Below are 126,263 nucleotides of genomic sequence, written 5' to 3'. Positions count from 1 at the left end.
AAGGCAACAACATGAACCAAGTTATGAATTTAAGAAAATGAAGTGTATGGATTCCAAAAAAACAAAAAGTTATGACATTACTAAGAACTTTGTAATAAAGCAATCCCCTTGGGTGTGCAATATTGGTGTCAATTCTATAAAGTGTTCATTTCCTCCATTATGAAGTGGGCCCCATGTCAATTGCATGAATGGCCATTGCTTCCATATAGTGAAGTATCCTCCTATGTATGAACATCTTGATATAATCAAATCATTATGATGCATAAAGAAAATGTCACTCTTTTCTAATGATCCTTGTTAGATGTATGCATAATTAGGTTAATAAAGCAATGTGTTGCTCCTTGCATTGGTTGAATAATTGTTTCCTTATCATGTTGGGAGCATCTTCTTTCTTGATTTAATGATTAGTCCTTGTCAATTTCCTTCTCTACTTTTTCCAAGAGTCAAGATTTGATTCTCACATGGCTTGATCTCTCCATTGGCTAGGATTAGATTAGAGGAAGGCATGCATTAAACCTTGGATCCCACTTTCTTAACCATGCAGAGTTGTAGAGTTTGTCTTATCAACGATGCATGCCTGATTTTTGGCACATGGGAAACATCACTTCCCATTATGATGCTACAACTTCTACCCTATCATTTCAAATGTTGAACTCTAGAGTCCCAACTCTTGTCCACCACACATATTGGATTAATCCACACTACCCTATGGAGCTTGCCACATGTGAGCTTACTATTAATTTGGATACATCAAACAATGAGAGATTCATGCTAGTTAGATTGTACACCGATGTTGGTGTTGATATTGTTTGTGTGGTCTTCCTTCACAACCCTAAAATAGTGTTGTAACATTTTCTAAAGTTCACCACATCAAATCTAGTTTTTGCAAAATGTGTGTCAAGTAGATTTATATTATGAGATGTAAAATATTTACATAATCTCTATAAATATGCCATCCCTGGAACCTCAAATATAGCAACTATTTAGCAAAAATATTATCTTTAATAAAATCAAGCACTCCAACATAGTTGGATCTACCAAAAAAGACCATATTTCCAAATATCCATATTGATCTAATGAGTGTAGCCCTAATAATAGACCATAATTGATAGCTAACTTCATTTAGTGCTCTCTATCACCTAGTAATGCTTGCTTCCAACAAATCACATTGTGAAGGCCACCCTTATCCGTAATGCCATCAAGAATTAGTTGCATTATTGATACACTACTACAAAGCACACAATGATGGGGTGTTGTTGTTGAAGTCTATACCCACTACTACCTCAATAGCAACAATGTTATAGCTAGCCCTGCTCCAAGTCCTCCTTTGCTTCATGTTCAAACTCCCAAAGTGTTGAGGGCCAACATGGCTATGTAAAGCTTGGAGTGAGCTGGTTTCTCTAAGCTTCTCCAATTCGAGATATTGTTTATAGTTGTCTTTGCTTTGAAGCATTGTACTGCTAGCTGCATAGATAGATAGATAGATAGAGAGAGAGAGAGAGAGAGAGAGAGAGAGAGAGAGAGAGAGAGAGAGAGAGAGAGAGAGAGAGAGAGAGAGAGAGAGAGAGAGAGAGAGAGAGAGAGAGAGAGAGAGAGAGAGAGAGAGAGAGAGAGAGAGAGAGAGAGAGAGAGAGAGCTCTTATATTAAAGGATGGGTAGGGCCATTCCTTTTGTGGCATGATGAAAATTTCTATTAAAAGATATTTCAAAATACTTAATTGTCAATATTGCTTCTACTCCAAATTTAGCATATTAGGTATGTTTTTTGCTTAGGTTTAGGGACCTTACAAGGGTATTGTACCCATCAAGCCCTAATTCACAATGAAATTAGGAAGTCAATGTCATATTCATAGATTCCCATGGCTTTTGGGTTTGCCACCAATTCTAAGCTCGCAACCACAATGAACAATGGAAGAGGGCATGTCTTAGTTTGGTTGCTTATCAAATCAACATGGTTGGACACATGGGTACCACCCAAAAAACCAACCAACCTCACAAGATTTTTATTCTTTAATAAATTTGAAGTTTTTTTGGATCAATTTGTCCAATTGTTGATGTAGTAAATTATATGTTTTGGACATTGGCAAACTTGTCATACTTCCTAAAGTTGTTATAGAATTGCAACAACCAACAAGAGACCTATCTCCTAAAATCATTCCTCTTCTTTAAGAGGATTGCAAATTTTCTTCTAACATTGTCCATTAATTTAAGGGGGATATCCTCACATAAGATGTAGGATGTGGGATCTAATGCTCTTTCCTTTCAATGAGCACATGATTACGCCAATCCACTTTAGACTATTTCGAGCTGCACTTGCCCTTAATAATTACGCCAACCCACTTTAGCCTATTTGGAGCTGCACTTTGCCCTTAATATCAATAAGGTCTATTGCTGTGACATTCCATAGATCTTGCCAACTCTTAATTTCCTTGTTGAAAAGGGTGCAAGTTGTTTTGGCATTCTTTTTTAGAGGGTAGAAACCTACCACCAAAAGCTACAACTTGAAACCAATCCACATCTTTCAATGACAAATCAACATGCCTCCCTTGGACACCTTTCCAATTCTATTGAGCAATTAGTTTTCTCCAGGCATCGAATAACTTTTGGGATATATTAGATTTCTTCATCTTTACCTTGACTTTTTTACAAAACATAGTAGGCAATCCAACACCTCTCACCCTGCCCCCCTTTTCTAGAGTTTACATGTATCTAAGGATTGAACTCTAAAAAACATTTTAAAGTGGACTATTTTTGTTTCATGTTAGTTATTACAAGGATATGCATATGTAGCACACATTGGATACAATTTTGATGAGTCCACTCTCAACAAATATGTAGCATAAATTGGATACAATTTTGATGAGTCCACTCTCAACAAATATAAACATTGTAAAAATGTTTCTTTAGGTGATTATCCACTCAATTTGAATTAGTTAATACAAAACTTCTTTTTATTTACAAGGCTATACCTAGGCTAGATGTACATAGCACATGATAAACACATTTTTGGTGATTTGGCCTTACCACAAGAAAATATGCCATTGTACAAATGTCAAAAATGCAGTTAAAACATGGAAGTAACGTAGAAGTTATTTGGAAGTTATAAGGGTTTCCAAAAGAAGAAGAAGAAATGTATGCTTTTAAAATTTATATGGCACTTCCACCCATGAGTAACTTTGTGATCTCCTCTTTGTCTTGTTAGAGTAGTTTATTCAAAGTTTTGATGTTTTGTTGGCTAGGAAAAGTAAACATAATAATGTTGATAGTGCAAGGACTATATAAATACTAAGAGAGACATGATAGCTCAATTCCTATTTTCACATTCCATTTTATCCCTAGGAGAGATGGCCCTATCTAGCTTTTATATTTAGGTTACACCTCTAAATCACCATAGTAGTCCTTCGAGATAGATGGCTTTATTTAGCTCTAAAAAATGAAACTATTGCTAGGATTGGGACATAGAAACAAACCTATAACCCCCTCAAGCTTATACCCCCTACACATGTGTGGCAAATTTCCATGCCATCCCCTCCCTTCCTTTTAAGATTGGGGGCAAGGTGGGGTTTACGAGGGCCTATCACTATACACTTATGTACTTTATCAAGAAGAAACCCCTTCCCTTAGAAAAAGCCGCTCCCCTACACTTACATGATTACATAAATTACCCATGGTGAAGCCTCATGGAAACCGTGGGATGATATGAATAGCCTTGAGTTTGGTCAAGGCTCATCAATCCATTTTCCTTGTGGCCACCCTAGACTTTTGAGAACATTAGGTCAACTCAATTTAGACAATTTCTTAGAAATCTAACTAGAAATGCTACCTTAGGTTGGTACACAAAAAGAGTATGTAATGTTTAGTCCCCGTAGATTGATGCTTAAAGAGGTCATATAAATAGCTATGCTAGGAACATTAGAATGTATCTAGACCTTGACTTGGCAAGAACTCAACTAATGGAAATAGGGATAACATAAATTAACATGGAGAAAATGACCTTTACGGAATTTAGGTTAATAAAATCTCATCTACTTGTTATTAAAGATTAGTATTAGAAAGAGACACCGAGCTATGCGATGTTGAATTAGACCATCAAGCTAAGCCTTCCCACTAGGGCAATAAAAATTGGGAATATTGGAACCATGAAACAAATATGTAGATGATTGTGAATCCAAGTATAAAGCCTTGGTGAAAGGGGTAGCTTGAGATCTACTTCAAGGTCCATTTTTGAAGGGGGTTAAGTTCAGATTGACAAACTATAAACATACCTATTATTGATGGTGTGTTCTTTGATGCTATCTTGAGTAGCACTTAGTGCTCATAAAGAGGATTTGTTACGCATTGAATGGAATCATGAGTTATGGATGCCTTGGGGGGAGAGTTATTTGTGTATTTAGTTTGGTCTTTCTTGGTTGAAAGATCTAATGATGAAAGTTAATCCTTATAGAAAGAGTTAGGAATAGCTCTTTGAACATTGCTTTATTTCTTGAATGTTCTTTATATAGATGATTGTTGTGTGACGCTCCCTTGATCTTATGGGATGGATTAGTGATAAACTATTGATAAGTAAAACTTGAAGGATTTCTTGGTTTTACTTGGAATAGAATATCTTCCAAGATAAATTAGGCTACTTAGTTTGATTCTAATTAATGCTTGTATGATGAGTAAAGTGGCTCCTTGAGAAGAGGCTTCTTGCTTGATCTAAATCTATGATTGATTTAGATGAGTGGATGTTATATGATTCTGGAGCTGCCTCTATGTCCTTTGTTCTATTGCTCATGAGGTGATGAATCCAAAAGAATATTGTTTGATACAAAAGCAAACAATTTAGAGGTGAGTATGGCTCACTCCTATGGGATCCTAAGAATCAAGTAGGAAGGTTGGGTTATACATTGCTTTTTTAGGGTTGCTTTATTTGCTGAATGTTCTCTATAAACACTCTCTTGAGATTATGGGATGGATTATTATAAATAGCTGATAACTAATGCCTTGAAGGACTACTAGATTTTTACTTGGAATAGAATGTTTTCCAATAAAAATCAAGTTTCTTGCCTCGATTGTGGTTAATACTCATGGTGATGATGAAAATGACTCCTTGAGAGGAGGCATTTGCTTAAAGCATAGCCTCTAGTTAGCTAAAATAAGTGGATGTTGTACATGTGTGGACCTCCCTCTATGGTCCTCTACTGTGTCATTGATGTGATGAACCTAGAAGGACATTACTTAATATAGTAGTTGATGGGTGAGTGGTGATGCCAATGTGTAGTAAGATTCGAAACAATGGTAGCTTAAAAATATGAGGCTTTAATTATTCTCATTGTGGTACAATGATAGAGAAGTAACCATTATGGGCGCAATTTTCAAGGAATTGAAAAAACAAGTTCTAGATAATGGTGAGAGTCTAGAAAGAACCATTATCAAGTTGAGAGGGTTGATAATTGTCCTTGCGGAGTGGGGGGAGGGGAGGGGAAGGATAGGGGGGCAAAGGTATACAAGATACATAAAGTTATTTTGCAATTATTTTTTCTTAAAGGATTTTTCCAACTACTTTCATACCAATGCTTAATATTATGTAAACTAACCTATATCTAATTAATGAAGTTGATTGTAGAGTGTCTATGTAGTGTGATATGATCTAATTAGAAAACTAAAGAGTACCTTGGGTGTGTGACTAGAAAGTAAGAGAACACTCTCCTCATTTTAGTGGCCCATCAAGAAATAAATCTTGACAATGCCATTACAACTCCCTTATAATATCTCACACTTTGCTGCTTAAGGTTGCTTGAGTCTACCTCGCAAAGGAAGCTCCATTCCATACCCACAAGGATCAACCTGAAAACAAGGTTCCTATATAATTGTTAAGATGGCTAACATTTTATTTAGCATTGTTTGTGGGCAGTTGCTTGTGCAAGTCAACCCAAACTGAAGCAGATCCATATCCTAGCTGATTCAAAGAGAGTGAGAAATAAGGGGGAGATAATGCATTGACCCCTATATCGATAAGGCAAAGTATCACTCTAGCCCCCTAAAATGATAGCAAGTTGGGATCTAAGGAAATTGTTTACGATGGTCAATGTTCGGCGCTTATTTTTCCTAATCTATGGCTTTCGAGGGAGATCTATTAATTAATTGAGACCATCGTACCATAGGACGTGGGGATTCAGCCCTTGGCTTCCCTTTTGTGATGGGTTTGCTCAATTGTAAAATTATCTACCATGTTTAATTTGGTAAATTAAAACATAATCCTTAATTAACCTATTTTAGGAATAAGATTCATTGACAACATAGAAACAATTGAACATAATCCTTTCGGGAAAAAACATTTCGTTTATTTTAAGTTGAGTAACTTGTATTATTATATCAAATGAACAACCCATGCATAAGACTCTAGCCATAGGTAAGATACCACCAATTTGTCCTCAGTGAGCATTAGGGCCGTTTGAGAGAAACATCCCAAGCTATTAGGGAATTAAAATAATCCTATAATCTCAAGGAATTTACAACTAGAGTCCCTTAGTACTTTTTTCCTCTCCTAGCTAATATCTAACCCTCATGGAGAGACCTCTCACCTTCAATGTTAGTCATAGCATCCGGAGTAGTGGACAAAATAGTCCCTTGGTGAAGGGCTCCACAACTAGCCTACAAACAATTTTTGAAGTGCAATCTATGCATTGAATGTTGTTCTAATTACCATCCTTCCAACTGAAAGTTCCACTTGATTTGTTAGATTGCCATGAACTTTAGGAAAGGTGTCCACTAACCCTTCGAAAAAAACTTAATTCTTTGATTTTTTTGGTCTCTTAGGTTGGCTTTGAATTCCCTTCCTTGGGAATTCTTTGAACATACATATATGAGGAGTCTCTTTTCATAGGGATCTTGGAAGGGAGTCCCTTTAGGTATGTATGATTCCTCTATATCATTACTATATTGATAGACTTATTTATCCTTTGCCTTGGGTTTCATAGTAAGGTTACTAGATTGAGGAAAAGACATCCCTTTTTGTTAGGGTATATGTGCTTCCCACCCAGATGGGACAATCTTTAATGGAATAGGTAGGTTTATAGACAATGTTTGAGTTCTCTAGCCTAGTTGGAACCTACACTTGTACATTGTACTCGCACACTTGTACATTATAGGTGGTGAGTACCCATCACTGTCACTTTGTTGTTTACTCTTTTAGTGGCAATAGAATAAGAGAAGGCATATTACACATTGTGACAGTTGGAGTTCCCACACATTGGTCTCTCTTTTCTTTACTTGAGTCTCCATAGCTCTTGCTTTCTTCTTGCTTCTACTCATGCTTCCATTCCAACAATCCTTTGAAAAAATAGTTTAAAAAAAAAATTAGATAATCTTATACAAGTGTTCATCTTCCATCCACATAGAATAACGGCATGAAGGCCTTTATTTTACCAAGGTTTTTTCCCTTAACTAGTACTAGGGCCCTTGGGAAGTCCATCTTGAGTCATGCAGGGGTTTGGATGATTCCTATGAATCTAAGACTTTACTGTATTGATGCTCCTTGGCACTCTCAACTCCTCTTGCCCAAGGATCTCCATACAGAATGACCTCTCCCCATCGGGGTCGGGATCCAAACTCTTTGAGGTAGCAAAACCAATCCCCCTTGGTAAATGGATTTGCAACAAGCCTTGGGGGAAGTCTAGCACACTTTCCTTTTATCATGTTGTAGACTTTAGTACATTATGGTTTTGATTCAATTCAATCAAACTTCCTAAGTATGTAAAGTAAACTTGTATGCACTATTGTAAGCATAAGCAATTCTTTCTCGAGCAATATTTCTACACAAATAGGGAAACAATCATAGTAAGGTCTTATTTCCTTCTTGGATTTCTCCTAGTTTTCCTTTACATTTCTAAGTTCTATTTTTAAAATCGAGATTCTAGTTAGTCTTCCTCCATTGGATTCTTCCTTGATTATCTAACTTATCTTAGTCCTTGCTTGTAATCTTGCTCATAATCTTCCTCAACCTTATCAAGAATCACATGGCGGGGGAACTTGCTTGAGTTGCTACGCCAAACACATACCGTACACACAAGAGAAAGTTCACTTAAGAACACAAGAAGAGAGATGGAGGCCAAAATATTTTCTTGCTAGTTTCTTCTTTTTCTTTCACACACAATACAATGTACACAAAGTATAGATAAGATATAACATAAAGAAAAGTGGCCTACTAAGTCAAATAGTGTATAACTGACTATACTAATTGATTGACGCTATAACTATGCTAGTTGTAGGTAGGTGCAACAAACTAAATATAATAAGTGATAAGTTAGTGGCCATGTGAAGATCATAATGACCACCAACATGCTAAGTGTAGATGTGGAGACTCATCTAGCCAGGCAGTCCATGATCAATGTTCGCACGTGTTGAGCTTGCCATCTCAACACTCTCCATCAAGCTCAATTGTATCTTTGCAACTCCAAGTAAGCTTTGAATCTTTCCAAGTTTCTCTGCACCCAATGCCTTTGTGAAAATGGTAGCTATTTGATCCTATGTGCCTGACATATACCAAGTCAATCTCTCCTGCAAGTTCCTTCTCTCTCAAGAATGGTAGTGCATCTCAATGTGTTTTATCCTAGCATGGAACATTGGGTTCCTAGCTAGTTGTATGCTGCTCATGTTGTCACAATGAATGACAACTGAACCATCTCCCTGCACATCCAAATCACCCAATAACTTTTGTAGCCATACCACCTCACATGCTGCCATAGTAGCATCTCTATACTCAGCATATGTACTTGATAAAGCAAATGTGGGTTGCTTTTTACTGCTCCATGTAACTACTGCACTACCAAGGGAAAATATGAATACGCTAGTAGATCTTCTGTTTGACATGCTACTAGCTCAATTTACATCTGTGTATCCAAACACCTATACATCCTTACCTACCTCATAAAAAAGTCCATAATGTAAAGTGGACTTCACATACCTTAATTTGCATCTAATTGCATCCAAATGAGGATTTCTAGGCACATGCATGAACAGATTAACAAGGCCAATAGCATAGCTAAACTCTAGCCTTGTGATAGTTATGTAAATTAGACTCCCTACTATCCTCTCGCTCCAATGGTACTGAAAGAGGTACATACTATCATACCATACTTGGATAACATATCCAAGCCATATTACCTTTGGGATAGCCATACACTATGATCATATTTGATCACCTCAATATCAAGAAAGTACCTTAGCTCACCCAAATCCTTCATCTCAAACTTATTCTTCAAAAAATCTTTAACTTAAGCAATCTCACTATCACTGTCACATGTAATAATCAAGTCATCCACATAGATCACTATGATGACCAAGCTTGCATCTCCCTTTCTCACATAAAATAAGTGATCAGCATAAAAAACATAAAAGCCAATGTTGACAAGATATTCTCCGATCTTGCTAGACATGCTCTAGGTGCTTGCTTCAGTCCATAGAGCACTTTCTTTAACCTGCACATATATGTGGGATGCTCTAAATCCTCATAACTTGCTAGCTGCTGATATTCTTGTAATTCACCATGCAAGAAGGCATTCTTGATATCCATTTTTTTGCAAATTCCAACATTTGGTTGTTGCCAAAGCAATCACACATTTAACAATTTCCATTCTAGCGATTGGACTAAATGTCTCTTCATAATCTATACCATATGTTTGAGGATAAACTTTTGCAACCAACCTAGCCTTATACTTGCTAATCAAACCATCTGCATTATGCTTGATTTTATAAGCCCACTTATAGCCAATAGTTTTCTTGCTCTTAGGCAAGGTACCAAATCCCAAGTCTTATTGGCTTCTAATGCAACCATCTCCTCATCCATTGCTGCATCCTAATGACCATGACCAACAACATCCTCAAAGCAAGTGGGCTCAACATCCTCAACTACCTTTACCATATAAGCATGATAGTGGGTTGCATAACCTTCAAAACCAAATCTTTTAATAGGGTATTTGACCCTGCTAGACTTGTATACCACTGGATTAGTTAATGGAGCCTTTACATTACCATGTGGTCTCTGTATACCTGATGTCTTGGCTGAAGGAATGACAAGCTGATTATCCAAACTCTTTGAATCACTAGAACATTGTTCATGAAAAACTCTTTTCCCATCCAATGCAAAAAAGGAAATAGGATTTAACTCCGAGTGGTTTTGGGAGGGAAATAGCCGGTTTTATAACTAAAATGCTTTAAAAAATGCCAGTTTTCATCAAGATGAGAACTTCAATAGCAATCGGTTTTTTGAGAATCTTGCTTGGAAAAATCCACTAAAGGACGGTTTTCTGCGAACATTGTACTAGAATCTCCATAAAATCCCAAATGACTAATAGATATATCATTACCATCCAACACTTCCTTCTTTCCTTTGTCTTTACCTGCGACACTTGTAGGAGGCAGAGAAGAGACTATAGGCATCGATGAACGGTCAAGCCACATTGGATCCCCAAGACCTTATTGCAAGGGTAAGGCTATTACGAGGGAAATATCTGGATATGGGTGTCCAAAACCAAGATTTCCAAGTGCACTACTCAAGCACAACCCTCGACCTTGCCCACACAAGCCCGCATGACAGATTGGAAATCGAAATCCCAAACAACTAAAGTTGCGGAGCCCATAGAGCCCAAACACATTATGTCTGTAGAGCCTCAACAAGTCTATCAACCAAAATTGCACCTTGATGCCTCCAAACCACCTCAACCTAGCACTGCTAGCGCCCCTAGGTCCTCATAAGCATCTAGCAACACAACATCTACATCGCTACCCACGCCTAATGCGCAAGTGACTGCACCGCCCCCTCAAAAGTAGCCAAAATCGCCAACCCAAGCTGTAGACTTGTCTAGCCCAGTCAAAACCTCTTATGAGTGACAATCAATTCTTACCTTGGCCTCAAACTTATCTGAAAATACAGGGGATGACTTGGTTACTTTCCTTTGATGCTTGGACGTTACATTTACTACACTTGCTAAAAGCTATGACTAACTAGACCTAGGCCTTTTAGAAGAGCCTTTGGCCACGGAGGTACGTATGTTCCCTTGCTCTTGGAAAGAATCAAAATTTTATTTGTTAAGGCTCCCTAGGCAATTGAGGGGCTGATTACCATCGAGATTTCCCACGGAGCAAGTGCACAAATGATGACTCATCACCTCATATGACAAACAAGAGCATGGTCCCTACCATAGACCAGGAGATTGAAGAGTTGAAACAACTCCGTAGTTGTGAAACAACTATACAAGTACCAGTCCTGTACAATTTTGTAGAGCAGTTCAAGTAGGTTTGTGAGGCCAACTGCCTCACGAATCTTGCCCAACTCTCACAAGCTTTCAGCCTATGCTTAGGCGGTAGGATGTGGTACACAAGCCTAGATGCTGCAGAGCGCAACGATTTCAATGACCTCAAGAGTCTCTTCATTAAGAGACTCTCAGAGGCCAGGTACTCAGATAATCTTATCGTGCAGTTGATTGAATGTCAAGGAGGGAGACAAGAGGACATTAGGAACTAATTTACGCATGTGTGGAGTCTCTATAAGAGAATCCCCACTAACAAGTGACCCACCAAGAAAGCGATGTCTGCAGTATTCATCAACGGAATACACAGTGAGGAACTCTACAAGGCCTTGGAAGGCAACTCAAGCTCGCAAAGAGGCACACTAGCTAGGATCTTTGAAGAGGCCATATGAGTGGATGACCAGCTTAAGGAGAGAAGCTCTAGGACCTCGAATCGAGACGATGCCAACTTTAGAACCCTAGAAAGGGCAACGCCATCCAGGGAATGGTCAAGCCTAAGAAACCAAGGTAAAGGGAAGGGCGTTGACCCAAGCTCGAAGCTAACAAAGATGAAAATGGAGTTATCTAGACTACATAAAACGATGAGGAGACCTACACGGGGTCACATGTCCAATGCATTTATTGTGGCGAAAACCACCTTCCAGTTGAGTGTCAGGACCCTAGGTCTCGACCTTGCGCCAATTGTGGAAAGTTTGGCCATGACTCACAGCCTTACAACTAGTCTTACCTAGGGAATAGGCCTCCGAATTTCTTTGGGAGAGGAGCCCCGTTGGCCCTTCCAGCACCTAATGATGCAAAGCCAGCCATCCCTAGGATGGAGATCAATTCCACAGGCATACCTAGGCTGCCTAGGCCTTAGGTAACCCATCCACCGAGAGATGACAACCCTTTGACTTCACCTTCGAATTCTCCTCCACCTTATGCAAAGTGCTATCGACCAAAGTGGTGGAGGAGGTAGTAAGAGTGGGAGGAAGGCTCGATAGTAGGTAGAACCAGGAGAGGGAGAAGGACCTGACACGACGGGGAATGGAAGCACCCGAATATTGGGAAGACAAAGTCATGGAGGTGCCTTAGACAGTTCAAGGCTACAAGTCCCAACCAAAGTGGCGAAGGAGAATCTAGGACAACAACATTGACGCTTGGATGTCATTTTGCAACACACTACCCTTCAAGAGAAATGACCCCACACATATGCCATATCCAAGAAGGGTAGGGGTGGATTTCAATCCTGACATCCATGGCAAATATTATTTTCCAAAGATATATAATGTAAATGCCACCAAGTCAAAGGACACCTTGACCTTCTTTGAAACCGATCTATGGGACTTAATTGCCCATTTTCTCAACGAGTTCACTTTTTTTCCAGATCTTGCCTTTATTTACTACTTCTAATTATTTGAGATTACTTAGGTAACTACTTAGACAGGAGTCCATAGGAGCATCACCTCCTAGCACTCTTTTTTTATCTTAATGATGGCATATATAACTATGCAATGGCTAGGCTAATGATGCGTGTTACCCTCCTGCCATCTTTTTGCGTAACTCTCTTAGAGGATATGAGCGATAGCCATTTCACTGGTTGCAACCATCCCTTCCTATCTACCACTTCTCTTAATGCTCGAATAGGCCTAAAGGGATACATCCAAAGTAGACAATTTCTTAGCAAATCCATTTAGCCTCCAACCTCCCCCTCTCATGTCTTTGATTATGAGGACTAGATCTTCATCTATTTATATTTTTTAAAAAATAGAAGAAAAGAAAAGAAATGCAGAGAAAATACCAAAGAAAAGAAAAAAAGGAAAGCGAACGAATAAGAGATCACCAAAAGGAAATCAAAGGGAAAGCAACCGAATGATCTTGTTACATGTAGGCCACAGTCACTACACTTAGGAGTCCTCAAGTTCGGAATGTCCGGTGGCTTCGGTCAACCAGCTCCGTCCCTAATCCCCTAGCCCATTTTGATTCCCCACATCACGCTTAGGGCACATCAAGGGCAGGACATACCTAGGGAGGTCACCCTCGCCTATGGTTAGGACCTACCTCCCTAAGCCACACTCACCGCATCCCCTTAGGTAAGAATTGGGTCCTCAAGCGTGGGATAATACCCAGGCCTATGGTTCGACCCAACTCCTAGTTCCACTAGCATGAGCACGATGCACCACATGGTAAGGTAGACACACCCCCAAGTAGTGCATCTTCTTTTCTTTATAGGTAACTCCAAACAATGCAAGCCATCCATTATCATCGAATCATGTGACCACCTGTCAAATCATCGGATCTTCATCAGCTCAAACCCACAAGTGCCATGGGACCGGCACTCGTCTAGGAGAGGGTAATGTTACAAGACATATCACGAACACGGACCATGCAACCAAAAAGAAGTAGAGGAAGACCAAAGAAGCCCAAGTCAAAAAGTGAATGAAGAAGCTCATTCTACTCAGGTAGAAAAGTGGAGAAGAAGGCAATCTTAGAAAAAACATGGGAGAGCACTGAATATTCTAGCGAGACTCTCTCAAGGATGAAGGAGGCCCTCTCAAGGATGAAGGAGGCTCTCTTAAGGATCAAGGAGAGCCTTCGAGGACTCTCACAAGAAAAGCGTGGGGCGCAATGTAATTCATTTATAAGCGCGTCAGGCTTCCTCCTATGCAAGTTGTAAAGTCTAAATGGACATAGGTGAAGGGATAATGCAACTAGAAGGGAATAGGGAAAGAGGACCTTGGCAAGATGCTCGATCATGTAAAAAAGAGGATGGGTGGCCAAGGGATTTAGGGGTTGTATATAAACCTGAAAAGTGAATGAGGAGCCCATTCTTTAGTGTGTGGCAAAAGTAGTCTCTTCTGGACTGTGAGGGAGTGAGTGCACGAGGGTGAGGGATCTTGGAGAAGAAGCTCTCCATCATCTCCTCCCTTCTTCTTCTTATTGTCTCGCATGCGGCTATGGAGGATGGAGCTTGAAGGAGGAGGCTTGAGGTTGCTTGAGCTTGAATATCGAATTGTGGAGCTACAGGTTTGCTTGAAGGAGGAGGCTATTCATTTGAGTATCAAGGTAATCTCACTACACCCCTATGGGATCGAAGGTAGGTTGGCTAGGTGAGAGATAGCCATTTGTGCTTGCTTGAAATGCTTGAAGCAATAAGTGGTCCATGGGTCTTGATGGTTGAGGGTGAGCTCCCACTACAAATATGTAATTGCAATAATTGAGCAACCAAATGTATGTCTATGGCATTGCAGGTTGAGACATATGTCCGAAGGTCCAAAAAAGGAATGAAAATGCTATCTCATTTGGATTACTTGCCTTTTAATTTTTTTTTGGGATAAAGGCTATGCATTTCATGCAATTAGGCACTAACTTTCCCAAATCCTATTTATTGGGAGTGGAAGGGTCTTTGGAAGCCTACCTCTATGTTTTAAGAGAGAGGGAATGTTGGAATGTGGATGTTTTGTTAAGGTTATTAATAGAGTTGTCCCTAGAGGTTTGTGAGTTGGCAAAAATGACAAGCCCTTATGTCAATCAAGGTCCTATTGGTGAGACATCCAATGCACTTGAAGATGAAAATTCCTTTACAAAAAAGTTGATTGAAAGCTATCTCAAGTGAGGTTATTTTATGCGATCACACTATATGTATACTATTTCTAAAATCAACAATGATACTTTGATTTATATTCAGGAGCCACGAGAAGTAGCTAGCTCATTTGATTTTTCTAATATTTCTCTTTGTGAATATTGTAAATATGGAAAACATGCAAGTTCGTCACATTAAAAAAACTTAAACAAAAAAAGAGTGAGACACTTGACTTTGTGCATAACAATATATGTGGGATTATGTCTACAAAGTCTGTGATGATGCAACCAGGACAGTGGGCTTTTACTATGGATAGAAAAGATTAGGCTTTGTCTTATTTTCAAAAACATTCGGTACTTGTATAAAATCAGTTAAGTAAAAGAGACTTAAGTGTCTCAAAACTGATAATGATAAAGAATGTCTCTCATGAGTTCAAAAGCACTTCACTCATCCTATATTCAAAATGATGTTTTAGAGCATACAAATAGGACAACAAATGAAAGAATGTTGTGCATGTTATTTGATACTGGTGTTACTCAAGGATTTTGAGCTAAGGCTATGACATGAGTGCTATACGTTTGATAAATGTGTCACCTAATACTATTTTGGATGGTGGCATTCTTGCAAAGATATGGTCGAGCAACAAGCCCTCTTATGATCACTTAAGAGTTTTTGGCTTTGAATCTTATATAAATGTACCAAAGGAAAAGCACAACAAGTTAATAGAGCCAAAATCCAATAGATCCATCTTTTTGGGCTATGGATAGAGTGCTATAGACAATGAGATGGGTTACCTCCTTTAGGATGTAGAAGATAGAAAGATAGTCTATAGTAATGATGTGACCTTAAATGAGAAAAAAATGTGTGAGCTTAAGGAAGTGGGAAATAAGAAAGGTTACTTCCCAAGATATAGTGCCACCTATTATTTTGCCACATAAGGTAAGTGCTAGTGCACCAAGTGTGTAGAAAGAAAGCACAAGTGATGTTTCAACTAGTAAGTAGGAAGTAGAGGGATTTATTGAGTAGTGGATTGGAATATAAAAAAGCTATAGGGGTTACTCGTCTAATGGAAGATGTAAGCCTCAATGAAGGCATGCCATTGTTACACAATGATGGTTAGAGTACCATCATGGTTACAAAGAATCCTATGTTTCATACAAAACCGAAGCACTTAGAAGCGAGGTATCACTCTATTCAAGTGCTTGAGGACAAGAAACTTGGGCTTGTCAAACTTCATATTGATGATAACCCTGCAAACTTTCTCACTAAGAGTTTGCCCTCCAAAAAATTCACACAGTGTAAGGCGTTCATGGGCAATGGGTGAGGGTAACTCATATGTATTTACCTCCCGCATTATCTTATTCTTTTGTCTTCCTTAAGGTCATATTGGCCTTCAAGTGAGAGGTTGTTAGGGTAAAGGCCAATGTGACTGACTACCCATCTTACTCACTAACCCGACCTATATATGTACACACTCATTCTTTATTCTTTGGATGATACGACAATAAGATGCTACTCACAATATAACTATCAAAGGCACCACAAACATACATGCACTCTCTCTACAATCTTCATTCTTCTTCCAACTCCAACATAATTTGCATGAGGTTAGGTCAACAATCAAAGACCAATGACTTAACTATTCAAAAAAAATCTTAGGATTATTATATATACTTTTAGTATAAAATATAAACAAACGTTCTTTGAAATTTTAATATGTTATGATTGTTCTTCACTCTTTTAGCATCTTCAATTTTTATGATCTATTGTTCTTTTTTTTACCTTGTCTTGTATCTAGTTGATAATTTGAGAGAATCATGAAATAGATTATGGACCAACAATAAGAGTTCATGTTGAAAGCTCTTAAGAAATTAGAAGCTCATGTTGCATTCTTTGAGGTACATTTTATGGTTATGGCTCATGCTACACTGGATGAGGTACGTTTTATGGTACAAATTCAATGCCTCATTAAATACAAGTATACGTCATGACCCTATATTGTGAGACATATTGTATGATGCACATTGTGTAGTACACACATTGAAAGATCTAAAAAATAAACTCCACCATGAAGACCTCTCCTAGATTGGCATATACATGGCTCACTTTGCATCATTGGTCTTTGTGGTTTTGACATGAATCATGCATTGGCGACAACACTACAATGTAGCATTCTTGGGGCATTTGTTAAGTTGGCGATTCATGATTGTTAAGAAGCAAAGATGATGTGAGCTTCATACCAAGACAAACAAATGAAGAGCAATTTGCATCATTGGTCTTTGTTGGTTTTGACGTGAATCATGCATTGGCGACAAAACTACAATGTAGCATTCTTGGGGCATTTGTTAAGTTGGTGATTCATGATTGTTAAGAAGCAAAGATGATGTGAGCTTCATACCAAGACAAACAAATGAAGAGCAATTATCATATTTTCAAAGGAGAGCTTAGACGTGCATGACTACTTCAATATTGTGTAGAGTGGCTTTAGGCAACTACTTGTGCCTTAGCTAGCAATAAATTTTCCATGACATTGGTGAGCTACTTGTAAGAAATTTTTTTGTCCATTTGCTCTTTTGAAGACATATCCAAGTAAAGTTAAAGAGCACGATACATTGATAATTAGATGACCAACACTTTCTTAAATGTAATTATTGCATGCTGAACATCAACAATTCTAAGTTTAGAAGAAATGTGCATTGCTCATCGAAGTACTCTTGTTTCTTGTGGGGGGCGTTCATAGTGAACCAACTCTACTTGGCCCATTACTTGTCGTTGCTTATTCTTAGCTTGTATAGCTACTTGTTCATAATTGACAATCTTGTGCCTTGGAGCAAGTTCCTGTGATAGCATGCATGTTGCATGTGAATGTGTTGTAATTATACTTTTCTAATATTTAATTGAATATCAATATGAACCCAAAAGAGTAATAGAGATTACACAAAAGTTTTTACCTTTTAGCATGAGCTACCATCCAAGAAGACTGTTCGAGAGAAGACCTAAACTAATTGTTTTGTAGAAATATAGCTTCTATCAACACTCCTTATTACGCATTATCAGCAACAAATAAAATTGTTTTGTAGAAAAATACAACTTCTATCAAGGCTCCTTAAAAATTTGGAGGGATTTTTCACCAAATTACACGTATTTTTCATTTTTCAAACTAAAAGTTTTGCGAAAGTTGAAGGTTTAAAACCTCCAGTAAAATTCGATAGGTTTTGGGAGACGTTCACGATTCGTTTTACACAAAGGCTTGGTCCTTTTCTGAACAGATTACGCTCCAATGAAATAATGGAAGCGCACGGCACCGGTAAAATTATAGTATTGTCAGGAAGAATGGCAGTCCGTGATCACGCTTTTACAAATTGGCCACAATGAACCCATGACTGTTTTCCTGCTTGAAGCTATCGGCCACATGGGCGACCACACCTGCACCTTCAAAGTGCAGCCACTGAGATTTGACCTGCAGAATGTTGCAAGCTTTTCATCGCAAGCTCCAGCACTGGCAAACATCATCATCAAATTACAGATCGAATGACAGCTCTTACGTGGATGTGATCGTGTGCCAGGAATGGCCATAACGCTTCATGAAAGCTCACGTCAACTTTAACCCATGCAACTTGCTGCAGCCCTCTTATCATCTCCTCTGCAGTTAGCAATCAACCAGAGAAGCAGTGTGTACAAGTATTATATATCTATGCATAACAGCTCCCTACTGTACCAGGTTCAACACGTTTATATCTATGCACCCAACCTCCCTAATGCTCAAGATCATCGGATGCAGCTTTACCTTCCATTTGATCGTAGTAGTACGCCATTGCCATCTTACCCTTCGGTGCTGTTTGAGCAGCCTCTTTGGCTCCGGCAGATTCTTGATGAAATGATGGCATCTCCATGTGTACTGGGGGAGAGTAGGTCACACTGACAACATGTTTGTATCCATTCATTGACTCACGAGGGGGCTGCCGGACATAAGATTTATGTTCAACTACAAACACAAGGAAAAGCAGCTGGAAGCAGGCAAAATAGAAAATCCCCGTTCTTAGTAAAAGAACAATGCAATATAGCAAGGATAAACACGAAAAGCAAGGAAATGAGAAAAACACACTCCTCTATAGAACCACAAGAACACATTTTGATGCAACACCTGATTTTATCATAATATGCGCATGTGCATTTCAAAATCATGCATACACTAGGTAGCCTCTAGTTACTAGAGAGGCTTGTACAAATACCATCCTGCAGTGTATAGCAGAGCCTAAGGATTTATTGTGGAAGAACACTGTTACAACAAATGTGTCACACTATAACAAAGTGTTACTCCTCATACTCGTACTATACTTGTTCATGCTTTGGTGAGAAGCTCCTAAGGCCCTTCAAGCCACTCATGGAAGTGCAATTTTCCAAAAGACAATCCACGGTTTTCTTTCACAGATTTTAGGAGATTCCACCACCACCACCCTTTCACGAACTCTTGAACACAAGCAGCCATTTAGAAATCATAGCAAGGGTTTATTCCATAGTTCCCAAGAAAGGGACCCCCCGGAACAAGGGGGAACGGAACGCCCAAAGTTAGGGAACGGGAACGGAGGGAACTATATATATATATATATATATATATATATATATATATATATAGAGAGAGAGAGAGAGAGAGAGAGAGAGAATCAACACTTAAAACTAGAGATATCAACCATACTTCGTAAAATTAGAGGCATAATAATAAAGATTCAAAACATTGTAATCAACAATGTTGCATAAGTCCAACAAGTGTGCATTGCAAAGACACAAAATATGCACTAAACTTTAAAGTCTAAAGATCCAAGTTCCAAGTCAATAAAGTTCCAAGAGGCTAGCCACTAATTGTTCTCATTCATGGAAGATGGCTCCACTGTGTCTGAATGCTCATCCTGCTAAACAACATCCTGGCCATCACCATCACCATCACCATCATCTTTTTTCCAACATATAAAAGAATTAGCCTTTGCAACTGATGTACGAGCTAGCAAGCAGAGATTGGAGCTCACATAAACTAGGTCATTCATCTTCATTGTACCAAGACAATTTCTCTTCTTCGAGTGAATATGTTGGTACAATTTCTCTTCTTCGAGTGAATATGATTGAATGAACTCCATAGTTGCTCTAAACAAGAAGAGCTAATTTTTTGGCTAAGAATATGAATAGCCAAACTCTGCAACTTTGGAGCTTCTACCTCGTAGTCCTCCCACCATAAAGCAACCCTAATATTTGTCGTGTCCTCTAATGCATCCTCTATACCAAACATCGATGCCTAATGTTTGCTGATACACAAAGAATTGATTTTTAATTTTGCGATGCATTTCACGGCTAGGATAAAACCTTGAAAGCAATGTGTTCCAAGCCTTGACCACCTCAAGGTCTCTTTCTTACATCTTTCCTTGAAACTCAGGATCAAGCACATGCTGCGGCATGCATAGAAGAGTCGTACTCATTCCATCTGCTGATGCATAGCTCCTTGATCTGCTCATACCTATCTGCATTTGGTTCCAAACTCTCCAACCTCTCAATCATGCGATCCATACCTTCATAGATCTTCCCAATGCATGGATCCATGCCATCTGTAAGCCTCAACATGTGCATAATAGGATCAACCATTTGGTTGGTGTGATTAACCTCATCACAAAAATCTCTATCAAAGACATATGCATTACATAACACAGCAATAGCAGTGGCAGCCCCAATCCAATTTTCATACTCATCATTGGCAAATAGCTCCCTGATTGCACCTTTGCAATAGTGCAATCGACCAAGCATAAGAAAGTTATATGCAAATCGTGTATCCAAGTATTTGAGAAGTTCTTTGTCACTTCTCTTGCGAAACTAAGCTTGCAAGTACTGATGATTATATATAAATGTGACAATCTTATTGCCTTTTGCAACAAGAGATATAATCCATGGCAAGTCACCAATATCCTTCAACAAATTATTCAAGCAATAAGCCATGCATGGACTAAAGGTGATATGTGAATACATTGCCTTTGAATGTTTCCTGCTGCCTTGTTTATAGGTTCACCATCTGCCACAAACTACACTACATTTTCTGCCCCAACAACTTGCACTGCCTTGCACCACTTGGATGCCAATATATATGCACTCTTTCCAGTTTCTGAAGCATCGTGACTACCAATGAGGTATACATGTCCACGAGAATATACAACAACACCATGTATGGACCTATGGCGTGTGTCACTCCATCCATCTACTATCAATGTCACTCCATTTCTTACCCATGGATTGCGAATATTCACTATTGTAATCTCTATGACTACTTTTTCCTTCTAAAGCAATGTAGTCCTAATAGTTTCTAATGAAGAGGGACTTACATGTGGGTCCATACTCTGCAATCTTTGTCACCATAATTAAAAAATAAGGTGACTTGGCTGATTTCAATGCAATATGGTCATGGTAGAAAAAGCGTGCCACGGCCCACTACTGCATCTATTTCCTCTTTTTCCTTTGGTTCCCATGAAGTGTGCAATTAACTCTATCTAACACCATGACCTACGGCCATCGATGGCCCACGAGAATGCTACGTAGCCACTAATCCTAGTGGTCTTCTGCGTGAAGCACCACGCCTTGCTGGCCTTGGAGTCCATGTTGTTGGATCCATTGCTATGTTTGGTGTCCTCCTGCCATGTGAATTCCCCATAGAAGTGGCTATGCGGTCAAGTAACTCCTGCCTTTTCTCAATTGATACATTGGTACAAAAATACACTTCTTTCCCCTCATGTAGAAGATGGGCTCTCACTTTATTAGCCCCACTAGTGTGAGCATAAAAGCAAAGTTTGCATTTCCAAGGGCAAGCTCCTCCACCTCCCAATGGCACCCCTACATCTACCACATCCCACCATGACCAAGTAGTGCTTCGACTTCGTCCAGTTGTTGACGAAGTACCTGCTGAGGATGATGAAGATCCCATAGATGTCAATGCTGCCATCTAGATAAAAGTGACAAATAATCAATAAAGTTCAATGAAATTGCAGAAATTTGCAGCCAAAATTTCAACATGCATGTGTTAAATGTTTGCTAAAAATGCCCGAACTTTGGTGTTACTTCAACCTGCATTCCTTTTATTGAAAATGCCACAAATTTGGGATATTCCAACCTGCATTCTCTTGTTGACAATGCCCTAAAATTTGGGGCAATGATTGATTCAAAATGGCCCAAATTTGGGGGCTCTTTCAGATCCTGGGATCCCAATGCCCCAAAATTTGGGGACATTGTAGCCAAATTTGGGCCCCAATCATTGTTGAGAAAGCCCCAAATTTTAGGGCAACTACCAACAACTGATCCAAAATGCCCCAAATTTGGAAAAGGTTACAACCTCAATCATAGATGCTTCAAATTGGGGCAAATCTCTGTTGAATCACCCCTAAATTTGGAGCAAAGATTGATCTAGGGAGAGAGAGAGAGAGTCTTCATTGCTCAATTTGCACAATGAGAGAGAGAGAGAGAGAGGTGGGTAGCTTGCAGGCGATGGTTGACCTATAACACATTGAGGGCAAACAGTCCAACACAGAGATCGCGGGTGACGGGACGAACGACATGCAAGACACACTAAGGGCAGAGTCCAGATAGTCCGACAAGGAGATCGCAGGCAATGGTGTCGGAGGAGTTTAATTTGAAAGGTCGTATCCACCGAGGATTAGAGATAGAAGGAAGTAGAGAATAGAATATAGAAGATAACAAAAAGAATAGGCAAGAGATACACAACAAGATAAAGACAAAGCTCAATGAATCAAGGCACTATGTATTGATAAAACCTGTGAAGATAAACAAAATCCTTGTCTGGGGTTACTCGGAAGCAATCTTCAAGCATTAGATCTCTTGGAGCATCTTGGTAGACCAAAAACATGCACCAAACACTAGCTTCTTCTCTCCTGCTCAAACTGCAAATCTGGGGGGAAGGAGGGGGGGGGCGGGGGGGAGGGGGGGTTTTTGGGTAAAACCTAAGGACACATGATCAGAATTCTTCCAAACCACTCCTCCCCATTCGTAGTGCTGTTTGTTGCCTGTCAACTGCGATTGCACACCGCACAATTTACTTTTGCATGAGATCTCCCGAAAATGGCTGAAAAGCCACTTGCTTTTTACATGTTACCCTATTCTAGAAGTTTTCTACACATTTTTAGGATATTTACAAGGAATAATATCCAAAATATAAAAATTAGACTAAACTTGTCTAAAAATCCCATATTTTGAAACTAGCCATACTGTGGATACTAGCACTAATGACTAAAATAGCATTGAATCTCTAGATTAATAAGAAAGCCGGATAATGATGCACTCCAAGGTTTTTTACATGGTGTCCGCATAGCCGCACGATACCCATCCCCTTTGAATTTGCACATCCACCGGTATGTGCCAAAGTCCTACTAGTCACCAAATTTTGAGTCCTCATCCTCTACAACCATATCCTTTGCATCTTCATCTTCCATATCTTCCTGGCTAGCCCTTGTATCATGGCCACTATTTTCTTCCAAATTCTCGCAACTCATAAATAGTAGATTTCCATCTCTTGAAAATTTTGATTCTTTTTCCTGCTATTGGAAGTTTTATAGCTATCCCATCGAGCTCATTTAATGCATAAGTAGCATTATCAAACACTTGTCTTGCCACATAGGGTCCAAGCCATCATTTGAAGACTTTACGCATGACACTATGCTAGTTGTCTAAACTGTTGTTATAAACCAGTACCCAATCCCCATCTTGTATGGTTCTTGTCCTCAATCTATGTCTTTAGTCAAACTGTTTCTTGTTTTGTACCCTTGCTGCCCTTAACTTTGCAATTGTTGCCTTTATGTCTTCTAACTTTCTTTCCAACTGTCCAATAGGTAAGGCCAATAACTCCTCTCGATTCAACTTCTCTTCCCAAGGTAGCACACTCCATGTGACTGTCATCTCTTCTATCGATATGATAGGTTTTTGACCGTACATCAATTCTGCAGCCATATATCCTATAATAACACTATGAGTTGTTCTGTCAACCCACAAGGCATAAGGGAGCAATCATAACCACTCTTTTACCTTCACTCCACATGCTTTTGCCAATGCCTTCACAATAAGTGGATGACCTCTTTCACTTTTGCCATTTCCTTAAGGGTTATAAGCTGAAGTTAAAGCAAGCTTTATCTCCAACCGTACAAAGAAATTATGGGCTTCATCTGCATCCATTTTTCCCACACAACCATACCGACAAAAGATCTCTTCTAAGAGAAAAATATACACTGCATTTGTTCTCTTGGTACGTAGAGCTCCTCCTTTCACTTGATTAGTCAAGTCTTCACAGGCAAGTATAAGATATCTCATTTGCCAAAGACTTGTAGGCATCGTGACTAAATCCACGGCCCACTTAAAATGAAGAGACAAGGGATAGGTGGACTGCAATCCATCCCGATGTCTCATAGATGAATATATTTGATATGTCGTGTATGTTTCCACAAAGTGAGCAACATCCTCATACATGCATTGCCACCGATATCTTTCTTTGATCTTTGCAAAAGTACCCCAAACACCTCTATGACCAACCCATAAACTTTCATGAAATTCTTGCATAACATTTGCTTGTGAAGCTCTATCACCCAAAACTTGCAATGGCATACCTTGTTTTTCTTAGCATGTTTCCACAAGTATCCATTTTTTTTTTTTAACTCATAGGTTTTTCTCTTGATCTTCTTAAACTCCTCATCCGACCACTCGTCTCTCTTTGTTGATGTACTAAGATATTGACCAATTCTCAGCCACTCTCTTGCATATTTGTCTTCTAGAAACGTTTCTACACAAGATACATAACATCTAAAGTGTCTTCTCTTTGCTGTCTAAGCTTCTGTTAGTGCCGTAGAAACTACTTGCATTGCTGAATTCACTCTTATAGCACTTGTACTTGATAAACCAGCTGATGTATTTACTGCATTTAATGTTATCCTTGCATTCATGAGAGTTGTACTTGTAGTTACAACAACTGCCAATTCAGTTTTACCAATCAAAACATCATTTTCAGCTGTAAGAAAGTCATCTTCTTCCTCCTCATCCATCATCCCATCTTCATTCTCATAGCATGTCCGAGATAACATGTCTACCATTGGGTTGTCTCTTTTTGCAATATGCTGAAATTTAGGGTTCAAAGATTTGATGTATGCAATCCACCGAAGCATAGCAACATCGAAGGTAGCACAACTAGTAATCATACCCAACACTAGCAAACAATCAGTCTCAATGACTATACAAGCACCCATAAAATACTCCTTATCACATTTGAGGGTTGCCACAATTCCCCATAATTGTCTTTTTACTTGTGGATACCTTCTCTGTCGTTCAATCAATACTTTAGCACAAAACCGAATTGCATATCTTTACCCTTCCTCATCATCTTGTCCAATTGCCCATCCAATCTCGATTGGGCTTGTATCAACAGTAATAATAATAGGCTTTCCATGTGAATAATCAGCATTTCTCAATGTAGGAGCTAATTTCAAGAGCCGCTTCAATTTCTTCATTACTTTCTTTTCCAATGAAACCTTCAACCTTTCCTCAAGAGTTGATATAGAGTATCAATACATGTACAAAGTGAGGGATCCATATCAAATAAAACATACATGCACCCAAGAATCTACGCACCTTAGATACATTCGTGCATACATCTTGCATTCTATCAATCCCACCTATTTTCACTAGTGATGGTCTTTGCCCATAGGACCCACATATATGCCCAACAATCAAAACCTCTTCAACTCCAAAGATCGACTTTTGTCCAAAAAGAGTTAAATGCACCTCTTCTAAATGCGTCAAAATCCTTTCACAATCCACAATATGATCTGCAACAAACTCTGTGCACCCATGAGCATCTATCTCTTCATTCTTTTCATCCACTGAATACCCTTTGATTGAAACATCATCCAAAAAGAGCATTGTCAATTGTGGTATAAAATCCATGGGTACCCTATTTATAGCATTTGTCATGTGTGCCACTGAGTTTGTTGCATCCTACGGGAGAGTACACATCCTTGCTAACCCCAAGAAGTCTTCATGGTTGTGATATTCCTGCTCTCAACTGCAAGCTGAAACTGATTATACCCTAAGTAAAGATCACCCAAAGAATAGATTACTCTGCCTGCAAAAGCCTTTGCAAATTTATCAACCACAGGACTTGCATCCACATTTCTTATGGCTACTTTATTGACCGGTTGCATATCTCAAATAAATCTCAAAACCCCATTCTTTTTTGGCACAACAAACCAACGATTTGAATATGGGATTGAAGAGGACTCCAAGATCTTCATGCGAATCTTTTCATTTAGCAAATCCATTAGCTTTGGCAAGTAAGCTTTAGGCACTGGAATAGGCCTCAAGTTCCATGGTACATGTAGCACAGTAAATATTACTATAGAAGAGACAACATTTGGATCCACACAACCTATTTTAGTTGGTTGAAATGCAAATGCCTTCCCATGCCTAGCCAACATTTGCATAAAACAATCTCTTTTAACAAGCAAAAGAAATCCTTATGCACCAACTTTCAGTTCCTGTAATGTTTCAACTGTAAACTGATGACCTATATCTTTAGGATCTCATAAGCTTGGTTGCCTTGATATATTTTTCATACAGACTCTTACTTTTTGGTGAAAGCGGCAAAGTAACTAGTTTCCCCTTTTTGTCAATCGTCTTATACTTTGTCTCCACAAGTGCTTCAATTCATTGCAATCCCTCCTGCTAAGCAAACAATGCTATAACATCATACATGTCCAAAGAACAAATTGACAACACTCTATTTTCAGTCTCATTTCTGCATGTATAGTTGATGAAATTTCAGCCATAGTGTCAGTAATATTCAGCCCATAAAAGAGGCTTGAAATGCCTTCATTTTTAGTTAACAACCCCAATGCTCTTAGTTCCTTAGTAGCCCATTTCATAAATATGCGTTCAGCCTTGCACATAGCTTCCATAGGCTTAAACCAACATGAACTGTTTATTGTAAACTAAAAATAACCGGCAGTAAATATATGCTTCATTTCATCAAGAGGTGAGTATATCCTTTGAACATCACTACTGTAGCCCCACATTACAACACTGCTTAATGAAAATCTAGAGCTTTGAATTCCCTTGCATTTAAAGGCAAAGGAGACTCTCGAAACGTATCCCAATTCCGAGGATGATTAAAATTTAACACAAACGGTAAGAAATTGGACTACTTTCCTTCCATCCTTCCTTCTGACTCTTGCATAAGCAGAACCATGATCAAGCACCTTTGTTTCCATATGCACTCTTGTAATATAGGGCTATCCCAAAATCATTGCATATGAGAAATTATCTTACAAAAAGTGTTGCTCTTCTTGTACATCACCAATCGTCACTTTTACATTAGGACATGCAACATAGAGCTTATACAATCCATACTCAATGATATTAATCTCGAGCCTGTGGTCAAGTAAAGCAACACAAGGAGTTTCACACTCCCCTATTTTCACTACCGTTTCAGTGATAGTCCTTGCCCAGTGATTTCTTGTGTAATGACTCCGAGAAATAAATCTTGGAGTCTCTTTTCTATCCTTCCTCCACCATGCATATTGCTATAAGACAATGCATTTTCTGCCACATTCTTCTCTTTTCCACATATTGTCCACTGATTAACAACATTTTGCATAGATAAACCAACACTTAACATCATGCTCATATTCAGCCCGAATACCCAATAAACCAATTTCCTCTTCAAATTGCAATAATGCACTAGTGGAATCACCAAGAAACTGATGCTTCCTCTTAATTATGTCAATGATTTCGTCATGAAATTCCCGCTTGGAGATGCCAAGCACCTCTCCCAAGGTGAATTCAACTCGACTGTTTAAAATCTGTTGTTCAAGAATCTTCTTAAGATCTGTGTCTGTCTCAATATTAGACTGCAGGTTATATTCTAGCTGCTTGCCCTTCTTTTTGCCCTCTTGTTTGCTATCCTGTTTATGGTCCTGCCAACCTCTTCCATAACATGCTCGAGAGGTGGTTGATTTGTAGCTTTAGGTTGATCCACATTTCTTCTTGTCACTCTCTTAAATGTCCCTGCATTATCTTCATCTCTCTTTCGTTTCTCTTCCACAAGTACATCTGTGTTTTGCACCTTTGCTAAATATGCATACACTGAATATGCATCTACTAGTGATTTTCAGCCATATATCTCATGAATGTCTTACCTTGCATGAGACATTTCACTATCAGTAACTTTCCTTTTTTCAACTGCATGCAAAGCATATGTCCATATTGCAACCTTAAGACGAACCATCACTTAGCCAGACATTCTATCCAACTATAGATCAAAAGTAGAAGCATATACAACCGCATAAGCATTTCGAACAGCCAAGTCTTCCAACAACTTTTACATGCCTCCCTTTCCAAAACTCAAAGCAAAAGGCAATCCCATTTCTTGTGTATAGATCTTGCTATCTTTCCAAAAGATGAGCTGTCATGCCAAGGCCTCTTGATAAGCAACACAATCCTTTCTTTCATTTTGCAAACTATCACACCACATACATCTTTTCTCATCCAATTTTGTGACCTTCAACTGAAGATCCCACATGCCTTTGACCAATTCATCTAATAAATCTTGCCTAACAGCGAGAACAAGAGGTGCAACCATAGGGTTAGCCACAAAAGCGGATGGCATACTGGATACATCAACTGTTTTGCCCGTAACAGTGGACAAGCTAGATACATGCAATCTTTCTCTTCTTCTATGTTTCTTCACCAATACAGTAACAACTTCCTTAACATGCCTCCACTCTGTTTTAAGCCCGGTCTATGTAGTCTCATCCTCTAACAAATCATCAAGCTTCTCTTAAAGCTCAAGATTTACAACTTGTAGAAACAATTTAATTTTCTGACTTGCAAGAGCTTGCTATTTTGCAAGATCTAACTACTTAAATCGACTTTCAAATTCTCTTAATAACTCTGTAGCCACAAAACCCTTATTGAGTCGTAGAACCCACTCCTGGAAAGTCTTGTAGGTAATCAAACTAGTGTCTTCAATGTAAAATTCTTCCCTGAGTATCTTCTTGAAAGCTACCCACTCAACATCCTACATGTATAATCCAGCAACTTGGGCTTTTAATTCATGTACAGTGACCCGTGCAAAATACTAGCTCCATGTAAGTTGAGCCACCCCAAAAAACTCCATCTTTTGAGCATAGGTATACAAATATACAGATACATTCCTGCCATTAAACAACTTTATCTCACGCTCTACTACTTACAAAGCATTCATCACAACAATTTCTGTTTGAGTAAAAGCTTGCATCACCTGTTGTTGTTGTTGTACTTGCATAAGCATGTTTATAGAATAGAAGATAGAATAGAAGAAAAAAAATAGACAAGAGATACACAAGATAAAGACAAAGCTCAATGAATCAAAGCACTATGTATTGATAGAACCTCTGAAGATAAACAAAATCCTTGTTTGGGACTACTCGGAAGCAATCTCCAAGCATTAGATCTCTTGGAGCTTCTTGGTAGACAAAAAATGTACACTAAACACTAGCTTCTTCTCTGTTGCTCAAACCGTAAATTTGATGGTTCTGTTAGCTCTGAAAGGGAGATAAAACTGCAAGATACCTACTTAGAATTCTTTCGGATTACTCCTTCTTCTCCCCATTCATAGTATTGTATATTGCCTGTTGACTGCAATCACGCGTCGGGCGATTTCGAAAGTCTCTTTTTTTGTTTCGAGATCTCCCAAAAATGGTTGAAAAGCCACTTGCTTTTTACATGTCACCCTATTCTAGAAGTTTTCTAGAGCTTTTTAGAATATTTACAAGAAATAATATCCAAAATATCAAAATTAGACTAAACTTGTCCAAAAATCCTGTATTTTGAAACTAGCTATACTATAGACACTAGCACTAATGACTAAGATAACATTGACTCTCTAGATTAATAAGAAAGCCGGATGATGATGCGATTTAGGGTTTTTCACACTGTATTCGCGTAGCAACATAACAATGGGGACGGAAGATAGGTGGAACACGGCACATACAAAAGACAAGTGGGAGACACGCAGCGGGCAGGGCGTTTTACTTTTTTTTTTAAAGTCTCGCTAGAATAGCCGTTCCAAATAAGGAACGGCTAGGGAATGGGGTAGAACGGGCAGAAATGGGATAGGAAACGGACTTGAATGTTCCTCCAGTGTTTCATGGGCTCAAACCTTCCAAAACACGTTAATCCATTCCTAAGTGCCGGAATGGACATTTCCTGTCTCTATGGTTTATTCATACAACTTGTAAAGCAAAGGAGAGGGAATACTATACAATGATATAGATCTCTTTTCAAACAACGTATAGAGTTCTATAAAAAGCCATCCCCTCCAAGTGCCATATTGCCTAACTATGCATAGGGTTACAAAAGGTAAAGCCAAGAGAGAGAAAAGAAGCAAGCTGAAAAACGAAAAAAACATTTTGCCATTAAAAATGGTCAATATGTTTTGTTGAAATTTGATAAGAGTCGGCTAAAACAAGTTTCTTGTTAAACTTTTATCTTTCCAAAGCTCTCCTTTAGATACTTTGGACCCTTCACAGTGCCCATTGGAAAATACACAATGCTTTCCATGTAAGTTTACTTGAGCCTTATATAGGGCTAAAAAGAAAGGAACTCATTGCTGAAGATCCCCTAGAAGTTGAAGAAATAGAACAACTTTTAAACCTAAAGAAATTTTATTTCACAAGGATCAAATCACAAGCAACGGCCTTTCAAGAGATTATAACTACATGAAAGTCGGAAGGCTATCACAAAAAAAAAAAGTATCCATTTTAATGTAATAGGATTTGGCTCCTTCATAATTAATAGAATCTAAAAAAGTGTATTCAAGATGGCTGCTATATAGTCACTTATGGTAGACTCACACATAAAGATAGTATATGACTTCACCTATAAGACCTGATTAGACACTTGTGATTAAAGCCCAAGCATGTCAGGGTCAAACTTACATATAGAAAGGATTAATCTTGAAGTGTGGGCTAGATCCATCAAAATAGACCATTACAATCAGCAAAATCACGTGATCATGCAAAGCCTATGCAATGTTCATATGTAGGTTGAAGTTTAGAATGCACATATCTTTGCATAAAAAATCAATATAAGAATTCCAACACCGTTGTTGTAATGTACTCGAAAAGAGCTTTAACATGATATCCATATTGAGAGAGGTCTCTAAGTTTTCAGCAAACCCTAGATTTTGAAAGATCCCTAAATTTTAGGAGATTTGGATTGGCTTAAAAATACCTATCCTAAAAGATAAGGATAGCATTCTAAAAATAGTTAAATATGTATTCAAACAATTCTTACTAAATTTGATTGCTCTTATTTTTTTATGGTTCTTAGTGGCCTTTAAGTTATCTATAATTAATAAATACCAAGCTGGCATTGTATATAAACATAAGACTCACCAAGACACTTGTTACACAAGCTTCCAAGTGTCCCACCACTTGTCCCAATTCATGATATACAATCGGACATTTATCTTATGCTACTCTACTCTCCTTGTTTGCACTAAGTATCCCATTTGTCAATAAAAAACTTTCATTCTCCATCAACTTTTCATGTTGTAAAATCATGTACCACACATCATCACCGTCCTCCACTTCATCATCAAATCTCCAATTTCTCAAGAAGAAAGTCATGCCATTGTATTAATGAAAGAAAGGCTGATTTTTATTCTCTTCCTACTCTCAATTTGTATTCCATAGTAAGGATAAGCATGTGATGGATTTGTGCATATGTACATCCTTCACATGATCTTGCTGCCCATCTTCACCCTCAACTTGTCTTATTTCTTTTGTGTCCATAGTTGTAAATTTCTGAATAGTTGTCATATTCAGCTTCGAGTATTCATTTTCCTCCATTTGTGTAAAATGTTATGTCTGAAATAAACAAATATTATAATTGTCAAGAATACTATGATGTTTAGGGTGTTTGTGAATGCAAATCAGCATGTGGACCCCGTGAATGTCCTTTCCCCATCCACCATCCCTTCATTATTTCCATATTTCATCATCAACCGCATCTCCCATTCCAAAGATGGCCATCATAGCACAACCAAACTAGACAAGCTTCATGGCTTTAATTCAACCATCTACATGCAAGATGGAGTGTATTCTAGAAACCTTCGATCTCGGGGATTTTATCACCCTCCCTATTCTCTGTTTCTAAGTGGATGTGATAAATTCATCTACAATCAATTCAACAATATTATGGGACTAACTCAATTCATGAGCCCGTTTCTCTCCTTTTCATGAACTGCCATAATTCCATTCTTGTTGATATGTGACGCATCCACCATTGCCTCAAATGTCTAGATTGGTTGTGTTCCCTTTATGAGGTCAAGATATTCACCAATCAATGAGATAACTTGAAAGAAGAAGCTACAATGGCTTTCTAGCATAGATTCCCAACCATAAAAGATCACATCACAAAGATGAAGGAGATATCGGATGATCTTACATTTCTTGGTAAGCATGTTGCCTCAAAAACCCTAGTTGTAACTTTGTTGTCACATCTTCTGTCAATAAAATATATGATTTGTTCTATACTAATCTTCTCACTTAATAGCCCCCTCTGATGGTGAGAAAGGATGGACATTCACGTCCCTGTCCCCATTGTTGTCCACATCTGCAAAACCCCAACCCATGCTAAGTTTGTTTCCATGGTTCTTAAGCATGATACATGGCATTAGGAGATGGGAACACCATGAGTACATTTTGTTAGCAGTGCCTTTGCAGCCGACTCATCATCAAGGAAAGAACAAAAAAAGAAAACAAAGAAGAAAAATAAGAAGAAAGGAAAGAATGCTAGCTTAAAGTCGTTTTCAAACTCTACTTCTAACAAAAAGAATAGGTGCAAAAGGTTTCCCAATCATCCACACTCTAGAAAAACCTTACATTTTGAGAATGACAGCATAGTTGAGGGTCATGATTTGGAAGTCCATAAGCTAATGGTACTCTTGGATCGAATGATCCAAGTTGGTACGAGCTGATCCTAGCAATCCACAATAGGATCATCTACATATTAAATACGATAAATTCAACAGACAGATACCATAGTCAAGGCTCATGAATTGGAAGTCCATAAGTTGATGATACTGTTGGATTAAATGATCTAAATCCGGTATGACTTGATCTAAGCGGTCCACAACAGAATCATCCACATATGAAACATGATAAATTCAATCAACGGATACCATGTGGAGTCACAATCTCTACATCAACTAAGAAGAAATAAAATTATGAGTAGAGTTATTATCGAACAAAATTATAACCTCTTGGCCATTTATATGCCCAGTGACCTTTAAAAGGTCATACCAATCAAAGTTAGTTTTATCAATGGAATTATCATTACCATTACTAGCATTAACAAAACAATCTTCAAATAAAATTTCGAAAGATATAAAAATAAAATTTCAAAAGATATACATGAAGCTTCAAGAGTATTTATTGAAATCTTAAAAGTAAACTTCACATTCTTGTTCTGAGAGCACTCTCGATCATCACAAAAGTGATCCATTTGATAGCAAGTGAAGCAACAGCTTTTCGAGCAATCCTTCCTACAAGTGACCTTGCCCTTACCATTCTTCTTGTTATGCAACTCTGAAGACGGCTAACGAGTTGCTACTAGGATAGTTGACTTCTTTGACTTAAAGATAGAGACAACTTGATGGGAGCCCCTCATCGACTAGCTACCAAAGTATTATCAAAATTCTTTGCATACCTATAGACATCCTCAAGTGAATGAAGCAAATTGCAGAGCATCTCGTTCTAATAGTCCGCCGGCAATTAGAAAAGATATCGTATGTAATTTAAGGCCCTTATTTTGTGTAACATATCTTTAAACTCTTGTGAATACATATCTAAGCTCTTCTTCTCTATATCAAGTTCGAAGAATTTTCAATAATTTTCAATTAGATCATCGGCTCTACAAGACATTTTCAAAAAACAAATTGAAATTCAATCCATGTCACCCGCTTGGGGTGTAGCCCCATCCACCAAGCATACGCTTTCCCTTGCAACATGATTTGTATTTATCTCATGGTTGAGGGTCATCAAACTCATACAAATCAAAATATGTTGTCCATTTGGCCAGCCATGAATAGATATTTGTCTCATCGCATTCCTCATCCTCCCCTTTGAAGGGATTGGATTGGAAATAAAGAGGCAACATGCTCATAGCTACAAGCACAAATGGAAAATGGAGAGTACATAGCTCGACCAACTGCTATTGCATTTTCTTGACTTGAGCTTGGAGGATATGCACAAGCAACGTTTGAAAAAAGCAACTTTGAGATGCTGCCTATTCATGTGTTGAGTTTCGGACAAGCATCCTTCACGTGTTGAGGTTCATTGGAAACGAGCATTAAACGGAGATACACCTTGGAAAGCCTTGATAGTAAGACAGAACATATGAGGCGAGAGAAAATGAAAAGATGGAGCACGCGAGAATATGTGCTAATCAAAATTTAGTGCGAGACACAGCACAATTGACTGTAGGACTACAAACAAGTTGCGTTTAATGTAAATCTGCTCAGTCTTTTTTTGGTGTTGGGAGGGGGGTAAAGCACGGGGAGAGCTCTGGCCGGACAGTGGGGAAGGACAAGTTCTAAAATCCTTCCAAAAGAAAGGCTGAAAACGTTATTCGGTTCTTTTTCCTTCTCAAGAAAGAAACCCATACGTGGGCAAAAAGAATTTAACCACGCTTGACTCACAAACTGCCTGCTTTCCACGTTTCCATGCTGCAATCGACTTCCCCAGTCCATCTGGCACCGACTTCGTTTTTCCCTCGCTCTCCAGTTACTCAGCACCTACGCCGAAAGGCATGTCGTGCAGCCACTCTCGCCCAGAGACATAATCGTCTCTGTCCTAACTCTCTCTTCGTCTTCACAGCCATTTCTCTCTCCGCATTTAATCCACAGTGTTTCTCTCTCCCCGACACTTCACCATAGATTGACAACAACGTTTGCTGTGACAATAAAAATAATGTTAGCAGTAAATTAATTGTAGCACTAATTAAACATTAAATGGTAAAAAATAAAATAGCATGTAGTGCCACGTTAACATTAAAATCGATCGTAGCATTGACAATGAAAATTAAATTGACAGAACTACTATCATCCAAAATTCTGATGCTTATCCACTCCACAAGGTTTTAGTTTTCGACGTCAGTCCACCAAACCCTTGGAGTGGCAGCAACCCCGAATCCGATTGTCAAAACCACCGAATCCTTGCGCACAAGTATTGCCTCAATACTACAAAATCAAAACACGAGTATCGGACAAGAAATATACCTTGCCAACATACCGACTACTCGCAACACATACCCCCCCATACATACCCTTCCCACTAGTAGTGTCCCGTACCACCCTTAATGAGATAAAGGCATACACCATCACAATTCCGTGAGAAAAAGTGGGCTTGTGCACATCATCAGATCTCGTGTAGAATTGTAGGTTGAGGCTTTGATACCATTGAGATGTCCCCCTAGGATCCAACCTACACTCTAGACACCACACAAACCACATTCACAATGAAAGGGGCTAGACATCAAACTCACCCCCTAGTCATAGAGCCAAACAGGGTCACCCCCTAGCCTGGGAGCTAGCAACACTTCGGGTCACAACCATATCCCAAGGGTTGGCATCCCATACCACCAATCCACACCATCCTGGTGTACGAATACATCAGCCAATAGGGCAAGCGTCCAAGAGTGGTGATCACACAATGATGTGCACAGTAGGGCCTTGAGTCCCTATACATAGGACTCAGCTGCCCTAACCCCCAAGTATCTTCAGCGCATTCACTCTAAGTCACTTCATAACCACTGTGACCAATGCTACTAGCACCCATCCCGATGTCCAGGGATGTAACATGTCCTACATGTGAAGGCCAAGTTTCTCTAGACATCTTTGGCATCAACTATGCTTAAAAACCTTAAGCTAGGATAATTCAAGAATAAAACAAAACGCCTTCTAGGCCTCCTACTCTCCATCTCCAATACCCTAGAAGTCTGTCTCTACCTTGCTAATCCTCTAGGGTTTCTAGATTGTTAAAGTTACCTCTAACAATCCAAGAATCCACCTCCGGCAACACTAGTCACCATCTCTAGTCTAAAAGTCACCCACGCTCACCTCTATTGGTGCATAGATGTTGAGGATTCTGATGCAAGAACCCTTGACATCTAACCTAACCTGCAAGGCCCACCCTATGCTAATTGAGTACTCCTACATAAAGGATCCTCTTGGAAGCACCTTCCCAACTACACTAGCTTGAGAGGAGAGTTCATGCTCCTCAAGTAGCAAACTTTTGATGCATCCAACAAGAGCTGGCTGGAGCTCTTGCTGACAATCAACTTCCTGGGGCACCTTCCTCCATCTAAAGTGAAAACTATACACGTCCCAAGATGCTAGGTGTGAACTCATGAGAAAATTCTAGAGTTTTCCTACCAAATTCCAGTTCGGCATGGTCAAAGACAAGGAAAAGAGGGAACTAGGTGACATGCAATGACACTTTGCAGCCAGTTTAGAAGGCAAACCGCAGTCCTCCATGCAAGCCCATGGGCATAATAGTGGAGCGATGTTCACCCCTTGAACCATGGAGTGTGTCTCCATCAGTAAAGTCGTTAATTGAGGCTCTGTCAGCATGTGAAATTGAGCTGTCTGAGCAAGCTGACACTCATCATGTCCAAGGGGAGGTGCCACTGTTGTGTGGTATACACAAAGCATGCTAAGGTGAGGGAACTCTGCACCAGACCCTCCATTGATGTCCACCATGCACCTAGGCCACTCCTCCGAAAGAAGCTCCAAACCAGCACCTCCCAGCCACTGAGACAATGCTCCATCACCTCAGCACGGATGACCACCACCTTCTCCTCAGACCACCCTACTAGAGTGTGCAATCCATGAAAAGGAGTAATCAACCCATTGGAGGAGCCAGTAGGTGCACTTTGCTGTTCCAAAACTTGCAAATCATAGATATTCCCAACTCCAGTTGAAGCAAGACCCATAGCGGTAGATCTTTTGTAGGAGAAGCTAGGCACAGTGGGAGAATGCCTGGGCTACCAAGGAGGACTGTGGACCCTCCTACGACCAAGAGGGGCCACTCTGCTACTGTCGAGGAGAAGCATCAAGGTGCCAAGTGTGGGATTTGTCACCTTGGAAAACCCCAATACAATGAAAAACCCCACTTTGAACTACAAAAATAAAAAGATAACAACAATGTGCTCACTTTCAAGGCCAAGGGTGAGAAGTAAAAAAGGGAATGATTATTTCCTGACTGATTTTATCATACTAACAAATTTGAAGCATGGGCTCTGTCATAACAATTCTAGTCAAATAGAGGCATGCAACTAACTGTTGTGAATATCTAGTCCTCTGAAGAAGAGGTTGCTCTTCCAGCTCAGACAGATCAAAGGAAGGGAATTTAGGTAGATGAAACATAGATTTAGATCAAGATGCAAAATTGTTGAAGGAAAGCTCAAGATTCTTGCCAATCTCGATTACATTGGCAGTCATTTCCCACTTTCACCTTTCATAGTTTTCAGCACAGTTGAAAGGTGAAAGCAAAGGTGTGTACTGTCAAGATTGTGGGAGAGAAGGAAGGAGTCTCGCTTGAAGCTTTCTTGTGGGGGAAGACACACAAGGGTGGAGGCTGAAAACAGTTTTCCTCTTCTTAGTTGTGTAAGCCAAAAGAACTCTCATACAAAGAAATAGAAGAACCCTATATATGGGTCTCAAACCAAACTCAAGTAACTAAGGTAGCATACTAACTGAGCCACGAACTAGAGTAGATAAGGATAGCTATCATGTAGCTATTATTCATGGGCGGTGTACCAACCGCGTCTGCAACTAACAAGTCAGTGACATAAATACACAACGGTCACCCTGGCGTATCATGAGTGGAGCTCGATATCTCAACACTCCCCCTCGAGCTCAATCCCAATTCCTGCACACCAAGCAGGTCTCTGAACTTGCGCAGCTTCTCTGCGCCCAATGCCTTCGTAAATATCTCAGCTACCTGATCCTCTGTGCTGACATAAACTAGATCAATAAGACCTAGTAAAACCCTCTCCCGCACATAGTGATAATGCACCTCAATGTGCTTTGTTCTAGCATGATAGACTGGGTTATTTGCCAAGTGTATACTACTCATGTTGTCACAATAAATGACAACTGGCCCATCTGTAGACTGATGCATATCATAAAGTAGCTTATGCAACCAAGCTACCTCACATGCAGCCATTGCTGCACCCCTGTACTCAGCCTCTGTGCTCGACAAGGCAACTGTAGGCTGTTTCTTGCTGCTCCAAGTGACTGCAGCACTCCCAAAAGAGAACACATATCCACTGGTAGATCTTCTATCAGAAATACTACCAACCCAATCAGCATCAGTGTATCCATGCAGCTGTATCTGAACCCCAGTCTCATAAAATAGTCCATACTGCAATGTGGACTTCACATACCTGAGTATGCGTCTAGCCGCATCCAAATGTGGTTTCCTTGGAGCCTGCATAAACTGACTTACCAATCCAACAGCATAGCTCAAATCTGGCCTGGTAATAGTCATATAAATCAAACTTCCTACTATGCGTCTGTACATAGTAGGGTCTTCTAGAAGCTCACCTGCATCTGTGCTCAGCTTCACATTCTGCTCCAAAGGAACTGAAATAGGCTTACAGCCTGTCATCCCATATTTGGACAACATGTCCAATCCATACTGCCTCTGCAAGAGCTGTATCCCACTTGGTGATCTAATCACCTCAATGCCCAAGAAATAACGCAGCTCTCTCAAATCCTTCATCTCAAACTTCTGCTTCAATAGCATTTTCACATGAAGGATATCTTCATCACTGTCACCTGTCATAATCAAATCATCAACATAAATGACAAGTAGCATAATACCTTTCTCTGTTTTTCTCACATAAAGTGAGAAATCTGCCTTGGAAATATGAAAGCCAATAGTGACAAGATACTGTCCTATCTTGTCAGACCATGCTCTAGGTGCTTGCTTCAAGCCATACAAGGCTTTCTTCAGCCTGCAAACAAACTGAGGATGAACAGCATGCACATAACCTGGTGGCTGCTCCATATAGACCTCTTCTTGCAAATCACCATGCAAGAAGGCATTCTTTACATCCATCTGATGTAAAGACCATCCCTTTGATGCAGCCATAGCAATGACTGCTCTTACAGTTGCCATCCTTGCAACTGGACTGAATGTTTCTTCATAGTCAATGCCATATGTTTGTGCATACCCCTTGACTACTAATCTTGCCTTGTATCTGTTCACAGAACCATCTGCATTGTGCTTCACCTTATAAACCCACTTACAGCCAATTGCATTCTTACCTTTAGGCAAAGGTACTAACTCCCATGTAGCATTTGCTTCCAAGGCATCCATTTCTTCATCCATGGCTTTTTCCCATTTTTCTTTTCCCATGGCTTGCTCAAAAGATGTGGGTTCTGATTCCTGTATCACTTTAACCATATATGCATAGTGAATGGCTGTAAATCCATCATATTTCAGCCTATCCACAGGATACCTAGCTCTCGTAGACCTGCGCAAAGTAGGTTCACTCCCAGGTGCTCTCAAAACATCCCTGGTCTTCCTTACTCCAGGTGTAACAATAGAAGGAATACCCAACTCATCATCAATGCTCTGTTCTGAGCCACTGGATTCACCATCCACATAAGAGTGACCTGCATTCACATCAAACATGGGCTGATCAACCTTCTCTTTTCCTTTTCGTGATACCTGCATACCACTATCTGCATTGCTTTGAGAAGATTCTCCTAATCTCAATCTGCCTGTCCATGGCGAAGAATGTGAACCACTGCTAGAGGACGCTCCAGGTCCACTAATATTTTGTGACTGCTGCTGTGAATTCTGTGCAACATTACCATTTTGTGCATCTACATCATCAATCACATTTACTGGTTTATACCAGCTACTCATCTCATCAAAAACAACATCTCTGCTCACTGTAAACTTACGAGTAGAAGGATTATAGCATCTATACCATTTTTGCTGCAGAGAGTAACCAATAAAGATGCACTTCTCAGCTTTTGGATCCAACTTGGATCTCAACTCATCTGGCACATGTACATAGGCAATGCAACCAAAAATTTTCAAATGAGAAATATCTGGTTTCCTACCAGTATACCTCTCCTCTGGAGTCATCCCATGTATTGCTGCAGTGGGAGTCCTGTTCATTATATAGACTGCTGTAGCAACTGCTTCAGCCCAATAAAAATCTGGCAAGTCTTTTTCATTGAGCATGGCACGAGATACCTCTCCAATATGCCTGTTTTTCCTTTCTGCAATTCCATTTTGTTGTGGGGTATAACTGTATGAATATTGCTGCTTTATGCCATGCTCCTGGAAGAACTTTGCAAACTCATTTGAGAGGTACTCTCCCCCTCCATCTGACCTTAGGCATTTTATCTGCAGGCCTGTTTCTTTTTCAACCATCGCTTTAAGAGTTTTGAAATGCCCAAAAACTTCACTTTTCTTTTTCATAAAATACACCCAAACTTTTCTGCTATAGTCATCAATAAAACTGACAAAATAATGACAGCCTCCAAGAGATGCAGCTTTAGTTGTCCACACATCAGAGTGGATTAATTCCAATGGCTTCTCACTCTCTTGAACATGTCTAGGAAATGGTTTCCTTGCATGTTTTCCAAACTGACAGGCTTCACATACCTTATGCATTTCTGCAACCTTGAATTTGGGCAATCCTGCAACAATGTTTTGGGCCTGCATTGATTTAAGTCGCTGTACATTAACATGACCAATGCGTTTATGCCAGATATCAATATCTGCAACTACACCGGTCCCATGTGCAAACATTGCTACACTCAATTCAGGCATGTCTGCATCCAATGTAAACATTCTGCCCTTCTTCTTTCCTTTTGCTATCAAGCGACCTTTATTTTTCATATCCTCAACAAAGCATCCATGAGGATTAAATCTGACCTGCAAGCCCTGTTCAACCATTTGACCAACAGAAACCAGATTCTTGGTGATGTTCGGGACATGAAATACATCGGACATGTATTTCTTTTTCCCATCCTGCATAGACAAAGGAATTTTTCCAATCTGCACAATCGGATGTGCAGTATCATCACCAGTCTCCACAAATCCTGGTTTTTCCATTTTCCTTGCATCCTCCATCCATTCCGCATGACCTGTCATGTGGTTTGATGCACCTAAGTCAACATACCACACATCGTTGCTTTCTTCTGCACTTGTCACAGAATTGTTCATGTGCTGCACCATAAACAAATGCTCATTTCTGTCATCACCCTGTCTACTAGAAGATGCATAATTTCCTTGTTGCAGTTTTCCATTCATGATGTCATTCTGCTTTTTATAGCAGTCTTTAGCCATATGACTCATTTTACCACAATAGTAGCATTCAACATTACTGTTTGCATTTTGGCCTCTTTGCCATCCACCACGACCTCTTTGGCTCCCCCTGCCTCTAGAGTTACCACGTCCTCCTCCATAGGACTGGTTTTCTTGAGTTTGCTGCATATTCTGATTTCTACCACGGCCTCCAAATCGGCCTCCTCTACCTCTACCTCTACCTCTTCCAGTATTTGAGTAGAAGACAGTTTCTTTTGAAGTTCCTCCTGAAGAAGATGCACCACCATTTCTCTGCTCCTCAGAAATTAGAAGAGCAATCAACTCCTCAAAATCAAGAAATCTTTCACGAACTGAAATGGATGTCCGAAACTGTGCATAATCCTTTCCTAGACCATTCAAGGTCACAGAAACTAAATCATCATCTTCCACTGGCAACCCAATGGAAGCAAGTGCATCTGCAATCTTCTTCACCTTCATGTGGTAGTCATTGATGCTCATATTTTCTCTTTGCACATTGTGCAACTCTTGCTTGAGCTGCATTTTCCTGGCTTGCGTATTTGTGCTATACATCTTTGACAGAGTATCCCATGCCTCCTTTGGCATACTTGCATCCTGAATATGCACAATCATAGAGTCTGAAATACTGATAGACAGCCAGTACATAACTTTTCTGGCTCTCTCATGCCATGCTTTGAATGCCTACATTTGCTGTTGATTGGGAACATCAGGAAGAACTGGTTCTTCTTCATTTCCTGCAACAAATTCCCAATATTCTTTTCCCATAAGGAAATTCGTCATTCTAAACTTCCATGCCTGGAAGTTGTTCTTGTCAAGCTTTTCAGTTACAATCTGTGAAAGAGAATCTGACGCCATTACAGAATACTGCAAAAAATTCTGTCACTGCAAAAAACACAGCTTCACCCTCACAGGGGCAAATCTGCAAAACTGGCGAAAGTGGTATTTGACCACACAGTCACTTCCTAGTGATGATTTTGCATCAACAGGCAACAAGGACAAATCTGTAACTCCCAATGTCTCTGCACACAAGCATACGATGCAATTTCTACAGTAACTTTTCACCGACCTGTAGAACAGTGGTCGCACAGTATAAAACTGGATCTTTTCCTGAGTGCGTGCAGAAAACTTCCACCTCCAAAACAGGCCCCGAAATGGCCTCAAATCAAAAAAACAGGGTTGCCAAGGGCTAAAGCCCTTTCCCGCAGCATATACTGCCCTCTTGCTTCACCGCGAAGGGCGTCTCAACCTGAGACAATGCACTCCTGCACTTTCCGGCTGTGCTACTTGCAGAGATCTGCTCCCAAAACAGAAAATGAAAACAACACTGCTCTTCTTCCAGAACACCGCGAGCTTGGCTTGCTTTCTTGAGCTCCTTACCACGAACAAGGCTCTGATACCATGTCAAGATTGTGGGAGAGAAGGAAGGAGTCTCGCTTGAAGCTTTCTTGCTTGCACAATGGGGGAAGACACACAAGGGTGGAGGCTGAAAACAGTTTTCCTCTTCTTAGTTGTGTAAGCCAAAAGAACTCTCATACAAAGAAATAGAAGAACCCTATATATGGGTCTCAAACCAAACTCAAGTAACTAAGGTGGCATACTAACTGAGCCACGAACTAGAGTAGATAAGGATAGCTATCATGTAGCTATTATTCATGGGCGGTGTACCAACCGCGTCTGCAACTAACAAGTCGGTGACATAAATACACAACGGTCACCCTGGCGTATCATGAGTGGAGCTCGATATCTCAACATGTACTACTTGTATTCCTGGCAAAAGTACATCCACAGAAAGAAAAAACACACTGGGTTGATGAGTCGATAGAGAAAATGACAAGCTTGTAGAAGAGAAATCAGATGGAATAAAAAAACTGAATTAGCTGTTTCAAAAAAAAGCCGAGTTCTAAATCATGGCAGAAATTAGAGTGATGAGGGAAGGTTATAATGCTGAGCATGAGACCACAGCAGGCCTAGAAAACCCTCCAGTAGGCCTGAAGAAGCCAGAGCAGTGACAGAAGCCTTCTGAAACCATTTCTAAATGCATGTGCGTGTGGTCAAAGGTGCACAATAACACATGTATTTCCTGAGAAGAAAAAGGAAATGATTTTATCCCATTTACTATACCACATTTGTCAGCAATAAAATTATAAGCCAACCAACAGAAAGCTGAAGCCACTGACAAGCAACCAGAGAAACTTATCTCACCACTGGCAACTCTGTCTCTCTCCGTATTGAAGATGTACGCCAACCCACCATGTCTTATCAGCTAAGGGAAAAATTTGAAAAGCCATGAAAGAAAATTATCAAACTTAGAATGACTCGTACAGTAGACTACAGACAACTTCAGCTAAGAATAGGCATAACTTTCATATCTAATTATCGTAGAGAACAAATTGCATGTATGTTTATGATGAGGATACGATCATAACTAACATTGGCATAACATGTCCGAACCTTGAAGCAACTGAGAGATGACCTGGTACAAAACTATAATCATTAATTATGTCCCAGAATACCTGAGAGAATGGATACAACTGAGAGATGACCTGGTACAAAACTATAATCATTAATTATGTCCCAGAATACCAGAGAGAATGGATACAATCTACTCAAAACTCCAATACTTACAAAAACGGAATATCTTCAGTGTCAGAGGCCATTTGTAAAAGAAGAGGAGGTTTACTAGGTTTCTCATCCATCAAAAACAGTTGTCGTCCAGTACGTCCTGCCAAAAAGGGTGCGATTGGTGCAGCAAGCTTTTCTAGGAATGCGAGTCCAAGTAGAAAAGGGAGCTGTTATACCAAAATAAATATTGTATCAAGTTGGAGACATAGTAACATGTGAAGAACATGCAATATATTTTGTGTAATTTAAAACAACTAGTCAAGGAGAATTTAATCACAAGAAAATGCACATAATAGATTATATTTTTCTTTGGAAAAAAAGTTGCCAAAGGTGCTGCATAATGAAGGTCATGCTTTTCTTTGCAATAAAGTGTATAAATGGTTCCACGTGAAATCGTGGGATCAATAGTTTGCACACTGGGCAAGTCATGTAATGTATGATCAACAAAACAAAGACACTTCATATAATGCACAAGTCATGTTAATTACCTGTCTTTTTCCCCTGACACCAAGATGTGGAGTTGCCAGAGTAATGAAGTTAATGGGCAATAGCCCACCAATTTTATTTCTTTTCAATGCATCTGATGACCATAAATTAGACGAATCTGTAGTATCATCCTTATGCCAATCATACAATATCCCTATCGCATATCGAGCAAACAATCCCCCAAGTGAATGCCCCAAAAAAGAGATTTGTTTTAGACTTGGGTTTTTCAGAATAACTTGCTGCACCTGAAAGTAACACTAGAAAAGTTTGAGAAATGACATTTCACAGCAACATTACAAACTTTCAATAATCCCCAATCACCTCTTCTGCAAGACGTCTTCCAGCTACATCAATGCCTGATAGTGTCTGTGCATAAGAATTAGCTGCACTAGCTGCAGAACTCAGCCAGTCCGAGATATTAGACTAGACTTAATCAACATGATAGAATACCAGAGTGTCATATAACAAGAAATATACACACACCATATATCAAAAACTTGCTGCTCAACCGTTTTTTCAGTTGAGACATCACGTACTTCCAATCACTAGGGCTGCAAGGAACAACAATGTAAAGCATGGACAAATTAAAGAAGTGAGCATTCAAATTTTATGATACAAGCAACTGACACATCACACATGACGTGATTTACAGCATATGAGCAGAGCTAAAGCCCAACCATTTGTCCTTGCTATTTGTGTGGCCGATATGTTTCCAAATAATATTATTTTGACATAACCTTATGTCTAAAAAAAGCATTATTTTACACAGTCCTATGGATCTGAAAATCAGTAAAACTCTTCCCAGTTCATATCAATACAAAAGGAACGTCACCTATTTTTTAGTTACTACAATAGCACAAGTTACTTTACTCCTAGGATCATGAGATGCTTCTCAACATAAGTCTACCGATGTGGCTTTTCATTAGCATGTCATAAATCAATACATAGAAGTTCTTGTCATCCAAAGAGAGGAGAAACTTGTTAGGTTTGTGTGTGGCCCCTTTCTAAACTATATGTTTTTAAGAAATCATTGAGAACTTATACATTTTGTATTACTTTCAAGCCTAGTTCAACAACTGATGATTTTCCTACATCCTTGTGTCGTATGTGATTGACAATATTGAATTTAAAGTCAGTTGAGAGTAGTTTGTTTATAATTGGGAAGAAGCGCTGCTGTGTTAAAATGAGCCACTCTTGCAATTGTCTCTCAGTCAAGGCGCTTATAACTGCACCCCTGCCTGATTGAACCCTCTCTTGGGAACTCCTATTCAGTCAAGGTGCTTATAAGTGCAACCCCTGCAATTGTGTCAGTCAAGGCACTTATAAGTGCACCCCTGCCTGATTGACCCCTCTATTGGAAGCTCCTATTCATGACTATATCACTGTACGTTGGTTGACCTACAGAAAGGCAGTACCCTGTTAAACCATTGTAGCGGTGGGAAGCCCATGCTTTCTTCTAGGAACCCTTGTCAACCTCTAGATTCCTTCTTGACATAAAAAAAGAGCCATAGTCTCATCTTTGATTAGTTCTTTTCAACTCACCCCTGGCCTTAAATAACTGAAGATGTTATCAAAGTGATGGAATTTTGAAAGGCGATTTCCTATAAAGGATGATGTGATGATATCCTGTCAGTTTTTTGACCTAGCATGGGTGGATGATGTAGTTAATCAAGAGCAATATGCCTACTTCTTGTCACATTAGGGTGTATACTAGGAATGAAATACAGGGTAAGGATACAACACTGATAATGATCTATTGAATTAGATTTTGAGAATGACTTATGAGATGAAGAGCACAATTCCCAAGAACAGGCTAAAATTTTGGATATTCCAGGATGTATTGCCTTGAATGCAATGTAACCAAGGAGAAGTCCTGGATAATATGGCTACAATGTCTGAATCTGAGTCATGAGACAATTATGATGATGAAGGGGAACTTCTAAACTTGCACTGTGCATTCATGCATGTTTCTTGCTTTCTTGTTCAGTTCTTTCAGTATCCAGCAGTTGCTTTCTGTTCCTTCCGTCTCCTATCACTTTCCTCACATGGTATCAGGTGACCAACTACCTTGGTAATTATGTGTTTTCCTGCCGCTGAGACTGCTGGTCCAGGTCTGCTAAGAGCTAGTTGGCTGCTCCAGGAACTGCAGAACTTCGTGTTTTACAGCTATTCCACCTCAGTTGGGGTGGGGGACTCATCTTCTTGCTGAACGACATCATCCAACTGCTGGTTGAGCTGTTCTACCTTTGTTGCATGCTGCTTAACTTGCATTTTGATCTGCTACACCTGTGTTTTACCTGCAGCTGCTCTCTTTTGCTTCTCCTTGCAGTTGTCTACCTGATTTACACCTCCTCAACCTTGCAATTTTCAGCTGGTGGTAACTCTAATCCGGTTTTCTGTGAAGAGAGGGTCCATATGTGTCACTTGCTGTGCCTAGCGATTACATTCACCTCGCACTAACTCTAATGACAAGCTTAAAGGAGTTGACTCTCTAACTTGGAGTGCGGTAATGAAGTTTATTTTGTGCAAAAGCTGCATTGGCCTTGTTTCAAGATTGACTCCTCATCCCCAATGACCCTCTCCTCTTCCTTTTGGTTGGGACAAAGAAAAATGCAAGGAACCAGTCCTAGATCGAGACACAAATGGTGCCAAGCTCTTGGACTGTTTTGATTGAACTGTTGAACCTTTGCTTGTATTAGTGCCCCAAATACTCTCTCAAACCCTCACATAGCTTCTTCCTTCATTTCATCATACAATGGCTTTTCCATGCACTAACTCTAATGAGAAGCTTAAAGGCATTTCCTATCTGACTTGGAGTGCAGTTATGAAGCCTAGTTTGTGCAAAAGCCACCTTGGTACCTTATTTCAAGATTGAATCCTCATCCCCAATGACCCTCTCCTCTTCCTTTTGGTTGGGACGAAGACAAATTTGAGGAAGTAGTCCTAGATTGAGGAACAAATTACACCAAAGCATAGTCAGTGCTTCTTTGATGTAAAAAAAGGAAGTCCTATAGTGCCCACCTCCTGTGTGACATCTTGCAAGGTGTAGCCAAACCTCCAACTTATGTATGACTCTCCATCCACCTAGTGGGTTGTTACCCTCTATGGTCACTTGCAAATCATTTGATCCAAGTCTATCGACAATATTCAGTCATTCATCATTCCAGTGATATAATTCTAGAACCGGCTTTGCAACATGCAGTCAACCCTCCCAAAGCTCATTGGATGGGAACTTTCCTTTACAAATTGCCTACAACAATATGATGGTGTGGCGAATACCTTACCAGCCCAAATATCCATGACTCCAATAAGTCTTCAACACATGACTTCTATATTAGGGAAGTATAAATTTGCACAAGTTACAGGGGAGGCTGCCATCTCCTTCTAGCAACATCCATGAGTGAGCTTTGGCTACTTCAAATAGGAGTGAAATGAAGAGAAGAAGAAAGGACAATGTAGCTTTTGTGTGGTAAGGGGCATCTCTACAAGTATTGTAAGAAAACTAGTTGCTTCATGGACATAGGAGGGCAATGAAACCCCCAACTCTTCATCATTATGAGATTCTAGTTGAGTAGTCATGGCCACCATGGATGTGGACTGAGTCTTCTAGCCCTAGTGATATCATCATCCCTCACAACTCTCCATACCAAAGAGGGGTGAGAGGGTGGTAGTGGTGGGACATACATGCCTCATCCATATTCAAATGTAGACAGCACTGAGTGTGGTTTTCTACATGCACTATCGAAGTCCAGTAGGTTGAGTCCATTGAGCTAAAAATGCATTATCTGCTGACTAGCCATATTAAACAGCCCAAAACAAGCTTAATTAAACCCTAATTTGGGAGGACCAAGGCATCTATAGTCAGACAAGTTGCCCATCACTCAGCCTTAATCTCGTTTTTGCAGCCTGCAAGTGCCTATTCTCTATGTTGTCCACACCCCATTCGTGGAGATTATCTCCACTTCAAGCCACTACCCACTGCTTCATATCATCAAGCGCCTCCTATACAGCCCCTTGCTACTGTTGATGACTGTTTTCAGCTTGCCTTCCACTCCTGAACAGCTAGCAACTGCTATTTTGAGCTGATAGCCTATGTTTACAGCCTCTTGATCATTTGCTGCTGCTGTACAGCCTCTTCAGCATGTTGTCTAGCTGCCATGTGGCACCCAGACTGCTGCATTTTCCTGCTCTAGCTGCTGTACAGCCTGCCACGTGGCTCCTGCAGCCTGCAGTTTGTCACCCGACTGCCACGTCACCAAATTTGCTGCATTTGCTGTCCCACTCCTACTATCCATGTATCACTAATCCGGCCTTCACGAAGCTGTGTTTGCTGCTGCCAGACATCTTTGGAAGCTGTCTACTGCATTTTTGGGATCTATCAGATTACGACACACTCTTTTGTCAATATTTCACCTAACATAATGTTTTTTGTGCACTGAGCATTGTACTCATTCATTATTTAGTTTTCTTTCATCTTCTATGTTCATTGTCTATGTGCTAACCCTAACCTTAATTTTGTTTCTTTATTAGTATGTGCATTTGTACAATTGTGTTTGTACTCTGTAGTCAAGCATTTCTTTACAGAGTCCACAAATCAGGGGACACTTTGGCAGCTTGTACAAAGGCGGGGAATCCGTAGAATGATGCACTTTCTATAGAGCTAGTCCGTGACAAGTATCAAGAACTAGCTATTTCTCCTCTCTCCAGTAAGGATCCGTACAATTGGCATGGGCTTTAGTGTCTTTCCGAGGCACTTGATAGTAGCTTGATCACCCACTACTTGGCTATCCGTGGTTCTCTCCAATTGTCATTATTGAATGTATTGTGGTGGTGCAAGTTTCTAATATATCATTGCTATGATATGGGACGTGGTGATGGTTCCTAGGGGCTTATTGTTCCCCCCATCATTGTTTACTTCATTGTACTTGTCACCCCTGATCTAAGAGGAGCTGTTAGCATTGTGCACATCACGGGCTTATGCATTGCATTAGTGGGCTCCTAGGTGGGCACTGTAGCCAGGTTGGGCAGTGCATTTTGCAGAATGGGCGCCTGTTTTAGACTGCCTGATCTGCCATTTTTTGTGCTCTTTTAGCAAGCCCACCTGATGCCATTCTTAGCCTTCCTTTGTCTATATGAGTACTGCATTCTCCTCCTCTATTGTATCACTTTATCATCTACAACACACCTACATCTTGTTGGACAAAGGAAGATTGATTGAAAGCACTCTAGTGCTCTCCACTCATTGAGTTGTGCACATTATACTCATGCTTTGATATATGGATTCCATGGCCAGTTACCTCATAGTTTGAGATTATGTTTTCTTTCTTTCTTGTTCAGTTCTTTTAGTATTCAGTAATTACTTTCTTTCACTTCCATTTTCTCTCTCTCACACAAAACTAGAGTACACACTAAGTCCCTTTTATAGAACATGTTGATGCATAAAAACTTGTGTCATACAAAAAGTAAAAATGCCTTTTTGGGACACTTTGATGAGCCAAAAAAATGCTAGAAAAGTATGCCAATTTAGAAGGCAAGTTTTGTTAGCTAAGCACAATCATGGCACACTATCTAAGGAAAAGGCTCAGCCTAATCACACATTTTTCAATAGCAAAACTGTTGTGCACAACCCATCATGCTAGCACCACCTCTTCATCCATTTTCAAGAAAACCACCTCCCCAAGCACATGAGTGGACCAAAACAGCCTGCTACATCACCTCTAATGGCAGGAATGAGTTTCTGATGGTCTAGTGGCAACTCCCAAGGTCACATTAATGGCATGCCATGGTATCAAAGAGCATGATAAGCCTAACCAAAAGCATAAACACCATTTCCACACATGAAACTCATGGAAAGTAAAAATAAAGAGCCAAACCATCATTGCATGTCATCATGACACATATTAGAGAGTAGAAAGAAGCTCTACTAGAAATGTAATGCCCAACTACAATCCATCTTGAACACATGACACGACACAAGTCATAGAAGAAAGTTGATCATGCATAATGAAACTGACATTGGCCTCACCTCCCAACCATAAAGCCAAATGCAAGCCCACACCAAGCATGGAAACCAGCAACAATCAGACCATGTTAGTGTTGCAAGATTTGGCATCCCATACCACCAATCCACACCAATATTGGGCATGTGGATAGGGTTGCCTAGGGTCTCAAGTCCAAGTATGACGACCACACGATAAAGGTGAGAAAATGAGACTTGAGTGCTATTTTATAGGACCAAACTATCCTAACCCTAAGTCCTCAAGTGCCTTCACATTATGAACACCCTTTAGGCCAATCCTATGGGAGCCCATCCTACATGTCCAAGGATGTAACAAGCAGCCTTGACAGCCTTGAGGTGCAGTAGGTAGTAAACGATGAAGGGAGGAAGCCCTCAACGAAAGCCCGCAAGCGGAAGCAAGAGATACAAGATGTGGGAACTCCGACAATCACAATGTGTGACCAGTCTTACCTTATTCAAATGTCACTAAAAGAATAAAAAATGAAGTGACAATAATGGGCACCTGCCACTCGTAGTGTATAGGTGTGCGAATATTGTCAATGTAATGAATACACGGGTGGTTAGGCACAGGCGTCTTTACACCCAACAACCTCCCACTTAAAGGCGAATGTGCTCCTAAAGAAAAGAGAACGAGAAAAAAAGTGAAAGTGACAAAGTATAACAGGATGAGAAAATACGTCATTTCATCCAATGCCCATCAGCTTTCTAAGGATGGCAAAACCCTATATTGAGAGATTTTTAGTGAGCAAATCTACGAGATTTTGGTCAGTTAAGATCTTCACAAGCTTGATAAACTAGTTCTTAACGGCCTCTCTGATAAAGTGGTTACACACCTCAATGTGCTTTGTTTTTGCATGGAAGACCGGATTCTTGGCCAATTGAATAGTACTCATAGAATCCGAATGCAGTGTAGGGACCACATTAGTAATACCAAGGTTTGCCTCCACCAAACCTCGCCTAACCAAAGAGCCTCCTTGCAAGCCTCAGTGGCTACAACGTACTCTGCCTCTTTAGTAGAGAGAACCTTGTATTTTTGTGCCCTTGACATCCAAGAAACAGTACCTTTAGCGAAGGTAAAGACATAGCCAAAGGTGGACTTCCAACTATCTCCATGTCCTACCTAATCAGAGTCAATGTATCCCATGGCTCCTGTATCCTGGCCACCATAACATATACACATATTGGTAGTACTCTTAAGATATCTCATGATACCCTATATGGCACCCCAATGTCGCCTGCTATGTGTAGCCATATAGTGTGTCACAACTCCCATTGCAAATACTATGTTAGGACAAGTGGCTATTATGCCATACGCAAACTGTCCACTGCGGATACATAAGAGCTCTTGGTTATCTCGGCCTTCTACTCATCAAAACTGTGGACAATCGACTTGACTAATCTTCACATGAGAAAGCAAAGGACAACCAATAGACTTAACATTCTGCATATGAAACCGTTCAAGGACCTTTTGGATGTACTCCTGTGACAAGTGAAGGAGACCCTTACAATGATCGCAAGTGATACGCATCCCAAGAATATGTGAGGCTTGGTCCATGTCCTTCATTTCAAAGCTTTTTTTGAGCTGACCTTTCAAGGCATCCAACTCATCATAAACACTCCTAACAATCAATATATCATCCACATAGAGTACCAAAATCATAAAGTTACCATCACAGATATTATTCATGTATAAACATGGATCCATATCACAGTGGATATATCTCTATGAGTACATAAAAGCATCAAACTTGTGGTACCATTCCCTAGGTGCTTGCTTAAGGCCATAAAAGCTCTTTCTCAACTTGCAAACTAGGTGTTCCCTACCATTTTTCTCAAAGCCACGAGACTACTACATATAAGTCTCATCATGCAAGTCCCCATGTAAGAAAGTTGTCTTAACATCCATTTGATAGAGATCCAAATCTAGCTGTGCAACCAAAGCCAATACCAAGCATAAGGTTGTCATCTTGACTACAAGAGAAGAGACTTCATCAAAGTCAATACCATGCTCCTGCTTAAAACCCTCAGCAACCAATTTGACCTTATAGACTAGCTCGGGGCATCCAAGGGTACTTTTCAACTTGTACACCCACTTACATGGCAAAGCACGCTTTCCAATAGGCAAAGGAACCAAATTTCATGTATGATTTTTCTACATTGAGTTAATACTCTAATTGCATGGCCCTCTTCCAAAAGTGACTATCACCTTTGCACATGGCCTAATCATAGGTAAGAGGCTCACCAACATTTGTCACCAAAACATAATCCATAGAGTATAAACCAATTAGGCTGACATCTATCTCTAGTAGACTATCGTAAAAAGGCTGTGGGGCATATATCTCCTGTCTAACATCATGGTCCTAGGCCACTAGAGCATCAACTACTGCAAGTTGTTTAACTAGTTATATAGTAACATGAGACTCCTCCTAAAATATCACCCTGCATACCTCAAAAACGTACTCACAGTGCTTATGCATTTTCTCCTCATGGAAAACAACATCATGGCTATGAATGACCTTCTAAGCCTAGGGATCACATAGACGATGGCCCATCTCACCCGTATCCCCATAACGAAGAAAGATGTATTTCACAAACTTAGGATCCAGACTGAGCCAACTCATTACGCTTGTCCTTGGAAACATGGCAAAAAGTCTCACAACCAAAGACACACAAATGAGTATGTGATGGAGGCTTTCCAGACCGTACCTCCTTTGTAGCCTAATAGTCAAGAGCCATACATGGGGATTGATTAATTGAATGTACGACAATAGTAATTGCCTCAACCTAAAAGTGCTACAGTAAACCTGCCTAGCTAAGCATATTACAAACTCACTCCTAAATCGTCCTATTCATACACTCAACCATATCATTATGGGATGGGATGTACAGGGCGTTCAATTGATGCTTAATATCCCTCTCATCACAAAGCTGCTCAATGTCTTTAGAAACTGTTAGAGATTGGCATTCCCTAGACAGGCAGTTTCAGTTCTGAGCAATTTTCTACAATTGTACTAGGCAAGCCATGTGACAGACACTCCATACAGCAAGCGGTAAGGAGCACAAGTGCCACATGGCACAACAAGACAAGTCGGACAAATTGTTGTAGTCGGTCAATGCAGGTCAAACAACTATTGTAAAATTGGCTGCTTTTAATACAACGGACATGCATTATTCCTTGCGTTTTTTGTTGGCTATTTATTGGCCCCAGTCTCCACACACTCTCTCACTTCCAATTTCAGATTTCCAGGCTGTTGATTGTGGAGATTGCTTTAGGGGTTCACAAAGTGTGAGATCTTCGAGATGGAGACATACGCAAGGATACTCTTTGCACCTGTGTACATATCTGCATCCTTATACAACATCCTTCATTGCAAATTTTCTGTGTTCCTCTCTCTCTCTCTCTCTCTCTCTCTCTCTCTCTCTCTCTCTCTCTCTCTCTCTCTCTCTCTTTGTCTTGGTCATACACTTCTGCATTGCTTCTCTCTCACATGGTATCAAAGCATTGAAGGACTGATCAAGGACCTACCTAAAGAGGAGATTTCAACGCAACACAAGGCTGCATTTTCAACGTTCAAGGGCGAACATAAGGGCTACACATCAAAACAAGGTTGAGGCAAGTGTGGGCATGCGAGAAAGGAGTAGTTTTGCTAAAGCTGTGCTGATTTTTTTTACTGCTAGAGAAGGAAAAAGGCTGCAATTTGGGCCTTCAAGTGCAAATTTTACATTTTCATCGCCTCTTGTGGGTAAAAGAGCGGAACAGGTGGCAAAGAGCCCTAGCAAGCTGCATTCACACAGTCAAAGGAGACTGCTTTTTGTGTTTTGTGTAAGCATTATAGGTGAAGATGTTTTCTAAGGCTGTGACAGAGTTTCAAATGATCATGGACCGAAAGGTGCTCATGTTACTAGCTCTTCCATTAGATCAAAAGCTCAATGGTGAGAGTTACCACATTTGGCGGGTTAAGAGTGATAAGTTGGAGTTGGCAAAGGCTCACGAACATTGGGATAAACTCAATGCTCCCATCCACTCCTTTTTATTTCTCTCATGCACTACAACTATTATCTCTCATATCGAGCATTTGACGGTGGCTCAGGAGATATGACTAGAGCTTGATCAGATATATAATCGCATGATCATCATGAAACGAGTTTCTTTGTAAGTGCAAATGAGAACTATGAGTGTCAACAAGTCATCCTCTATGCAGAAGCATATTAACAAGCTAAGGCAGCTTCAGATGCAGGTACAAAACGCAGGGAAGGTGATCACTTCTGAAGACATGGCGATAACTCTTATTTCATATTTACCACCTCATTTCAATGGTTTTTATTCCGCCTTGATTGCTTCAGGGCGGTCTGAGACTCTTTCGTGGGAGGAGTTGATTCCTATGGTCTTGGACCAAGAGGAGCAATTGAAAGGGACCAATGCTTCTAAATCTGAGGCCTTGGTTGGTCAATCCTCTCAAAAGAAGGGGAAGGACCAAAAGAAGAAGAAGAAGGACAAATCAACGGAGGACAAGGAAAAGGAGTCCACATTTGTGGCAAGATGGGTCACTGGAAGAAGGATTGCCCCGACAAGGACAAGAAGGAAAAGAAAAAGAATGAAAAATCTTCAAAGGATTCCAGAGCGATGGTTGCTCCCTCATTAGCTGCCTTTTTCCACTTGGAGGTATTTGAGACATCAACCCTAAAGGCCTCTGATGCTGTGTTGACGGCCCCATATATTTGGGAGTGGATTGTTGACAGTGGTGCCTCATGGCACGTGACTCCTTCAGCACGTGTTGATCATTTGCGGCCTTCGCAAGGCTAGATTCTGATTGGTGATAGTTCTTCTATCCCTATTCACGAATAGGATAACATGTATCTTATTCCAGATGGGCAACATGGTGCCCATACATCTGAGGTGCTTTATGTGCAAACCTTGGGATACCATCTACTTTCGGTGCATAAGATTTGTGCCCTCGGTCTCTTGGTCAAGTTTGATGTGGGTTTTTTTCGAATTCTTGATCGTGGATCAAGATAAGTCCATACTTCACATTATGATAAGAATGAAGTCTATAAATTGCGGTCTTCTTTCACCTTGACTTCTCTTCTTCTTACCTCTCAAACAAAATCCAAGTTTTGGCATGCTCGGTTTGGCCACCTCAAGTATGATTACCTCTGGGAGGCGTCTAAGGAACAGCTTATTCAAGGTTTGCCAAATATTGTGGTGAACCAACAACCTTGTGTATCCTGCATCCGTGGGAAGCAAACTCGTGATGCTATTCCCAACAAGGCTTCGAGGTGGTCTTCAACACCCTTGGAGCTTGTTTCTACCGATCTTTGTGGATTGATGAGAGGACGGAGTTGCTTAGAGGGAGATTGTATTTAATGCTAATTGTGGATGAATACAGAAGGATGATATGGACTTATTTCTTGAAGCTGAATCGGAAGCTTTCTCCAACTTTATGGATTGGTTGCTCTTTGAGGACAAGCATGCAATGGCAACCTTTCGTTGGGCATTGTAGAGGAGGTAGGATAAACCTTGGGAAAGTCAAGCATGATTTGTCAAGAGATGGCTCTCCATGCAAGGTGACATTACCAAGAGGAGAGGACTCTACAACAAGATCTAGCAACCTTGTAGAGGCTATTACAAGGCTCCTCAAGAGACCACACCCTCCATGCAAAAGAGTTGTAGGTATGAGCAATTTTAGCAAGCCTAGAGGGCAAGAGAAGAGAGTTTTATTTTCACTCCTCGACTACCTTTTAGGAGCGGAAAGGAGGATACTATGTATTGAGACTTTTTTCAACTGCAAGAGCCCAACACATCGGGAGACCAAATCCATAGCCTGCATGATCAGTATAGCCCTAAGGAGGTAATGGGGCTCACCATTTGACTTTTACATACAACTTTTCTAGCACATGATGATCTTGGCTCGTGTACTCCACTATAGGGAGTAGATGTAGGACTACATCCCATCCCTAGTGATAGAGAAGATGGAGCATTCACTCCTTATAGGGAGTAGATGTCATGAGGACATGTATTTTTGAAACCCCACTTAGCATGTGGATTAATTTTAATCACATGATTAAGTAAATGTTGCACATGTGAGGTGCAACTGGGATTAAAGTAAAATTACGAGCCCCTGACCTGAACAAATCATGGGATGTCAAAGAAAAAAGTTGCTATAAGTTAAAACCGCACAAGTACTTGATGGTATTTGGTGCCAATTGTTGGCCTAGGTCATCCATTTGGCCATAAGTGTTAGTTGGTGACACTAGAAAAGTGGCGTTTAATGATATCTAATGCCAATCTAATGATCAAAGATGGTGCAGAGACACTCGGGAATGGAAGTTGCCTAGCCAATTTAATTATTGACCGGTCACATTATTTTTAGGACATTGAAATAATTATTAGATTAATTCTCAATATTTAAAGGCTGAAAATTAATATTTAATTATGAAAAATGCTAGAAAAACCATTTGAAAATGCTGTCAGCCTGCAAGAGAGAGAGAGAGAAAGAGAGAGAGAGAGAGAGAGAGAGAGAGGCTATTGGTCTGATTTGTAGCCATTGAAGGACCTTCTGAGGCTGCCAAGGGTAGAAGAAGACCAATCAACAGCAGGTGGCAACATCTATAGGCTGTTGAGACAAGGCAGCAACTGTAAATGACTGATTTTCTTCAGTTCTTTGCATCTACAAGCTATTGTGGCAAGAAAGCAGCTGCATTTGACTAATTTTCAGTCATTCATCACAACAAAACTCTGAATTTTCTCTCTCTACAGCTTTCCCTCTCATCTCCCAACCATTTCACAACCTTGCTCCGAAGATCTCAGCATTTGGACCCTTGGAGACTGAGAAATTTCAGATTTCTCTGTTGTCAACCCTAATCTGCAACAAAAATTAGGGTTTAGCAACAACCTCAAGAAGCGTGCCAAAAATTGGAAGCTCCAAGACTTGGATTCAACAGGGCTGAAGTTGTTTTTAGCCTATTCAAGTGGAGGGACCAGCAAATAATTGAATTTGGGGCATTTTCCATCTCCATCAAAGCACGTAAAAGCCAATTGATTGCCCGAATCAAGGGGAAAATCAAGTTAAAGACTTGCTAGTAATGTTGAACAGCAAGGAAGTTGGAATACCGAAAGGGATTTGGAGAATTCCATTGTAAATCTTATTCTTTTTCATTAAAGCTAAAGAAATACCGAAAAAGGCGCCAATTTTGGGGCTAATCGACTGTGCATTTATCCAATTTGTATTTTTAGATTTGCATTAATTGTTTGCTGCTGTAATTTAGTTGTAATCAAGGATTTACCACCCATCCACGGAAGGAAGGTTGGTTTCATAGTTCCATTGCCGGGATACCACTCAATCCCTTAATTTGGTGGGCCCGAGGCACCTGATTGCAAGCCAAAGCTTTGTGCTAGTGCTGATTTTTACTCTCAGCTGAGATATCATAGCAATATGTCTTCATACAACGAGATGGACTCAAGCAATGATGATGCCTCTCAGTATGAATATTCACATGGGAATGAAAGAAATGCAATGCTTGACCTTGGACAAGGCTCAGACCATGGACAGCAAGGTGAAAATGTTGCTATTGGACAAGATGCACACTCTTTTGGGCATAAGGAGGCTGATGACCAGCAAAGTGAAGAGGAATTTGATGACTAGTTCAAGAATCGAATGAGAACAGCAACAAATCTCTTTGTTGAATTGGCAAAGGATCCTCAATTTACCTGATTTTTGAATGCTCCAAAGAAGGACAGCAAAGGTAAGAAGACGAAGACGTCTTCTACATCTTTGGGACAGCAAATGCACCGAAGATAATGCAAAACCCTTCATTCAAAGCTCCCAAAGATACTAATGAAATAAAACAGTTGGTACCTACGGGGCAAGGAATGCAAATGCAAGGCCATCACGGAAGTGCCAATCCAATGGATTTTGGACAGCCAGGCGTGCATGCTATGATAGGGCAGCCAAGGGTTTTGATGGAAGCACGATTTTTCATGCTATGGTTGGACAAGGACCGCATATGGAAATGTATGGCACAAATCCCTATGATATGCAACAATCAATGCATGGAGTGCGAGGCCCAATGTATTCGGGTATGGCTAAAAATATGCAAAATCCCATGTATAGCAGAATTGGCTTGATGCCTGGGGCACAAAGTAGCATGTTTGGTATTGCATCTGCACCACCGAATGCTTATGGAGCTCAAGAAATGAATGCTGGTCATGCAAATACTCCGTTTGGCGTTGGTTTTGATGTAAATTCAGCAAATGCACCCTTTTTGCAGCAGCCAGTGTATGACAACTTGACACCCAAAGGGGCAGTAAAAGACTATGATGAGGGTGCAAAAGGAGTGAAGTTTGAGTCCTTCAACAATGTACAAGATAGGTTGAAATCTTTGGCTTTCATTCAACAGTTTGATGCAGCCTATTCAAGGGGAAACTTCACATAGTCCTCCAAGATTCGAAAGGCAGCCACTTTCTTGAAAGGGAATGCATTACAGTGGTGGTTCACTCTTTTGATGCAAGGTAGAGCACCGTCAACGTGGGTACAATTCAAGCAAATGTTTACATCGAATTGGTTGACAAGTACCTTTGAGGTGGACATCATGACAGCTTGAAATAAGTTGGATGCTAAGGAATGTAAAAATTTAGAGCAATATAATACGAAGTTTTGGGATGCATTGCTGCCTATTACTTCTTATCGCCTCGTACCCCTTCATGAGCAAGTGGAAAAATATGTTTATGGACTGCCCAAAGGAATCAAGGATTTTTGCATTAAATCCACCGTGTCTAGCATGTCTCAGCTTATAGAGACTACTGCTACAGTCGATGCTTTGCTGCATGGGAAGGATTCCGGCTTCCTAGAGAGTGGAGAGAAGCCGAATAAAAAGTTGTTTAAGACTAAGAAAAGGGGCAGATCTGAAAATCAGCTTAAAAAGAGGCCAAAACAACAAAGAAAGGGCTCAAAAACATTGGCACCACGTAGGAAATCGATGGCTGCAAATAAAGGTTTTATTTGTGAGCAGGAGGGTCACATTCCAAGGGATTGTTCCAATAGGCAGCAAGCTGAAAAATCAAAAAACAAGGAGATTCTAAAGGAAAAAAGCCTAAAACATCAGTGGGATTGGTCCCCGATGTTGTTAGTGATCAGCCCAATAATGATGCTACTGAGTTGTGCAAAGCATGGGGCAAAATTAGAGATCAGCATGCATTGATTTTCTTTGATAATGGTGCATGAGCCAACTTTATCTTTGTTGACATGGTCGCCCGTCTAGGCATCAGAGAGGATGAGATGGGACCCATAGGGGAAGTTGGAATGGCATGTAAAGGCTATGCAAAGCCTGTCACATCGCTCATTGAAAAGCTTCAGTTGCACATACAAGGATATGTGGACAATGAAGAGTTCTTTATTGCTCCACTTGAGGGTTGTGATGTATTGCTTGGTATGCCATGGTGTCACCGTATGCATGCAATGATTGATTCTCGTGCAAAAAATATCACTATTCAACATAAGGGAAAGGCACTCACAATTGATGTAAAGCTGAAAGATGAATCTGTCCCTGTTGTATCTGCAGTTGCCATTTTTTAAGTAATGAAAAATCATCTTTCAACATACTTGGTTTTTACTAAGGATAAAGATGATAATGAGAATGTTGAGAACATGTCTAAGTTAGAGAAGGATTGTATATCATTTCTGAAAATGTATGTTGATTGCTTCTCTCAATCACTTCCAAGGTAGCTACCGCCTGAAAGGCCAGAAGATAATGGCATATATCTTATCCCTAAAAGTAGCCCACCTAATAAGCCACCCTACAGAGTCAGTGCAGCCCAACAGGAGGAGATTATGACTCAAGTAAATGAGCTGTTAGAAAAAGGGTTGATTCAGCCTAGCTCATCTTCTTTTTGTTATCCAATGCTTTTGGTGCAAAAAAAAGGGTGGTTCATGGCGTATATGCATTGCTTATCGTGCTCTAAACAAGATCACAATAAAGAATCATTTTCGATTCCTCCGATCGATGATGTTAAGGATAGATTGCAAGGGGAAGTCGTATTTAGCCGTATAGATTTGAAAAGTGGATATCATCAGATACGCATTAGTCCAAAAGATGTGCCTAAGACAAGCTTTTAGGACGGGCTGCAATAAAGCCGACATTTTTTGCCTATCGTGCTTTACCTTTTGATATACAATGCATGTCTTAACAAATTGTTCTACATCATGCCTCAAAGTTGGCCAATAAAAGAAATGCTCCATTGCCTTGATTGTGGCATCAATACCTCTATCCTGCATACGGAGGAACGTGACTTTCAGTGATGACTCTAGGCCTTAACTGCTTTGTGACACATAGTCGTCCATGCATCATCAAAAATTCATCTCTTAGCACAAAGTGTTCATGGCTTTGGCCATTGCAAAGCTGATCATAAACATTAGCAAAGTCCGAATCAGCAACATATTGCTCTTTCATGGCATCCAACTCAGTGTGATAAACCATGTTGACGGTTGAAATTTGTGGCTTACATGACAGTGCATCAGCCACAACATTCTTTTTACCATCAATATGTACAATCTGAAAATAAAACATAGAGAGAAATTTTGCCCATCTCATATGCTTCTCTGACAACTTTGTCTGCGTCAGAAAGTACCTCAAAGTTTGATGGTCTGTTTGCACTGTAAAATCAGCCCCCAACAAATAATGTTTCCACGTAGACAGTGCATGAATTAAAGCCAAGGGCTCTTTCTCATAGACCTGCAAATTCTTTTCTACACCGTGGAAAATTCGGCTCTCATAAGCCACAACTCGACCGTCCTGCATAAAAACAGCCCCAATGCTGTTACCACAGGTATCACATTGAACTATTAATGACTTCCTTAGATCGGGCAACACAAGCACACAATCTGAAGTCATCTTTTCCTTCAACTTTTCAAATGCTGAAATTTCCACTGTTGTCCATCTAAATGGCACATCCTTCTTTTGCAAGGCATACAATGGAGATGCAATTTCAGTAAACCTGCATACATACTTCCTGTGAGTAAGAACATAAATCCAAGAAACTACGGATCTCACGCACATTCCTCAAAGGTGGCCATGATCGTATTGCTTCAACCTTTGCAGGATCCATACAAATACCATCAGCCGATACAATATGCCTCAAAAAGTGGATTTCATACAAGAAGAATTCACTTTTCTTGTCATTGATAACCAACCTATGGTCACACAGTTCATTGAACACAATATCCAAGTGTTTTCTATGCTCCGCCTCGTTCTTTGAATAGACAATCATGTCATCAAAGAAAGTACCCACAAATCCTATATGTGGCCTGAAGATACGATCCATCATCCGATTAAAAGTGACAGGAACATTCGTAAGTCCAAAAGGCATAACAAGAAACTCATACAATCCAAAATATCATTTGCAAGTTTAGTAAACAAGCCCATTTCATTCCGGTGAGGAAGAAAATAAAGGCTAATCATATGGCACGATTGTTTTTGCAGCACATCTTTAAGTATCATGGTATGTAAGAGTCAATCATTAGGATCGAGACCCCCGGATGACTAGTTTATTTTGGAAGGGCTTGTTTGAGAATATGGGTACCACGCTGAAATTCTCATCATCCTTCCATCCGCAGACAGAAGGTCAGTCTGAGGAAGCAAATTCCACAGTGTTAGATCTTTTGAGGTGCTATGTTTCAAACCACAAGACACAGTGGGAGCAGTATATGCCCTTGGTTGAGTTTGATTACAACAATACAGTGCATAGTTTTACGGGCAAAGCTCCATTTGAGGTGGTTGAGGGTGGCAAAAAGGTACCACCTATTCTGCAAACTAAGGATAAGATCTTTGAGGCCGATTGTTATGTGGAAAACTTGGATGTTTTCTATGCAAAGATAAAATATACACTTCAGAGATCGCAAGAAAAGCAAAAGAGGACAGATGATCCCCACAGACGTGCTTTGCAATTTGTAGAGGGTGATTATGTATTACTGCGTTTTGAAAAGGCAAGGCTGAAAAAGATGAAAGGAAAAGAGGGATTGTATCCGAAGTTGAGTATGAGATACTATGGGCCCTTCCAGGTGTTGGAGAAGATCAACGATGTGGCCTATCGACTGAAATTACCTCCACATTGGCGGATACACAATGCCTTTCATGTCAATTTGTTGAGGCCTTTTCATGGTGATGTGCCAGAGGATATGTCTGCTGAAATTCAGCCCGAGGTTGAGGAGCTAGATGAGATTTTGGTACCTAAGCAGATTTTGGCACATAGGAAAAGAAAGGTCAAAGGTCCAAGAGATACTTGGTGAAATTTTAAAATTATGCACCAATGGATGCCAAATGGATGGAAGATGATAACTTGGCAGACCATCCTCAATTGCATCTTTACCTAGATGCCTTTCAATTAGAGTCGACTTTAGTTCGGGCTCCGTCAAGTTTAGTAGAGCAAGGGTCCACAATATTGCTTGATCCTCAAGGGGGAGGTAGCACTTCCCCTCCTCTAGTTATGGACAGCTCTCGTATGTAGTGGATCTGGGATGTATTCAGCATGCATCCAAGGTATTGTGATAACAGTATGTTTGCCATGAGATCACGTGTACTAGTAATCACTGTGAGATGTATGCAGATGAGTATGAGTTTCACCCAAGCACTGGAACTATACTTTTGCATCAACTTATGATCAATTTGACATGAATTTTGCCTCAATTTTGAGACAAATATTTTGATCAGTTTCAGCTCAGTTTTTTATCAGCTTGAGAACCGTTTATGGTCACTTTTTGGATCAATTGTACATCAGTTTTTGCACTAATTGTTGGTCAGTTTTTGCAATGAGTTTGTGATCAATTTGGAGTCACATTTGCAGCAGTTTGTGATCAGTTCTCAGATCATCAGTTTTCAATGGTTTACATCTAGTTCCATGGACAATAGCATATGTTATGATGCCATTGATGTTTTAGCCATGGTTTATGCTTGGTTTTCGCTATACTATGGTTTGGTTTTGCCAGATGAGTTAAGCTCATGAGAAATAGACATGTCACGTGATAATCTGGCAATGTTTTTGAGATTCTTTGTGAGTCTTATATTATGTTATGTTGGCTGGTAATTTTCAGCATATGTTGGGCATATGGAATACCAATGTAATACTTTGCTTTTGATTCATTTGGCAGTGCAATCAAGGACGATTACAAGGATTCCAAGGGGGAGGGCTGTCATGAGGACATGTATTTTTGAAGTCTCACTTAACATGTGGATTAATTTTAATCACACGATTAAGTAACTGTTGCACATGTGAGGTGCAACTAGGATTAAAGTAAATTTACGACCCCGTGACCTAAACAAATCACGGGATGCCAAAGACAAAAGTTGCTATAAGTTATGTTGCACAAGTACTTAGTGGTATTTGGTGCCAATTGTTGGCCTAGGTCATCCATTTGGCCATAAGTGTCAATTGGTGACACTAAAGAAGTGGCGTTTAATGATACCTAACGCCAATCTAATTATCAAAGATGATGCAAAGACACTCGGAAATGGAAGTTGCCTAGCCAATTTAATTATTGACCGGTCAGATTATTTTTAGGGCACCGAAATAATTATTAGATTAATTCTCAGTATTTAAAGGCTAAAAATTAATATTTAATTATGAAAAATGCTAGAAAAACCATTTGAAAACGCTGCCACTTCTCAAAAATGCATGTGCAAGACTGAAAAACGTCTTTGGAGGTTGGAGAGAAGCATTTTTATAAATTCAACCTACAAGAGAGAGAGAGAGAGAAGACTGTTGGTCTAATTTGCAACCATTGGAGGACTTTCTGAGGCTGCCAAGGGTAGAAGAAGACCAATCATCAACAAGAGGCAGCATCTACAGGCTATTGAGACAAGGCAGTAACTGTAAATGACTGATTTTCTTCAGTTCTTTGCATCTACAAGCTGTTGTGGGAAGGAAGCAACTGCATTTGACTAATTTTCAGTCATTCATCGCAACAAAACTCTGAATTTTCTCTCTCTACAGCTTTCCCTCTCATCTCCCAACTATTTCACAACCTCGCTTCGAAGATCTCAACATTTGGATCCTTGGAGAAGGAGAAATTTCAGATTTCTCCGCTGTCAACCCTAATCTGCAACAAAAATTAGGGTTTAGCAACAACCTCAAGAAGCATGCCAAAAATTGGAAGCTCCAAGACTTGGATTCAACAGGACTGAAGCTGTTTTTAGCCTATTCAAGTGAAGGGACCAGCAAATAATTGAATTTGGGGCATTTTCCATCTCCATCAAAGCACATGAAGGCCAATTGATTGCCCGAATCAAGGGAAAAATCCAGTTAAAGACTTACCAGTGATGTTGAACAGCAAGGAAATTGGAATACCGAAAGGGATTGGGAGAATCCCATTGTAAATCTTATTCTTTTTCATTAAAGATAAAGAAATACCGAAAGGGGCACTAATTTTGGGACCAATCGGGTGTGCATTTGTCCAAGATCAATAGGTAAATTTGTATTTTCAGATTTGCATTAATTGTTTGCTGCTGTAATTTAGTTGTAATCAGGGATTTACCACCCATCCACGAAAGGAAGACTGGTTACAGTAGATGTAGGACTACATCCCATCCCTAGTGATAGAGGAGATGGAGCATTCACTCCTTATGCCCTCCACTAAGCAGGAGATTGTTCGTGCCTTCCAATCATAGGATAGGCAAAAATGTCCAAGAGAGGATGGACTCTCAAGGGCCTTTTTTTCCTACCAACTCGGAAATGGCAAAGGATCCCCAATTGCGAGCCTTTTAAAAAACTTCAGCTCTAGTAGAATGCCAAGTTACCTATCTACTAGTCTAGTGTGTCTCCTCCCCAGTCTCAAGCCAAGGGTCGTCTTTTGGAACTCACCTGTGACCTAGTGGTGCTCAATCTCTTTATTGGCCCTCTTTCTTCTAGACATCATTCATGACACTCAAACATGTTTTTTCTAGAATTAGAACAACTTGACAATATTTTTAACTTCTTTGAGCTATAAAGTGGACCCAACATAGTACACAAAGAGGTTGTAGTGCTTCTTTTGGATTTTGAGAAGGCCTGTGATACGGTTGATTGGGACTTCTGAGAAGGCATGATGGACATGCTAGGCTCGCCTCACAAATGGATTAGTGGGACTTCAACACTTTACAAATTGACTAGCAACATAGTAAAAATAGATCGGAGAAAAGAAGCACAATTCTACCTAAGGCACTCAGTCACAAAGTTGCCACCTTGCTCCCTAGCTCTTTTACTCTTTACAAAGGCAATGTCCTATTTCCATGGGGTGAGAGTTTGTGAGCTGAGGGTATTATCAATCCAAAGTACTAGAATCAAGCCCTACTTGGCAAGCTAGTGGTTTGAGGGCTCACACCAAGCCAAAATACCTCGAAGCTCCACCTCCATGAGAGTTACCAAAAATGTTAGCCCCGCCTTCGAGGCAAGTGGAGACCATCTTTGAGGCGGATCTTTACCACAGCACGAACCACCCTACCTTGATCATCCAACAAATACCCTAGAGGAGAGGCCCTCAAGTTTGTCGAGAGATTGATGGACAGTCAATATTTTGGAAATCAAATGTCCAAAATCAAGGCACATTATAGTTGGGAGCACACACACATCCCATGTGTTGGCTTGCTCCTGGCCTTGACTAAACATAGGCCCCGACAGCAAGAAATAATAAATTGATGCAAAGATCCTCCAAGATTGGCTAGCCCCTCTCCATTGGGAGTGAAACCGGTCTATAACTCACATAAAGCGGTAGTTCCTTCAATTAATACATGGCCTTTTCTCACACACACACAAACAAAGACCTCACTCTCTCGCTCAACACCAGATTGGCCCCAAAGACCGGCGGCCCTCTCAATATTTCTTTATCAATTAAAAGATGGAAAGTTACAAAAATGAAATGTTCCAAAATACATAACCTGTGAACAGTTGGTTTTCATCTTTTTTTAGTAAATCCCAACTGCATAAGGACAGTACACCATGACCAGTACAACATCCCTTTTAGGAAAGCATTTTCTATGACCATAACTCAATGATTCATGTGCAGAATTACAGTCTGCAAAACTCTGTATTTACTGTTCTTACTGTCCAGCATATCCAAAACAACATCCCTTTTACCTTGGCATCATTCCAGCAATAAAATAGTCCCACAAACAGCACTAAATCAGAGCTGAAAAATCTTGTTCCTGTGTGGCATGGTCATCAATTTCTTTAGTACCTGCATTGGAGAAGCCAACAACTGCTACTGAACCTGGACAGTGAGGCTCTTGCCTCAGTAGAAGTGCAAAGAAAACACAGAATTATACCTTCGATGGAATCAGCCCATCATACAAAGCATTTCCTCTAAGAATATAGAGAGAGTTGACCAGAGGGGCGATCTCTACCTCCATACATGAGTCAAAGACGAAGAAGTACTCTCCATAGCTAATGAACTTGCAACAATCTACCCTCACTCAGCTCCTCAAAACTTCATTCTCAAATCTGCCCCTCATGCCTATTACGTTTTTTTAAATTCTCTCTCTCTCTCTCTCTCTCTCTCTCTCTCTCTCTCTCTCTCTCTCTCTCTCTCTCTCGGGAATTTGTGCCACATGGCATACATGTAACAATTTTCCCATTTAAACCTTCCGGTCTAAAATTCTCCACGATCGGTGAAAAATTTGACCTCGACACAGACCAAAGAATTAATCCTCGTACAAAAACGAAGATAATGACGCAAACAGATTATGTGGTCCAAAAATAATAACTCCCTAAATTTTAGGGATAGTGACCCATGCATTCCTCAAGTTGTTCTGAGCAACTTTTATCATTGCAACCACATCAAAAAGTGTAATGTGGCTCAATTATAGTGACTTTTATTCCGTGAGCATTCTCACATGTGGATCTTTTGTCTTGGCCATGCTCATTGTCTTGCACCATCTCCAATGGCTAAGCACACAATCCCAAACCACTAACATTCTATTCTTCAGTGCCCATTCAATATGGAACTGGTCCTAAGGCTCAGACAAACCATTAGTCCAATTTGTCCTAATGGCTGCCTCTTCTAGCCATGCAAAGATCCCGGCTTAATCCAAGAGAACTCTAGGGATGAAAGGCAACAGCAACTAAAGAAATGAAAAATAAAATATTTATATAAATAAATAAGGAAAGCAAATGCAAAAAGTATCACCACCTGGTGACATACCCCCCTCTTGAAAGAAGCAAGCGACCTCGATTGCATGCCACACATGCTAACGGATGACACAGGACGATAACAAGATTCTCCATGTTATTAGTGTCATCGCATGTATCACTTGCTAATAGATGATACGAGGCGATGGTAGGAATTTCCCCACTACCATTTGTGTCATTGCAAGTTCAAGTCTCACATAGGTAGAGGATCACATCATGTATCCAACTATGATTACTAGGAGCCTTTCTAATATACATGTTTCCGGATGCAACACAAGGCGATAGCATGTATCCCTGAACTATTAATGTCACAACATGTATAATCATTCAATTGAAGTGTAACAAATACAACTTCAAAGCACTGAGATTCCATTCAATGATACACATGTTAATGCTAAGTGTAAATCATACATTGTGCATTATTCAATGAGATGCGATATTCAACTGTACAATAGAGAAAGTACATTGCTTCAAAAAGCATTCTAAGTCATTGTAGATTCCAATAAGAAAGCTTCTCGATAAAGTTGCAATAACTGAGACGAATCTACCAATTCAACCTCTTCATCCATTTGGCATCCACTAGTGAACTTCACCAAAAATCTTTTTATAACTCCACCTTTCACTTTCCTATCCTTATGTGCCAGAATCTGCTCAGGAACTAGAATCTCATCTAATTCCTCTACTTCAGGCTGTTCCTCTTGAACCATATCTTCTGGCACTTCACCAATAAAAGGCCTCAATAGGCTCACATGGAATGCATTATGAATTTTTCAATTCTCTAGCAATTTCAGCCTATATGCCACGTCATTGATCCTCTCTGAGACTTGAAAAGTGCCATAGTAACGCATACTTAGCTTTGGAAACAAACGTTCCTTGCCCTTCTGTTTTCTCAAACGTGCCTTTTCAAAACGCAATAAGACCCAATCATCCTTTTTTAACAAGAGTTCCCGACAATGACTATCAGCAACTCTTTTCTGCTTAGCTTGTGACTTTTCTAAGGCATACTTGACCTTTTTATATGCTTCTTCCCAATCTTTTACATAACGATCTGCTTCAAAAATGTTATCTTTTGTCTGCAAAATGGGAGGCAATTTCTTTCCACCTTCCACAATCTCAAAAGGTGCTTTGCCAATAGATGAGTGCATTGTATTATTGTATGCATATTCAACCAATGGCAAGTAGTGTTCCCAAGAAGTCTTATGATCTGAAACATAACACTTCAATAGATCTAAAACAGTCAAATTTGCTTCTTCAGACTATCCATCAGTTTGTGGATGGAAAGAAGAAGAAAATTTCAGCGTAATACCCATGTTTTCAAACAATGCTTTCCAAAACAAGCTAGTCATTCTTGGGTCCCTATCGCTGACAATTGACCGTGGCATTCCATGGTACTTGAAGATATTATGCATAAATATCTTTACCATGTGTTCTAACTTAACCTTTTACCTTACAGGAATGAAATGTGCATGTTTGCTAAATCTGCAAATGATAGTCCAAATTCCATCATTCCCTGAAGTTCTTGAAAGATCAAAAATGAAATCCATGGCAATACTTTCCCATGGCATTTCTGGAATAGGAAATGGTTGCAATAACCCTAGTGCCTTCTGTCTGTCAAATTTGACCTTTTGGTATACAAGGCAAGATCTAATATATGCATCGACATTAGATCTCAAAGCTGGCCAATAGAAAAAAGTCTACCGCTTTGATTGTAACATCAATACCACGATGTCTTGCATATGGTGGAGCATGACTTTCTAATAAAACTTTTGGTCTTAGCTGTTTTGTAACGCATAGTCTTCCATGCATCGCGATAAAGCCTTCTTTGAACACATAATGATCATGATGTTGGCCATTGATCAATTGTTCATAGATTTCAGAGAAAACTTTGTCATCAGCATACTACTCTTTCATATCATCCAATTCATGGTGATAAGAAATTGAAACAGCTGACACCTGTGGTTTGCAAGATAAAGCATCTGCAACTACATTCTTCTTGCCTTCCACATGCACTATCTGAAAATGAAACATAGATAGGAAATTTGCTTAACGCATGTGTTTCTCTAACAATTTAGCCTATGTGAGAGTATTTAAGTGTTTGATGATCCGTTTGCACTACAAAATCAGCACCAAGCAAATAGTACTTCCAACTAGAAAGTGTATGGATCACAGTCAATAACTCTTTCTCATAAATTTGGTGAGTTCTTTCAATGACAAAAAGTACTCTACTCTCATATTGTTAGCAGAGTATTTGTCAGCTCATGTGTGAGTCTGAGCTTGATCTGGGCTGGGCATTTTTATTAGGTATTTTAGGTATTTTTCTGGTGTGGCATTTTATGCCAGGGGAGCATTTTATGCACCAGTCGGCCAGCATTAATGCTGTCCGACCAGCATTATTGCTCCCCACTTTTTCAGCCTATTTATACTCAGTGCCTCCTCCTCAGTCATCATCATCATCTTCACCATCTGCAGACTTTGTGGAGAGAGGAGCCAGAGCCAGTGCCAGTGCCAGTGCCCACGCAGCCAGTGACTCACTGTTGTATGCGACTGTCTCGTGTTCAGATATTTGGATTCCATTTCCCATGCATACATCTAAGTTCTCATCTGTATCGTGTTCTTTTCTTTTCTCTTTTTGTCTTGTGTTTCAGCAGTTTATTTCAGCACATGTTTATGCTTCCACTGCTGCTCCACTTCTGACATGGTATCATTTTTCAGGATGTGTGCTCCTGCTGTGTTTTCTTGCTGATTTCAGGACTGTTTTGTACCCTTGCTGATCAGACGGCTGCTTTCGCAGCCAGGCGACCTGTTTTGGGGCTGTTTTCAGCCTGCGTTTTTGGCAGTTTTGCCATCGCCTGCTGCCTACGCACCCTCTACTGCCTGCGTTTTTCATCTGCAGCTGCTGGCGACAGTTTTCTACCTGCTTTTCTCCAATTTCCAGCCCGCGTTTTGCTGATTCAGCGCCTCTCGTGGCTGGGTGACTATTACTTCAGGCCGTTTTTGCTGTTTTTGGCAGTTTTTGACTGAGTTTTTGACTTTCTACAGCAGATTTTGTATTCTATTGATCAGATTTTGGGTTATATTGCATGTGAACTCTCATTTTTTGCAGTCTGTGCTTGTGTTTTGGCTGTGTTTCCTCTCTCAATTCCATCTCTTCTCTACTTCTCTTCTTATCCTCTCCATATGGCTCCTCCGTGCACTTCCACTGATGATAAGTTACATGGACCTGATTATCTCACATGGAGTGCTGTCATGAAAGCTTGGTTTGTGCAGAAGCGGTTATGGTACATCGTCTGTGGAGCTATTGCTCGGCCTCTCCGTCCTTTTCCTCTTCCTGAAGACTTTGATGAGGACAACCATGAGGAAGCGGTGCTCACATGGGACTCGGACGATGCCCGTGCTTACTCGGCGTTGCTTCAGTGTATTTCTAAAGCGGTCTTACCAGCGGTTACCTCCTGTAGGACATCTCCTGAAGTATGGCAGAAGTTGCAGCAGATGTACGAGGCACCTTCCACCATGCGGGCAGTCACACTTTATGGCCAGCTCCAACAGATGAAGTTTGAGCCGAAAGATACTATTCAGTCTTTTCTTCTTCGTGTTACGCAGGTACATGACCAGCTTCGGCACATGCAATCTGCTCTTCCCGAGGCGCATCTCGTCGGGACGGTCCTCTACAAGCTCCCCCCGGAGTTTGATGGAGTGGCCAATGCTTTGCGGGCGCAGACATCATCGACTCCTGTCAGTTTTACACATATGACCTCGATGCTTCTTGAGCATGAGACATCCTTGAGATTACAAGGGCGGCTTCCGGCACATTATGGAGGCGAGGCTTATGTAGCTTCAGAGAGGGGTGACGGGAAGAAGAAGTCGAAGGCCCAGTATTACCACTGTGGCAAGAAGGGACATTTGCGGAAGGCTCTAAAAGCTCATTAACATGTGTCATAATCTCTTTCTACTACGCTGCACTGACCCTATATGGTGGTCTATTGGGCAGACTAGTCCCTGGAATAAGATCTATGGTGTGATCTCCAAGCCTCTCAGGGGGCAACTCTCCTGGTAACAAATCTAAGAAACAATCACTGAATTTATCCAAGAAAACCCTTCTACTTTCATCTAATACAGACACATTACTATCAACTTCATTAGCTTGCTTTGCAAAAACCAAGTACGCAAAAATATGATTTTTCATTACAAAAGTAATTGCAAAAGTAGAAACAATTGGGACAAACTCTCCTTTAAGCTTCACATCTAACATATGAGTCTTGCCCCTATGTTCAAGAGTAATCGTTCTATTGTAAGTATCCAAGATAGCATGCTTCCTGTGGCACCATGGAATACCCAACAAAACATCACAGCCCTCCAAAGGCATAATATGGAACTCCTCTCTATCCACATAGCTCTAAATGTGCAAACAGAGTTTGCCAATAATGGGGGTGACAGGCTCAGTATATCCTAAGCATGCCAAATCAGCCTGTCCAACTGGTTCCATTTCCTCGGGACGTATACCCAGCTTAGCTGCCAATGCCGGTGAGATAAAGTTTGCATGAGCTCCAGGATCAAAGAAAATAAGCATTGTGGAATATCTGATCTTTCCCCAAGCTCTACACAATTCTGTAGTATCATCAACTGATTGATCTCCCACCATATCAAGCACTAAGCCAATGTTGGGCTTCTTTTTACTTGGCATGTCTTTATCCTCCGCATCTTTAAAAGATTGCTATGGGCACTTAGAAGCAATATTGCCTTTTTGTTCACATATAAAGCATTTCTTAGCCATCATTAAAGCCTTTGCCAAAAAGTAGCCTCTTCTATCCTTTGCCCTGTTTAAAAGAAATCTAAGGTTGCTGCTGAAATCTTTTCTTCCAAAAAGACTTCTTTGTAAAGCTAGTCCTTTTTGGAAATTGCTTCTTCTTCTTGCCAAGATCCTACTTAAACTGAGAATCCTTCTTTTCAATGCCTTTAAAGCTGTCAACTTTTCCATTCAACAATGCATTTGCCACACCCACATTTTCCATTAACTGTACCATATTTATAACCCTAGTCTTGGTACAATAATCCCTGATGGCTTCAAGAAAACCGCAACAGTACTTTTCAATTTGTTCTGACTAGGGCACTATCTTGTAAGAACTCACGGGCAAAAGTGCTTTCCAAAATTTCTTATTGTACTCTTCTAAATCCGCACAATTTGCCGCGTTCAATTTATGCCATGCAATCATGACATCTACTTCAAACGTGTTAGTTAACCATGAGGTTGTAAACAACTGTTTAAAATGAACCCAAGTGGTAGATGCACATCCTTGCATTAACAATATGTTTCACCACTACAAAGCGCTACCTTTCAAAAAAGTTACAGCCTTCCGTACCTTAGAAGTCTCAATAAAATTCCCTCCAGTGTAAGTTGCATCAAATTGCTATATAAAAATGTCAAAGCTTTCAGCTTATCTTGCATACCACTGAAGGTTTCAAACTTTAATGCCTGACCACCCTCTTTATAGTCTTTAGGATTTGCACTTTTTGTGTCAGGTTGTCATAGGCAGGTGGCTGTAAAAAGGGGAGTCCCTTAGGCGCATTATCAACATTCATTTCACCTGTCTTAGCTGCCATATGCCCAATAGGCTGAAAAAAACCAGCCGTTGCATTTTGTACTCCTAGCATCAAATAAGGACTTTGCAAAGTCTGATAATCGGGCTGTAGACCAATATTAGCATAAATGGGTTCATTGCCTCAATAGGCATCATTCTTGGTGGCCCTCTAGGCAAGTATCCTTGATAACTCGTGGGTAATCCAACAATTGCTTGAAAAACTAACCCACTACAAAAGTAACCAAGATAAGTAGCAAATTGGGGAGGAATAGTCTATTGTGCCACTTGTGCATAACTGCCTTGACCATTCACTCCCTGATCCTGTGCTTGTGCTTCTTGTTGCAGTGGATTTGTCTCCATATTCAGTGTCTTTTCCAAGAGGTTTGCCTTTTTGAGCGCTCCATGGTATGATGTGATGACTCAACCTGAGAATCCTCATTATGTGACTTCAAAAATGTTTGCATCCAAGGATTCTTTACAAGCTATTGAAGAGAGCCAACCATACTGAAAAGTTGTGCCATAAACAAGTCCTCATGTTCTTGCTCCTCATCTTGTGGTTTAATGTTGGTTCTAGAAGGTGCTGACACCTGTGTACCAATACTCTCTCTTTGGTGTCTATGAGCAAAAACAAAACTCTCTTCTTCATGAGGGAGTTTTCCTTTTCCTTTATCCATGTTTGCCATCTCTCTAGTCATGTAATCTCTGCAAAACCTATGTGTATGGTCTTTTCACCCAAAACTGTCCGAGCTTAAATTCTTACAGAAAAGATTTCAAATCCCAGGCATTGAACCACGAAACCGGTCTATGACTCACATAAAGTGATAGTTCCTTCAATTAATACATGGTCTTTTCTCACACATACACAAACAGAGACCTCGCTCCCTCGCTCAACACCAGATTGGCCCCAAAGACTAGTGCCCCTCTCGGTATTTCTTTATTAACTAAAAGATGGAAAGTTACAAAAATGAAATGTTCCGAAATACATAACCTATGAACAGTTGGTTTTCATCTTTTCTGAGCAAATCCGAGCTGCATAAGGACAGTACAACATCCCTTTTAGGAAAGCATTTTCTATGACCATAATTCAATGATTCATGTGCGGAATTGCAGTCTGCAAAACTCTGTATTTACCGTTCTTACTGTCCAACATATCCAAAACAACATCCCTTTTACCCTGGCATCATTCCAGCAATAAAATAGTCCCACAAACAGCACTAAATCAAAGTTGAAAAACCTTGTTCCTATGTGGCATGGTCATCACTTTCTTTAATACTGCATTGGAGAAGCCAACAGCTGCTACTGAACCAGGACAATGAGGCTCTTGCCTCAGCAAAAGTGCAAAGAAAACACAAAATTGCACCTTTGATGGAATCAGCCCATCATGCAGAGCATTTCCTCTAAGAATAGAGAGAGAGTTGACCAGAAGGACCGAGCTCTACCTCCGTACATGAGTCAGAGACAAAGAAGTACTCTCCATAGCTGATGAACTTGCAACAATCTGCCCTCACTCAGCTCCTCATTCTCAGATCTGCCCCTCGTACCTATTACGTTTTTTTTTAATGTTTTCTCTCTCTCTTTTGGGAATTTGTGCCACATGGCATACATGTAACAATTTTCCCATTTAAACCTTCCGGTCTAAAATTCTCCATGATCGGTGCAAAATTTGACCTCGACACAGACCAAAGAATTAATCCTCGTACAAAAACGAAGATAATGACGCAAACAGATTATGTGGTCCAAAAATAATAACTCCCTAAATTTTAGGGATGGTGACTCATGCATTCCTCAAGTTGTTCTCAGCAACTTTTATCATTGCAACCACATCAAAAAGTGTAATGTGGCTTAGTTATAGTGACTTTTATTCCGTGAGCATTCTCACATGTGGATCTTTTGTCTTGGCCAGGCTCATTGTCTTGCACCATCTCCAATGGCTAAGCACACGATCCCAAACCACTAACATTCTATTCTTCAGTGCCCATTCAATATGGAACTGGTCCTAAGGCTCAGACAAACCATTAGTCCAATTTGTTCCAATGGCTACCTTTTCTAGCCATACAAAGATCCCAGCTTAATCCAAGAGAACTCTAGGGATAAAAAGCAACAACTAAAGAAAAATAAAATAAAATATTTATATAAATAAATAAGAAAAGCAACTGCAAAAAGTATCACCACCTGGTGACAGGGAGCTTGTGCAACTGACGGGCCATGGGTGGTGGATAGGGGTATTCCAATGCACATCACTGCCAAAGTCAAAGAGGGACCCCTGGATTCTTCATTGTGCAGGAGAATGGATGATCAACACAAGATAGAGGGCAATGTAAACTTGCCGTCAATCACCAATCTTGTGTTGTGTAAAGCTTCCACTATGTGTCAAGACATTCAAACATAGACTTTGAGGACCCAAACCACAAGATCATGAGTAGCAGCATGCTCCTTGCTACCCATCTAGCCACCTTGATTACAATTTGTCATCTCAATCACCCATATAGAACTTGTTTAGCCACACATTCTGCAAAGTAGATGTCTACAACCCCCAAGAACTCTAAAAACCTTCTAAGTTCACCTAAGGAGGAATGGATCTCTCCACACTTCTTAGGCCCCAATGATGAGAAGGAAAGCCTCACACTTGTGCATTGCTGTAGACCTCCTCTCCTCTCCCAGCTGGTCCTTCCCAAGGTCTCAAAGATTGATCTATGGCTGGAGCTGGCTTATAAGCCAAGACTTGTTACTAAGGGTTTTAAATAGGAACCTTAGTCACGCAGTTTGTCTTGTTGTACATGTGTACATTATACTGTCTTTTCTTTTTTTCTTTTCACTCCTTACTGGGGCAGATTCGCCTCTAAGTGGGAGGTTGTTGGGGGTAAAGGCGTCTCCACCTAGCTGCCCATGTATTACTACACTGACAATATTCGCCACTGCACACTGCAGGTGGCGGGCGCTCGTCATTGTCACTTTATTCTTTATTCTTTTAGTGATAGTTTGAATAAAAGAAGGCCCGGTCACACGTTGTGACTATTGGAGTTTCCATTTGTGTCTCTCTTTCTTGCTCTTGCTCTCTCGTTATAGCTCTTCCAAGTAAGCTTTGATCCTTCTCACCTTTCATGTTTGACTTGTCATGTGGCATAGTCATGTCCATTAAATCAACTCTCCAGATACAAGTAGGCCTAATTGCAGGCATTCAGTTGTGAGATTTCTCCATCAGAGCTTTATAGGCTACCAGTTTGAGGCAACATTGGCTTTGTACTCTCTTTATGATTGTGTTCAGCTTGCTCTCTTCTAGAGTTGGGCTCCAAGATACTTTTCAACTTGTACATCCATTTCTACGACAAAGCCTTCTTGCCCTTAAGCAATGCAACTAAATCCCAAGTCATATTCTTATGCAGGGAGCCCATCTTAGATTGCATGGCCCTCTTCGAGAAGTGACTGTCACCCCTTCGCATAGCCTCACCATATATGAGAGGCTCTCCTGCATCTGTAACCAAGACATAATGCATCGAGAGCTCAAGTCTATCAGGGAAACATCTTTCTCTAGTAGACTATCTCACTGACCATACGTACCAACTGCTGCTGCAGGCTGTCCAACTGGCTATGTAGAAGCACATGGCTCCTCCTGGAATATAATCCTGCATATCTCTACCACCTTCTCAGGCTAGCTATGCATCTTGTCTTCATGGAAGACTACATCATGATTGCAGATGAGTTTTCGCGCCTGTGGATCCCAGAGGCATAATCCATCTCGCCTACATCTCCATGGCCAAGGAAAATACATTTGACACTCTTAGAATCCAGCTTACCACGCTTGTCCTTAGGCACATGGCAGTATGCCTCACATCCAAAGACACGTAGATGCACATAAGATGGAGGTTTCCCAATCCATATCTCCTCTACAACTTGAAAATCCAAACCATTGAATATGCAAAGTTGTACTGACTGCCTCAATCCAAAAGCTCTGTGGTAGGCTTGCATGGCTAAGCATACTATGTATACGCTCCTGGATGGTTCTATTCATCCGTTCAGCTAAACCATTCTGGGATGGAGTATAGGGAGCGATCAACTAATGCTTAATATCTCTTTCGTCACATAGTTGCTCAAAGTTGTGTAACACATATTCACTTCCATTGTCAGTCTTAAGGCATTTCAACCTATGCCTAGTCTGGTTCTCAACCAATGCAAGCCATCTCTGAAACATAGTCAAAACATCTGACTTAAGCTTAATGGAATAAGCCCATACTTTACACAAAAACCGTCAATAAGCATCACAAAATACTTCACCCATAGACTGACAAGACATGGACCCACAAACATCCGAATGTACCAATATCAAGGACTCACTCATGTGTATCCTACCAGACTTCTTGTGCATATTCCTAGCCTACCTGCCATAAAAACAATGCAGACATGAATCAAAACATACATAGTCAAGGGGTAGTAAATACTGCAAACCAAAAAGCATTTTCATTCTCTTCAAAGATATATGGCCCAAATAAGCATGCCAAAGAGATACATGTGGGATGAAACCCACTGACAAAACATGGTCAACAAAGAACCCATCAACTACAAGAGAATAGAGACTGCCAGCCTTGGCACCTCTAGCAAGCACAAGTTTGCCACGCGTAATTTTTCAAGCAAAATTCCCAAATGAAACATGAAACCCATCATCATCAAGATGCCCTGCAGACATAAGACTACGTGTAAGGATAAGTATATGGCATACATCCTGTAACAGAAAAGTACTGCCAATAGAGAACTGTAGCCGTATATCCCCAATGCCAACAATAGCAAATGACTTGTCATCACCCGAGCGAACTGAACCAGAGACAGTGCGGTAGGAGTGGAACTACTCACGGTATGGTGTAACATGAAATGAAGCAACTCTTCCTGCAAAAGAGCACTCTCTACATCATCAAGAATAAACAATGGAGTAACCTCATCATTGAAGGTAATGCCCTGTGAAGTCAAGTTTTTGAGAATAGCATGAAACTAGCTCAAATGAACAGACATCGTCATATACTCCATGCGCAAGTCCATAAGTTGTTTTAGTCAATACATCTAACTTGCTGGACTTTTCTTATCATAGAGGTTTTTTATTTTATCCCAAAGTTGCCAAGCATTCTGTGCTTTCTCAACCAATGCACCTTTTCAATGAGAGACAAGATGAGGGTGGACTTGTATAACTCACCAAGCTCCATCCATTCGTCATCAATCATGGTTTCAAACTACTCTCCATACAACCTTAGTGGTTTTATCTACAATTTTTACACCAATACCTACCAAACTTGGCTCTTCCAATAGGAATTATTTATACCATCAAGCTTAGTGATGTTGAAGATAGCACTGTCAATGGAAGAAGATACCATACTGCAGTTCAAAACGGTGCAAACAGTTCAAAACTGCTTATTGTTTCTAGCTGTAAACAGCCAAAATACTACCAAAACCAAGGCAAAATGACCACGAACTGATAGCTAATGATGCTATCCACTAAGTACCATCAGAAGTGCATAAAATCAAGATGACTCAGCATGAAAAATACATCACAGTCCATGCATAACTACTTGCTGTAATAAATTACAACCAAGTACAATGAGAACAAACTATAGGCAAAATGAATACACTAAGTCAACCACTCACTGTCAAAGCATAACCAATATCAAGCGAGCATAAATCAACATGTGACAATCATATGGACATTGAGCAAACACCCAAGCATGTCAAATGAATCCCTCAGTAAGCCGGCACACCCCCTATATATTGGCAAGATTTGATACAAATAGGTATATGCTTAGGGAGTGCCAAGCCCAAATCAATCCAAGTACATCTATGAGGACCACGGTATATCAACCATGCAACATCTAAGTAAAAAGAGTTTTCGAATGCTCAAGTCGCATAAACCCACCTACTCTATGTCTATCAAGCGTATCAAGACGCTCTCACTAGCACAAAATTTGTAAATGTCAAGTAAAAAAGCTCAAACAAAGCATGTAAGTAAGCCGCAATAGCAATCAACTCCAAGACAATGTAACTAGCATGTATAAGTGGCATAAGCCAAGCATGTCAAGACCGGCCAGACATAAGCAAAGTACATGCCATAAATACATCAAAGATGGAGATCCAAATGCTATGTGAAGCGAGCTCAGGCTCAACCAATGATCCAAGAGCAAATCCAAGCTCTATATCGATCCTCGAGTCACTATATCAATGTATACATTCAAGACATAGCCCGAATCCAATAGACATATCCAAACATAACCAAATGAGCTTCAACCCTGAATATTCCAACAACAAATAAATGTCCAAAACTGAGCAAACAGTGGATCAATCAAGGCTCAAAACCATAGGCAAACCATAGACATACTTTCCCATATGTATAGGCATCAATCAAGCATAATCGAGCATCATATAACCATGTAGTATAAGCATAAAATATAATGACAAGGGACTGCCCTGTTATGGACTGCCTGTGGACTGTGGAAAACAATCAATGACTGAGCAAATTCAGCCCCAAAATCATCTCGCATCAAAAGCATACATTCCCCTAGCATTCAAGGTATTCATTCATCTTCTTCAGGATTTCAATGTGATAATACACGAGTAGCTAGGCAAAGGCACCTTTACCCCCAACAAAGCATGTCATCATCAGTTAGCTACTCTTTGAGATGTCTGGCCCTAATGTCTACCACTGTTGCAACACTGGTCACTACCTTGGTGGTCCCTTGCCTTGCACCTGCCCATGTGGCCGGTTGCCATATCATCCCCACCTTCCACAAGGTTCTATGCCAGTGTCTTATGCTGGTCACTTAAGCCCTACATCAACATTTGCACCATCAGCCTTCCTCCTCCTCTGCAAAGTCTTATGCAAGCCACATGTAGAGAATTACTACCCAGAGAGATTCAAGAAGGCAGAGATAGTAGTTCTACAATAGATACTTTTTAACCACTGAAGCAAGGAATAGGTTGGAAGAAGAGGTGATTCTTCATACAGTTCCAGAGTATAGGGACATATGTTGCAGTATGGCAGCTCAATGAGTTCTCCCAAGAGTTGTCCAACATTCTTGGTGGACTATGCTAAGGCCATTCCTTTGGTTGGAGTGGGAGGGAGTTTGACATGCACCCAAAGGCAACTAAATCACTAGATAGGCAGGAGTGGTAAAATCTTATAGTCCTGTGCCAAACTAGGCACATTTTAGTGCACAACTGCTTCACTCATTAGTGTGTATCCAGTTGTGTTTCATCACCATCAGTGTGCAGGAGTCAATGTACTGATTGTGCTCAGATGTAGACTGTAGTTCTAGCACAAGCAGTTTTTGCACGCAGTGGGTTGGTGTCTCAGCCATGTGCATGGTTTGATTACTACTTTTGCAACTACAGTGATTATGACTGGCAATCCAATGCTCAGCTTGAAGTCCAAAGCCTTCATAGATTCATATTTGATTGTACACTGTGGATGAAGGTGGAAGTAAAGCAGAAACACAGCTATCTGCACCTTTCTAAAGAGTGTGAATCTGAGCTTTGCATGAATGCCACTCAGTCAAAGCTCAATTTCATTCAGACGTGAGAAGTTAAATGTTATACTTAAACTTCCAACATTAAAATCAAAGAAGTTTAAATTTGTATGAGAAGGCAACCCAGCAGACAACCCTCAAGTCCCTCCCTTCAAAGGCAAATCAATGCCTCTCCTTTTTCAAAATTTTGATATATTTGGAATAAATCAAATGTCAATGGCTTTCTGCCTAGATCAATGTGAACCTCAAGTGCCTCTCCCTCCCTCCCTTCATCCATTCATGGCTTACTCCTTTCCTCCCTCACATTCCCTCCTCCCTTTCAAAAAGCACCATTTTGAACTCAGTTCAAACTTCATAATTGGCATACAGATCACATGTACCACTCATATTTACAATTCCACATTTTTAACAAGTAATAGCAACGCTGTCAGCCTCAATAGTTGTCCTCTAATAGCAGCAGGCCAGCATCAGTTGCCATTGTTGAGCTTCAACAGCATATTATTCAGGTAGCAGACTACCATTAATAGCAGCAGAAAAATGGAAGGCATAAGTGAAGGAGTGGATGAGTGGTAGACTCATAAAAACAACTTGATGCGGCAAGGCGGGAAGCAACTTGAAGGGGGCTGTTGGAGCTGCACACAACTTAGCAGACATTCTCATCAAGGGGATAAGTGTGCAAGGAGGGCCCTCACTCTGACACACATGATTGAAATAGGAGAAAATTAGTGTGAGAAGGGCTTCATAATCGCTGTGATAACATGCAACATATGTTTTCCTCAAAGCTACCACTGCCTTAACAGTCCCAGACTTAACCTGGCCATAACATATTTACATCCTCCTTAACAGAGACTAATAAGAGGAAAGAGTCAGAACCAATTGTGATCATTTAAATGAACTTGAAAACAACAATAAAATGTGTATCCGTGCATGAATTAAACTTGACTTTGAGACAGGTTACCTGGAAAGAATGCCATGCACCAGAACTAGAAGGTGTTCGCACTCAGCACCCTCACTTGTAGTCATTTGCACAGCAACTTCCTGTCCATTAGCAGGACCACCACTCATTGTGGTACTGCAGCCACTGCAATAAAGTTATGGACAGGAGATATGAACGTTGATGTTACTCAATAAGAAGAATCAAGCATCCTCCTTTTGCAATGATTAGGGACCATTTCATTTATATCATTGCACAAACCATATATGTCAATACAGAGAACAATCCGCCAGACCATATTTTTGTAGCGATCCACAAACTATGTATGTTAATACCTATGAATCCACAAACCATAGTACCTACCAATCCCCGGAGCATTACTATGTATCAATCCACAAATTAAATGTGTCAACATCTATCAATCCATGAACTATATTACCAATCATCCTATTTGTATGAATTCACAAACTATGTATGCCAATATCTATCAATCCATAAACTATATTATCAGTCAATCCCCGGCATATAAGAATTTTTAAATTATATGGCTGCTTTAAGTAAATTAACCGAGGACAGCGGGAGAGAGGAGGGAAAAAAAAAAACAGGACGACTCTTTTGCTTGAATGTTGAAATGGTATTCTGATGCAATGAAGCTTTATTCAAGCTCCAACGACGAGGGCAAATAAAGCGGGAAGACTCACTTTGCGTGGAATGTTGAAATGGTATTCTGAAGCAATGAAGCTTTATTCAGGCTCCGACGATAAGAGAGACCAGCACAAAAGCCAGATAATTGATGAAGAGAGATACCTGCGGCTGTCAGGCATACGTGGTGAGCGTGATCAAAGCTTTTGCTCGTAAATAAATGGCGTTTTGGTGCTGGGGCGTGTCTGCGGAGGTCGTGCCTGGTGTGGATATTCGGAGGAAACGGGAAACGGCAGGGCTCCAGCCTCCCCCTCTCTCTTCGGTCCGTCTCTATCTCTCCTCTCTCTCTCACACGCATTGGTGTGGCATGCGTCTTTTGAAGGTACGTAGCCGAGAAGGAAATACCTGCGAGAAAACGTGAGAGAGAAAGAGACTTTTGTGTTTGCTGTTTGGTCGGATAAAACAGAAGGATAAACGAGGAGCGAAACTTGCGCGGCCGATGCCACATGAGGACGAGGAAGAATCGGGGATGGCGGGAGACAGAAGAGAGAAGAGAAAGAGGTTGGCGCGATCATCGAGAGACCTGCAGGAGAAAATATGGACTAGCCCTTCAAAAATGAACACTAGTTGGCGCACAAGAAGGAGAGAGAGAGAGAGAGAAATGCCCATGTTTAGTAGCCGAGACATCCGTCTTGCCCCCACTTTTAGCACTATCCTTTCTTTAGTAGTGAGACTTTGGATGAGAGACCTTAATATCGCTTTCCAAGTTTTTAATAATTCCTCCTCGGCCTCTCGGCGGTTGGTGCCATTGATTGGCCAAGCATGTCTCTCACTCATGCACATCCCTCCTCTAGGGCAAAGCATGATACATGCATTTCTTGTGTGCAAGCATTCAAACATTAGAGGAATTAGGGGGGAAAAACAAATTATGTGGGCTCATGTTGTTGGCTCGTGTTTTCGAATCAAAATTTGGTGAAAATTCTGTCATCGATTTTTTTTACATCGCTTTCATTTGCTGCACAAGGGAGGCCCCTTGCATGGCTTACTCCACTCCTTGACTTTGTGCAATCAAAGCAAAAAGCTCTCATGGAGAGCCTATCTTGTATTGTTTTGCCCGCATGTAGTTTGGGTCCTTTCCAAACACACCATAACCCGAAGTGGTGTTCTTCCTCAAAATGGAGCAACATTAAGCAACAGATTATGACATCTAGAGAACCACTTGAGTCTAATAATCATCTAGGATGACTTGGGTATGGTTATTACAAACAAAACTTGAGGTTTTGTTGATCAAACTCCCTCTAGTGGGCATTAAAAGGATGATGGCTTTATAAGTAGCCAACAAAGAGAATCAAAATAAGGGTGCCAAAATAATAACACTTAGCAAACTTAAGGTGTATCTTGGCTAAGCAAAAAGCAACCTACAATGGTCGCTTCCACCTATATATGAAGCTAACTATAAGGCAACCTTCACAACTACAATTCAAGGTGCATATATTGATATGTATCTTTGTCAAAATAATGACAATCAAGTATAAGGCAACCTTCACAACTACAATTTAGGGTGCATATCTTGATGTGTGTCTTTGTCAAAATAATCACAATCAATGAACATGAGATGTACCTTGGCTAAGTAAAAAACGGCCTACTATGGTCACATTCAACTATATATGAAACTTAGTATAAAGCAACTTTCACATCTACAATTCAATATGTATGGCTCAAACAATTTGTTGCTAATGTGGGTCATTTCCTACTATTATCTACACCGAAGAGTGCTTTGATAGTTATAAAGGATTCTCCATTTTATGTTCTCACAATATACATTGAGATACATTATCATTTTGTATGGGAGCAACTCTCAACATGCAAGATGATCTTGGTCTAGGTCTCTACATAAGAGAACTTGGTAAACCTATTCAAGGAGGCCCTTTTTCATACAGATTCTAAAGGCTTTCAATGTAATCTTGTTGTGAGGGTAGCGGTGCTTATACACAGACATTCCTTCCATGATCTACTACATGTGGTGTTGGAAACCCCTAAATTTGGTTAAAAGAGCTAGACACCTTATAGGAAATTTGTATCATCTTGGGTTATTGAGAATTATAAGATGCCTAAAGTTGCCTAGATCTCATTTGAAGACATATGGTTTAGGCCTCCCCAGGAGGCTAGAAAACAAAGTTGACAAGCTTGTAGCCAAGTGGATTGCTAGAAGCTAATTTCCCCAATGAAGATTGAGCTATCCTTATCCACAAAAAAGTGGGGCACCCCCTAAATTTGCAAATATAGGTATTGAAAGAATCTCAATGTTGTCATTGTCATCCTTTCAAATGTCAAATGATCCATAATGGGGTCTATTTTTTAGCAAGAAAAATGTCAATAAGCGTTTGTCAATTTTGAACAATAGATTTTGATTTGCTTCTCTTCACTTTTTCTCTCTATACCTTTTTTGTATATTTGAGAGAGTTTTCTCTACCTTCAATTTCCACTATCTCTTTTTACTATGTAACTATTTAAACATTGCTATAATATATGTAAAACTTTAATTGTCACCATACCCTCACCAGACTCCTCCCCCGGTTGAAAACCAAAAAAGGCCATGCACATACACATTTGTAGTTGGCAACATTTACAAATTGCACACACACATCATCAAACAAACCTTGACCACAATTCCATCTAGAGCTCCACATGTAGATGCTAAACACTTTCACACATGGCCAAGTTAAATCCTCCTATGGCCACACACACATCACCACATATCCTCACTATACTACCCCTACAACTACATAGAAGATACCAAGCATCCCTAATGTTGGGTCTCATGGAGCTCAACCTATCTCTCACATAGCTCACTTGTACTCAAAATTCAAATTGAATATAATTTATCCATGATATCCCAAAGAAGATATCAAGCATCCCTAATGTTGGGTCTCATGGAGCTCAACCTATCTCTCACATAGCTCACTTATACTCAAAATTCAAATTGAATATAATTTCTCCAGGATATCCCAAAGAAAATAGCAATCTCAAAGGGTATGGTAGGCTCACCAAAGCTTACCTTCCTATTCTTGTAGTTTGATCTATTGAGAGGGGCTTTGATTGTCTCATGATTCGAGTGTGGCTCCTTTTTGTGCATAGTAATCTTCCATTCCTTAATCTATCCACTGCCACTAATGCAAGAAAAGAGTAGAAGAGGAGAAGGATAGATGAAAGAAAAGGAGAAGGAAAGCTTCTCCCAAGCTCACATGCACACCTTACCGTCTCTCTCACTCCCTCTCAACTTCTCACTTGCTCTCACTCAAGTAATGGTTATGGTTTCAAGCTCTCTATAAATGTGATACTAGAGGAAGATGAGGAAAATAGACACAAGATCATGGGAGCGAAAGCCTCAACCAAGCCCTTACTCAATCTTCCATACTCAGACATTATCACAAATTATGGTGGAAGCATGGAAAAGAAGGTAGAGAAGGTAGGGCTCACAAAGTTGCACATGTAAGAACAAGAGATTCTATGCACTTTAAACTTCAAATACATGGGCTTCATGGGCATGCAACCTTAGCCTTTTTTTTCCCCTCTCTAGTTTAATCATATTGCCTACTTCCAATGCCTTGGGCATGATAGGTTGATGCTTAACACATATTTTTACAAGACATACTTGACTTGCCTGCAATTAAACGTTCTTTTGTAGCACTTTTCTTTATACAGAAGATTGTATAGGAATGTGCCTGATATTTAGATTTTACAAAGAGACTTCCAATAGGATTTACAATATTTGATTGAGATGTCCTATCTAAAGGGTTCTAGTGTCTAAATTTATTTTCAAAAACACTTTCACACTTTGTATGACTCAACTAGTCTTTCTTCTTACCTTTTCATCTCTAAGAACATTCCTTTGACTAGAAAGCCTCTATTCACTACTTAGAGCTTTTTTTAACCACCTTAGACTAGCCCCTTCTTTGAGCTTGTTTCGACCACCTTAGACTAGCCACTTGAGCTTTTTTTTACTACCTTTGAGCTTGTTTTGCTAGATGAATGCTAGTTCAACATCACTTGATGTTGACTGTAGCATTATTGGAGCAAACATCAAAGACAATGGATGCATGAGACTTGTATCAATGAAGAGTTAAGGGGTGGTTAAAGTAGTTTCTAGTGAGGACTATGGCCTTGGGTTATTATAGCTAATGGTTCTTTGGGTCTACCAAGTTATACTTTCAAGAAAAAAATGTGCTCTCCTTAGGGTTGTGCCCAAAGCCAACACTTCCCAGGTGTGTCCCCTCCTTGAGGACCCAATGGTATGAGGGGATGGGTGTGGTGTTGTGGGGTCCAAGGTGATCAATTTATCAAGCAAGATCAAGGTGTCTTGGTTGAGGTGCCTTGGATTGTGATGCAAGAAATGGGCATAGTAGCCCCATCAAGTGTGTTTAACTTGAGGACCCCTGAACAAGTACAATGATGTTGCATGAACGTACTTTGAGGTAAAGCTTTTACTCTCTTAACTTTTTTGTTACATATCTTTTCTTCCATTTTAGTCCTCAAGGAGTGGATGTATTGTTTGGGAGAGGTGGGGCTCATTCAACAATACTCTTTAACTAAGAGCTGAATCTAGATTAAGGATTGAGGAAGAAATGGATGAGTGCAATGAGTGAAGTAGCTCTCACCTAAGCCCTACAATTCCAAACAATATGTTGTTAAGAATATTCTATGGATAATGAGCCAAGCCATAATGATGTGGTCAATTTCAGCATTTACATCATAATCTTTTTTCATACAATATGGGCTTTCAACATAGTAGGGTAGTGAGAAGCCGCAAATAATTGAATATGGTGAGGAAGGTTGCATATGGTCGATTGTTGAAGGTCTTAATGATCTCATTGAAGGACACCGCCAAGTTACAAGATTTGGAATAGGTCTCCCAATTAATGTAGCTAGCATCTTTGTAACTATGGATCATGTCTTCCTTAGCACAATCTTATTCAACGCTTGGAAGTGTGGGACTGAGTTAGAGTTGAGAGTAGCATGTGGAATGACTACCTTATAGGTCTTTCAAACAGATCCCATAAGTCTTTTCGCATGAGATGATACATGGTCTTCTCTTTCCATGCATGGAAACCTTCACCATTAAATTTGGCTATTTGCTCAAGATTCGTCAATTTTAGATAAGGAGGTCTTACCGTGAGTTTATGGTACACTTGAGGGCTGTGTCTATCCTTTTACAACAAAATTGAGAGTTTACACACACAATAGATTTCCACAACAATGTGAATCGCTTTTGGGATCAAGTTCAGTTACATCCAATTTGCGAGAAGGAAGAGAATTTAATTGGCAATGTGAACAAGGTTTTGAGTGCGAGGGAGAGGGAGAGGGTGTGAATGAGGTTTAAACCAAACTAGATTGAGAAGTAAGTGTGAAAGAGGCTTGAATGAAAGGCTCAATTAGATAAGCTTTCTCTTAGCTTAGATAAAGAAAAGCTTTTAAATCTTTTCGTGAGCTAAAAGGCATGAACCTAGTGGTGCAAATTTGAGCATCTCTGGGTATGAGCTCGCTATACCTAATCCGTGAAGGATGTCCTCTTGGCCAGCAACAAACAATGGATTTGTGGAGGCTAGACAAGATGCTCAAACTCTCTTTCTTTCTCTCTATCTTTGTGTGTGACGGAAATAGAAGCATGCCCCTTGCTTAGCACCTCTAATACGAGCTTCGAACCAAGCTTCTTGACTGAACTAGAAATCACCACATGTAGCTTGGGAGATTGAGATGGGGAGCAGGTGGTTTGATGAGTTGAGTGAAGAAGAGAATAAGCAAGGGAATGGTTGAGAGAATATGCCCTCTAGCTACCTAGCTCAACCGGTTCTAATACCATGTTAAGAAACACAAATCTAGAGCTAGATTGGCTATGCACACAAGTCATAAACATGATACATGATTGGAATGAGAGATTGTAGCTCAAGTGAATTAGGTTCAGATTGATTAGCTTGGACTCATGGACATGGTCTTGAGTTGACACAAAAGAGAAGTATTATATATTGCATTGAAATGAGAGCCAAGTACATGTTTTTATAGCCTTTGGGTAGTTCCACTTTCCTCACTATGCTTATGGGATTTTGAGCCTTTCTCCTTGAGCATACATAATTTGTTCTATCTTCCAACACCTTGTACATGAGTGTTATCTCTTGTTCATCCCATCACTCCTAGGGGGGATTTGCTATTTCGGTATTAATGTGTGTGAATAACTTAGGATCATTGAGGTACTTTTCTAGGATGTCTTTTTCCCCCGACCTTTTATATATGCCTATTCACTTTAGGGTATGATTAGTATTATATATCTTCTTTATTAATTCTACTCAATACACTTTTTGTTGTGCTCAATTAAGATTCTTCTCCGAGCTATGTTTTTGCATTCTTACAACCCTAAATCTAACAAGGTGGACCTTCTAAGGCAGTCAATGAACATCAAGATGGAGTACATGATGTAGGGGGAGAGGGGAAAGAAGAAATAACTTTGTACACAAGCTCTTCAGACCTAGCATAAACTATACTAGAAAGAGACCTATTGAGGGAGCAAGAGACCTAGCACAAACTATAGTATTACTAGCAAGTGTAAATCAAGAGCCATATGAGAACCTTGTATTTACCTTAAGTAATGTTCCAAATCTCTCACTTAAGGACATTGAACACTTTCTACTAGATGAAGAAAACAACTACTATCATGTACATAGCTTCATAACTAGAAGTGACTACGATGGACTCCTTCTTGCTCAACCATGATATGCATGAGCTTCTAAGCATGAAGCAAAAACCATTTTGTGGATACACAAGGGTCATAGCAACTAGCCCATTCAAATCTTTGAAAAAGCATGTAAATCTAGCAATAATGATCCCCCCTTGGGATAAAACAACCCAAGGTGTTAAGTACCAATCAAGGATTGAAATGTATGTTTTAGTACCTACCAATGCTTAGTGCTTGGGCTATGCTAAAACTTGCTCATTTATGAGATTACAATTTGAATATCAAGTATACAACTTGTTCATTTGTGAGATTGCAAACTAAAAATCAATCCTTATAATGCATACATAAATCAAGTAACCAACACCCTGATGGTAGAGAAAGCCATCAAAATAGTCTTTAGTATCATGAAGGCTCAACTTTAAACTTATCTCCATAGGAGTAGCAATAGGCTTATAGTCCTCAAGACCAAATATCTACAATAATGTTGCAATATAATTCATTTGACACAAAGTAATGCCCAAATAATGATGCAATAGGCCCAAATTTGATACATCAAAGGTTGAATTCAGTTCAACCTTAGAAACAATAATATGTGTCTCATTAAGACTAGGGCATAATATGTCATTGACATAAACCACAATGATTAGAGACACATCACCTTATGTTATGACATATAAAATGCTCTCAACTGGACTATTTTGAAATCAATATGCATGTGTCTTCTCATATCAAGCTTAAAGTGTTTGCTTAGACCATACAATGCATGTTTAAATCCATACACTTAGTTTTCTTGCCCCTTCTACATAAAACCATGAAACTAGAAAATGTCAATTTTCTCATTATATCACAATCCAAAAATGTTATTTTGATGTTCGACTGATCTACATTCTAACTATTTTAAGTTTCTAATGTACAAAAGCTCCAAATCATTGTTATATGGCAAGTTAAAGCAAAGGTCTTATCAAAGTCAATGCACTTTTGTTGAGCATAACCCTTTGCTACAAGTCAAGCCTTATAACAATCAACACTACCATCTAGAATTTGTTTTAGTTGTAAATCCACTTAACACCAATGGCCTTTTTGCTAGTAGATGAGTTACATAAGAACAAACATCATTCTCGACAATAGGATCATATTTAGATTTCATGATAGCCATTTGATTTTCTAAATTTGGTGTCTCTTCAAACAAGCTCATCCTCATCACATGTTAGAAAATAGCCAATGCATAACAATCTAATGCATAAGAGGCGTTGTGAAAGCCAAAATGAGTATAGTTAAACAAAAGTGCATCCAATCTACTATCACACAATGTTTGCACTAGCCCTTTTGGCATAGTCCTAGATTGATTAGTCTCTACTCTCTAATCTAGAAGTGCATCATTCATATCTATATCAAAAATAGATTGATCTGTGGATTTATGAGAAACCTATATGAGTTGAAAAATTCCCCCATTTGGTGCCACATGTGGCCGTACACCATTGCACACAACATCTTGTGAGTGTACATTTGTCTCTTTGATACATGAAAGTAAAGGCCAAATGACATCTTCTAAAAAGAGAACATCATGACTAACCAAAATATACTAAGTTTGTGGATGATATAACTTATAGTAGAATGGAAAGAACGAGAATAATATATAACTTTTGTTATGTTCTTGTACAAACTAAAGACTATGGTCATGCCCCCACTTTAGTAGAGAAAGAGATTGCCACATATAAAGGGATACATAGCCTTGTAGAGGATACTTCCACTAGCATGACCTTTTGTGGGTATTTTTTGTAATGTCCAAATATCTTTTCAAGATAAAAGGATTGTTTAAGTGCCTTTTAACTGCCAACTAATTTAACTTCACTCTTATTAATGCAAGAGATTCACAAGGAGCAAGATCTCGAGGTGATCACTAGAAAGGAGGAGTAGGATAAGCTGCTAGATGAGGAATGAGCTCAGCTTTCAATTTGTAGGCAACAAATATGTATTTAATAGTCTTATCATTCATTTCTTACATCATTGCACTTGTACTAAAGCATAAGCCAAGAAACCAAAAATGCATAAGTGAGCAACAAATGTCTTTTTGCCATGTCAAGCCTCATATAGAGTGATAGATTGTAATGCATTAGCGGGACACCTATTAAGTACATAAAGCTACACAAAAAAAAAAACCTCAAACTAGAAAATATGTGGCAAAGCTTGAAATTTGATACTAAATTGTATCATCTCCATGAGATATTTGTTCTATTTCTTAGCTATAATATTTTATTGTGGTGTACATGACACTATATATTGGTGTTTTATCTCATTTTCATCCACATATATAAGTCCTTAGACGTATTCTCCCTCGATCATAATAGCAAGTGCCCACTTTATATCTTGACAAATTTTCAACCATGCTAACAAACTGCTTGAGACATGAAGACCTTTTAAATAGCTTTTAAAGCATGTACCCATGCATGCCCAAAGTAATCATCAATGAAAGTCATAAAGTATAAGTAGTTACAAAAGAAGGTGTTTGCATTGGACCACAAACATTACTATTGTACAAGGTACAATTTGTGAATAGCTCTCAATGAACCATCTGTTGGAAATAAATCATGCTATATTTTAATATGAAAGATTCACAAAGGTGTTTTCCAAGTGCCTCAAGAGGAGGCAATGAAGGCACCGTATTAGATTTTTGCAAGCATAACAAACTAGGAAAATTCGATAAGACCAAAATGTGCCTACCAAAGGTTTGCATTTGAAACTTCCTACAAATCTACAATTGAATATATCATATCTCTACACATTTTCCAAAATGATTAAGCTTGTATAGCCCATGACATGGTGAACTAAATGCAATGATTGTATCACCGCACAAGCAATCATGGACTATACATCTATCATCAATGAAACTAACAACAAATTCTTCTTGATATTTGGTACTACTACAGACAAAGTATTTGTGAGTGTGAAAGTAAAGTAGCAATCGATACAAAATTTCCACTTCTTTAATAGGATAAGAGTGAGCAGATTGCATTGAGGAGTAATATGCTTAGTGGCACCAATATAAAAGTACCATATATCTAAATCCACAAGAGACATATAAGAATTATGTAAAAAATAGTTATTACTACATTTTATACTAAATGTCCACTCTATATCCTGCACAACATTTGCAGATTTTGATTTAGAAGGTGAGATATTTGCAATAGCCATATTAGCCTATTTCTTCTTAACCTATTTCATAGCTAGTTTAGGATAGTCCTTATGCTATGATCTTTTGCCTTAGTACTCGCAACAAAAAAACTATTTTCTTCCTCTCATCCTTATTAGCTTTGTTTGTCTAAACAACATTTGTAGCTTCTTGTTTACTAGTAGAATAGGTAGCTTTTTCTTTGCTTTTCTCACTAGCCACAAAAGCTTGATCTGCGACATGCATAATGAACCTATTTTGTTGAGATTTTTGTTCTTGTAGCAAAACAAAAACTAATTGATCGAATAACGAATTATTTGAATTGCCTTGCATTATCAAATGAAGAGTAGATGTAAAACTTTGATAAGAATTGTTGAAACATATGTAAGAGTGGTGCCTTCTTTGTATGCAACACAATATGAACTCCATCTTTGGAGTATCGAGAGATGAGGAGGATGAGTTGGATGGATAAGAATCTAAGGTGGCAAGTCAAACTAGACTCAATACAATGTATCAAATGTACATATGCCTTTTAAAAGAGGCAAGCTCTATGCAATGCATGTATGTGGTTTTCTTTGCTCTCTCAAACCTATGGCCTATCTTTTCTATGAGCCTCCATGAATCTTCTCTTCTTTCACTTGGAATTAGAGCCTCATCCTTGAGGCTTGTGAGATAGAGAGGCATCTATAACTATGTGTGTAATTGGAGAAGCTCAAGACAAGGAAGGAGATGTTGCCCAAAGAGGCTCAAAGCTTGAGGTTCAAGGCTCTCAAGTGTATCAAGTACATTAGAGATGTGGAAGAGGTTTGCCCAAACAAGGTATAAACAAAGTCATCCTTATTTATTTATTATCATGCTTTTGACTTGTTGTTGCCATTGAAGACCACAACAATAAGAAGGTTATTCAAGGTCACAACAATAATCAATAAGAAGACCACAACAAAGGGCCTACTTAAACCCTTTGCTTAAGGGGACAACTTAGCAATAAGCTGGGGGTTTACTTGTGGCTTGAAGCTCAAGGCCTACTAATTCCACAAGCACGGGGTTTTCTCCTATTTATGATTGAGAAAGAGAAGAGAAGAGAAGAGAAGATTGGTGATTCATTGTGCTGGAAATCATCGTCCGCTTTGCAAAAAGGTGCTCTTAGACTATTGTGCACACATTTTGAGCCTACACGGATTGACAAGATTGTTGCAAATTCGACGACTCTACTATCCACAACTTCCATTATCTTATCTTCATTGAGCCTTAGTTATAATATTGAAATATTGGATTCTGTTCAAAGTTATATTTTATCAAACTAGTTTACTATCAACCCTTGTTCACATCTGCATTCTCAAACTGGTTTTAGATATCTTGCTCTTTACATTGCTTACTATCTTGAACCAGTTCTCAAAATTAACTTGTGATTCATATGCATTTAGCCTTTGGGATATCCTGTATTATAGTCAAAGTAAGACAGTACCATAAGAAATAACCCGGTAATACCTCTCTATAAAAATCATGGTTTCAACTTCCAACATTTCATTTAATATTGAAAATTTTGAGGTTGAGGAGAAGTATCACACTTGGGTAACTCAGAGGCCCTTTCTAGTCATGTACAAAAAACTATGGATGGTAATTTAGGATAATGCACCATCACAAATAACTAAAGAATGGATAGAGAAGGATGAACAAGCACTTGCTTTAATTGGTTTACATCCTGCTTTAGGTCTTATCCATCACCTAAATATCAAAGGAATAGCAAAGGAATAGTGGGAGGAGTTGAATATTTTTTTAAATGTTGGTGCGCAAGTCGGATGCTGGATGCATATGTAGTGTGCGTCGGAAGGTCCCCAAGAACAAAGAACTCTACTTTAAGCTTAAAAATCAAGAGAATAGACTTGCACAACATGAGGCAAAAAGACCAATTGGGTACAATCTCCCCCCATGCCTTGTGTGAGCGCTCCACAAGGCATGTATTTATGAATTTATTCATCTCAAAGCTCAAAAATAGCCTAGAATTGACAAGGCTCTTACTCGTAGAATTGACCATTGTCGAAGATTTTGCACAAAAGGAGAAAATAGGCTACATAGTACTAGTAGTAGGATAAACAAAAATGAGAAGACTAAGGGAGAAACCTCTAGAGAGGGAAAAAAGAGTACCCAAGGCATCTTGAGTGTGTCCATACACATCAGTATTGAAATATGATAACACACCTTTGAGTTGTGTTTAAGAGGAAGCCTTTGTTACAATCGCTAGAGCCTCACTGCTCTACCATAACACTTTGGTCCTTAATTTTGTGTGTTTAATGTAATACTTGAGATTTAGATAGCACCACGTAAGGGTCCTACACATTATTTAGTGAAGGAAACCTTTATTAAAACTCACCTAACCTTCTAGGTTGACATGTACCAACCCGATCCTCTCCAATAAGAAAACAATCTTCATGCAAGTGCAATATCCTTTTTATAACCTCAACTATAATCCAATTGATGATGTTTAAATTTCTCAATGTGCTCCTTGCAGATATTGGAAACAAAGTAACAATTTTCATTTAATAGTTTTGAGAGAGAGAGAGAGAGAGAGAGAGAGAGAGAGAGAGAGAGAGAGAGAGAGAGAGAGAGAGAGAGAGAGAGAGAGAGAGAGAGAGAGTGTGTGTGTGTGTGTGTGTGTGTGTGTGTTATGGTAGTGTTGGAGCAAGATTAGATTATCAAAATGAAATGTATGTCTATTGCTTCTATGAGTGATTTTTTTCGATAAAGGCGATTCATTATTAGCATAAAGGGTGGTGAAATGGAGTATGGAATCCTATGATATGGCACAATGAAAACATTTTTTTGGACTTGATTGTACTATTTGATGCACTAAACTGTTCTTCATTTGAATTGATGTGTATGCTAAACATCCTTAGATTCTTTTTAAGCCCATAAAATCACTAGATATACTTTATATTTGGTAAAGTGGTGAGACTCCCACAATTAACATTAAAAACATCAAAGGAATGCAATAAAATGGGGTTAATCTAGACCACATGACATGTTTCTCATGTTACACCTTATTTTTATTGGTGGTCATGCTTTCCCTTTGGATATACCACCAAGTCTCAAATATGTTTCGATATGATGACAAGGGAGCATATTTGGAGCATGCAAGAGGTTCACAAAATTTTATAAATTGTTAGCATGTTTAAGAGAGTATATACTTTGTGTGTGTGCGTGTGTGTGTGCACAGATGTGGGTGAACAATGCTATACACACTTGATGTAACAAGAGGCCATATACCTATACTATATAATGCTCAAATAAAACCTATCAAAATTGAATATCGATCATCTTAAACTTTAAAACTTTATACGTTGCATGCATCCCTTGATGCCAGGAGGCACATTCCACGGTGGATTCCGTGAGGTTTTACGGTGGATTCCGTAAACTTAGATGACCGGGGCTCATACACAAAGAGGATTCTTTGTGCGAGAAGTTGATGGGGACGCCTGTCCTTTTCGGGCGTTTCATTAATTTAGTGTGTACGTGGGTGATTCCATAGCGGGTGATTCCGCAAAATGCATATTAAATTAATAAACGTTTATGAGTTTAGAGTGTGCACTCGTAATAAATTAAGGTTAGGATTTATTTCTAACCAGTTGATTTATTTATGTAGCTGAAGACTGCTAGGTATTCACTTTTGTCGGTTTAATTGTATTATTTTACTAACGATTGTGAATGCTTCAGTTGATGTGTAGAGATAGTAGCAGTGGCGGAGGAAAGCATTGGAGTTTAGCGAGTATTCGACCTTTGGATTATATTTTGATAGGCGCCACGCCTATATTTTGTTATGTCTATTAAGACATCGATTATTGATTATTATTTTGTATGCGCCTATGCGCACGGATATGTTATTTCTATTTTGGACATTGAGATTGGGCGTGCCAGACTCTATGGGCACCGTCCATTAGCTTTACTTTTCTATTTTTGTAGAAAGCAAACTCAAAAGCTAAAAGCTTGTCATATTTTTGTAAATTGGGCTATTATTGAGCATGAAGATGGAAATATGCATAAAATACATGCTTTGTGAAGCGCTCACACAAGGCATGGGGGGAGATTGAACCCAATTGGTCTCTTGCTTCTTGTCATTCATGCTTTTACATTGTTTTTTGTGCAAAAAGGTAGAGTTCATTGTTCTTGGGGACCTTCCGGGATTCACTACGTGAGCATACTGCGACTGATCTGCGCACTAGTGGTATCAGAGTGGAGCTGAGATCAAGAGCTTCCAATCGCTACCAATCTTGGGCGAAGGCGGAGCTCCAGGAACGATCGGGCTCTACAGTCAATCTCATCGCGAACCGTCGATACAGGCAGACTTCTGGCGATCAAGAACCCCTGTTTCTACTGTCAGATCGCGAAGGACCAGGCTGTATAGGCGGAGGACTACGCATCCATCTCCTTCATCAAGTCGTCAAAAACCAGAGCTAAGTTTCAATTACAAGCTTAAAAGCTTTAAAAAAATCAAAAGTCTTAAAGCTTAGTTAAGCTTTAATAAAGCTTAACCACACAAAAAATCGTTTCGGCGGCGTCAGTATAAACTCGTCACGAATGAATCCGTCGCCAATATACTCCGATACACGAAAATCCAATTTGGCTTGGTAAGCCATAAGTCCCGTAAGCTTAAGACTATAAGCTTCTGCAAGTCACACAGGATAAATAAAGTCACCAAACTCCGGGTCCTGTGCATCAGAAGTCAAGTTCTGCAAGTCGACTGGAATCAAGTCCTGCAAGTTCATCAAGTCGGCCCAAGTTCTGCAAGTCTGCAACTCTGCAAGTCGGCTAAGTCTGCAACTCTGCAAATCAGACTAGTCAACTGGAGTCAAAACTGACTAGTGCTCAAAACTCCTAGAAGGCTTGTTCCTATGCAAAAACTCTGAACTGGAAAGTTGTTCGTGGCAAGGTGTTCTACCTATCTACAAGTTCGTTGAAGTACTTTCAGCAAACGAAGACGAAAATATTGCAAATTTTCTGAAAATTGAGAAAGAAATACCCAAAAATACATAGCCTTGTAACCCCGAATTTGAGCTACGCTCATCCCGCTAACCTGATTTTGAGTGAGAAAGGTTTATTGAGTTTTACAGGATGACGACCCCACATATGGATGATCCTATGGCTGAAGAAGACTTACCTGAGCCTACCATGGAACAAAAGCTAGATCTAATCATGCTACAATTGGAAGAAGAATGAAGGGCTAGGCAAGCATTGCAAGCGCAATTGACAAAATTACAAAGAGTGTCTACTGACAAAGAAGAACCTCAAGCTGAAGATTTGATTCGACGTACCATCGACGCCACTCTTGAAGCACAAACCATTCGCAAGGAATCAAAGATAAGTAAACGAAGTTTCAAGTTTCGCACTTTCAATGGTATACGAGAAGGAAAGACTGTTTTATCATTCATTAGCCAGTTTGATGACTATTTCCATGAGGAAACTTATTCAGAAAAAGATAAAATCAAGTGTGTTACTAATCATCTGATAGACAGAGCATCACTTTGGTGGACTGTAGTACGCAAGAGTATAGAATGTCCTGCTACTTGGGAAGATTTCAAGAAGAAGTTCATGCAGAATTTCCTTCCACCGCAATTTCATGAGAAGGCTATCAAGCAATGGGATTTACTTCAACAACGGGATCGTGAGCCTATTCCACAGTATACAGAGCGTTTTTGGAATGCACTCCTACAGCTACGCATGCTTGAAGATGTACCAGAGACGACACATAAGCGGAAGTATATGTCTGGACTTCTTGGATATTACTACGCTGAAGTGAATATGTTCAAGCCTGCTACCCTTGAAGACGCCATCTCACTAGCTCACGACACTGAAGATAAGTTACGCGGAAGAGACAGACGACCACAGCAATTCCAAGCCAATGGTAATTATGGATCTAAACAATTCAATTCCAATTTTAGAAGGTTTAATCCAGGTCGTTTCTCATCACCATCTTTCCGCAAGAATTGGGCTAAACCACCTGCATTACCATCCAATGTCAATCCAAATCCTAAGCCTATTCCACAAGCAAATCCAAATGTACCCAGACTTCCAGCCATTGCAAATAATGTAACCAAAACCAAGCCAATAGTATGCTATAAGTGTTACCAGCCAGGGCATCTCGCAGCAAATTGTCATTCAAAGAAGCCACCAGCACATATCAACTATCTTGGAGCCATGGACGAAGACGAGCATGAGGATATGCCAGATTTCACTGAAGATGAGGATGATACTACTACTACTTCCGACACTTTACCAGGTATGCCTACTCCACATTCATTGTTAACTATGAAATGTTTGGTGCATGGAAAGGAAAGAACTATCTTGCATGATGACGGTAGTACTCATGACTTTATTTCAGCAAAATTGGTAAAGGAATTGAAATTACAGACTGTACCTACGCATTATCGCATAAAAGCTGCATTTTTAGGCACTAGGTACAATGGCACACAAGAAGTACAAGATTTAGAGATTCAAATTGGTTCATATATTGAAAGAATAAATTTCTTAGTTGTCCCATTACAGTCAAGTGACATTATTTTAGGAATGCCTTGGAGACACCAGCATAATCCAAATATAGATTATTCCACGCACACAATGAATATTAATTTTCAAGGAAAATCTATTACATTATATGGTATGCATGCATCTAGTATTTTTCCACTGCTTTCGCATACTCAAGCAAAACGTGCACTACGCAAGAGTACTAAATCATATCTCATTTGGGTGAATGAATTGCAAGCAAAGGAAAATCATATGCACCCTAGGCATAAGGAATTTCTTGCATATTTTAAGGACTGTTTTGCAGAAGACCTACCACCAGGTTTACCACCTTCACGTCCAGAAGACCATAAGATTGATTTAATCCCTGGTACACAACCACCTTGCAAAGCACCATATAGGCACAATCAAATAGAGCAAAAAGAAATCCAGAGTCAAGTTGAAGAATTACTAAATAGGGGCTTAATTTGACCTAGCAGTTCTCCATTCGGTGCACCTGTACTCTTAGTCAAGAAAAAGAATAATACCTATCGTATGTGTATTGACTACCGAGCTTTAAATAAGATCACTGTAAAGAATAGGTATCCTATACCTAGAGTTGATGACCTTATGGACAAACTGCAAGGATCTTCTATATTTAGTAAAATTGACCTTAAGTCTGGATATCATCAGGTGAGGCTAGATAAATCCGACATATTTAAGACCGCATTCAGAACACAGTTTGGCCATTACGAATTCTTAGTCATGCCATTCGGATTGACCAATGCACCTGCTACTTTCAGTAGAATGATGAACCGTATCTTTCTGAAATATCAGTATTGTGTGATTGTTTTCTTTGATGATATTTTGGTGTTTAGTCAAAGTGAAAAAGAGCATTATGAGCATTTATCATTAGTTTTTCAATTACTGAAAGAAAATCAATTGTTTGCAAATCCTGAAAAGAGTGAATTCTTTAAGACAGAAATAGAATATTTAGGTCATATTGTATCAAAAGAAGGAATTAAAGTTAATCCTAAGAAAATTGATGCAATATTGCATTGGCCTGTCCTTAAAAATGTACATGAATTACGCTCATTCCTTGGTCTTGCTAGTTTCTATAGGAAGTTTGTACGTAATTTTTCATTACTTGCTTTACCATTAACAAAACTTCTTAAGAAAGGAATTGTTTATCAATGGACTGAAACTCAGCAGAAATCCTTTGACTTACTGAAACGTGCATTAACTAATGCCCCTATGCTACAATTGCCTAACTTTAATAGACCATTCTTTCTAGTTGTGACCGATGCTAGTGGATCAGGAATAGGAGCCGTACTAATGCAAGACAATCATCCAATAGCATATTCTAGTTCTAAGCTGAAACCCTTTGAGCTCAAATATTCCACTTATGACAAAGAACTATTAGCAGTTGTACAAGCATTAAAACAGTGGAAACACTATTTAATGGGTTCAGAATTAATGATAAAGACCGACCAGCAAAGCATTAGACATCTACTTAGCCAACCCCAAATTTCTGACCGTCATATCAAATGGGCTTCCTTCATTCAAAGTTTTCATCCTATCATTCAATACCAACCTGGAAAAGAAAATGTAGTTGCTGATGCATTGAGTAGAAGACCTGCAATTCATAATATTTCTATCATATCTTTTGATTCTTTGATTGCTATGAAAGATACATATCACCAGGATATTACTTTTCATTCTGATTGGCAAAAATTAGTTCAAAATAATTTTATTCCTGTTGATTCATTGTCATATAATGATGGATTTATGTTCTTTGAAAAGAGACTATGTGTTACTATTCCATTCCGATCTTTTGTTTTAAATGAAATTCATTGTCCCCCATATCAAGGTCATAGAGGTATCATATCTACATTACGCATGTTAACTGAAGATTTTTATTGGCCGCATATGGATGCAGATGTATCTCATTTCGTTTCTGAATGTTTGATTTGTCAAAGAATAAAAAGACATCATGGTAAACAGTATGGATTACTAATGCCTTTGTCTATTCCATCTAAACCTTGGGAACATATATCTATGGATTTCATTACTGGGTTACCAAATACTAGATCTAATCATGACATGATTTGGACAATTGTAGATAGATTTAGTAAGCAAGCATATTTCATTGCATGTAAGAAAACTTTAACAGCATCACAAGCAGCACAATTATTTTTGAAAACTGTTTTTACTAACCATGGATTGCCAAAAGTGATTATTTCAGATCGTGATTCTAGATTTTGTAATAATTTTTGGATTACTCTGTTTGCAAATCTAGGCACAAAGATTGATTTCTCATCTGCATTTCATCCAGAAACAAATGGACAAACAGAAGCCACAAATAGCACCATTCTAGATCTTTTACGTGCATATACTATCTCTAAACCTCAGACATGGGATACTCATTTGCATTTATTACAGTTTGCATACAACAATACACCGCACACATCTACAAAGAAAGCACCTTTTGAAGTCATTTATGGATATAGATTATCTACACCTGTTGCATCTTTGTCTAATAGAATTCAGAGTGCTGATGATATTGCTACTATGCATAACAATATTTTTGATGAGGTTAAGGATATGATTGCTAAAGCCCAACAATCATATACCAAACAAGCTAACAAGAAAAGACAAGCCATGAATTTCAAAGTTGATGATTATGTTTGGCTTAGAATAGAAAAGCGTAGACTGCAAAGTGTAGATAGATATCCAGTTGTCAAATTAGCTCCTAGATTCTATGGACCATTTAGAATCATTCATAAGATTAATGATAATGCATTCAAGTTAGAATTACCATCTCATTGGAAAATTCATAATACATTTCACATTAGTTTATTGAGACCATTTAGAGGCCAATTACCTATCCACCCTGTTTATGAAAACCCACCTTTGTTAGAGGAAGAGACCGAAATACTTGAACCAGAAGCCATCATAGATACTGACTACATGACCACAAGAACTGGCCGAAGGTATTTTAGATACCTAGTAAAATTTAAGAACCATCCTGTAGAGGAAGCACAATGGATGCACGCTAGAGACTTAAATGCTTTCCCCACTCTGTTAGCTCCACATTGAGCTAATAGCAATTGAGGTCAATTGCTATCCCACCCCGGGGGTATGATGCCAGGAGGCACATTCCACGGTGGATTCCGTGAGGTTTTACGGTGGATTCCGTAAACTTAGATGACCGGGGCTCATACACAAAGAGGATTCTTTGTGCGAGAAGTTGATGGGGACGCCTGTCCTTTTCGGGCGTTTCATTAATTTAGTGTGTACTTGGGTGATTCCATAGCGGGTGATTCCGTAAAATGCATATTAAATTAATAAACGTTTATGAGTTTAGAGTGCGAACTCGTAATAAATTAAGGTTAGGATTTATTTCTAACCAGTTGATTTATTTATGTAGCTGAAGACTGCTAGGTATTCACTTTTGTCGATTTAATTGTATTATTTTACTAACGATTGTGAATGCTTCAGTTGATGTGTAGAGATAGTAGCAGTGGCGGAGGAAAGCATTGGAGTTTAGCGAGTATTCGACCTTTGGATTATATTTTGATAGGCGCCACGCCTATATTTTGTTATGTCTATTAAGACATCGATTATTGATTATTATTTTGTATGCGTCTATGCGCACGGATATGTTATTTCTATTTTGGACATTGAGATTGGACGTGCCAGACTCTATGGGCACCGTCCATTAGCTTTACTTTTCTATTTTTGTAGAAAGCAAACTCAAAAGCTAAAAGCTTGTCATATTTTTGTAAATTGGGCTATTATTGAGCATGAAGATGGAAATATACATAAAATACATGCTTTGTGAAGCGCTCACACAAGGCATGGGGGGAGATTGAACCCAATTGGTCTCTTGCTTCTTGTCGTTCATGCTTTTACATTGTTTTTTGTGCAAAAAGGTAGAGTTCATTGTTCTTGGGGACCTTCCGGGATTCACTACGTGAGCATATTGCGACCGATCTGCGCACCATCCCTTGCATGTCTGTTAAGTTAGAGTTTAAGCATCTACTTTGCTTGCATCCTTTCCATGTTTTTTTGAATTTACGAGCACAAATTTCATATCAAGAATAAAATTCTCAATTAGAACAAGTATGAGCACCCAACAAGTCATGTATTTTTGGAATTCTTGTGAGTACTTATAATTATGTTGGTATTAATTTTTTGTGCGCTAACATGTGGTACATTTTTGGGGCTTTTTGTATGTTGATATACTTGTTTGCTATAGTAAGTTAAATGTTGTCAAGGCACTCATGTATGTAAGCTAAAGAGACAAGTACAATATATAACCTAATTTTAACATCCAAATTTGGGCTTTAGATATATGAAAGACTAATCTATGTGTCAAGATAAGCTAGAAGATGGTGTAGACGTGTTTATGCAAGATAGTGTAAAAAGTGTATTATAGATTCTTGTCTTTTGATATGTAATCCTATGCTAGTGTAATAATTTGATGCAAGAGAAAGATTCCATTTGTGATGTAAGAGAGGGATATTTTTCTAAATGCTTTTGTTAAGATGTTTATGCTGTAGTAGCTTTGCAATCTATTCTCTTGAATGTGATCTTTGCACAACTTTCTAATGTGAACCACATATGATATTTGCTAGCATATAATGTGATTTTTCATATCATTTTTGCACAATTCAATAATGCAAAAGGGATTTTCTCACATATCATCTTCTCCAGATTTGGTAATGCTCAAAGGATAAAGTTATTGAAATTTCACATGTTTACTTACATTTAAAAGTTGATGGTACCAAGAGACATAGTGATTAGGTTATGTAGTTGTGATAGTTAGACCGATTGGGTCAAGCATCTAAGTATAGTGAGTTCTACTTTTCATTATATCCACCACCATCTTTGATCTCCTCATGTTGAAAAGGGCTTCTATAACAAAGACTCTCCTTATGTGGGATTGGGGTGGCCATATCTTCAAATCATAGGCTCGGATAGCTAATAGTCCAATTCTAACAATAGAGGACAAAGACATCCCTCATGTTTAATGAAGTTTTTGTGAAAGGAATTGTTAATGTTTGCCGTAAATCATAATGTCGATTGTAATTTTGCATCTACCTATTGATTAAATAATACAACAAATACACACATGTACAAATGGGATGAACACAATGCTTGCCAAATATTTTTGCAATCATGGTACATGCACATCATATACAAAATATATATTACAATACCAATATATATGTTGCATTCAATAACATATGTAAACATTGTAAGTCTCCATAATAATGCATATATTTTCTATAATCTCTAGCTACTTGCTAGATAAAATGCTAATGTATTTACATAGTTCAATAAGTAAATACATAGTGAGAATGAATTGCTTGCTAACAAGATAATATTCACCCACCATAAATGTATGCATTAGCAATAGTGTAAAACAAGTAAGATTGCTAAAAGCTATTTATAAGTTTCTTATATTAGGCAGAAAGTGATAATCACTCATGAGGTAGCATTCAGTGATCATAAATATGTGAATACAAATACATATTAATTAGATTCAGGTTACAACATCTACTAACTATGGCTTTAAGTATGCAAATGAACAACATAATAATGGGTAACAAAATTTAGTAATGTGTAAAGAAATATTGTAAAATAAATAAGATTGCTGAAAGTTATTTGCAAGCTTCTCACGTTAGGTAGAGAGTAATAAATGATCATTACCTAGCATTCATTGATCATACATGTGTGAATACAAATATATATTATCTAGATTCAAGTTACAACATATAATAAGTGTGAGTTTAAATACATGAGTAAATAATACAGTAATGAGTAACAAATAAATCTTTTGTTGAATAGTAAAGCATTCATGTAAAACTAATGTAAAAGAAGTAAGACTTACAATTATGGAATTGCAAATTTGTTGAACAACTTTTTACAAGTTCATTTGACATTCTTTCACAAAGATATTTCACACCAATTTTGCAAGCATTAAGTAAACTCAAGGTCCACTATACAATAGCTTTTAGCATATATGTTGTCTAACATAAAAGTGTACAATCACTAAATGTTATTTAACTTTTTGAGGTCTTTCACAAGCACACATCAATGTTATTTAAATCTAGTGCCTAAGCACACTACTAGTGGTTAGTATATATTAACATAGCATAATGCTCACCAAGGTATATCGTATAGCACAAGAAATTAATTGTTTTGTATATCAAAGTAATGCCAAATTAAAAGCATAAATTTTAAAAAACTTGGATTCCACTTCTTCAATCAATAATTTTTTATGTTACCACAGGTGCAAATAAAGAAAATTATTGTAGCTTTATTTTCTTAGTAGAAACGATTCAATAATTGTATTTGTTTAATGGAAATGCATATTTAATAAAGAATCTTCCCTTATGACATTTAAAACAATATGACAAATAAACTCTATATTACAAAAACTTAAATTGAATGAAGAAGTCCAAGTTCATTTTTGTGTTGTGCTATTGAAAAACAGTTTGCATAATGTCAAGATAGACAATAAAAACCTTAAGCACATTTTATATAAGATTAAGGCACAACATGCACCATGTCTCAATGCTTAGTAGCAAAATCAACACAAGTAGGTCAGCATTAACAACAAATCCCCTAGGTTGATGGCATGCAACTTGAAGTCTTTCAATAGATTTGGGAGGTATGTTCTCAAGACTTAGTGGACATGCTCAATTGGGTAAGAAAATCTCAACATCTATTTGTGATTGCAATAAGGAATAATTAAGTTGGTAATTAAAATAGTGAATAGAAGCCAACACATTATTGGAGGTCATTAACCTTGCCCAAATTTTCTTTCAAAGTGCTAGCCAAGGTATTAGATGTGACAATCAAACACATCTTACTAGGATACTCCATCCAGGTTGATATGACCACAAAATTGATGATGCGATTCTAAATATGATCATGTACTAGGCTTCTAGGCTAATTTTGTGAACCTTAAAGAGGCCTACAATAAAATTGATTAGTCATTTATATTAGGTACTTTATAGGCATTTGGATTTGGACCTATGTTTATGCACACGGGGAGCGCTCTTCAACACCACTGCTTGTTTGAGAATTAATGGATTATCCTCCTTACTCTTACACTAAGGAGATCTATTGAATGAAGGTGCCCACAACTCACCTCCTTGCTCTTGCTCTTGTCCACTAATCCACTACTAAACATGATATGAGAAAAGCATCTGAGAAAGATGTGGAAGTATGCAAGCTCACATGATCTCTACTTGCATAGGACCAAGACTTAATACAAAGGCTTAATAAGCGAATGAAAAAAAAAAATTTATGGTAATGGGAAAGGTTAAACATCATATATTTTATCCTATATTCATATGTAAGCTTTTGCATTGTGCATATGAATGGAAAGTGGAAAGTATCCTAATAGTTATGAAACATTGTAGAAATTGTAGAAGTTGTCTTTTCAAGTGGTAGTTTTGCATAGAAGATTTCTCTTAGTCTATACATCCACTTTCCAAGCTTTGAAAGTGAAAGAAGAAGATTAAGTACATAAAGTAGCCCTTCAAAGAAATACAGGAGAAAGAAGGGAACTGCAAAGACTCATCGTAGAGGTACCACTTCAATTTTTTAGTAAAGTTGTTATGCATTCCTAGCATCAATTCAAGAGTAAGAGAAACCTCTTTTCTATGAGGATGCATGTGACAAGAAAGGATGGAATGAAACAATGAACAATGAAATGACAACATTATAAAAAAATCACACTTGGGATTTATGTAAGTTTTCACCAACTAAGAAAGCCATTGGTTATAAATGGCTATATAAAGTAAAGTCTAACAAAGAAGGCAAACTAGATAGGTACAAATCAAGACTTGTTGCTAAGGGTTTTTCTTAAAAATAGGAAATTGACTATGATGAGACTTATGCAATAGTCTTTAAGATGACTTCTATAAGGTCATTACTCACTCTTTGGCTTCTCTTCTTCACAAGGAAAAACTATGGTAGATGGATATCAACAATGGCTTCCTCAATAGAGAGCTCGAGGAAGAAGTATACACGCAAAAACCTCAAGGGTGTGTAAAATTAGGCATGGAGCATCTCATTGCAAGCTAAAGAAGAGCTTGTATGGCTTGAAACAAGCCCCAAGAGCATGGTATGCTAGAATATATGAGCACTTGAAAGCTCAAGGGTTACAAAGGAGTCAAGTTCATCATACTCTTTATTATAAGATTCAAGGAAAGAGGATTGCTCTTGTTATCCTACATGTTGATGACTTTATTTTGACAAGTTACAATGAAGCATTCATGGAATAAGTCAAATCCAAACACTCAACTAAGTTAGACCTCAAAGACCTTGGCTATTTGCAGTTATATCCTTGGTATTAAAGTTGTGTGAACAAAAGATGGTAGTGTCTTCATCTCCCAGAAAAGTGTCTTCAATTCATAAGTTTAATATGAAAAATTGTAAGTCTATTTCTACTCTTATGGATACTACAATCAAACTTAAAAAGGATGAAGGAGCTTCAACTTTTAATGCTGCACTTTACATGTAGTTTATTGGGTTCTTGAGCTCTAATGCTCTATTATAGTCCTATGACTCCAAGATAATGAATATAGAAACACTTACTTTTAGATTATATTTCTCCTTGTGATTATCATGTTTAAATTTTCAGAGAGAGAGAGAGAGAGAGAGAGAGAGAGAGAGAGAGAGAGAGAGAGAGAGAGAGAGAGAGAGAGAGAGAGAGAGAGAGAGAGAGAGAGAGAGAGAGAGAGAGAGAGAGAGAGAGAGAGAGAGAGAGAGAGAGAAGTGAAGATAAGAGAAAGAGAATCAAATTGTAGTGTTCTACCTTGTATAGATATAGTGTGGTTAGGGGATCAAGGTAATGAATATAGTAATAATGAGTTAAGTGATCTTGGAATTTGTTATTCCCATTAAAAATTTTGTATTACATTCTATCTTCAATTTAAAAATGCACATGCATGACATCAATTTTAAGTTAAATTGGTGTTGTGTGAACGATCAATTTAAAAACACACTTGCTTGACATTAATTTTAAGTTAAATTGGTGTTGTGTGAATGATCTTTAATTAAATAACACAATTCCATGACATCAATTTTAAGTGAAATTCGTGTTGTGTTCTATCTTTAATTTAAAAACCAAATTGTATGATATCAATTTCAAGTTAAATTGGTGTTGTGTTTTATCTCTAGTTAAAAAACACACTTGTATGACATCAATTTTAAGTCAAATTAGTGTTGTTCTCTATCTTTAGCTTTAAAAAGATAGTTGCATGTTTAAAAGGTGCAGTTGCATGACACAAATTTTAAGTTAAATTGGTGTTCCAAGCTATCTTAAGTTAGAGAACACAATTGCATGATATAAAAGTAGTTCATTAATGTAACATAAATTGAATTAAGTCATTAGTCATGAACTTTCAAAATGTAAGAATATTGCAAGTTTTTATTAAAAACACCCATAAATGAGGACCATTTATGGCTAAATATATTACCTAAATACCCATCCCTTCAAAGAATCTAAGAGAATTACCTTATAGGACATTGCTTAGCAAAATGCATGACCGAATGCTATCAATCAAGTATCACATAGCCCATCATGATACTATCTAGCTAAATTCACAACCGAGTGTGGGGCCCATCTATATGCAAGGAGAAAGAGAGAGTGTCACAATGAAAATGACATATCTATGTCATGATATAGTGCCAAGTTGAGGCTATAAAGTGGACACATTGTTGAGCAATCAATAAAATAAGTTGCATCTCTTATTGCTATACACTTCTTGTGAATGATTGTAGAAAAATTGCTTACTATTTGGTACTTAATTTTGTAATGATATTTGAGAATACGTCAGCATCCTGCATGTACAATTTAGTAACTTGGCTTTCAATTCATGTATAGTAACGTACAAAATATTTGATCCATGCAAGTTGAGCCACCCCAAAGAACTCTATCTTTTGAGCATAGGTATGCAAATATGCATATACATTCCTGCCATTAAACAATTTTATCTCACACTCTATTGTTAGCAGAACATTTATCACAATAATTTTTGTTTGAGCAGAAGCTTGCATCACCTGTTATTGTTGTTGTATCTGTATAAGTATGTTCATATTCTACACTAACTGCTTCAAAACATCACTAGAAATTGTGCTTGAAGGTTCTTCCATCATGTCTTTCCTTCCAATGACATTTTCCATAGGGTTCACCAATGTCAGAGGGGTTTTAGTCAAAAGGTCATATCCACCAGGGATCAGAGATAGAATGAAGTAGAGAATAGGAGATAGAAGAGAAGAAAAAGAATAGACAAGAGGTACACAAGTTAAAGACAAAGCACAATGAATCAAAGCACTATGTATTGATAGAACCTAAGAAGATAAATTCCTTGTCTGGCACTACTCAAAAGCAATCTCTGAGCATTAGATTTGCTCAAGCTCCCTTGTAGACCAAAAATGTGTATCAAACATTAGCTTCTTCTCTACTGCTCAGATTGCAAATCTGCAAGTTCCATTGGCTTCAAAAGGAAGTAAAATTGCAGAACACCTACTCAAGATTCTTCTAGATCACTCCTTCTTCTCCGAGTTCTTGGAATGCTGTTTGCTGCTTGTAAACTACTATCAAGTGCTGTGCGATTTTGTTAGTCCTTCTTTTTGCATGAAATCTCCAAAATTGGTTGAAAAAGCAACTTGTTTTTTGCATGTCACCCTATTCTAGAAGTTTTCATAGCTTTTTAGGATATTTGCAAGAAATAATATCCAAAATATAAAAAATAGGCTAATTAATATCCAAAATATCCAAATTAACATAAAAAATATTAAAAATATCTCAACTAACCATAATCCCCTAGATTTGCTCATGAAAAGTCTCTCAGTGGAGCATTTTGCCTTCCTTAGGAAGTTGGTGGCCATTGGATGAGATGACGTCTTTTCTCATCTTAATGTACTTATGTACATTTATACCTTGGTACTTTTTCTCATTCTCTCCTCATTAGGGGCACATTCACCTTTAAGTGGGAGGTTGTTAGGGATAAAGGCATCTATGCATAGTCACCGTGTATTACTATATTGATAATACACATATACATGTACACTTCAGGTGACAAGTGCCCATCAATGCCACTCTATTCTTTATTCTTTTAGTGACATTGGAATAAAGGGAAGGCCTGATCACACATTGTGACTATTGGAGTTCCCACATCTTCTCTCTCTCTCTCTCTCTCTCTCTCTCTCTCTCTCTCTCTCTCATCATAGCTCTTGCTTTTGCTCACGTGCTTCCACTCTAGGATCACTCCCTTCATGCATGGCAATACTAGAGAAAAAAATTGCTACCCTTAATGAAAATGTTACAAAAATCTTGAAACTTTTAAAGCAATTGGTATAACAACAAACTTCGGGCATCCCAAGTATGTCTCTTAAAGATGGGGTTACTCTCTTAGAGCTACTTTGTCAATAGGGCTACCCAAAGCATCAAGGCCTTTGGCTCTCTCGATACACATGAGGCTAGTAATATGCTAAAGGATATGAAGACACCTGTGTTTTAAGGAGAGGAATGAGATCGTAAAACAAGGATTCAATCTATATTTTTTTACAAAAGTGGAGTGACTTGCATCAATTATGAGTACACTAAATTCTATTAGAGCCCTTGAGGCAAGCCTTACACTTGAGGGCAAGGCCTACAAGTGATGGATGAGTCTTGGTGCCACTACTCATCTTGAGACATGGGCCAAGTTGGAGAAAATATTCCAAATTGAATTTATTCATGAGAATTAAAAGGATCGAAATTGGACTGCTTGGATAAGTGTTGGATGGAGTGTTTGACATTAACCCAATACATCTCCAAATATAGAGAAATCATTCACAAACTTAATGGCTTATATGATTTTCAAAAGGTTATATGATTCATTCAAGGCTTGGATAACAAGTACAAGGCCATGTTGAAAACTCAATATATGTTGATAAATACGCAATCACACCCATGTGTGCCTCTTTATATGGAATAGCTAGGCAAGGAACATGCAATTGAATCTAGGAAGAGTTGCATTTATCCCATAGGCATAGTGAGAAAAGTGGTATCATCCTACAACTATAAAAGAATGTACTTGACAATCATTTGAAGAGAATGCTATTGTACTTTGTACTTTCAGTCTTGTCTTTCTCTACTCAAAATTGTGTTTATGAGTCCAAGCTAATCTATCTTGGAATCTAATTCACTTGAGTAATAGACAATGTGTCTTGTCCATATCATCATGTCTCTTGTCTCACACTGACTTTCACCCTCCATAGCTAAACCTTGCTTAAGGACCCATGTATCTTAATTTGGTATATGGTGAGCTTGGCTCAGCACAATGCTCTTCTAGCTCTCCTCAACCTTAGCTCAACTTAGTTTCGGTAGAAGTCTTAATCTCTTCACTCCATCTTCACTCTACACCTCTCTTGACCTCCATAACCAAAAGCACCTACATGTCTTGGAGTGCTTAGATCTCTTTAACCAGGCCATTTCTCACCGAGTTTTCTTCTATGGACATCTTTTCCAAATCAAGATGCTTCCTCCTGTTACTTCATATCATAACATAGGCCTCTCTCCTGCTCAGTTGCTTGTATTTAAATTAAAAAAAAATTACTGCCAAATAATTGCTACATCAATAAAATAATGAAACTAGACCATGCTATCGCCTATAGATTTGTTTCCAATTAGTATGCTAGATTCGTAGTATATGCAAAATATGGTTGACCCCTCCACTCATGAGTCTTTCTCGCTCGCTATCTAGATTTGTATCATTTTTTATCATACATTTCTATCTTCTAACCTGCAGCACAATGCAACCAAGAGCTTAGGGATTTTGAATCTTATTCCCTAGTCTATCTCCTAGTAAAGTCTCAACTTAAATGATTCACTTTGTCAACCACATAGAGCAAAAAATCGAGCCCCTATGTAAACCCTAAAGTGGGTAGCCATAGCCACTTTCACCAAAGCTTATATTTCACTTCATTTTCTCACTCCTCCCAATTCAACCAACCCATTTCCACTTTGATCCACTATATCACTAAAGTTCTAGCAAGTTTACCACATTAAATTAGCAAGGAGGGGAAGATTCAACCATCAAAGTTCAAGCTCAACAAGCATAGTATATTTTGATACTCATTAGTGCTTCTTGGCACTTGTCTCTTAACACATCCAAAAGCAACTCATTTGCTAGTCTAATCTAAATTTTTTGGTGTTGATTTCCTATTTCTCTTGCCATCCAATATGGAAAAAGATTCACCGTCATGCTGCTTCAAAGGAACATGCTTCTACACTTGGCAAACAAGGATCAAGTTTATCATGATGAAGAAGGGCCTTTGGTCAATAAGTAGTGGCCAAGAGAAGAGACCTAGAGATGTTTCACATGTAGTAATATGGCAAAAGAGTGATGACGAAGCCCAAGAAATCATCAAGCTTGAGCTTGATGATAATTATATCCACCATGGAAATACATGTGGTACATCTCATGCCACTTGGAAACAGTTGGACACATTGTTTGGTGCCCAATCTAAATCCTCCAAATATGGATTGTTAATTGAAATTTTTAGGTTGAATATGAAGGCTATTACATCCCTTGCAACTCACCTTAATTACATGGAAAGTCTGCTAACTCAACTTGAAAGGATTAACTTTAAAATGGAAGAATATCTATGCATTGGACTCTTGTTTAAGAGTCTTCCTCCAAATTTTGGTAATGTCTCCACCACACTAGTTAATATGCCAAACCAAAAGCTAGTAAACATCAAAACATCACTCCTTGAAGAAAAAAGAAGCTCAAAGGTAAAGAAGAAGCAAGCACTTCAAAAGAAGAACAGATTCTCTATGTCAATAACAAGTACAAAAAAGGGAAGAAAGACATTGTTTGTTACTTCTACAAATGAACAGGAGACACATTGAAAAGTTTTGTCATGCCAAGAAAATATCACAAAAGGCCTACTCAACAACTACTAGAGAAGAAGAAGACCATGAAGAAGAAGAAGAAGAAGAAGACACTCAAGAGTAGAAGGACAAGCCTCATCAATCCTTCTATTTCCACTATTCAGACATACTTTTTTAGAGCATTGTATGTACTTGCCTTAATGTTCTTATCATAAACCTTGTACTCCTCATGTAACCTATGCACTATAGCCTCTACACACTTAACGAGGCCTTGTGACAACCTCTAGCTTTATATGGTTGGTTTTTCCATGTCTCTACACTTCGCAAGGTTCTACTCAGGACAGTCTCTATATACTCAGTGCTTTTTATGGTTGTGATTGAGGAGGGGAGTTGAGAAATATGCAATCACACCCATATGTGTCTCTCTGTATGGAACACCTAGGTAAGGAACATGTAGCTCAATCTAGGAAGAGTTACATTTATCCCATAGGTATAGTGAGGAGACTGGTACCATCCTATAACTATAAAAGAATGTACTTGACAATCATTTGAAGAGAATGTTATTGTACTTTGTACTTTCAGTCTTGTCTCTCTCTACTCAAGATTGTGAAGAGAAAGTTTGATGGTATATCCAAAGAGGAGAATACTAAGAAACCCAAAGGGGCTAGAGAGCCACTCTCAAGCAAAGAGCTTGCGAGAGTGTCTAAGGAGAAGTTATGCTTCAATTGCCTATGCCCTCATGAAAAAAGGGTTTGTCTAAAACTCAAAAGCAGTAAGTCTAATAAAAATAAGAACAAAGAAAAAGCAGTGTACATGATGAAAATGCTTCATTTGGAAGCTTGTTCTAGATATTTGCATGTACAAGTTATCCATCAAACTAATGAGCATGAGTATTGCTTAACTGATGCACCATAGGAACCCATGTTTGGCCGCCATGAATTGGTCCATATACATGATATGATCAATGGATAACAAGTTTGTATACTCATGGATGATAGATGGACTCATAATGTCATTAACTATATAATGATTAAGAAGCTACATTTGCCCCCAAGTACCTTGTACTGATACTTATGTCATCTCTCTCATGAATGGGGATGACTAGGATGTGTGTGATACAAACATTTGTGATGTTCCATTAGAAGCACAAGTGTATAGTATGAAAGTATATTTTCAAGTTATGAACATGATTAGGGTAGATATGGTAGGTCGAGAATGGTTGTACAATTTGGGTGACTCATTAAAATGCAAAATTCAACTAAATATTATTACATTTAAGGACAATGGTATACATATTTTGTTACAAGGCAAGGGAATTTTCTGCCATCCCCTCTTATATATACAATTGAACTTCATTATTTGGCCAAACATAATGAAATAGAATATATGTATTTTTGTTATATATTTTCTTCATTTATTTATTTCAACAAGTCTTTGTTTTTTATTAATGACATTATGGATATTTCTTTACTAAAATCCAATGACAAATTAAGTACATCCTCTCTGTCTTCTCTCTCATTAAAGGAAAATTTCCCACCACAACATTCTCTTACAAACTCTTCTTCTCATTCTCTACCATATATACATAATAAGATGTGCAAACTACTTAATATATGTATTGGTGTATTTCCTCATAATTTTCCTATATGCTTACCCCCTGAACATAATGTAATGTGCATAGTATTGATGTTTTACCAAAAAGTAAACCCATTAGTTGACCATCTTATCAACTTAGTGCTAGTGAGTCTAGTGAAGTGGAGAAGCAACTAATCAATCATCTCTTATGAGAATTTATTCAACCTAGTTCTTCTCCATTATACAATTAATTCTTATATTATTTTGAAAATCGAGCATATCATCCATGCAAGTTGTAATAATTTTCACTAGGTAGAAAGACCCATAGCTCTGTAAGGGTGTTAACACTAGCTTTCATTCACTTTCATAATAGATGGTATAATCTAATATATACACATAAACCAAAAAAGGCTAGCTAAGAGCCAAATAGAAGAGATGGGCACCCAACTTAAGTGAAAGCCCAAACTCCAAACCTCATGTATACAAACCGAAAAGTGAATGGATAAGCTCATTCTTGTGGTGTGCAAGTTACTTGAGAGCATGCTTCTTCTTCTTGCTTCTATTGTATCTACTTATGCTCCATCTTGAGAGTGAGGGAGAGTGAGAGAGAGAGTGAGGAACTTGAGAGGTGAAGCTTCTTCCTTACGCATGCTTCTCTCTTCTTCCCCTTCTTGGGTGAGAGGAGGGTCGGATGTCTTCTTCTTTGCATTTTCTCTCATGGATTGGATGCTTGTGGATCAAATTAGGAGCTATGGAGTAGAGGTTGCAAATCAAGTATACTTGCATGGATGATAGAGCCACTATCAAGCCTCCACTTCATGGCATTGAGGAGAAGGTAAGGCGGTTAATTTACTACACCCTTATTGATTATTTTGGTCTTGCTTTCATATGGTTTGGGAGAAGAATGGATAGATCGATGAGTTCGGAGAATGTATAGGCTATATGAGAGGTAGTCGTTGTCAAATCAAATGAAGCGCTTGAAATAATAAGAATTCCGTGAGTGAGGTCCAATGGTCAAGTTTGTGAATGCTATAACATCATCCATGATGGCAAACATTCTCTTTATCATGCATCAAAATAGAAGCACTACCTTGAAATAGAATAGCAGCATGTACTCTGAAAGGAATTAGGAGTAGAGCTCAAAACATGTATGAGATAGAGTAGAACAGATGGAGTAGGAGAGATTAAATAATTTTGGATTGGAAAATTGGATTTGAGGTAGATTGATGAGTGAGCATAACTTTAGTAATAAACCTTTTTATTTAACAACATTTAAATTTCTATTTTTTCAATGTCTATGCTTTGCACCCTATGGAATTGATCAGGGGCCTACTTGCAAGTTCAAAGTAGGGGGTTTGAGATATCCTATATTTCTCTGTTTTGTACCTTGTGGAATTGATCAAGTACCTACTTGCGAGTTCAAAGCAAGGGGTTTGACATATCCTATATTTCTATGTGGCTTTGTGGATTAAATGAAAAGCTAAGTTGTTGATGGTTGGACTGGCTGCTAGAAATTATGGGACTCACAGTTTAATTTTGGTGAGATAGGAGATAGAGAAGAAGGATCCACAACTTGCAATAGGGAGACAAAAGGAGAATTAAATTTGCAAGGCTAATCAAATCTAGTTCATTAATTGACTAATTTGCATGTATAGATTCCATGGTTTGTGATAGTCCTTTTTTGTTTGTTCTAGGTTGGTATAAATCATGCATGCTCCCATTCTCATCTCCTTAGTCCTTGACCTCACCTCTCTAGAGGTGAGGTCAAGGACAATCCTAGAGGCTTTGTCTTGATACCTTGACTCACACAATCCTAGTCTTAAAGCTAATTCAGTCGAGTGTGGCTTTTGTATTAGGCGTATAAGCTTTACTGCCAAGAATTCAACCATATTGGCCCTTTAGCTAGTCATTGGCCTTTTCACAAATACATCAACCAATAGCTCGTGAACCAAGACTCAAAGGCCTTCTTAAAACAAAGGTGGCTAAATAGACCATTACCAATGCATCAAGGCCTCCTCTAATCTGATTCAACCATTATTAAGCAGCCCTTTCAAAATCATAGTCGACCATGAAGGCATGCAAAGGCCATAGAAGCCCCTAAGGACTATCTCCCACGGGGTCTTTATGACCTTGGAGAGATGGGATCAACGGAAGCCAACTTGGTCATGCTCCTTGATCTCGGCCGTTGACCCCCCAGGAACTAAACCCGTATTGCAATTGAAAACCCGACACCAAAATTTAAACTTGGGTGCCCATGAAATGGCCACTGGGTGACGGACGTTCGTGGACCCCACTCCTGCCACAGTTTCGGATGTGCCTTAAGTGACCATGATTGGTGAGTCCTTGCTTCGTAATTCTTGCCAATGAAGTGATGAACTGTTGTGGGAACTAGAGTTGAGGTCAAGATCGAGGAGGCTCCATGATTTCATCTCATTTCCTCTCGCTTTTTCTTTGCCCCAACTCTGCATCGCTCGCCCCATCTCGGCCCCTGCTCAGGATTATCTCCCCCCCTTCTTCGCCCGTGCTCAAGACCATCCTCCTTAGTCATCAGGGTTCACAAGGCTACTCTGCGGCTCGAGGCTCGTCTAAGCTCAACTTGTGTCCACCGTCCAAGCTTGAGGCTCATCGTGCATATGCTCCCGAGGGCTGCCCAAGGTCACACGCTAACTGCCTGTGGTCAGATGCTTGTGGAAAATTGCCCAAGATCACACGCTCATGCAAACTGCTTGAGGTCACATGCAGTCTATGAATCGAGGGGGCATCTTCTTTGTCATCCTTTGTGAAGAGTCCAATATTGATCCCGTAGCTCGTAGGTAGTAGAGGTTGTTGATAATGTATTTTACTTATCTTCATTGAGCCCTTTTATTGTACTTTTCATTGTCATTGGACGAGCATGGAATTTAATTATAGAGTAGTGTCCATGTATGATGTATGTATTTAGAAAATTAAGAGAGAAAGTGGAAATTAGGTGTACAAGAACATTGGACTAGCATGGAATTTCCTTGTCATTGAACCAACATGGAATTTCCTTATAGAGTAGTGTCCATGTATGATGTATGTATTTAGAAAACTAATAGAGAAAGTGGAAAGTGGAAATTAGACTAGTATCCAAATGATGTGACATGTAAAATGTTGCGACTTATGTAGAGTAGTGTGCGTGTGATTTATATGCAGTGTATGTGTTGGTAGAAGAATACCCTTTATGAAAACAAGTGGCTATTTTGAGGAGCATGACCAATTTAGGCCTTGGTTGAAATGTTGGGTTTACCTCTTCCCTCCATAAAAATGGTAAACTTTCATATTATCATGATACATTTTTTATTCCCTATCTAAAAAAGTACTTAAAAACATGTTGCACCCACATGAAATTTCCTTGAAAAATGGTAGATTGGGTTGTTCTAACATGATACATTACATCAAGATCATAGTAAAACATAACAAATTCTCATCAATGACTTGTACTAAGAAGTCCAAATTCTCATAAGGATTTATAACCAACTTGATGATATGGATCAAGTTTCCCTTTTAACTATTACTTTCATAAACTTTTTGAACCTAGATTGTGAAAAAAATAGAGTCATTCACCTAACATCATGACTTGGTGCAATGCATCAACTATACAATCTTGAGGCATTATGTTTTTGTTTGGAAGAACCTTTATTTGATTTACTACATCAAGTTCATTTATAATTCACCTATGCTTTGAGGCATTCAATGAAATCTATTTCAACTAATTAAGTTATTTACATCAATCATGTATGTTTTGGTTCAAAGAATCAAAATTACTATGTTATGGCTGAAAGTATAAAGCTACCAGATTTTACTTTTTTTGCAAATTCAAAATTCTTTGGGCGTGATCTTACTATGTTTATAAGTTGTTGCTATAGGATAAACAACTTAAAGGATGTAGCATTTCAACAAGAAAAGTAATTTGTAGAAAGAGGTAGGAAAGCTATAGAAGGTATGTAAGCAACGTTTGTTTAAATAGTACACAATATGGCTGTGAGTTGTGTAGCTTTTACATTTTTTGCTTGAAAATTTATTTGCCTAGGACCTAGAAGTAAACCTAGAATTGAAAGTATGCCTTCTATGGAGGGTAAAGCAGTCAAATGTGAGTGTGTCATGGATTATGATTCTTGTTTATGATAGTCGTTTATTGGGATTTAGCATTGATTCATTTCTTCTCTTGTGATTGGTCTTTGGTTTTGTTGGTGTCTTAGGGTTGATCGTTCGCTTATCTTGTGTAACACGAATTGTGACATTTGTTCAGGTTTAGGGTTGATAGGCACTTGGTTATAGTATGATTGTCGACGACTATAGTAGGAAGATGTGGGTGTACTTCCTTCGTGATGAGGCTCAAGATTTTGGTAAGTTTAAAGAATGGCTAAAACTTGTTGAGAATGAAACATGGAAACGTGTGAAGAAATTTAGAACAGATGGTGGTGGTGAGTTCAACTCAAAGGAGTTTGAAGACTTTTGCAAGAGCAAAGGGATCAAGCGTCAATTGACGACGCCTCACACACCTCACCAAAACGGTGTTGTGGAATGCAGGAATTGCACCATTGTGGAGATGGCAAGATGCATGCTAAAGGACAAAGGGATTGCCCAACCATTTTTGGGTTAAAGGTGTTAATACTGCAGTCTACATTTTAAATCAGAGCTAGACAAAGTCTTTGAAGGGAAAAACACCTCAGCTGGGATGCGGGTGCTCAGATACTTGAAGGAAACTCTTGACTATGGTATCACATACAGTTTCAGAACTTCTCTTACGGGGAATTGTGACTCAGATTGGGCAAGAGATAGTGATTCTAGGAAGTCAGAAGTTTCTAGTTATTGTTTCTCTTTGGGTTCATGAATTTTCTCTTGGATTAGTAAGAAGCAGCCAACAATGGCGTTGTCTTCTATTATCAAAGCAGAGTACAAGGCAGCTTGTTTTGTTGCATGTGAAGCAATATGGTTGAGAAGGATCCTATGGCATATGGGAGTGTAGGACGAGGAACCAACAACGCTAAGATGTGATATCAAAGTTGCATCGCCATTGCCAAAAATCTAGTGTTTCATACGCATACCAAACATATAGAGATCCAATATCACTATGTGCATGATTTGGGATAGTGGAACTGGTCTATTGTCCAATAGAGGAGAATGGAGTGGATATATTCATCAAAGCACTTACGAAGGATCTGCTTCAAGCTCATCTTCAGAGACTCGGCATTGGGCCAAGGAGATAGTTCTCACCTGCTGCGAGTGGACATTGAGGGGCGGTGTTAGATATGCTCAATGTCCCACCCTGATAAGGTGCCACCAATGATCCATGGTGCTCAAAGTTGTAAGGTCCCCATTATGAGGAGAAGCCATATGTGAGCCCAAATATTGGTTAAGTCTTGACTTGTATGTTAGATGAGGTCTATGTGACCAGATGGCAAAAAGGTGACCATTGTGGGTCTAATCTTTGGGTTAGATGTAGTAGTTAAGCTAGTAGCAACTCGAGGCACATTGCATTGAGTTGCGGGGTAAGGAAGTTATTAGGGCCCCCTATTTTGGGGTCCAAGGGCCGCAAAAGTGGCCCCTGGCCAGCTCGACAGTAAAGGGAATATTCCCTAGCCAACTAGTGGAGGCTCATATGATAGGTCGATCTTGCAGACCTAATCGCCTTCACGGGCTATAAAAGCTAAACCCCTTTATAGCCATCGATCATCTATCTTTCACCGTGTCAGAGTTGTTCCAGCTAATCTTAAGATCTTCACTTATCTTCTGTCTAGATTACCATCTAAGCTTCACAGTGGAAGTGCATGAGTGGACACAACCATCTTTGTATCAATTGTTTGGAGCTAAAGAAAATTTTTAATTATCCTCTTATCTATTGTGTACTCTCTATCTCTTTCTCAAATTCTATTTGCTATGTCATGTAATTTTTACATCTAGATGCTAGCATGGGGGTGATCACCTACCCATCGTGAGATGCAAGGGAGAAATGTCACTCCTCATAAGGCTTCGCGTAGGAACAATCTGAAATAGTGAGAGTGCCACTGCACGCCTCATCATAGACTCACACCAATCGACCTACCAAGATTGATGATGCATCATGTGGAGCATGTCATAAGATAAGAGTGAGCAAAGTATGGCACGTATGGCATGAAAAAATGACCATAGGGTCGACCAAGAATGTTTTCGTGCAGTAGTAAGTGCAATATATGCGAGGTTTATTACTGAACCTCACTCAGCCCCTTCCTCTATGATACTTACGCTTTAGCACACCTGTGATAAAAGGACGCATGGGTTGCATGAAAGAACCCAATTCCTCATTCATGCGAGGGTGAGATCTCCTACCATGGCCTAGGTGTGTTTGTGTCATGTTCGCTTGGATTTGATGGTCCCCACCCTTTGTCGACATACCAATCTCCATAGGGAACATGTGATCAAGAGAGCTCTTGACACTTTTTAGTTGCCGCAAGCAAGCCTCTTTCTATGATGAGTCATATGAAGGAACCTTGTCCTCAATCCTCTTGAGAAGCCTCCTTAGGTCTTCTATAGAGGACACGAGATCCTCCTCATGCACCCCCTCCTGTGAAGAAAGCTCTTCTAAATCAGGGCCTTTGGATGTAGGTACGCCAATTGGTGCATCACCAATTGCCCGCAAGTTATCGATGATGGGCAAAATTTGGTGAAGGTGTGGAAAGTACCTCTCCAAGATCAACCTCAAGTCATATAAGTGTTTGTAGTCACAATGACCCAATCAGCACAATCGCAGTAATTTGATTGCATACTCATATGGTACCATTTCTCTTGCTGTGTTGTACTGGCCATCTTGACGAGCATCATTCCCTCGTTCATGACTTGAAGAGAGGATTAATCCCTCTCATACCATTGGAGTATCCTCTCCCCCACAGCCAACCTAGCAGTGTGACTCTTGCTCGATCCATATACAATGAAGTGTGTGGAGTCAGTTATCACAAGTAATCATGTAAGGCACTCAACCACACATAGTCATAAAATAAGCTCTATTATAGGTTGGATATGCTACCTATCTCCTGCTTTTTTTTTGAAAAACTCGATTGTAGTTCCACCCATCCTAGAACCCGAAGTTGAGCTACTTGCCAAGGCGTGTAGTAGATCCAAGGCAGACCTATTGATCTGCGCATCAAGGAGCATGTACTTTATGAATTTCCATAACCTCTCAATGAGATTAGTGGTGTCTACATTGCCATGGGGAAACATCCATGGGCCACATTCTTTGCCAAATGCAAGCATGCCCACACCATTCGTTGGTCACATATCGCACTACGTTTGGGAGAGAGGAATAACAACACAGCAACTGCTCAAATAGTTCCTCAAATCGTAGCTCTGTTGGGCAGTTCATTAGATTGCATAGTGATGCATAAACATGGTTACGCTTGTCCACATAAACCTTCATTTAATGGCCACACGTGTATGGACCTCAATGTATAGTCTCTTAAATATAAACGGCAAGCTAATCAAACTACATCAAATGAAGCAAATGTGTACCTGGGGGAGGAGATTGCATAGTGATAATAAAACCAAAGTGGAGGGAGTCCGTGAGGTCAATCAGATGAGAAGTCAGGAGCTCAATGTCATCTTCTCCTCCATTATTCTTCTCTATTTCTCCAACACTCCACACCCACAAAAATGGTATCCTCAAAAGATAGATACCCCAAACTTAAGGACACTTTACATGCGGTTATACTTTAGATACATACAACCATAGGATATGACTTAGGATATGTCATATTTATCAACACTCCCCCTCAAGCTCAGAATGAGCTTGCACACATAAGACTCCAAGTGCACTCCTAAAGTACTCAAACTTATCTTTACCTAATGCTTTGGTAAAGATATTAGCAACTTGGTCATTTGTTTTCACATGGACCAAGTCAATCTCTCCATCAATGACTTTTTCTCTAATGAAATGATAGTGCACTTCTATGTGTTTTGTCCTTGCATGGTAGACTGGGTTCTTTGCCAACATAATGCTGCTAATATTGTCACAATACATAATGACTCCACCATCAATCTCTATGCCCATGTCATATAAGATCAATCTCAGCCATGTCTGCTCACATGCTACCAATGCAATGCCTTTATACTCCGCTTCAGTGCTTGATAGAGCAATTGTAGGTTACTTCTTACTACTCCAACTTACCATGGCTAATCCAAATGAAAATGCATAGCCACTAGTAGATCTTCTATCCATAGAGCTACTTGCCCAGTCTGCATCTGAGTATCCAAACAATGTAGGCTTGATTCCTTTTTCATAAAACAAGCCAAATTAAGCTATCTTCTTCACATATCTAAGAACTCTTCTCACTACATCCCAATGTAATTTGCATGGTTTCTGCATAAATTGACTTATCAATTCAACAGCATAACTCAAGTCTGGTCTTGTAATGGTCAAGTAGATAAGACTACCAACCATCTTTCTGAACATAGTGACATCCTCAACATAAGATCCATCATCCATCAACTTAACATTTTGATCCAATGGTGTATCAACCGGTTTGCATCCTATCATGCCATATTTTTCCAACATCTCCAATGCATATTGCCTTTGTATCAGCCATATACCATGAGGTGTGTCAATAACCTCAATACCTAAGAAGTATCTCAACAAACCAAGGTCCTTTATATCAAACTCTTTATGTAACCCATGCTTGACTTTAGTAATCTCCTTCTCAAGTATACCTGTAATAATGAGATCATCAACATAGATGACCACAACAACCATACCATCTTCTGTATGCCTCACATAAAGTGAATAGTCAGCTTTACTCTGCTGAAATCCCATACTACATAAGAATTTGCTGGTTCTATCACACCATGCTCTTGTTGCTTGCTTCAGTCCATATAAAGCCTTCTTCAACCTGCATACATAATGTGGGTATTTTGGATCCACATAGCCCTCTAGTTGATCCATGTACACTTCCTCTTCTAAGTTTCCATTCAAAAATGCATTTTTCTCATCCATTTGATAAAGTTTCCGACCATAGATAGAAGCCAAAGCAATTACCGATCTCAGTGTTGTCATTTTAGCTATTGGATTGAATGTTTCTTCATAGTCCAATTCATAAGTTTGTGCATATCCTTTTGCAACCAGCCTTGCTTTATACCTTTCAAGAGAACCATTCGACTTACATTTGATCTTATAAACTCATTTACATCCAATGGACTTCTTGCTATGAGATAGTTTCACTAAATCCCAAGTCTTGTTTTTCCTTAGTGCATCCATCTCTTCATCCATTGCTTGTCTCCACTCTTTGCTCTCTACTGCTTCTTCAAAGCAAGCTCCACACTTGGTTGAGTAAGATGAAGCAAGTCTCCTTACTCTCTTGCGAGAGTATATAGAGGTCTTTGCTTGGTCCCTAGAAGAGCTCAAAGGGGTAGACCCGAGTGTGGTGACTCACAACATACCCATGACACCTGTCGCAACACCGGTGAAGCAGCGATCGTATTTCATGAATCCAAAGTATGCCCATGCTGTCAAGGAAGAAATTGACAAGCTAATGAGAGCAAGATTCATCTACAAAATTGAACACATGGACTTGATTTCCCCCATAGTCATCGTATTAAAGAAGAATGGAAAGATTAGAGTGTGTATCATTTACAAGAAGGTAAACGTTGTTACGAAAATAGATAATTACCCACTGCCACATAGACCAATCACATGGTCGAGAGAGTGGTTGGCAAAGAGGCCTACAGTTTTCTAGACGGCTTCTCTAGATACAATCAAGTGCAAGTACATCCTAACGACAGGCATAACACTGCATTCACCACTAAATGGGGAGTCTTGGCCTACATAGTCATGCCTTTTGGATTGATTAATGTGCCAGTCACCTTCCAATGACTGATGTGTACAATATTCAAAGACATGCTGAGGAAGGAGTTGGAGGTATTTGTGATGACTTGTATGTTCACTCTACTTGGAGAGAATACTTAGACAACAGTCTTTGAACGATGTCAGTTATACCGTCTCTCGTTGAACCCCTTGAAGTGCGAGTTTTGGGTGAAGCATGGATGCATCCTAGGACATGTGGTGTCAAAAAATGGCATCGCCAAAGATTTCTCAAAGATCAAGGTCATTGTCAATCTTCCCACCCCAACTGATTACAAGGGTGTTCAATGCTTCTTAAGACATACAAGGTATTATCGACGATTTGTGTTAAACTATGAATTGATTGCTAGACCTCTATACAAGTTGTTGATCATATTCAAATGGACCAAGGAATGCCAACGTGTGTATGAGGAACTAAAAAAGGCTCTGACCATGACACCAATTCTATAAGCCCAGATTGAACACTCACGTTCCATGTGCACATTGACACTTCGAAATTTGCCGTAGGAGCACTATTGTGCCAACTTGGTGAACGCAACATGGATTACCCAATGAGCTTTGCTAGTAGACAACTCACTGAGACCGAAATGAATTACTCAACAATGGAGAGAGGGCTTGGCCATGGTGTTTGCTGTAAAGAAATTTTGGCATTATCTTCTGGCTACACCTTTTTCCTTCTTTGTTGACCATCAAGCCTTGTTGTATCTGGTTCACAAACCTTGTGCTATAGGATGCATTGCTAGATGGCTAATTCTGCTTTTGGAGTTTGACTTCTCCGTGGTGGTGCGTAAAGGGAAGCAGTATTACATGGTTGCATATGTCTTGCATCCTTGCAGGAGAATCCATTGGGCAAGGCATTGTAGACGAACTGCCGGACGCACATCTATTCAGCTTGTCTAGTGAAAGGGATTTGTTTAGAGATGACATGACCCCGTATTGGGCAAATGACATAGTTCAAGTGCTTGAGCATGAGCTACCGGGAAGACCAATAGAAAAGGCCCCCGACTTAGAGGCTCATCCTGAAGATCCAACCCTATCAATTGATAGCAGGTCAACTCTATAGGTTGGGGCAATATGGATTACTACGCAGATGCGTATGTGAGCATGAGATCCATGATGTAATGATAGAGACACACAACGGAATCACAGGAGGACATTTTAGTGGAGATGTGACAACCTACAAAGTGTTGCAGTCCCAATTGTGGTGGCCTACTCTCTTCTGAGATGCAACAAGATTTGTGAAGCATTGTGATGAGTGCCAACGAACTAAAGTACCTATCCATAAAGATCACATGGAGCTAGCCCCAATTATTGCACGACAACCCTTCGAGAAATGGGAGATTGACTTCATTGGACCCATTTGTCATGCGGCACAGTATTCACAAGTCTAACAAAATGGGCAAAAGCATGAGCTATGAGAAAAAATGACGCTAGGACAACTGCCAAGTTCCTATGGAAGCAAGTGATCTCATGGTTCTTTCGGTTTCCCTATCAAACTAGTCAGCAACCAAGGCACACACTTCATCAATGAAGTGATAGCTCACCTCCTGTCCTCCTTCCTAATCATCCATCGTAAATATTTGCCTTATTACCCTCAGGAAAATGGTCAAATTGAGTCCACAAATAAAGTCTTAGTAAATGTCTTGACCAAAGTCATCTCTGCCTCGCGCAGTGATTGGGATAACAAGTTGATGGTGGCCTTGTGGGCCTATCGCACGGATTACATTGACTTATGGTATGAAGGCAATTCTACCCTTGGAGTTCTTCATACCTAGCCTCAGGATAGCCCTGCAAAGAAAGATGGGATGGGAAGGAGGCATGGACAGAATGCCTAATTGAGCTTGAACGCTTATCGAAAACTCGGCTTCTAGCCACCCATGCGCTAATATGCAAGAAGGCAAGACATAAAAGTTGGTTTGACAAGCATGTCAAGCATCACAACTTCAAACAAGGTAACTTAGTACTATTGTACTCGATAAAAGGACATAAGCAAAAGATGAAGTTTCGGGAGCTAGGACCTTTTAAGGTTCGAACCATCACCCAAATTGGCAATGTGGAACTCGAAACCCTAGAGGGTGAGGACATAGGCTTCTTCAATGGTAGCCGCATAAAGAAGTACTTCCCTCCCACGCACCCATTGCATGAGCCCCCAATGCTAGCATCTCCTGTCCACACATGAGTAGCCACCATCACTGAGATGGACAATGAGGATAAGGAACCAATAGAACCATCTTACCTAACCATGATGGTCACTACTAAGCACACATGCATCATCAATGCGTTGATCGAGGAGGGAGCTGATTTTAATGTCTTAAACAATGAC

The 126,263-nt window shown here is 39.3% G+C and overlaps 1 protein-coding gene across 2 annotated transcripts; it reads right to left on the bottom strand.

Annotated features, from left to right (window-relative positions):
- Positions 1-17,873: 17,873 nt before the first annotated feature.
- Positions 17,874-82,832, bottom strand: LOC148018914 (Hydrolase-like protein family). Of its 2 annotated transcripts, XM_087701402.1 has the most exons (12): positions 82,387-82,832; positions 82,281-82,306; positions 81,604-81,726; positions 44,886-44,953; positions 44,724-44,794; positions 44,405-44,647; positions 43,920-44,083; positions 43,712-43,767; positions 43,497-43,549; positions 18,641-18,812; positions 18,399-18,496; positions 17,874-18,313 (listed from the first exon to the last, which is right to left on the bottom strand). In XM_087701402.1, the coding sequence occupies exons 3-12, from the start codon at positions 81,708-81,710 to the stop codon at positions 18,209-18,211; spliced, it is 1,137 nt and encodes a 378-aa protein (XP_087557528.1). In that variant the 5' UTR covers positions 81,711-81,726; positions 82,281-82,306; positions 82,387-82,832; the 3' UTR covers positions 17,874-18,208. The 2 variants fall into 2 exon arrangements, with proteins under 2 accessions (XP_087557528.1, XP_087557527.1); XM_087701401.1 differs by lacking the exon at positions 82,281-82,306 and having other exon boundaries at positions 82,387-82,831.
- Positions 82,833-126,263: the final 43,431 nt, after the last annotated feature.

This window comes from Lygodium microphyllum, chromosome 20 (assembly GCF_053477565.2).
Source record: "Lygodium microphyllum isolate KBCC chromosome 20, Lygodium_microphyllum_v1.1.10, whole genome shotgun sequence".
Lineage (NCBI taxonomy): Eukaryota > Viridiplantae > Streptophyta > Polypodiopsida > Schizaeales > Lygodiaceae > Lygodium > Lygodium microphyllum.
The sequence above is the reverse complement of the archived record's forward strand: the minus strand, read 5'-3'. Positions and strand labels throughout refer to the sequence as shown.

What these genes read in the sequence shown, in the direction of transcription:
- LOC148018914 (XM_087701401.1), bottom strand. An exon ending in CAGCAAGTTTTTGATATATG is followed by an intron (nt 44,795 to 44,885) that starts GTGTGTGTATAT and finishes TGAGTTCTGCAG; the next exon opens with CTAGTGCAGCTAATTCTTAT. An exon ending in ACTGAAGATATTCCGTTTTT is followed by an intron (nt 43,768 to 43,919) that starts GTAAGTATTGGA and finishes GTTTTGTACCAG; the next exon opens with GTCATCTCTCAGTTGCTTCA.